The sequence below is a fragment of the Medicago truncatula genome, chromosome 2, assembly GCF_003473485.1.
Source record: "Medicago truncatula cultivar Jemalong A17 chromosome 2, MtrunA17r5.0-ANR, whole genome shotgun sequence".
In the NCBI taxonomy this organism is placed as follows: Eukaryota; Viridiplantae; Streptophyta; class Magnoliopsida; order Fabales; family Fabaceae; genus Medicago; species Medicago truncatula.
Genome location: NC_053043.1, coordinates 34,824,270 through 34,968,448, shown reverse-complemented (window position 1 = coordinate 34,968,448; position 144,179 = coordinate 34,824,270). Strand labels below are relative to the sequence as shown.

Here is a 144,179-nt window from a genome sequence, read left to right as displayed (position 1 = left end):
TCGAAGGCATACTTTTGACAGGCAGATCGTGAAAAACTGGCACAATTACGCAGACATCACTGACAGTCAAAAAATTATCATTCATCAAGCTTTGGATGTCATCTTGAACAGTATAGCAACCCAAAGGATTACGAAGGCATCCTAGGCACTTGGCATGATCATGGCTGAACAGAGAAGCTTTGCACAGCTTGATGTGTAGAGGCACCAGAGGAGTTGCGACGTTACGGACATCAAGTCTAGGAGCTTCCTCACATACTTCGATCATATTTACAGCGGCATGATTTGGAAGAGGATTGTCGAGGACATGTGGGACATTATTCTCAAAAGTCAGCTTTCCTTGATCAATGAGCTTCTTCACGATATACTTCAAAGCATAGCACCCCTCGACATCATGACCCAGGGCGCCTTGATGAAAATCACATTTGAGATCGGACCTGAACCTGGGAGGCAACGGATCAGGTGGGGGCTTGCCCTGTCTGGTTGTACAATGCCCTCTATGGAGTAAAGTTGGAAGCAACTCAGCATATAACATCGGTATCGGAGGGAAAGTAGGTCTAGCTTGCTGATTTTGTTGTTGTTGTTGAACTGGCAACTGTTGTTTCATCTGTTGAGCGATTGCATTAACGGGTACTTGAGGTTGACCCGGTGGCAGAGGGTACTGATGATAAAATGGCGGAAAGAAAGGATGCTGAGAATACGGCACATATGGGTATGACGGAGGCATTTGGGCTGCATTGATAGGAGCAACAGTAGCCATGGATTGACCGGCTCCAGCTGACACCATCCCTATTTCCGTTTCTTTCTTCTTGTGGTGTCCATTACCATACCTCTTTGATGCATTCACAGAGGATTCAGCTTTCTCGAACACAATGATTCCATCCCTGACAGCTTCTTCCAGACGAGTTCCCATGGTGACCATCTCCGAAAAGTTATTCGGGGCAGCAATGATCATTCTCTCAACATAATCCTTCTTCAAGGTCTTTAAGAATGTCTGGGTCATTTCTTCTTCATCAAGAGCGGGAGTAATGCGGGCAGCTGCCCCCCTCCATCTCTGTGCGTATTCACCGAAGCTTTCCTCCTTCTTCTGGGAGAGAGATCTGAGGAATTCCCTGTTCGGCTTCAATCGGGTGTTAAACCCATAGTGGCTCTTGAAAGCAGCGGCTAATTCATCAAAGGTATGGATGTCATTTTTGCTCAAACTAGTATACCACTCTGCAGCATCTTCCATCAAACTATCTTGGAAGCAGTGGATCATAAGGGAATCATTGTCTTTGTAATTGCCCATCTTTCGGACATACTTGATGATGTGGTTCTGGGGACAAGTCAGCCCGTTGTATCGGTCGAAATCTGGGATTTTGAACTTCTTAGGGACATCCACCTTTGACACCAAGCAGAGATCTTGAGTTTTGAAAGAGTCCGCATTTCCTCGATTGGCTTTGATCTCATGACGGAGTTCTTTAGCAAGTTCCTCCATCATCTCTTCCATGGTTTTGGTCACGGGGATGTTTCCGTGTTGTGTGTTGATGTTAACACTTTGAGGCATGGTATGCACAAGAGGCTCGGTGACAGCTGCCGTTGTTTGTGGCACAGTAGCATTGATGGAGACAGCATTTGTTGCAGGGATCAGAACATTGTTAGCAGTGCCCGAAGTGCCCGCTGCAGTACTGGGAGTGAAGAACGGTGGAAGCCCATATGGAAACCCAGCTGGCATAGCAAAGCGAGCGTCTGCAGATGCGGTTGGGAGCATGCTTGTAGTCACCGGTATAGCTGTGGCTATAGGGATAGCTGTGGCTGATTGTTCTTGAGCGGCTAGCAGAGCGGTCATGACATCATTAGCTTTAGCCAATTCTTCCCTTAGAGTGGCTAACTCGGTACGGAGCTGAGCATTCTCTTCTTCCATGGCTGCCGAATTCTTCTTTCTGTAGAGTCTAGTCCGGTGTATTCTGTCTGATTCGTAAACTTTCCGAGCACGAGCCACCTTTCAATCTCTGTGGCAGAAGAACCAGGAGGCAGTGAGCACTTGTAAACCTTTTGTGGCTTGATGAATGATGCACATGATGCATGATATGTACAAATGCAAATGCAAAAGTTGTTTTTGGACATCGAAGGATTTTTTTAGACAAATTAGGAGTTTTGTAAACAACATCTAAACAAACAAAGCAAAACGAAGCGTTTACAAGATGAATCCCTTTGAAATACTAAGCTAAGGGAAGACTTTTGAAATATAAACAAATAAAACTCTCAAGCATAGGAAGTAGTGGGATGATCCTCAGACTCAGACTCCGAATCCGAACCGCAATATCTAGCATAGAAGTTGCGTCGTCCTCTAGCTCTCTTGGAGTCCCGCATAAGTAGCTCATCCTTTTCTTCAAGTTCCCTTCAGACCTTAACCAATTTCTTCTTCAACATTAGGTTCTCATGAGTCTTCTGCTCATCCTTACCATCCAAAGTCATGATTAGATTCTCAGCCTCATTGTATCGGGCTTTCCACATTTGTTTCTCACGACTTTCCATGGCCAGATGCTCCTGATACATCTCCTGAGTTGTGGGAGGTAGAGGTAAAGGTATAGATGGAGCAGATGCAGCCACATGTCTCATAGCAGGGTATGGCATACCAATCTCTTCAGCTCGGTTTATTACCCACTGAGTATAGGCCTCATGAGCAATACCAGATCTCACACCCAAATGCTTCACACTCTTCCTACGGACCTTAGACCAAGCCCTTGTGAAAGCCTCCCTCTGTCCGGTTGGGGCGTTCGAATAGTAGAAGAACTCTGGAGATGTGGCAAGATTGATGGGCTTTGTCTTCATAGGGAACCCAAACTGTCTCATAGCAAGCTCCGGATTGTAGTTGATTCCCCCACGGGTACCAAGAAGAGGTACATTGAGAAAATCTCCACAACCAGTAATAATCTCCTTAACCTGAGCGGCGGGAGTGATCCAGACCACCTCGTTAGGAGAGAGAGCCATCATCCGCTGTGAGTAGGACCAATCCTCCGAGTTATCATGGAAGGAGCTCGGAAGGTGAGAAATAAACCACCTATATAGGAGAGGCACGCAGCAAAGGATATACCCACGACCTTTGAGAGTCCGGTCATGGATAGCATGATACATGTCAGCTAGCAAGGTAGGAACCGGATTCCTAGAATGGAAGATCTCAATAGCATTCATGTCCACAAAGTTGTCGAGATTCGGGAAGAGAATGAGCTCATAGATAAGCAGTGCAAGAATAGCCTTGAGTGCGTCCTGACAAGTAGTTTCGAGACTAGCTTGCTCAAGTAGATACTTGGAAGTGAACCCTCGGATGTGAGACTTGGTAGTCAGATGCTTAGAGACATCGGAAGTCTTGAGATAGAGATCCTTAGCAATAACCAGAGGAGTAAGAGAAGCCCCGGGACCGGCGAAAGGCGTCTTCTCGGCTATAGGTGAATCCAATAAGTGGGAATAAGCCTCAAGAGTAGGGACCAACTGGAAATCCGGGAAAGTGAAGCAGCGGAAACTCGGGTCATAGAATTGCACTAGAGTGTGCACGAGCTTCTCTTCAACATTAGTCCGGAGAATAGTAAGCAAACCACCATACCGGAGTCGGAAACCTGTTTGATTCTTCACCTTGAGTGCCAACTCTCTCAAACTAACCAAATCAACCTCCTTGAACTTGTAGGATTTAGTCTTCTTCATACCTGTAATGTTTACAAAGTTTTTAATTTGTCCAATCCTTCGATGAATGCATGAGAAAAAATTTATGCATGAATGCATGCATGCATGATTGTTTTTTCAATTACAGAGAAAACATGGAGGGTTGAGATTAAAGTCGAGGAGCCACGGGCGGACACGGTGCCTGGTAAACTAAGGCTTAGGATAATAGTAACCAAGGTTCTAATCAAGTTCCCAAACTGCAACCTCTCTTTCGTATATCATGGTAGCACGGGACAACGTCCGTTCCATGTTTATCCGCAAGAAGGTCTAGTTTGAGTGTAGTATCGCGTGACGACTAAAACTCGAGACAACACTCGGTTTAGCCACCGCACTACGTCCTAAAAAGGGCCAGGGATGGGTTTGGTAACTACGGTTCATAGCATCATCGAACAATTGAAAGCAAAGTGCCTAAGCATGACAACACACGCCGACAATATTACTTCCAAAATGCCTCAGCTATGTGAGATTGATCGCATAATCCAATACACGAGGCAACCCTCGGATCGAATTGTCGATTATATCTCTACCTATTCATAAGTTCACTCAGCCCGGGTATAGGACTTTTGATATTCTCACCCCACACGTCAAATGAAAATAAACAAGTATTCACATATGTAAGCAATAAAACAAAGTGTAAATATAAACTAAGGAAAACTAGGCGTGACCCGCTAAAAATGTCCCCAGTGGAGTCGCCATTTCTGTTATCGCGATTTCGGGTGTCAAGTCATTAATTAGGCTTGAACCTTTCAATCTTTGATATTCTCTATTTTTTCTTGGGAAGGGCAAAATTGAGAAAAAACCCTTAGATTCTAAGTTCGGGGGTCGCTTTCGCTACGGGAAGGTGTTAGGCACCCGGAACGATTATGGTATTCCATAAGAACCGTTCTCCTAAGTTTATTTCTACGCTTTATTTTTATTGCCTACTTATTAAAAAAAAGGAAGTTTTATTTGAGTGAAGAATGGGGGGAGAAAGTGTTTGAGGTTTTATTTTAGTGGACTTGGAGAGGTTTTGACGTCATGCCTACATACCCATTTAAGGGATCAAACTCCATGTAGTTCATTCTCAAAAAATGTTTTTTTTTTTTGTGTGTTTGGTTGATTTTAGTTTTTGTTGGAAAATGGTTTTGAAGAAGAGAAAGAGGCCTTAAAGGCATAAGAGGGGAAAATGGTGAATGGTTGGTTCAATTGTTATTTAAAAAAGTCTAAGTAGAAATTAGGATTCATTTGGATTTGTTTAAGAAAATAAAAGAAGAAATTCAATGGAGTTTTGACTCCAAGATTTGTTTGAAAAAAATTTGAGTGATGGAATTAGTTTATTATTTTTTGGAAAATTGGCATTTGTCTAAAGATCGCGTTTCCTATGCATACATCTAAACGGTAATCATGCAACGTGTGTGCGTGTCGGTGCTTGTGTCGGTGTACATCCCTTATAATGTCCATAGTCCCTTACATTGAGTCCTAGATACATGCTATGGTCTTGCAAAGAAATTAAAAAGGAACTAATCTATCTAAAATTATTACAAACCCAATTGATATAGAAATGAATAATAACTAAAAAAAAGATGCTAAAACTAATGGGATGAATGAAATGTGAGATGAAATGGTTAGTATCATAAGGCATAAAAATAGTAGAAAGGTAAACAAAATTGAATAGAACAGCAAGAGAAAAAAAGGTAATGAAATGAAATAAAGTGGCAAAATATACCTAAAATTGGTTATGACACTTAGACAATGCACATGACCTATAATCCCCTCATTATAGCAATGTTAAAGGGATTTGATTTTGAGCTATAATGGGGGAACAAATAGGACACATTCAAGCCAAGAATCACGACACATTTTCAAAGATATTTTGCACTTTATTTCTTGATAAAACACACATTGCTTGCAAAACAAGAAAGACATGAAAATCTACATCCACAATCAGCAAGATATACACATGATCAGCAACATATTCATCATGAAATTACACACCAATCATCCACATTACATGCCAACATTTTATGAGAAAATATACCACGAAAATACACAAACTTAGATCAAACACAAAATTAAACAAGAAAAAATAACACACACCTTTTTATCATTTTTTAAACCACTGGAAAATATCACAAAAGTGTTAAAATGTATTAAGAAACATATAACAATTTTTTTTGGAATTTTTAGAGAAAAGATTGAGCATGCAGAGGTTCAAGTAGCAAAAAAGCAGGGTGCAGATAGCAGCAAAAAAAAAGCAAAAACGCAAAGAACCCTAGGCCCAAACCAAACAAAAGATCCGGATTCACCAGGAGCGTTGGATTGATCCAGGGAAGGAAACCCTAGATCCAACGGCCAGGAACGAAGGGGATTGGACCGGTCTTGGACCGGTCCGGTTCACTGGCTTATATAAAGGATGGAACACCGGTTTTCTCATTTTTTCACTCCTCTTTCTCTCTCTACTCTTACGCGTTCTCTCTCTAACCCTCTCACTTCTCTCTAGAACTCACCACCGGTGAGGATGAAGTGACGGCGGAGACCTTGAAGGTCCGCCGGAAGCTTCATCTTCTCCGGCGAGATCATGCAGTTTCCGGTGACCTAAATTTCCAGATCTCACCCAAACTAAACCTAAATCACTCGTCCCTTCAATCTAAACACGAATTTGATATTAGTTTTCGCATGCAAGGCTTGAATCTTTGTAGATCTACACTTCTTATTTACGGTTTTGAAAAACATTTTAGGTTTTCAATCTTTTTTGAAAGAAACTTTTGAAAACCCTAGGGATCTACATCGATTCGTTCTTGTTGATGCTTTTCGAGAAAGAAAAATAAGGTTCACGCGTTTTACCTCTGGTTTAGTTGGAGATTCAAACGGAGATCTTTAAGGAAGAACTTGAATCGTTTCTGGTGAGGTTTCTTGCTTCGAAACAGATTCGGATCTTTATCTTCTCCTTCACCGATTTAGATTCCTGTTTCTTTCCTTCTTCTTCCTTTTCTCACTGATTCCTTCGTGATCAGTGCTAGAGTTTGCCAATGGCGAACTCGCACTTTGAATTGCGAAGAGAAAAAAAATTTGATGATGAAGATTCAGTGATGAATCTCTGAGAATCGCAAGGGATCTTGTTGATTCTTCGTTGATTTGCGCTGATTTGTGACGTTCTGTGTTGATTTGTGATGATTCTGGTGGAATTTGGAAACGGTTAGGGTTTGAGTATTCTTGGTGTTCTTCGTGGTTTCTGGAATTTGTTGAGTTTTGATCTTTGAGAGCAGAAAGAGAAAGTTGGAAAGTGTTTGTGATGAGGGCGCGTGACTAAAATTTTTTTTTTACTTGTGCATTGAATGCGCCTTTTATAGGCTGCCATGTGTAATTTTGGACCAATGAGGCGCTGCCATCTGGACTTGGACCTTTCTGCAAAAAAGTGAAATTGAGGACTAAACTGCAATATGAAAAAAAAAGGGACTAAAAAGTAATTTTAAGAATTTTGGACTAAAATGCAATTTTAGAAACTGTTCAGGGACTAAAATGCAATTAAAAAATAAAATTGGACTAAAATTGGTAATTTGAAAAAAACGTAAAGTGAAACCAAAAATAAAATCAACAAAAGGACTAAAATGAACCAGCTACAAAAATGAGGTATTTTAAAATACCTCTCTGCCGAAATTTTGACAGGAAAAGACCAAAATGCCCCTAGGGACTAAACTGACTCAGACTGACTCAGATGCAATTTTTGAAATGATTTTTTAAACAAAGACTCAACAATGATTTGTACAGACAAATTGAAAAGGCTCAGAGGCAAACACAGGGACTAAAACGGGTTCCACTGCAGGAAATGACCAAAATACCCTTTTATATGATTTTTTGAAATAAAAATGTGAGAAAAGTAATGCGACGCTTCAGAGAGTTCTTAAATGACTTGTAATGCAAGAAAAGACAGACAGAGGCAGTAAAATATGTTTTAAAAAGAAAGTAAAGATTCAGAGAAAAAATAACAGAGAATTGACAAATATCAGTGTTAAAAAAGAAATTTGAACGAGTATTTTTAGGTCCAAAATCAGAGTATAACAATATAAAATAATTTTTTTGAGAGGATATATAAATACCTCTAAAAAAATGGTAGAATACTTCTAAGGAAAAAATCATTGACAATTTTTTGTATACCTCTAAACAATAATAAATGGTTAAACTCTTCTGATGGATGTTCTTCCATATATAGGCTTTGACCATAAACTGAACTCATGACTAAACTCTTAAAAACTAACTATTTGTCAATTGTCCACACCATGTTGGTGGTATGAAAAGAAAAATAAAGTGTTATGATTTAATCCACGTATGTAATACTGCACCAATCAATTCATTATTCAACTTGACATATCAACCAAAATAAACCCCAAATTCAGCTGTGAAGGCTTTTTTTTTTTTTTTTTTTTTTTTGTAGTTTTTCAAATTGAGAGACTATATCTTAATGTTTAGAAACAAAGAGATTGTCCTCGTGGGCTTAACTCAGTTGGTTGGGATAATGTATAAAATATGCAAGGTTCGGGGTTCAAATCCCGACCACTACCAAAAAAAGAAACGAAGAGATTAAAATCATAAATTAGGAAAAGTAAAGTGATAAAAAGTGCACATATGACATGCGTCCCACACTCACCAAAGTAAGATCATGAAGTATCGCATTGTATCCATGAACCTATCTCACATATTTTATCGCTAAAAAAATCTCATATTTTATAAAATATCGAAAAAAATTAATTTCTATATTTTCAATGACATGTATACGAATAATTCTTCGTTTTGGTTTATGTAATATGTTAACGCATTACATACTTCGTGACATTTATTCTCCATATAAGGATATTGTATAAATGGTACAACTTGTCAACCAACTTTTTTCACATGTTTTTCTCTCCATATAAGGTAATCTTATTTGAATTGTGTTCGATACTAAATAAATATTTCTTCTTATATATAATTCAAACATTGATTCACAACGTGTTTGAAAGTATATCCTTTAGAAAATTTACCTTTTTATGGGTTATATGATATATGTTTGTTGGATTTTGATTTGTGTGTTTTAAGCTACATATGAGCTGTTTTTTTTTTTTTTTTTGGGTTTAGAATGAAAAATTAGAAATTGATTAATAGAACAACACATACCCTTTCTTGGTTTTTTTTATGCTAAGGTTAATTCTCATATTTTTAGATATTTGGATGTATGTTTTATTTACATCTTACCCGTTTTATTGTTTATAACATGTTTAAGCTAAAAGGAGTAAAATTGGAACCTTAGTGCATGTTTAACATCACAGTAGCTTTGCAGAATCACAGAGGAGACTCGTGATTTTGTAAAAGTTATCTACCTTGTAGGTTGGCTCACCGTGATTTTGGTACCTGTGCTGTAATGCTAAACGTGCACTTAGATGACTTTTAGACGTGTTTGTTCCTTTCGACGTTGGTTGGTGCATATCTTGCTGAGAGGCTCAATAGTTTGTTCTAAGAGGAAATTGGGAAAGCTTTTCTACTATTTTGATCCAGTTCTTTGGTCTGGACCTCGGCTTGCATTGGCTATGATAATCTTGATCAATACACTCTTTTCCTTATGTTACTTGATTATTAAGTGGAGAAGAGCTGAACTAAGACATTGTGCAAGGACTGCATGTAGTAAGCAAAAATACAATAATTTTTATTAGTAGTTTAGGAGATTAGTTAGTTAGTCTGGTAGTTGGTTAAGCAGCTTAATGTGCATTTTGTAGGAGGGGTTATATAGGTGAAGTCACAAATTGCTGATCCCGCAAGCTAATCTTCCATGGATGATAATACTTGTTTGACTCCATATATGGACTTTGTTTAGATAAGCTTGTTCAGTTAATCAGATTTCTAATGTTTCATTTGTAGCGTGAATGAAGATTGAAGGTTATCTTGAATACATAGTTTTGAGCAGGGAAAAATCCTATGTTGACCCATAGGAATCTTGGTTTATAGTTAAGATTGGATGGAGTACATCTCTTCTATTTTTAAATAAAAGCCGAAAGTCTTGTGTCATTTTTAAATAAAATTGTAGCCACAAATTCACCATGCATTTAATTTGATTTTGTTTTTGACACTTGTGTTTAATTTAATTTAATTTATATATTTAAATTTGTCTTATGAGACCACATTTTTTTGGTCGTACAAGGTAAGAGTGAGTGCATTGAGAAAAAGTGATAAAATGACATGTAATCAGTACAAAATCCAAATATGTACTACATTTGCATGAATGAAATGTGTCTCAGAAGTCAAATCAAATAGTACTTTGATGAAAGTACATTTGCATTCATAAAGTCTTTTTTAGAAGCTAAATCTAAATAGTTTAGCTAATCAAATATTAGATTGTTGTTTATTAATTTTGCACTAAAGAACTATTTAGTTTAGCTTCTCTAATTTTAAAGAGAATCTATACTAAATAATACTTTAGTACAAAATCAATAAATCGACAAACTAATATTTTTTTAGGGTAAGGTAGGAAATTTCATAGTATATTACTATTCTATACATATATTAGATAAGGTAACAATAAAACTTTAATAATAATCAATATCATTTTCCTTAAAAAAAAGGGTTAAATATGTTTTTGGACCCTATAAATATACCAACTTTTCGTTTTAGTCCCTCTAAAATTTTCCTTCAACTTTTAGTCCGTATAAAAATTTCAATCTTCACTTTTGGTCCCTCGTTTAAAGTAAACTCATATGTAAAATTCATATTTTTAGATAAAATTTTGCAGAAAAATGTATAATATTATAAGGATCACTCCCCAAAAAAATTAGAATTTTTACCTAAACATGAATTAAATATGATTTTTTATATATTTTGACGGTAAAAAATTTATATTTAATTCATGTTTTGTTAAAAAATTCTAATTTTTTTTAGAGTGATTTTTACAATATTCCATACATTTCATTAAAAAATACAAAAATTTACTTAAAAATAGGGACCAAAAGTAGTGATTGAAAATTTTATAGGGACTAAAAGTTGAAGGAAAATTTTAGAGGGACTAAAACGAAAAGTTGACATATTTATAGGACCAAAAACATTTTTAACCCAAAAAAAAATCAATATCATTTAGACATTTTAAATTAGTCTGCCTTAGTTTTTTAGTGAGAGAAACTCCACATTCTCTCTAATTTTTTTCTCATTCATTCATCGAGGATGAGTGGTTTTAGGTCTTTTTTTTTTTTACCTGGAATCACCCCGTGCATCTTTTCTCCTTTCTTTCAATTTAAATAAGTGATTTTCACACATATCAAGTTTTTCATTTTGTGTTTTTATGTGATTTCGTTGTCTGAGTGCGGCGTTTGATTTCGCGTCTTGTCGCGGTGTTCGTTTGGTTCCTATTGAAAGATCAACTTCAGTCAATTACAGATTCAACCAATGATTTAGGCGTCGACGTTGCAGATTCAGAATCATGTATATTTTAGTGACTCAAAATTTATCATACTAATCGTAAGCATTTTGCCGTTGTATACTATTAACTTGGATGCTGTGAGTTTGTTCGTGGATTCACCCTTTATATTTTTAGCAATGTTGAAAATGTTATTGTATCTGATGTACTCTCAATTTGAATGAATGAATATCGTTAATTCAATATCATTTAGATGAGATGATAAAAGATCTATTCTAACTTAAATGGAGGACATGAACCCAATTTCAGCCTTGAAAGTACAACCATATGAAATCTCTTTAGTGACAATTTTTTCACCTTACTCGTCTAAGAGATTAGTCTTTGTAATTATTCGGAAAAAATACTCGATTATTGAACAAGGTATTTATGATGGGTTCTATGCTAGGGTGCTTATTGGACTCCATAATACATGCTTGGCCCATAAACAACCAACCCGAAACCCATAAAACGAAATACCCACAAACCCATCTCTCCTTCTTCATCTGTTTCTGAATTCAAGAAAAAACCTAGCCACCCCCAAAACCACATACACCAAGAATCTTCTACGATTTCTCGACTCATATAACCGATTTCGAAGAGATTCTTGATTTTTCTGCAATCTTTAACACTACAGCTCTCTTTCTTTGCTATTTACAGCAAATTTCATTCACTGTAGCTGCTTTACTCATCCACTCTCAAATCCCACTATTTGGTAATCCTTAATTTTTTTTTCTTCTCAAATTTATCTATTTTTTTTGTGAAATTTATCTAATGGTGTTCAATTTTGATATGTTAATGCTATTGATTTGTGTTTTACAAGCTCCTTATGATTTAATGCAATATTTTGAATAAAAAATTACATTATCCGTTTCACAGACTTACTATAGTTGTAGGGTTTTACTCCTAAATTGAAATTTTAGGAATCAATCTATAAATCTCTGAAATCTCAAGGTGCTTAAGAATAATCTTAATGGTTTTATTATTATTATTTTTAAAATTATATAGAAATTTGCAATCATACAATAAAACTTTAGAGAAATAGGTTTTGGGTCATATTTATATACAGATTTTTACAACAAAAATGTGGGGTCTTAATACGGTTATCTTGTCTTGTAATTTAATATCAAATATTGTGCCATGAATCAGTTTTTTCACTCAATTAATTTCTTATTGGAAGAAGCAGTCAAAATGGCTCGGAGAGGGTTGATGGAACAAGACCTGAGTACGTTGGATGTCAACAAATTGCATCCGCTATCTCCTGAAGTCATATCTCGCCAGGCTACGATCAATATTGGTAATGTATATTTCAATATTTTAACAGGCACATGTTCAAATTTGCTGCAATCACATTAGAATTTGGAAATTCAACAAAAAATGTGTGCCTTTTCGTTGATGACTGTTGATGCTTATCGGTAATGAAATTTATCTTGGCAGGCACCATAGGTCATGTGGCACATGGAAAGTCAACGGTTGTGAAAGCAATATCAGGTGTTCAGGTATGTCCTTGTATCAAGTCATTCTCTACTTTTTTTGGGGTGTTTGGCTAAGGATGGTGGTGTTTAACTGTACATTATAATTTGTAAATGTGTAATTTATGGTATATGGTATGTGGAAATATTCTAAATGATGGATCTGTTTACACCAAGGTGAATTCTTTCAAACAGAAAGAAAGTATATAGCATTTAGTCATTGTCACAACTCATCGCCTACAATTTATAATTTTTCGAAATCCAAGTAGTGTTAGCATCTCCAGCAATTTATATTTTTCTCAATCGAATTTCTAAGTGGGTACATGAAATTTGTGAAATCTTAGCTGTGATAGAATCATGACGTATGCTTGTGCCTTGTTTCAGTACATGGTTTTTAGTGTGTCATAGAAACTTTGTGTAGTTAGCTTCATTTGTGTAACTATATCTGGTTTATGGAAAACCCTCTCTCCAAAAATTGGGTATTTTCTCCTAGTGGTTAGATAGTTGTTTGATAATATTCAGATCAATTGAATTTTCTACTTTTTTTTTGCATTTGCAGTTTTGATTAAGGATTATAGATAACCATGATATATTTATTTTAGTACATTTTCCTTGAGCTTCAATAATGTATAGTTAAACTGTTGACCTCTGTTTTCCCATGAATGTTTTACAGACTGTTCGATTTAAAAATGAGTTGGAACGTAACATTACAATTAAGCTTGGCTATGCGAATGCAAAAATATACAAGTGTGAAGATGAACGGTGTCCAAGGCCTATGTCCTACAAGTGGGTATTATTTTAGATTTGTCATTTTAGTATTAGATCATTCATCTTTTGGTGATGTGATCAATTTTTTTTCTTCCTTCCTGTAGGGCCTATGGAAGTGGAAAGGAAGATAGTCCTATGTGTGATGTACCTGGGTTTGAAAATTCCAAGATGAAATTGCTGAGACATGTTTCTTTTGTTGATTGCCCGGTAAGGTCCTGAACCATCATTTTGTTGATTCTGGATATGATGTAGGGGGATATACTTTCATATTTCTGCACATTTGGTTTTATTTTACTGTTGTTTTCCCTTGTAATTGTTTGCTCTCCTTATCGAATTATCCCTTTCTTTAATCCCTGAAATATATGTGTATTGTATTGCATATTAAATTAAATGTATGCCCCCAAGGCCACCTATGTAAGCCAACACTGTCTCTCACTGAAGTTCATCTCTTAATGCAATTAAAGTGGTTTGCATTCAATGGTACGGAGTTAAGAGAATTATGGTGCTATAGGAGCACCTATAAATTTGTAACATTTTTTGCCTTGCTCTTTTACATATGTTGTGGTTTTTTTTCTTTCCATATGGGTATCCTTTACGTAAATTAGGTGGTTATAGGTCTCTAATCTATGCTATATTATTGAACACATCTTTAGCTATCTTTTTTTTTCCATCTGTGATAATTGTTTTATTGTTCCAATTTCTGTAGGGACACGATATTCTCATGGCTACTATGCTTAATGGTGCCGCAATCATGGATGGAGCTTTGCTACTCATTGCAGCTAATGAAAGTTGCCCTCAACCACAAACGTCTGAGCATTTAGCTGCTGTGGAAATTATGCGTCTACAACACATAATAATCCTTCAGAACAAGGTAGACTTGATTCAAGAAAATGTGGCTATCAACCAGCATGAAGCAATTCAGAAGTTTATACAAGTAAGTTTTCTATGAATAGGTATAATTATACAAGTGAATCTCTTTTGAACAACATAAATGATACTCTCCCCTTTATTTGGTGTTTTCCCAGGGAACTGTTGCTGATAGTGCACCAGTAGTACCTATTTCAGCACAATTGAAGTATAATATTGATGTTGTGTGTGAGTACATCGTGAAAAAGATCCCAATTCCTGAACGGAACTTCATTTCTCCACCTAATATGATAGTAATTCGGTCATTTGATGTCAATAAACCTGGTTATGAGGTTGATGAAATAAAAGGAGGTGTAGCTGGTGGAAGTATTCTGAGGGTAAGTCTTTCTTTGGTCAATATTCCAAAAAACAGGCCTAATTTGCACTGACCTTACTTGCAGATGTTAGGTTGTGTATGGTTTAATTGAACTATTTTCCAAATGCTGTTATCATTTTTAATTGTAAGACTGCCCCTTTGTTTTCACTTTGTATCTTGTTTTCAGTAGTTTTCACTTTGAACCTTGTTTTCTGTGAAAATATTTGAAAAAAGACAACAGAGTGAAAACAAGGGGAAGCTTTTGCAATTAAAATTAAAAGTGGAAATGAAAATATATATTTTATGGAAGTTTTTGCAATTAAAATGAAAAGTGGAAATGAAAATATATATTTTCTCAAACTAAACAGGCTCTTAGCATTTTCAGTTCAATTACTGTTTGGAAAGATTTTTGCCTTTACAATGCCTTGATTTATAACATTTATTCCAGACTTTCCAGTGTTGTGAAAATAAGGTCAAGAACATGCAATATGATACATGGATGCTCAATAAGTGAGAAAAAATGCCTTGTAATTTTTTACATCTTTCTATCTTCCAGAAAACCTCATACATAATTTTTAGAATAATGTGATAGAAGACTCCATTTGTCATTCTATTTCCAAACAAGAAAATGGGACTGGACTTTGATGTTTTTTTGCCGAAATCAATTGAATATGTTATGATCAATTTCCAATTAGCCGAGACCATGTGCCCGTTGATCTTGAGCCATGTTTGTGATTATACATATAACATTCTTTTTAAGCACATCTTACAATTTGTTATTTGCAGGGTGTTTTAAAGGTCAACCAATTCATCGAAGTTCGACCTGGAATAGTTGTTAAAGACGAGAGTGGAAATATCCGATGCACACCAATCTACTCCAGAATTGTTTCACTATTTGCTGAACAAAATGAGCTTCAATTTGCAGTTCCTGGAGGCCTAATTGGTGTTGGAACAACAATGGATCCCACTTTGACACGTGCTGACAGGTTGGTAGGGCAAGTTCTTGGAGAGGTTGGATCACTGCCTGATGTTTTTGTGGAACTTGAGGTAAGTGACTAGTCACACCTACTTGTCTCTCGCTTGGTTTATCAGTTCATAAGACAAATCAGGACAAAGATCAACATGTCCATTTCTCTGAAGTCTTTAGATAATTTACACTTGGTACTAATTCAGTGTCAAGAGTGTTGATATTTTTTCTGTTGTGGCACTTAGTTCCCCCCTATTGTGCTGGAAAGGAAACACTATTTTTTAATTTTTTATAAATGAACTATGCACATGGTTTTGCAGGTAAACTTTTTCTTGCTTCGACGGCTTCTTGGTGTCCGGACTAAAGGTTCTGAGAGACAAGGAAAGGTCTCAAAGCTGACGAAATCAGAAATTCTAATGTTGAACATAGGATCAATGTCAACAGGTGCCAAAGTTACCGCTGTGAAGAATGACTTGGCAAAGTTGCAACTTACTTCCCCTGTGTGCACCAGCAAGGGTGAGAAGATTGCTCTTAGTAGACGCGTTGAGAAGCATTGGCGTCTCATTGGTTGGGGCCAAATCCAAGCTGGTATCACCCTTGATGTCCCTCCTGCCCCCCTTCTGAGTTGAAGGAAAGACAGATCAAGAGAAAGACTACAAGAAATAGCTTTTATAAAAACCTGAGATTAATTTAGTAGGTATGTCGGAAGGGAAAAAACTGTTGGGAACCATTTTTGTGAGATGTAGAAGATTGTCAATTTTTTTGTTTTCACACATTGTTGTTGGTTACCTATTGTTGAAATTGTATTTTATGCTGATTGAGTTTAGAATACTAGCAAACGACTCAGCCATCACTTGTTTTCATTCATTGGTCACCTTAGCAATAATTGGTCCAGCAATCTTGCTATACAGCAAGGCATTTCATAATACATACCGTACACGAAGTTACCAAGCAATTGTTCAAAATTTCAAGACTGGTTCACTTTGTCTGGCCATTCCTTTGCTGTTGTAGTAATAGAATGTGTTCACGTTCACAAGGCTGTGTGAACCACTAGAGGTATAATTTTTGGTACGTTTACTAGACACGGTTTCAGTAGGGAAGACATTGAAAGTGAAAAACACCTTAAGTTACCATGTATACCATGAATATATGGTTATATGAATCTCTCTATTCAGGCCACCCAAACGAATTTAGAATTACAAATCTTTTTTTGTAAAGCAAATTTGATGTTAGATGTGTGAAAACATGTAAAGCCCTTCTCAGCTTTGAGGCGGTGGTGACTGGTGACTGAAGGGGCTCTCCTAATTAGTACTCTGGTTGGTTATATTTGCCAGCATATCATAAGATTGTATTAATTCTTTTTTTTTTTTGCAAGTAATAAGATATCATAAGATTGTTCTTTTTGCGTAAAATCTTCATTTCGTTGAATCTGTGCAGTTCTGATTTGGTAAATATTTTAGTTAGTTTTTAGATACTCACAAGTCAGAAAATCACCACCATTTGACATGTTGTGATAGAAAATAATTATTGATAAAAAAAATTATATTACTATGACCAAATATATGTATGTATCATAACGTATACAAGGGAAACAAATAACATCCATCAAATAGAAAAAATAAATACATAATGTCCAAAGAGATCCTGATTCATCTACAAACTACAAAGAATACAATAGGAAACAACTGGGATAAAAAAACTGTGGTAACAATAATCTATGGTATAAAATAATCCAATCATAACTTAAAAGCATATATCAAGGGCACAGCAGCAACATATAGCAGCACAACATCCCTTCCAGAAACCATCACCCCTGCTAGTAGTTTGGTCTGAAATCTTTTGTTGAGGGTACCCTTGAGAGCCATCCTTGGAAGGATAACCCATAGGTGGTGGGGCAGTTACATATGGAGCTGAAGAATAAGCCTGTGGTGGATATGATACTGGGGTTTGTTGCTGATTGTTAAAGTGACTCATAGTGATGTTATGAAGTTAAAATTATCAAAGAGTTTTTGAAGGAAAAGAAAGAAGATTATGGAATTGTAGTTATGTGATTGAAAAATATGGAAGCAAAAATGTGTATATATACTATATGGTTCCTTAATGCAAATGGAAAAATTCTATTTGACGTGTTGGATAAACGCGTTACAGGTAAGAAAGCAAAGTATAGGACGGCGTTTACATTAATGCTTGATACGGTATGTGCTTTGTTTTATGACACATTTGTTTGTTTGTTTTCTTACAATGGAATTTTTAGTTTTGCACGCGTAGTATGCTTCCAAACATTCATGTCTTTCTAGACTATATTGTTTCTTCAACTCGTAGTCATATTTGTCCACCCAACAAGAATGAGTAAAAATAGTTGGTCTCTGCAAAAAAAAAAAAGAATACCAATTGACTATTGAGAGAAGTTGTATGTAGAAGTAGAAGAACTCTCTCTTCTTATATACAAGAGTAAATAGTCATTTTGATACCTGATTATACGCACCTCGCTGTCACAAAAGTCCTGATTCAATATTAAATACAAAGTAGTCTCTGAATATGCACTTTTGTTATCATTTTAGTCTCTGATGTTAAAAACTTCCGTTAGCTGATGAGGTGTCATATGGACTAAAGTGAAAATAGAAAATGATCATTTTAGTTCCAGAATTGAAAATCAATATTCCCAAGTTGAATTTCAAATCCCTAAATCCCGCATTTAATCCTCAAATCTTTAAATCTCATCTAATTTCCTCTTTTATTATACATACTTCATCTTATGACTTAAATATGACATACATAATTATATAAAAGAGTAAATGGTCACTTTAATCCTTAAACAAAAAATCAATATCTCCAAATTGAATCCCTAAATGATTGTCATACATACTTCATCTTATGAATTAAACATGTGGTTCGTCTCTGTACTTTTTGACATTAGTTTGTGCACTTTTTATTTTGTTTGGTTTAAGTCTATGCACTTTGTAAAAATAGTGTTATTGGTCCTTCTGTTAGCTGCATATTAAAAAAAACTAATCGTGCGCTATGTGAATTGGTTATTCCACGCCATGTGGCAAGCCGTTAGTTTTTTTTTAAAACATAAAACTAACAGAATGACTAATAACAATATTTTTACAAAGTGGATGGATATAAGCTAAATGAAAAAAGTGAAGACTAATGCCAAAAGATGGTGAAAGTACATACACAAATGAAATATTTAATTTGATACTCTTTTGGCTGGGGTTTTTGCACTTCTTCTGCTGAAATTTTTTCAGGCTTCAATAATATATTCCATTTTAGATTTTTCAAAAAAAAAATTAATACATAGACCTAATTTTTTTATGTTTATACCTGTGTCTATATTTTTACTCATATAAAAGAACTTATATTTTTTAATTTATACATGCGTTTATATTTTAACTTTTATATATTAATACGGGGACCGATTTTTTTAATTTATACACATGCTTATATTTTTATTCATATTTAATACGGAAAAAAAAAGTGCAATTTGTACATGTGTCTATATTTTTATTCATATATCAATACATATATCTTTGTCCCCATATTTTCAAAAATTATTGAAGTTTTCGTCCTCCTTTTAAAAAAAAAATTAGTTTTATGTCTCCCCTGTTTAACTTTCTTTTGGAATTTTGCCCCCGTTTCATTTTTAGTTCAATTTTCAATCATATAGTGTATTTATTTGTCATATGACAGCATTTATAAGGCATATTTTTATGAGTAATGATACATAGACACCCTTTATTCCCATACACCCTTGTACACCTCATGCATTAGGAAGAGAGAAGAGGAGATAAAAGAGAAAGTGTGCTTGTGCGGGGTCCACGTGACTACGTGTCAGATTTTTGTGTGGGTGTCAAAGGGTGTATTGCCACCTAAGGGTGTCTATGTATCATTATTCTATTTTTATTGACAAAAATATTTAATATCGTTCAATAAGTGTTGTTATAGCATTCCTTAAAAAAAAAATGTTGTTAATTATAAGCATGAATCTATTCCAATTTTACATTAAGCAAAATTTGACTCTATTATTTATAGAATTTTATAAAATATGAAACCATTATTATAGGATTTCAACTCTTAAATTTGCACATAAAGTTGATCTTATCATTAAATCAATATGACTGCTCGATTTTTTTTTTAGACCGACCATTATTATGATGGAGTTGACGACACAATATAATCTAGAAAATTCTGAATATTTGGATCATACGCGTGGAAAACCTTGAATATATGTTTGGAAACATAAAGAATAAGGAACGACAAATGTGTCACAAATCAAAACACATAGCGTATGTATCTGAATCTCAATTGTAAACTCCGTCTTACACTTTCCTTACTCACCTGTAACGCGTTTATCCAAATTAAACCTATATATATATACACACACATTATTCCCTCTATACTTTACAATATTATCTCATACAATTCCATTATCTTTCTTATCTTTCAACAACTCTTTTGATATTTTCTATCATCATCAACATGAGTAACTTCAACAATCAGCAACAAGCCCCAGTATCATATCCACCACAAGGTGAGGGTTATTCTTCAGCACCATATGTAACTGCCCCACCACCTATGGGTTATCCTTCCAAGGATGGCTCTCAAGGGTACCCTCAACAAAAGATTTCAGACCAAACTACTAGCAGGGGTGATGGTTTCTGGAAGGGATGTTGTGCTGCTATATGTTGCTGCTGTGCCCTTGATATATGCTTTTAAGTTATGATTGGATTATTTTATACCATAGATTATTGTTACCACAGTTTTTTTATCCCAGTTGTTTCCTATTGTATTCTTTGTAGTTTGTAGATGAATCAGGATCTCTTTGGACATTATGTATTTATTTGTCCATTTGATGGGTGTTTTTTGTTTACCTTGTATTTGAGACTTTATGATGTACTTGCTTTTTGGTACTAACTTTATGTTGTATTTACTGATTGTGTTGTAAATTTTTATCAATAAGATATTTTTTTTTTTATCACAACATATGGTATGGTGGATTATGATAGTGACTTTTTGACGCAACAATAGTGATTTCTTACTAATAGAACAAAAATACTCGATTATTGCTTTTGATCTCTTACAAATATCCCCTTTTGATAAACTTTAGTTTGTCTAAATTACCACACGCTTCTACCTTTACTTCTTCAAACCTCAGAAGACCTTCTACCCATTTGAAGATCTTTGCATCCATCTGCACTAGGATTTTTAGATAGCTCCACAAGTTTTTACCAAAATTCTTCATCCCTCAGAGTGATCAATTTCGTCCTTTTAAAAACCCCATTGCATCCAATTGTCCTTGGTCTTTTAGGCAATCCACAAGTTGTACCATACATTCTTCAGCCCCCGAAGTGCGCTTCTCCATCCTCTTAAAGAATTTCTTGATCTCCTTTATAGCATGAACAAAGACGTCATGGTGTGTACCATTATGGTGTCACCATTTGTCTCCACCTACTTTCTCCATCTCAACTTTCAAATGTGTATATCACAATGCCTTTCACCTTGTAACCTCCACCTCTAAGGCCGATCATGAGTTTTCTTACCTCCACCTCTCTAAACTGACCTTTAGTATTTTTAGCACCGCCTCTTCAACCTAATGTTGAGTGTTTAACGTCTCTATAGACGAATCATGAGTGCTTAACGTCTCTCCAGACTCACTAGGACTTTGGAAAAACTCATCACAGACACGACCTTCACCTTTGCAACTTTCTTGCTAAACAATTTAAATTTGAGACACAACATAATGACACCCTTGACCTTGTCCACCATATCGGTCTTGTTTTCTTGCAACATGGTAGCCGACAACACTACCTCACCCTTCGGTACTTTTGCATACTTTTTGTTGGATCAAGACTACTTGGATATTCTCCTTCCACAACCTAAAATCATTTTCTCCGATGAATATCTCGATATCCCATTTGGTGTCCATGGCGCTCACTTAATGCTTTGTTTTGATTGCCACATAGTGGGCACCGGTTGTTGTGAATTTAGATAAAAAAATCACACCAATACTTTGATGTATGGAGCAAAATCAACAGCAACCAAACCAAAGTGATCGCATAAAATAAAATAAAATAAAATAAAATAAAGGAAAAGAAGGAGTACACGACAATATTTGTTCACCCAATTCGGTCTAAATTTTACCTACGTTTGGAGGAAATAGATCTCTCCAAGTCACTATTATAGTATTTCTTACAAAGAGATACAAATGTTACAACAAATCAACTTTCAAAAGTACTCTAAGAACAAACACTAAATTTTACCATTTTCCTAAATCTCTTCTCGTGGCTAAGAGACTCAATGGTTTACCCCCACGGTGTTTTCCAACCCTAGTTTCTATCCAAAAGGAACCAACCCCTAGCCTTTGATTTCCTAAGGATTCTCTCTCTTTTGGTAAACCCTAGTTTGCCTAACTTTCATCTATTGTTAGAACTCAAAACCAACACCTTGTATATATATGCATAACTCAACTTGTTTTGCACTCCAGAAATTAAGAGAGAAAACTAGAGACAGAAGAAATAAAATTTGTTATTTTTCATTGATTTTAATCATGAGGCATTCGGTGCTTTTATAGGTTTGTGGATCCTCATTATAAGATACTACAACGGCCGTACAATAACGTTTCTTAGTAACTAACTAATATAATATGCCTAAAAGATCCTTCTAAAAACTAGATGAGTCATTATTTTTTACTAGAATAAGATGAGTCACCATGTACCTCTCTTCGGGCTTGTACGCTCTTTATAACATGTTCAAAGCATCTATAGACAAATAAATTATGCTGGTCTGGCATTTTTTATTTATTTATAAAACTGGCGTGATTATTATTTTTTTAGGTGAAACTGGCATGATTCTTATTTTATTTTTTTGACAAACTGGCATGATTCTTATTGTTGGTTGCTTTAACGTATCTCATGTATAAATCTATTCAAAAGCATTTTTCATCGTGGTTCATGTTCAAAACCTCAATTATGCGAGTCCTGCATGATTCTTATTTTTAAATATTATTTAGAATGTATTATTTGTCAAAAAAAAAAAATCAACAAAATGTATTAAATTAATATTAAAAGCAATCTTATCCAAAACTTAGAGCTAATAAGTCAAAGGGGTCAAGATCAATTAGCAAAGACATTATTTCGGTTGTTGAACAAAACTATATTATAATATGTGTATCTAATTATTCATTTACTTGAAATCAGAACTATGATATTCTTGACAAAAGAAAAAAAAAAGAAAAAGAACTATGATATTCTTCTTTCAAAACAATAAAGAACTATGATATTCTTATGAATGAACTAACGCACATTAATTCACTTTGCAAAGACACAAGTACAAAAGAAATTAAAGATCCAAGTTACAAATTGGTATGAATTTTTGCTGTCCCATAGGATACAAAGATTCTTATTAGGTGAGGTACAAAAATAAATACATTAATTAAGATAAAGAAAAACCATGAAGACAAGCACAAATGTTCTATAAATCCAGTTGTATGATATTCGATCAGAGACAACAATCCAGGGCACAACAACAACATAATCCAGCACAACTGCAAAAAGAAAAATATATACAAAACAAAAGTCAGATATATTTATACTAAAAAATGTTTGGACTACAAATATATATTCATAGACGAAATTAAAACTATAAAAATAAATCTTTAATTTAATCACTGATTTTATTACTATAATTACTACAGTGTTACATATATCAAAATCTAAGCTCAACTTCGTTTTTTTTTTAATGACAAATGTTTATAATTAGTTGTTAGACTAATTTTTTCCACCTTCGTTAGGGTTTGAACGTAATTCCTCTAATTTCTTTTTCTTTAACTCAAGGTTTTCAATTTCTATTGAGAAATCAATATATTGAAACTTAATAAAATAAGATAAACATATATAGTTATAGTTATTCTTTCAAAAAAATAATATAGTTATAGTTATTAATTAGGTATAATCAAACTCACCATCCTTTCCAGAAACCATCACCCCTGCTAGTTGTTTTAATTGGAACACTTTGTTGTGGATCATCCTTTGAGGGATAACCCATAGGTGGTGGTGGAACAGCTTGAGGGTTGTTCTGACTCACTGCTGGATATGCAGTAACTGATCATTAAAAAAAATACACAACTCAAGTTAGATTAAATAAAAATCTAAATTATTTCTAATAGAAATGAAAAATTCTAGCAACAAAAATTAAATGATTCTAGCTTTGAATATAATAAAGCATGGATATTTTTTTAGTACTCAAATATGATTGTTGATTGATTAATATTTAAGTATATTCAATTGAAATAATTAAAAAAAAAAAGCTTACCAGGAGATTGTTGTTGATTGATATTGTGACTCATTGTGTTAAGTTAAGATGAAGTTGCTCTTGATGATAATATTATTTTCTCTTTTTAAATAAAGCAAAGTCCAAGTGTGTGTGATTAACTGGATGATGAGAAGAATGGATAGAATATATGTATAAATAGGTATTTGCTTAGTGGTGACGGAATAAATTATTAAAATAAGCGCGTTTTAGGTGAGCTAAAATTATTGAACTTCTTGAAAGCAGCCTTAAAATTGAAGGACTTAATTAGCTGATGGTCCAACCTCATCTATTCCGTCTGCTCATGTGGAATGGAACCTACTTTTTCTTTTGCCCATGCAATGGAAGCTACTAAATTATTGCAACTTGCTAGGAAGTAAGTATTTGGTGCAGTTTGCATTCAAAACAAAAGTATTTGATATAGTTTATGAATATTTTGCATAAAATGATAAAGGGAAATATTAATTACTATCCCAAGGTATTGTTAAGAACTTTAAATAGAGTAACTTTTTATAAAAATTATACTCCCTCCGTCCTAAATTATAAGCAAAAAAAAAAAAATCACACATATTAAGAAAACTAAAACATAAGAATTTAAAATATAGTAGTTTTTTGTGTTTTCTTTGAAAAAAGTTTTATAGAAAGATGTAAAAATAATTTTCATTGGCTATTGGTTATTGTAAAAATGAAAGAGAGAGAAAATTGAATGTAATTTGCATTTAATTTTATGAGAATAAACAAAAGTTTTTCTTGGGAAAGAGATTTTCTAAAAAAACAAGATTAAATAGGATAAAAGTTTGTATTTTTTGCTTATATTTTAGGACAAAGAAAATGAGTTATTTTTGCTTATATTATGGGACGGAGGGAATAATAAAGTATATTGAAAATTAAAAATTTGACATTTTTAAAGAATATTTACTTAATTTAGAATGCTTAAAGAATGCTCCGAAACACTAGTTAATAAGACCAAATAAATTTGAGTCAATATTACACCCAAGATTATGAGAAAAGTTTGAACTTTGAACCACACTCACATTAAAATATACTACTATTCACTCTATTGAGATTTGAGAAGTTAATGTAATATCTGCCTTAAGATATATGTTGAGATCCTTTAGCAAAATTTCAAATTAAAAAGTCATGTTTCTTCCATCTTCTTCCTCTCTTTTAATTTAAGCTTAATTGCACTTTTGACCCCCTAACTAATTAAAATACAAAATAGCTCCCTATGTATTGAATCTTTGGCAGTTTTAGCCCCCAAGACAAATTTTGACTCGGTCAACGCACACGTAGACGCCACGTTTTTTTTAAAATTATTTAAAAAAGTATATTTTTTAATTAAAAAATAAAAAAAAGTTTTTTTTTTATTTTAAATTTTTTTAAAAAATATATTTTACTTTTTAAATTTTTTTTATTTATTTTAAATTGCCACATCAGCGAAGACTAAGTCAAAATTGGCCTTGGAGCCAAAATTACCAAAGATCCAATACATAGAGGGCTGTTTTGTATTTTAATTAGCTAGGAGACCAAAATCATAACTTTTGGAAAGATAGGGGTGAAAAGTGAAATTAAAACTTCAATTTAATAAGATGTTTTGGGTTTGAATATTAAGAATGCTACAATGTTGAATCCCTTGAGAAAATTTTAACACCTATGAGATCATATATATCCAACTTGAGGGTTAAAGGAGATGCATATATTTTTGATTCAACGTACTTTCATTATACCTATGCTAAAAATGTCTTTGTTAATCCCAAATATAAGAGCAACCAAAATAGAGATACTCATTTTTTGGTACTTAAATGGGTCTTACTTATACACATAATTTATTTATAATTTTTTAGTAGTAATACTTAATAAGAATTTAATCCTTCCAACCCAGCATCTTACACAAATTTCTTAAATAAGACTTACTAATCAACTAGTATTAATAACTTTATATTACCACATATCAATTTTTTAATATTAAAAAAGTGTGGGTCTCACTTAAGAATGCGATGTTAAGTGAGACCCCAAGTCTTATAAAATCTCGAAAAAGTTCCTCCCCAATAGAGAGGTACTTAATAGGTAAAAAGTCTTAAAAGGTTAAAACTCTTTCATTAAAGATGGTCTAACAAACGTATCAATCTTAAAGTTAGTAAAAAATAAGAACTACATAACTAATATTGTCAAATTTTTATTATAAATGACAATGTTTTATACATTAATAATTAATATTGTCTATCCTTAAAATAAAAAATGTCAAATCACTTCATCAACTTATGAGAGCTGGTCAGTGGAACCAGTAGCACACCATGCTCAAGATTTACAAAATTAAATTTTATTTGATTAATATCATATGTTGAGCTCAATTTGACCCATTTTTGACAATACAAACGTTCAAGTAAATGGAATAATATAGCGTGCAAAGAAGTAGCCTCCCCCAGTGAGGGTATACTATCTTCAACAGGACCACATAGGCTTATCATCCCACCAGACACAATTTCATTTTCATACTTAATTTGCAATTACCACCAATTTACATTGGTGTTTAAAATTAAAATACAAATTATTTAATTTTCTTTATTTATATTTTTTAATTAATATACAAAAATATCCTTAATACAAAAATATTCTTAATAATTAATTCATAACAAGTAAAATGCAAGGTAACTAGACTAAATAAAGGCTAAATATGTTTTGCATGCACTCGAGGATCACATATAATGGGAGATAAATGCAAGGTAATAACCGACATATTTGTATGTTGGAAAATATGTGAAAATTTGAGTAATTGACTAAACATAAATTCACACAATGGGTAGAACTAATGTAGTGTGAATTGAAAAAAGTGGAAGTCCCACATCAGATGGATCACACATTAGTAGTGTTTATATGGTGGGGATGTACCTCTAATATATATATTGATATACATTTTATTATTTGGAAATGATAAATTAGATAGTTAATTTAATCATTATTAGAAAGTGCTTTTTTAGTCCCCAAGTTTTGCTAAAATATTTTGGAACGCAATCTAGAATATTTTGGAATACAATATGAAATATTTTGGTAGGTAATCTAATATATTTTAGTACATGATCTGAAATATATTTTGATACTCAATAATATATTTATGCACTGAATAATATATTTTGTACTCAATATGATATATTTTGATACTCAAGTTGAGATATTTTTGTACTAGATCTAATATGAGAATTACTTGCTTCCAAAGTTTCTCATTTATTAGTTGTGAATTTCCCTATAAATAGAGAGCTCACAAAGTGCATTCGACACACCGAAATTCACAGTTGATGATTCCTATGTTTTTCCTCTCTTCTCCCTCCTTCGACTCGTGTCAACAAGTCCTTCTCCTTTTTCTACTCATCTTGCCCCTTCAAAATTAAGAGTGTTCTTAAGACCATAGTCCCTATTCAGTTTATTGTCCTTTCAAAAATAAGAATGGTCTTTAAGAGCATAGTCCCTTCAATTTATGCCTCTTTAGAATAAATAATATTTATCCGGAAGTCCTAGCTCAACTGGCAAAATGCCAAAATTGTTAGGGCGGATGCCATGACTGGGGTTCGAATCCCGGTTCCTTCACTTGTGTGTGTGAATTTATAATGGCTTTGCCATTTTGTCTATCTACCAAAAAAAAAAATGAATAAATAATATTTTAAGATCATATTCATTTTCGGTGCAATGAGAATGATCTTAAACATAAGATGTTAGAATGGTCGTAACACCATATTTGAGTGGTTGAAGTACCATATTGATATTTTGAGAAGTTCAAAATTAGAATGGTGGTAACACCATATTTGAGTGGTTGCAGCACCATAGTAGAATGGTCACAATACCATATTGGTTTCAGTATTAAGAGTGATCTTAGTACCATATCTGAGGGTGTTATTTCTCGAACGATTATTTACGGTGTAGTACTTAATCGAACAGGTGAACTAGGGGCTTCTAATCCTGGAGCCGCATAGTTGTTAGTCTACCTTGTACAAACTTGGATAGTGCCGTGAAACGTCTTAAAGAAAGCGACCGGGTTGTGACTCAACCCGGTATTCCATTCGGCAGTGATACCAATTTTATTAGGACGTGAAGCAGACTCAACCCGGTAATATCTTTGGTGGTGATATCTTTGGCGGTGATTTCGATTTTATTAAAAGATACGTTTCTGAGCTCGAAAAACAACATTGCCATTATCACACCCCCAAACTATAATCATTGCTCGTCCTCGAGTAATGCAAAATATTTTTTTTTACAAGAGTTAAATAAACACAAACAAGAAGGAGGCCATGCATTCACTCAAAGGCTTCATTAAACTAGGGTATGATAATGCCCACCCCCAAACTTGAACATTTCTCATCCTCGAATGATGGAAATAACAAGCATTAAACCAAAGTTCCAAATGTCTAGCAAAATATAATGAAAGTATGCATTTAATAAGACATGAGTAAGATAACCCTCTAGTATGGATACCACATCAAAAATCTAAGTCACCCCACTCCAACACAACTTGGATCATTCACCCCACATTGGTATAAAGTGTGCGTGTGTGTAGTTCAACTTTTTATTGCTAATGTGCAAACAACAACTTAAAGAAAAATCCGAACTTTGCTATTAAACATATGAATCAAATGTCACGGCTCTTTCACGTAATCTAGGTGGTAATTTTTCTTAGTTATTTGGTGTTTCACATAGATACATCTTTGTATAGTAGCTTCAGAGTCACTTATTCACAATAGGATAGTCAGGTCATTCGTGAGGTATTATTATTATTTTGGGTTTGAGCTTGGTGAGATAATTCTATTTATCTTAGACTTGAAACTATGACGTGCTATTATGTAAAGTCTAATTTTCTTTTAAGAGTTCCTACACATTCCTTTTTGTTAAGCTTGATAGTTGTACTTATCTATTTTATTTCCACCATTGGCGTTATATTATAAGACCAGTTCGAACATTTTATTTAACTCTTGTTCTTTAAAATTTTAAGTTTTCATTAGATATAACTTATTCGGCATACAAAACATGAATTTTAAAGGGGACTATAAATGCCAAACTGACCTAGACATGGACAAAGAATATTATTATTTCACATATCACTATACATTGAATGTGTACTATCGAATTTGTACAAGTAATAAAACTGAAGGAAATAAGGAAACAATCAACCTTGAAATGTCTAAACAAAACTAAAGAATCGAAGAAGTTCAACTCCTCTAAGCTTGTTCCTCATGGGACCACTTTTGTTCCAAGATTGTGGACGAAACATGGTTAATATGAAAAATTGTAATCAATGGAATACTTCAAACTCGCTATGGATCTTCATAAATCTTGTCTCGTCAAGAGGATTTATAATAATATTAATATATATCACCAGTAGAAAAACTTAGTTTTTGATCGAAATATTGAAAAAGGAATTGAGAAATTCTTATTTGATTTGCGACGATTCTCAACGTAATTGAAGTGAGGTGCTGTTTCCACATAAGTGGTTCCCTAATTTACATTATTGCCCTACAAAAATAAGTTGTAACTCATGCATGTATCCGTCAATTACACAACAATATCATGAACTGTATATATAGATGGATTGGACGAGGGCATAAAACATTCTTTAAATCAACATTCATGCAAAATATCTATCACATAAACATCCATACAAAAATATAGAGTATTTATCATAAATCATAACTTACAAATTGCAAGCTTAAAGAAAATAAAATGTAGTCTTACATAATAAAATATTTATCTGACAATTCAAAATATTTTATAAAATAGACAACTTCTTAGATTAACCCTCTAGAACATTTGGTTATGCATATGATTGTCTATCTTTTTATTACGTTTACATATTTAAAATATAGGAAAATGTTAACAAGTATCCATAGGGAGTTAAGATCCTCTCCATTTATCAAAATAAATGGAGGATACAATTTGGAAAGAGATAGACATAAAAAAGAGATAGTAGATATTTTAATTAAATGGGTCCCATAATCAAGATTTTTTGTGTCTATATCTCTCCAAAATTATGAATTTTTTAATATATAATTGTATATATTTTTTGTTCAATTATCAATTGTGCTAGAAAATATTTTAAATAAATGACTTTCAATAATATTCAAATTGTTTGGTTTAACGAAGAAAATCTGGACGTGGTCCTCGCTCCTTATCCTAACCCTTCAAAATATCTCTCATCCTCGTTCTCTATCACGAGGAGATTTTGTATTCTAACCTATCACCGCACATCCTTACGAGTCTCTACGAAAAATCTATCAACATACAAATAATATATTATCTTTATCTCTATGATAAATTTCAATTTAATTATAATTTTTAAGGAATCAGAATAATTTGTTGTCTTATTATATTTTAAATTGTATTGTTTTTTCTTAAAAAAAATAATATTCATAATGGTAGCCAGTAGTCGCCATGAGCATGATAAGGATGCACGACCTCTCAAGGCCCCATTCGTAGAAGGCATAAATTTTTGTTGAATAATACATGCATATAGTATAAATATTTAGATCGATGTGTACTAATTATTTTTAATATTATATGTTGTAACGATTTTTTATGCTCATGTGTTTGCAAAAGTGTTAAAATTGAGAATTTCTTTGTATTTCGAACATATATAAAATTTATTCTCATATGACTTGCATGTCTCAATGAGACTTATTTAATACATGAAGAATGAGGAAAATCTATGTTCATTGAAAGATATAGTGGTTGTTCATGCATATGTCGATGGTGTTTGTCTCTGATTGAAATACATGACTCCAAAAGTTATATTGATACATAAAGAATGAGACTTTTTTTTTTTTTTTTTTTGACAAATGAAGAATGAGACATATATGTATTCTTTGCAAGATATGTTGGTGGTTCATGCATGTAGTTTGTGATTGAAATACATTTCTTCAAAGTTGTGTTTAGTTCATGAGTATGTGAGAAAATCAATTGTGTGTGAATTATTTCATATTTATAATTATTTTATTTTATATATTAATTTTATTTTTTATTTAATTAACAATGTTTGCAATCGTCAAGGTTTGATAATTTTTTTTTTTTTTATAATTCTTTTATTTTTGAAGGACAAAATAATTATAATATAATAGCAATTTATTATAAAAACATACATTGTACAATAAATTTTACATTTAAGTGCATAATATTATCAATTGTATTTTAATAATATTTTATAACTTATTTTTAAAAAAATTATAGCTTAATATAATGTACCTTAACTATCAAGAAAAAATCAGCAAATCTATGAGAATACATGTTTATTTTGCTAGTTATTTTATGTATAGTTTTAGCAAAGTTTTTTGGCTAAACTGCAGTTTTGACCCCCTAACTTTCACAATGTTGCGATTTTGACCCCCTATTTAAAAAATGAAAATTTGAACCCCTATGTTTTAGTTCCTTTGCAAAAGTGACCTTTTAGTCAATTTTAACCGGATCAACGCGGAGGTGGCATGCCACATGTGTATTTTCCCTTTTTTTTTTTAAATTGAAAACACCACATGTGTAATACTTGAATAAAAAAAAGAAAAAAGAAAATATATAAGGATTGGCACGTGAGAGTTTCTTTCAGATTCTAGGGTTAAAATTTTTCCCAAATTTTAACATCAGTGAAAAACCACAACCCCGTAAGTTTCCAAATCAATTCTTCATCCATAATCTCCTTCCCAAATAGTTTCCGAAATCGAATATCCTTCATCATCTCTGTTTGTTTTGAAAATGAAATGGAAAGAAAATGGAAAGGAGACGGCGAGTACGGGTTCGACGAGGAAGAGTAAAGATGTGACGGGGAGTACAAGAACAAAGACTAAGAAGAATGATGCGACGACAACTAAAGATTCAGAGAAGACGAAAGATTCGAATATGGAAGTTCCATCAACTCAAAGAAACGTGTTCTCTGGACAGATTCCTGACATGGATGCTTCAAAGTAAGTGTTTTTTTTGTTTTCATATGTCTGTTTAACTATAAATCAAAGCTCATCATACATTATTTCTGAATAAAAAAGGGTTGTTGGAAGTATTGAATACTGTATTTAATTATGCACGGTTGAAAAACTGGAAAATGTTAATTTTATATGGCTTTTTTGGTTTACATTCGTATGAAAGAAGTATGAGTATAAATACTGTATGAAAATACAGTATTCATACAGATGTAATACACTATGAATTAAATAGTAAATGGTTTTTATTCAATTTTTGTAGGGTTGTTGAGAACCATTCATTGAAGATAAGGTTTCACCACCAAGGGTATTTCATTTCTAACCCTGTTATAGCTTATAAGAAGGGTGAAGTATATGAATTTGGTGGTGAGTTACACATAGATAAGACAAACCTCAAAGATTTGAACAATCTAGTGAGAGAGGTTGGTGTGGAAGGTGAGTATAAGTTGTTTTATGTCAGTCCAGGTTGGAGTTGAGTGATGGTCTTAGGCCTTTGAAAACTGATAGGGATGTCATTAGATTCGTAAATGATCACATAAATCATGAAGCTGCTGATTTTTATGTGGAAGCTGATAAGGATTTGGAAGGACTTGATAGAAGGTATGTGAGTGATGAGGAAGAAGTTGTTGTGTTAGATAAAGAGAAAGAACCAGCTGAACTTGAAGATGAAGAAGAATCTGATCCTGAGTATGTTGGTGATGAGGGTGATGAGCATGAGTCTGAAGCTGAAACTGAAAATGTTGATGGAGTGTCAGTTGATGACAGTGATTTTGATGAAGAATGGGAGTGGACTTCTGTGCTTCCTAACCAAACTTTGAACCTAACTCCTGTTGCTCAGTCATCCAACTCTTGTCAAGCTATTGTTGGTGTTGAAGCATCAAGGAACACTGAGGCCACAACTTAGCTAGATTTTGAAGATGAGAATGGAGACTCAGATTTTCTAGAAAGTTGTGAATCAGGTGAGGAGGATGGTAATGCAAGGAAAAATAAGAAATACAATAGGTTTAAGTTTCCTGGAAATGATGAGATTGTGATATTTGTATGAGAATTTTTGGAAAAGACATGTTAGTGAGCACTCTGCAACTAGGGAAATATTATGCCTGATTTTAACATGGCTATGGACAAACTGAAAAGTCATAGTGAGGCAGCTTGGGATGAGATGAAGCAATATCCACCAGGTATGTGGAATAGGGCAGGATACAGTACTCACACATGTTGTGACTTACAAGTCAATAACATGTGTGAGACATTTAACTCTTCAATAATTGAGTTAAGGGAGCAACCAGTTATTTCACTTATTGAGGGACTAAAGTTCTATATGACCAATAGGGTAGTTAGATTAAGGGATTGCATGTTGAGGTATTCTGGTGGTATTTGTCCAATGATCAAAAAAATATTGGACAAGGCTAAGAAGGATGCAAATAATTGGTCACCAACTTGGCATGGTGATAGAGAATATGCTCACTTTAGTGCTTCTAATGGAAGTGATACTTATGTGATTAATCTCAAAGAGAGGACATGTGCATGTAGAAGGTGGGAATTAAGTGGTATTCCTTGCCCACTTTAGTTCTATATGACTTTATGTATTCTTAATTTAAGTGGTTAATTGAGTATAATCTGGTTGGTTTCACATGACTGGAAGCAAACTTTCTTTGATACATATGGTAATTTGATCATGCCTTCAAATGGACCAAAGCTATGGCCAGAAGTGAACCTTCCACAAATACTTCCACCTTTAGTCAGAAGGGCACCTGGGAGGCCAAAGAAGCTTAGGAGGAAGGATAATGATGAGCCTAAGTCAACTAGCAAGAAGGGAAAGAGAAATCAGGAGACTGTGAGGTGCACAATATGTAAGGAACTTGGACATAACATGAGGACTTGTAAGGGTAAAACAACTGCTGATAGGTCAATTAGACCTGGAGGGAACAAGGTAATAACACACTTTCTAGGTTATAATACTTTATGATATATAACACAACTTCTGATATATAACACACTTTGTGATATTGTAGGATAATACTGATATTCAACACCCTAAGGCTTCAAATCCACAAGCTTCAAATGCACAACACTCAAATGCACAAGCTTCAGTCAACATAAATGCACCTGCACCTGCAACTGCAACATCTTCTGTCATACAACCTGATAAAGTTCCCAACAACAATGCACCTGCAACTGTGGCACCCAAAACAAGCAAAAACAAAATACTAAGACTGTTGCTGCAAAGTCAAACACCAAAGGGCCTACAAATGTTACATCTGGTACTGCTGGTACAAACAACCATGTTGGTTCTGTAACTGCTGCTCCTGTAACTGATGCTCATGCTAATGCTGCTAATGTGACTGCTTCTCATGTAACTGCTACAACCAGTAACACATCTGGCAAGCATGTTATTGTTGGTGATTCATCTTTGTTTGTGCCTAGAAGGTCAAGGCTTGCTGGAGCTAAAAGGAAAAGTGATGAGATGGCAACTATGGGGACTCAACAATCAGTGAACAAAACTTAAGTTTGGAATGGCAATGAATGACAATGAGACTGATGTTATATTTTGGTTAATTTAGGTCGTTTAATGTCAAGTACTCTTTATCTTTTATTTTGGTTATGTAAGGTTAAGTACTCTAAAGTACTGGTTATGATCTTTTGGTTAAATTCTCTATTTTGGTTATGGTTATATAAGGTTAATGCACTTTTTAAACCTATGTCATCTTAAGTACTATAATGTTAAGTACTCTTCATGTATTTTGCATTTGGTGAATGTGAAGTAATACTATGTTATGCTCATTTCAATGTCAAGTATTTACGTACTATAATGCAGTAAACTTTGCCAAAACATAAAACCTGTTTCATTAATTCTTTGCCAATAGCAGAAATTACATCAAAATCATAGCAACATTACATAACTGATACATTGCATCAAAAAATCATACCAATATTACATCAATCCATAAGTTAACCAAGCTTAATGAAAATCACAAACAAACTTAAAAACAACAACATCCCTAAAACTACAATTGTTAACTCCAACTTTTTCGTCTTCTTCTTCATTGCATCATTCTTCTTCAAAAGTCCTCTAGTTAATTTCTTCTGCCTCTCAGGCACTTCTGGATCAAACCACCTGAAAAAGCTGCATTTTCTTCTCTGGAAATACTTTCCACAACCATGGAACCTCCTTCCTTGGTTTTCATCCGTCCAAGAAGTGACCAGAGGTGATTCAACACCACAATAACAAACCAACCTCGATTTCGCCATACTTGATGACCCAGAAACAGTTGAAGATGAATTGTTACCAGCCACTTTCTGTTTTCCGATCTGCAAACACAAGACAGAAATCGATGTGGAAGGAAGAAAGGATGTAGAGGAAGAATCGATGTGGAAGAAAGGAGAAGAATGGCTGAATAAGATGGTTGGAGAAGAATAGATGAAGGTTCAATTATGGACAAGAAATGATGAAGAAGAAAAGATGAAGAAGAAGGGTTGAAGAATTGGGGGGTTTTTAAGGTTGGAGTTTTTTACCGTTGGAAACTCTCACGTGCCAATCCTTTACCCATTTTTTATTCAAGTATTACACAGGTGGCGTTTTGAATTAAAAAAAAAAGAGAAAATACACATGTAGCATGCCACTTCCGTGTTGACCCGATCAAAATTGACCAAAAGGTCACTTTTGCAAAGGGGCTAAAACATAGGGATTCAAATTTTCATTTTTTTAATAGGGGACCAAAATTGCAACATTGTGAAAATTAGGGGGTCAAAACTGCAGTTTAATCAAGTTTTTTTTTGTTTGTTTGAAAATAACGAGCTTCCAAAATTTTAAGTTGACTATTGTCATGACAGGAGATTCTAAAATAATTATAATATAGGCTTAATTACATTTTTGGTCCTCGTGTTTTGGTCTACTCACGAAACTGGTCCTGCTCTTTTAAAACAAAACAAAACGGTCCTTCAATTATCATTTTTGTTGCATTTTTCGTCCTACCTGCTGTCAGTATCTAATGTCAATATAGAAACAATTCATATTCCTTCGACTAAAACTTAAGCTTAAGCAAAATATAGGATAATAAAAACTATAATGTTTACTTTAGTTCTCTGTAACTAGATTAAATGTTGAATAAATTCTGAAAGATGCAGTTGATATACATGCAGGAGGTGGTGCTGAGTGCTGGTTTCAATGGACACTAATGGGAGACTAATTGCAGGGTCACATAACATGAATTCCTGATCCCATTTTCTTCTTTAGCATTCTAAGTATGTCATTTTCATGGACACCTCACTTTTTACTTTTTTTTTTTTTTTTAAGAAGTTAAATTAGTCTACCCAAATTGACATCGGTGATAATCGAACCTGAGACATCGAGGAGGAGCACACTCCCAGGTCCCAAGTCAATACCACTAGATCAACCTAAGTGGGTTACCTCACGCTTTTTACTTGCTTTGAGTATAAAACACGAAAGGGGAACTAAGCTTGTCCAGTGTGCAAAATCAAATACAAATGCATAAAGGGGTTGCTTCAATATTACTATGAATTATATTATTGTCTTTTATGAATTATGAATTATTACAAAGAGACATGAGTTTCTTTTAATTTTATTTTGATGTTTGATTAATGCAATTGTTAAACATTCTTTTGGTTTACACTTCGAATTTGTTCTAATTGCTGAAATGGATAGAAATTGTATCGTCTATAATTTATATTTTTATCGTTTTGTAATGCAATGAGATGCATTATTATTCTTTTAAAAATAAATCAATTTCATGCGGATTTTCCTGCAGTTTATTTTTCTCTGATATTGTTTCAATTTTGTTGCGTAGTTTGCTATGGAACTACTTGTGAGTATGTATGCAACAAAGTGCTAACGGGCATGAGGAAACTCCTCATACATTGACCGAATGTTTGCTAAGGATTCTAAAATCATAAGAAAACAATTATCCATTAAGGTATTATTACCTGGGAGCATAAATCCTTGACAAAATCCGCAGGAACAAGTTTCCTGCGAAGTTTTCACTAATATCCGTAGGTAATTCCGATAGAAAATTTAGAGTTTCTACCAAAATCCGCAGGTAATTTTGCAGAAATATTTCTTGTATGTCATTTGTTTCATCATTTGACTTTTTCTATTGATTTGTTTTTTCACAAAGGAGACACCAACTATTTTGAAGCAATTGTGGTAATTTCACGAACCCTGAGTAACTAACTTCATCTTGTGGGTGTTTTGCAAGGTACATGACTTATTCACATGGAAATCATTGTTTTAAATTACATTATGTTCTCGTTAATACATAATTTTACCAATGATTTCCTCATCATACAATTATTACTTTTCAAAGTTGTATTGAATCTTGCTGCAAATAGATTTCACTTGAGATTTTACTACTTACTATAAGTTTATGGAGTTAAAAAATAAATTCCGAAATCCCTTAACACCAATTAAGGGGTGTATTGGATTAGGATTTTAAAAGACTATTTTAATAAAAAAAGTCTTTAAGATTTTTAAAGACTATGTGAGATTGTATTGATTCTGTGAGATTTTAAAAGACTTTTTATGTAAAAGACTTTATACACTCAAGATTTTAAAGGATTTATCACACTGACTTTTAAGGATTTCAAAGGATTTTATGTGATTTTAAAATTTCAAAGGATTCAATAAATTTTAGGGGAAAAAGAAGAAACTTACAAGCGTGGATGATAAAAATAATGAACAAATAAATTCTAGCGTTTGAATAAAGAAAAATAAAATCAATAAAAAATTCTTTTACTATTGATTTTCAAATTTTAAGAATTTTATAAGATTTTAAGGGACTAAAAAACACTCTTAACACATTATTCTCAGTACACATTTTTTATTTGTTAAAAATGTTATTCCCACAAAATTCAATTGTACATATTTAAAATTATGCTAGCACTTACAAATCTTTAAAAAAAAAATATTATGTCAGCCATTACAAATCGGTCAAGTTACACGAGTTTACCGAGTGTTAACTCAGTCAAACTCGTTAAACCTTCCAATTTTATCAGAAACCGATTTTACCTCAGAGTTAACACGATTTTTGTACCTAAAAACATAAACTCGATAATCTCGGAGAGTTAACACTCGATTTGCGGATCATTGATTACGACATACTCTCTATCATAATATTCCCAATACAATTTTTTATTTTTTTATGACATAGAGAGAGGGGGGATGAGAGAGAGAGAGAGAGAGAGAGAGAGAGAGAGAGAGAGAGAGAGAGAGTGGAGAGAGTGGAGAGATAGAGAAACGAAGAGAGAAAGGATAGAATAGGGAGGGGGAGGGAGGGAGGGAGAAAGGAGAAGAAATAGATACTAACTTTTAAAAGAAAAACAATCTCAAGAAATCTCATCTTTTTATGAAAGACTTTTTCTTATTAAAATTACACTACAAAATTCCACAAAATCCATCAAAATCTAATTTATTAAACAATCCTTCGAAATTTGAATGATTTTGAATACCACAAGACTTTTTTTAAGTGATGAAAAGTCTTGATTGAATACCTCAAGACTTTTTTAAAATGACAAAGAGTCTTGATTGAATACCACAAGACTTTTTTTAAGTTGCAAAAAGTCTTGATTGAATACCACAAGACTTTTTCATAATTAAAAAGTCTTTTAAAATCCCATAGAATCCTAATCCAATACATCCCCTAAATATTGAAGATGAAATCTTGTTGGCCATTAGTGATTTAGGGTCACTTAATTTTTTTTTTTTTTTTGAGGGAGGGTCACAAACCTTGAGCAGCAACTTTATGACATAGTCATTACCACTCCGAGCAAGGTAGTTCACGAATGAGATTTTTTAATCATAATAGAACTTTGTTAATCTTTCAATAAGAACATACACCCTCCGTTCCAATTTAACTGAGCTAATTTACCTTTTCATATAGATTAAGAAAAATGTATAAATGAAAGAGAGATAAAAATAATTTTGAATGTCTTTGGCAAGTATTGGTGTAATATTCTTCTTTATCATAAATGTAAAGTATAATATATTGAATTGAGAGTGGTGAAAGTATTATTTATTAGAGTTATAATTAGAAAAAAAAAAAATTAATGTTGTATTGAAAACTGAAATGGATCAAAATTCTTAGGACAATATTTTTTTACAAATGACTCAATTATTACGGGAGGGAGGAAGTAATAGTTATGTTTGATCCAATAACTAGTGATTAGAGCTTTGGTCCGTGAGTCTATTATGTGGACCAGATACTATATTGAGATGCTTCCTTCTAGAATACATAAAACTTGTTCCATTTTATTTGAATAAATGATCAATTTTGTTCTTAAATTATCACTTCTCATCAATTTAGTCTCTAAATTATTAAAATCAACTAACAAAAAATCATTGGACTTCTCTAAAAAAAAAAAAATCATTGGACGGTAGAAAATGCATCATTTTGGTTATTACTATCATGAAAATCAACCAAAACAATACAACGGTTTGCCATACTTTACATGAAGGGAATCAATGTTCGAACTTCATTTTAGTTATTTGTTCTTTTGCATCATGTATCTCCTCCGAAGGAGCTCTTGCATCTCCTTCTAAATGATGCCACTTGAACTTATTTTTTGAGATCATAGTCTTTTTCTTTTTCTGTTTCTTGCTGTTCTCTTTAGCTTTTGTAAAAAAAATAAAAAAAAATCAACCAATTTTGTTAATTAAAGGACTAAATAGTTGGATGAGAGAATAATTTAGAGACTTTTTAGTTGATTTTTATAGTTTAAGGGTTAAATTGACAAGAGAGTGATTGGTAGGGACAAATTATGACTGTTATTCCATTTTATTTTCTCTTTTTGGATGAGTAGATTACAAAACTAAAACTATTTAGATTTTCCACCACTTCGTCGTTTTAAAGTCTAACTCCATTTATTGGAGAGGATCAGAGGGATTGCCCATTAATAAAAATGATATGGAGATTCATGAATGATTTTCAACTTGCCGGGCTCCAATTTAATTTTGGAGGACGCCTTGTTTTTTTAGTTCCAAAAAGACCAAAATATTTGACCATACATTTCCCATTCTATTTTGTTTCTCTCCAAAAATATCATTTGTTTGGATTAGAAAATTTAAACCCTTTTATAAAAAAAAAATTGGATTATCAAATCCGAGCATACTGAAACCCATAAATGGTGCATAAATTAAAATGAAAGGTCTATGTTAACCATAATACGATCCAAAAAAAAAAAAAAACAAAGCAATTTTAGAGATCATATGAATGGTCAACAGTGAAGAATTTTAGAATGATTGAGAAGTTAATAATGAATGAAAACGATAAAGGATGTAAGGATATTTATAGCCATAAAACATTTCTAGACAATAATTGCAGTCAAAAAGAAATATTTACACAATCTAAATCTACTAAAAATACAAATAACGTACCACAAACTGTCCAAGCCACACTCCGCGTTCTGGGATGGTTCGGATTATATAATCTGAATCATCCCAGACTGTGTTAAAACATGAGGTTTGGAGGGTTTTGCATGGTTTATAACACGCAAAAATAAACGACGTAAACCAACATAATAAGATGAATGAAGATGAAAGGGAAGGTGTTTCATGAGGGTTTTTGTTTTTGAACTAGATCTTACCGCCCTGTCAACTTATATATTTCTATTGGCGGGACAACACGATCTAGTTTATAACAACCCCTTGATGTTCAAATTCGTCGGATAATCAGTGTTCTTGAACATCTTTACACTAGAATTATAGAGAATTTTGCTAGCTAGTTTACTGGAAAAAAAATCTCTTTCAAACTAGTAATTTTAATTCAAAATATTACTTCTTCAAAGTCGTACACATCAAAAGATTTACAAAGACTATTTTTCAACACAAGAGAATAGTAAACAAAGATAATTAAGTTATTCACACACATCAATATAAGCAAATAATAATATGCACATATGATTATCTTATATGTACTTATCATTTCTTTTAATTTCAAAAGTGGAATAACAAATTTCTTATAAAAAAAAAAAAACTTCAAACAAGTTCATATAAATTTCATCTTCTTCTTGTTCACGAATAGTGCATAAAACACTTTTTAAGTGGGGTGAAAATGACTTTTTAAGTCGGTTCATATCCGACTTATAGGTGACCGACTTAATAACTATTTTAATTTTAAGTCTATCTTTTATCCGACTTAAAAAGCTATTAATTAAGTCCGTTCACCCCACATAAAAATGGCTCAAACATTATAAAAAAAAAATAAAAAAAAAAAAGTTCAACCCATTTAAATTCAAATTCTTTTTTTTTTAGTTTCTTGCATATTATACATGATTTTAAAACAAAATTTCATAAATTAATCTAAAATTTCATTCATAACCACTAATATAAAATATCATTGAACCAAATTTCATATCGAACACTACACAAATTCAAAGTTACAAAATCATTCATTAATATCATAAAACTAGACACAAAATAAACACTAAATATCATTGTTTCACATAATCAAATTACATCAAAGTATTTTAAAAATCAAACTTGCACAACGTTCTTGAACATTTGTAACTAAATAACGGAATTTTGTCTCCAAACATTTGAAAAATATGTTAAGATAACATATATTAGAAGTTAACCTTCCGAATTTCACTACTAAAAAAACAAAAATTAGTGAGGGATATTTAGTGTGGGAAAACATGAAATCCCTCTCTAATTCCGTCACTAAATTTTGCGACCAAGGAATTTGTGAGGAATTTCATTTTTTCCGTTACTAATTTCCCTCGCTAATTTTGCTTTTCCTAGTAGTGTTTTGGAAGCATACTTGTTTGCATATAGGCAACAATATTATTGGTATAAAAGAGGGTTATCATTTTGTCAATAAAAGTACAATTTGTATGAACTTGTTGTGGAATTGAATGTAAGTTTTATTAGGTATGAAGTGATTGTAAGTTGTAACTTGATAGTATGTCATTTTGTCTAATAAGCTATTATGACTAGTGAATCAAATCTTATTACCATAAATTAAATGAGTAGTGGAGTATGTATAGATTTTGATTTATGTGAGTATTGAGTATTTATGTGGGTATTGAATATTGGTTTGGGTGAATGGTATAATAGTTCATAGTTAGGGAGAATTATTCTTGTTAAGGCACTTCAAGAATTTATTCTAAAAATTGATTATAGTAGTCAATTTCAAATTCCAATGATATTGATTACTACATCCGTCTCTTATTATAGGACCATTTTAAAAAAATAACGGGAATTAAGATGTAGATATTTGTATTAAATATGTTTGTAATTACTATTGTTTTTACAATTTTATCCTTTAAGAGAGAGAGTTGGTTTATGTTTTCAACATGTTATTTATTGCTGATTAAAGAAAAAGATGTATAATAAATAGAGACATGTATGTAAAGAAATAATTATTGTAGTTGGAAATAACAAAGGGGTCTTATAAAAAGGGACAAAAAAATTCTCAAAAGGGTCTTATAATTAGGGACGGAATTTTATTATATTGATTAAAATAGTTTTAGTGGTAATTTGATGAATTATTCATTTTTAGAATTCATAGTAGAATAGAAAATATTAAAACAATGATAAGTTTTAGTGACAGTCACAATCGTAGATAGAGATCCTTAATGTTCTTAAAATAGTATCTTTAAATTTACCTACGGTTTTGTCCGTAGGTAAAGGTGGAAAACATGCAGCAACATCTATTCTGCAATGACAGACGAATTTAACTACGGAAATTAATCATATAGTGACGAATTTCGGTTGTTACTACAAATCAATTTTCTGTAACGATACCATAAATTTCTTGTAAATTTCTCGCCGGGTGAAAAAACCCTCCCTGCTCACGGTACTGTTTTGAGATATATGAAACAATTTTCATTCATTTAAACATAATAATAACAAGGCATCTCATTGCAAAACAAATACCAAAGCATCTAACAAAGACGGTATAGATAATTTTTTCATAATAGTAATTTAACAAATAATTCCAAATTTATATATGAACGAAACATTTCATAAATAAACTAAACTATATAGTTTGATTAATGTCAATCTTCAACATCAAATTATTTGTATGGGTATACATACAAGCCAAATAGTTTGACTAAACTCAAATTTCTTAATTCTTTATCATCTTTGAGGTATACATAACATCTTTATATTTCACAATCTTTCCATAGGTAAACTAATTAACAATATAAGAAACTCTTGATTTTCCTGCGGATTTTGATGAAGTTTCCGCATAAAACCTGTTTCCTGTGAATTTTGCCTAAGATTTAGGTTTCCATGTAATACCTTTGTGGATAATTGTTTCCTTAAAATTTTAGCATCCACAGAAAAGTTATATCTACAGGAAATATTCGATCAGTGTTTGAGGGACTTTCCTGACCGTAGGCACGTTTCCTGCATTAAATCCGAAGGAAAAGAATTTATTTATTTAAAAAAAAATGCACTACAATGCATCCCAAAATGATAACCATATAAATTATAGAAGATACAATATAATAAGAATGTTTAACATTTGTACTCATTATACAACATAATAAAATTAAAAGAAATTCATGTCTCTTTATAGTTGAACCTACCCAATTGCTAACATCTCATACCTCACAAAGTCTATTCCACATAGTAAATAAAAGCATCATAGTTTGCTCTATTTCTTGACAAGTAGAACTAAAAGTATAAATCCATGAATAGTAGCAAATGTTGTAACTAAAAGTATATCCTATTGACAAAAGAAACATGGTCGTATAAGCAAAACTGTCTTAGAAACTCAAAGCCGAGATGAAACCAATCACACAACTTGGTAGTTTTCTATTAACAATTGTGTTCTCTGAACATATTTGGGAGGACTACCACCCTTAAATTGTAATGATATTCCTAACCTGCAAAGAGAAGCAAGGTATTTGGTTAAGAATTCACGTCAACCAACGACATATGAAAAATAAAATTGACATTCCATATCATGTTGCTAGTCTCCCAACATCAAGTATAACGTTGAATCCATGAAATGGTTGAACAAACAGAAATGAAACTCTAAATATGGTGAGACATAAACTTCAACATACTATATTTTACATCTAAAAGAAAGGGAATACAGACAGGGTTCCAAGTTATCACAGAGTCTTTGAAAACTTTCTTACCAATTCATTCATTAGACATAAAACAAACACATACATGACAAAAATGCAGCAGTATCAGTATATCAATATATACTTGAGGTTTTCTAACTATAATTTTGATTAATTATGTAGAACCGTAACATGATGTACATGATTATAATGTTAATCGTAAGGTTTTCTAACTTTATTGTCCAAGCAATCACATTTTATGTTTTTCAACAATAAACTAATTCTTAACAAAAAAATATCATAGTAATCATGATGTGTTGCATCAAAGTCTACACACCACCCCTCGAATCCATCAACAACATTGTGTCCGTATTAAAAAAAATTAATCTTAGTCAAATGACTAGTCTTATTAAGATTATAAGAGCTAAACTTTCATGATGGGGATTTCTACCAATTCTTATTCTCATTGCCACATTCTTTTTTTTTTTTAAGAACGGTAAAAGTGAGTTTAACATAAAAAATTGTACTCAAACTCTTAAATAAAAATCGCTCTTTTTATTTGCAATCAAGAAATAATTTATCAAATACTATAATCACAAAATAACTCATATAAATAAATACCTTTAGTACCTTCTTTCAAAAAAACAAAAAAAAAAACCTTTAGTACCTACAAGAAACTTGACTTTTAGTAACAGCAAAAAATTGTAGGTACATCTCTCTTTACTGTAGGAATAGCATGAAATACCTATAACTACGGTCGTTTTTTCATGGTCAATAGTATGTGCCTATACCTACGGATAGGATATAGTAACAAAATTGTGACCATTGGACAAAACAATTCGGTTTTACCTGCGGATGTCGGCTGTAGGTATAAAGCATATTCAAAACAAAAAAGAAATAAAAAATTAACTTGCAGCTATTTTTCGGTCACTACACACTTGAGCAACAATCAATATACTCACATCACTTTCCTGATGCTTATTTAATTGAAATTTCATTTTACAAAAATTAATTTAATTAAAAACTAAATACAATAAATTAAATTAAATTAAAGAATTTATGAAACAAAAAAATAAAACTTCATTTATAATTTAGATTGAATATGTCAAGTCTTACAAGCATATCAAATTACAAAATAGCTAAAAATAACAGCCTAAGAGTATAATAATTTGATTTGTTTTCATTTGGATTCAAAATCTACTACAAATGCCAACACTACAAGCGGATTTAAGTGCAAATTCCGCAGGAAACCAGTTTTCTGATGATTTTGCCAAGAAATTAGGTTGTCAGGTAACATCTTCGTTGTGAATTATTTTCTTAGGATTTTAGGATCCGCGGGAAAGGTAAATGTGTAGGAAATACCAATTCAAGACCGCACTTGTAAATACCAATTCAAGACCGCACTTGTAGCCAAAGGAAACCGAAGAAATCGCAATGAAGGAACAAGTGTTGAGTTGATTCAACTTGACCGCATCCACTCACACAAAAATGATGTTCTAGAGAAATAATGCCACGTCTGACTAAGTTGTCCTTTCTCAGTAATCTATTACACAAAACGTCAGGCGCAAATAGACACCTTCAACGGAACTTGTTTGTGCCAGACACTCTCCAAAACCGCATCCAAGGTATGATCCTTCTGATGAGTGAGCAACTAGTAGACACCACGAACAATGTAACCATCTCCTCGATTGAAAAGCCACTTCCATTCATTCGAATTATTAACCTGTAACCGGATTATTGTTGTCAAATTATAAATTATGAATGATGATGTATTGTTGTTAAATTATGAGCGAGTTAATTGTTTTTAAAAAAATTAGTAGTTTTTAAATTGTTTGTGTGTTGAGTGTGTCTAGGAAAAATTGTTAAATTATGAATGTAACCATCTTTCTGTGTTCTCCATTCTACGTTTGCATCCTAATTCATTCAATCGATTCTTAACTCTTGATGCTAGCAACCGATTCGTAACTCTCGATGTAAGCATTTCTAGCAATTCAAGACGCTTGTGAGCAAGTTTCAAGTTTAAAACCCATATTCCCTCAAAAAAACAAAAAAGTTTAAAACCCATATGATTGGTAAGTTTTCTTCGGTTTGACCTTGGGCTGATAGGTACACAATAAGTTGTAGCCCAATATAATATTTTTAGAAGGTAAATGCTTTTCCCACCTTATAAAATCTCTCACGTGCCCTATGCAGTTCGGATTACAGAATCTTAATATCGTATTCACCCTTTAAGGATAAGCAATGTGGACAAAAAAGAAAAGCAAGTCTTAGCGATGCCCATTTTCTCTCATCAACATCTTTTTTCTTTCTTTTTTTAATATAAACAAATGATTTCTACACATATCCAATTTTTCTTTGCTGTTTTTTTATTTTTTACTTCATCGTCTTAGTGTTGCATTGTTTTGTTCGTCATTTTGGTGTAGCGTTGTTTATTTTTATTTTTTTTTGTCTTGGTGCACTGTTCATTTGTTACAATTGATAGATCAACTTTTGATTTAATGATTCAATCAATGACTATATCGTTAATGTTGAGAATACGAAGACATGAATTTTCAGCCACTTTAATTTCATCACATTATTCACAACCATTTTACCATTTTATACTATCAGTTTAAAAATTGTGAGTTTGTTTGTAGATCTATCCTTTATTGTTTTAGCAAATTTCGCAAATTTGAGATTAAGCGAAATTTACTTATACTTTTTAAATTGAAAAAAAAAAAAACAAATCTCAACAATTTCTCTTTTATTAAATTATATATTATATATTTAATCTCCAAAATATTTCTTTCATTTTCATAATTTTTTAGCTTTCTTATTTATTTTAACTTTATATATTTTCAATGACTGAATTGACAGTCTAATCATTTTCGCAAGATCAAATTCACCGGTAAATATGATCAATATTTAATATGAATAATTGATTTCATTTTGGTTTATAATTCCATATAGAGTATATTATTTGATGGGATTAATTATAAATCATTTGATCTTTTATAATTTTTTAATTAATTTATATGAAATAATCTAAAGTACTATAGATACATACTACATGCTCCATAACTTTATTGAAAAAAGAGGACCACAAATAACCCCACACGGACAGTGCATGCAATATCTCTGAAGCTCACCCCTCCAAACCTAACGGTCAAATTTTTGTTGCCTATAGATTGATATAAAGCTACCCTCTTTACAAGTATCCTAATCACAAGTAAGGCATGTTTCCAATATAAGATATAATGATAGCTCAACACACATATCTTTTTCAGCAAAAACCAACCCTTAAGTTTATGATGATGGCATGCACAGTTAAAAATATTTAGTTAAAATCATTTAATTGTTTTCTAAAAAAAATTAGTGAAACAAAAAAAATTGTTATCATTAATCATTTTACAACTGTTTTAGGTTAAATTTAAATTTCGTGTATTTAGATTAGAGTATTATAAGATCATGACTCTACGTAAAGCTGACATGTAATGTAGAAAAGTTTATTTCAGAATATTAAAAAATTAAAATAAGAAAGGTTTGAAAATATTAAACCAAAAGAGAAAGAAAGTGTTCTTTGAGTTCCACACTGTCATGCAGAAGATCCTCCTTCGTTAATTATCAACCTTTGTTTTTTTCTTTTCTTCTCTCTCTCTTACACACTTATCTGACAGAGAGAAAGTGAGAGATTGAGGCTTGACATGTTCAAAGATTGGTTTTATATGCTTGTATTGTGGAGGTGATAAATGAGATTCCTAAAGAAAGAAAACAAAGACTTAGAGGGAGAAAGTAAAAGAGATTCTCATAATGTGATAATTAAAAAGGGTGGATATCACATGTAGAATAACAATAGCTTTATGTTGAATGGAGAAAAAGTGAGAAAAAAGAAAGTATATGTTGTATTAAAGAAATTAGCTATTTCCACAAGTCAAGATGCAAACGATTTTTCCCTTAAAAGAGAGGCAAGCATAAACACACACATGACCCCCTTAATTAGAACAACGAAACCATATAGTAAATTACAATCTGATATGTATTGACGTGGGAGAACATTAATATAAAAGTAAAAAACTATAGATATATATTTGGGGTAATCATTTGATAGGTAACGATTAATCACAATAGTTTTTAATATATCAAAAATTTAAAATAGTGTGAGATTGTATATTATGTTTGTCAAAATATTCTTTGACATTAAAATAGTATTTCGATGTTGACAATAAGCTTTTTCTTATAGTGAATAATATGACAATAAATAAATACTTAATTATATGGATTATATAAGATAATAAGTAAATATATTGAAGAACTCATATGACAATATATATTAACGAAACATTTTAACGCGAGAGATTATTTTGCTTGATAAAGTACATAATCAGAGACTATTTTAAGATTTTGATACATTCAATGATTATTGTACCTATTGATTTAAAAAATATAAAAAAAATTAAAATGTATACACATTAAATTAGGATATGATCCTTCTTTTTCTTCCCTCTCCTAACTTTTCCTACTTTTCTCTTTGTTCTTTTTTGTTTTTTCATATTCATTTCTTGGTGGTTAAAATAAAGTAGGGTCAATATGGTTGGGAGTATATATGAGCAATAATGGGCCTAAAGTGAAAGGGAAAGATATGCATGAAGATAGTTTGAAGAGGAGAATCAATCCTTGCATCTACTTCTCATCTACTCATCTTGAAAGGACTTCTTTTTCTCTTTCTAATTCATTTAACTTATTCAAGAAACATGATATTGTTGGCAATTGTTTAAACATCAAATTCTTTGGCTAATTAATTGGATTAATTAGCTTGAATGTCCTCATGCTTTTGGTCTTTATATTTATTGCCTAGGTCCATGTAGTATTTCAGAAGGAAAAAAAATAGTTGTATATATTAAATCATGGAAAAAGATACCCCTCCATATGCAATAACTAATAATTTTCTTTTTCTCTGCCAAGATGTGATAATTCATGTTACTTCATGATCACGTCCCATTCATTTCTATTGTTCATAATAATACAACCAAAATAATGTCCCCTTGCTCTTTTATAGGGTCAAAATTTAAGTCACATTAAGCTATAGGGAATATCGAGAACAATAAAAAAATATCATACCTATTTGCCGTGCATGAATAATTATGCCTTGGTTTCTATGTCTGTACGGGTTGCCTGCCCTCACTCATATAATATATACTTTGTCATAAACTTAATTATCTAGTGGATTAATCTAAACTTATACCCTTGTGACTTTATGCTAATCATATATTATAAGGTCAAGTCTAAAATTAAATAGTAAATTAGTGTGTTGATATGACCAAACTTTTTTTTTAGCAATATGATCACACTTTATATAATTTGGCTTTAGTATTTCTTTCATCATTTAATACTTATTTGAGAGTTAAATTTTTACTGTCCCTTAGGTAGCAAGTTATCATGTCAAAGATTGTTTGAGGTTAAAACTTGCAAAAACTAAACTTGAAAAACATCGTATAGTCTGATTTTGTTCATAATGCAGTGAATTGAATACTCATATCTATAATTGAAGTCTTGCATTGACCATGTTCTACCCCATAATAATACCATAAATAAAAATCAAAATAAAAGCATGTCCAGATCAACTTTTTTAGGAAAGCTACTCCATACATGCCTCGTTGTGATGATGTTGTCCAAGTAATGGGAAAAATCTTCAATAAAAAAAATGGTGAAAAAAAAATAAGGGAAAAATCTATACAATTAATATGTTTGCATATATATTGAAGTGGCACCAGCATGTGTGCTTAATTAATGAGAATGCACGTCTAGAATTTAAAGCAAGATCTGTTCCATAGTGTGTATTTAAATTAGATATTGATAACTTACCAAACAAAAATCCTATTTTTTATGAGTTTTATTTTATGAAAAATAATAAAATCCTATTTTTATGAGTGTTTTATAACCATCTATCCTTACCTTAGCTATAGTCCAATAATTATATTGATCTTTTATTTTTTACATACATTATTCTTCAAAGAAAGGTTTCAGACAACAATGCTTTATTATGTTTCTTTTGTTTGGGGATTTAAAACCTTAGTGACTAAGCTTGTTCAAATTGTGATCCACAACCACCTAATATATACATGTCAATTCTAGTTCAACTTACTTCAACTTTTTTTTCTTCTAAATTGTGAGAATGAACCAATTATTTACAATTTAATTGATAACTTCATTATAGAGGTTTAATTATTTTCAATATAGTTATAGTAGTAGGTGATAATTAGTGGTACATTATTCTAAATATCAATAACTTGAAAGGAACGTACATGGTACCAAAATTATTAACCTGAAATACACAATAAATATGACAATAAACTTTTTATGGAAAAGTGATAACATAGTACACGCAACCATGGATGGAGGGGGCATGCTAAAAACAATAATGAATTCAAAATATCCATATCTATCCATAACTTTGAATTTTTTTATGAATGTGGATATGGACAAACTCTTAGGTTCAAAGAATGCATATATAAAATCAAAGCTTGGTGATCTCAAATTTAATTAGTTAGGCCTTACTAGAAATTCAGATTTGGAAGACAATTTCAATTAAAGAAAGCCTATGCATTCAGAAAGGAAAATAGATAAAGTCACAAGCACATGACAAATTTGATATCTTCACAAAAGTTCAACATTCATTATTATAGAAGCTAATGCACCCCCCTTCACTAATTTCCTTTTTCTTGTTGTATGAAAGGCTGTATATTTCACTTTTAATATAGATTTCTGTCGCGTATTATTTTGTTTCTATGTCCACAACTTCATATAATGATCTAAATACCACATTTATGTTCAATGTATAATATGAAATTACTATCTCCATCCTTGAAAATGTTATATGTAAATTAAATATTTATTGTATGGTCCTATAAAAAAAAAATGATATCTCGAATTGGACATGACAAACAATGAATGATAAAATTGTTACGTTTTTAAAATTGAATGTAAATCAAAATATTTGATAAATCTGATAGAGATCTACTCAGAGTCGGCCCGACACATATTAAGGCGTCATACATACTTTAATATGAAGCCCTTTTAAAACTCATAATATATTTTAGAAAAATGAATTTTTTTTTTGGATGTTTTAGAATATAAAAACATGGTTTTATTAAGTGAACATAATTGATTTATTTTATTCCTTTTCAATTGATAATAGAGTCGATTAATATAATCTTTATTGATGCATTATTAATTGTATATAATATATATTTTATTGATTTTAATTTTAATTTTGAAAATGATAGAATGTTAGTCAATTTTTAATTTTCTTAGATGCCTAAGATGATTGTTTTAGTAGTCTTACCCTTAAATCGATCCTGATATGAACTTCTCATACAAAGACTCTCGTATTTCAAAGCATTTAGAAGTATTGGTTATATGGTTATTTGAAGAAAAAAATCCCTATGCACCATACTAATTAAACTATTTGACAATTTTACACATATTAAAAATATATAAAATATAGAAAGAAAAATATTTTACTAAATTACTCTTTTAAACTAATGTTTCTAGAGGTGTTTTATATTTTCATAAATGTAAAATAAAATATACTAAATTGAGAATGATACAAATAATATTAAGGGAAATGTTAATCAGCGCACCTGCGAGCACTATTTAACAAAATTAGTATTCAAATTTTGCATTGAAAATGGTAAAAAAAAAAAAAGTGCACATTTAACTTTTAAAAGTCAATAAATTGTTTTTTTTATTGAAAAAATTCTATTTTTTACTTTCTTAACTAGTGTCTCGGGGAGTGTCTCGGAGACACTAGTTAACATGACCCCTAATACTCCCTCCGGTCCTTTATACAAGACACAAAAGATATAAAACATCAGGACCAAAGAAATACATTGAAAATAGTTATCTTCATTTAATACACCTCTACGTTTTAAAAAAATCATGAATACCCCTAAATTAATTACTCTTTATTGCACCAATTTACTTACTTTTAATATTTTCTCTCATAATAAATAAGGACACAAATGAAATTTAACTTCAAACATACTTAAAATTTGGTCAATATTTCTTATAAAAAGGACCAAAAAAATTCTTACTTTTATTTCTAATAAAATGGACCAGAGGAAGTATTATCTAGGAAATGCTACGGTGTCATAGAACACTTATTAATGATATTAAAAAATAAAATTATACGGTAGTTATTACATTAAAAATTATGTAACCATATGAGATAAATACAGTTAATATTACTTTGAAAATTGAATGTTAAAAGTTAAAAAAAATAATAATTGAATGTTAAATTATTTTGGGACAAATTAATTAAAAAAAAAAAAAAAAACCACCTCAAAGCGGTTTGCATTTTCCAATGACTACGGTACGGTTTTCCAAAACAGACGTAATTGAGGGAGTATGGACCAAAACGCAACAAATATCAAAGCAAAACAAAACGCCACGTGGCATATAATGGTCCAAGGTAAACTAAACGTTTCCCACCATTTCATGACTCAACCAACCAAACCAACCAACAACATTTTCATTTTTTCATTAATTTTCTCACTAAAAAACGCAAAAGAAACTGCCAAAAAGTCCCTTCCCTCTCTTCTCTCTCCGGGTACACCGTACCCCTTTCACCGGGTCCCACGCCACCTTCCACGCTGGCACTTCGCACGTGCCCTACTATTTTCACCTTGTACTGTTCCCTTATAACCCTGCCACACACGTGTTTTCTTCCACCTTTGTGGGTCCCACTATTATCACGTTGTTCTTCCTTCAACGACCAGGAATCATAGAAGAAAACAACAACCAGAGAAATTGTTGGATTCTACTCATTCCTACGTGGCGTTACCTTGTTGGCACAATTACGTGGCGCTTTTACTCCTTTTTTTGACTAATTTAATTAACCATTGGTTAAAACTCAAAGTTAATGTCTATGCTTATTTAGCCAATCCTAGTTACGATATAAACGGGATCTTTTTACTAATATGCCCTTAGAAATTTGCAGTAACTTCGGCTTCACTTGTCTTATTCTTTATGCATAGCTGGCTGCTCAGAATTTTCCTTTTTCCTAAAATTATTATTACTATTTTTATTAATAAAATTTTTAAAAAATGGAAGATATACTATAATAATTGAGAAATTTTAGACTACTAATTATGATAAAATTTTTAAAAATAGAAGAATTTTACATTTCAATCTAAATTATGATTTTGTCTAACATGCATAAATAAAATAATTTTTTACTAAGCATTAATGTCTTTTTTACCATTTTATCAATATATCATAATCTTCTTTATAAAATATCAATTTATCATATTCCATTTTATTTAATGATAAAATTTATTAATGAAAAGATAAAAAAAATTATTTATACATGATGTAATATTTATCTCGTTTATACACTATAGCAAAGCAATGATCTAAAATTATCTATGTATAAGAGGCGATGTTCAAACTCAGAACACTCACTTAACCAATAGTCCAATGCTACTTAAAAAAGAAAAATTGATTTGAAATTATTGCAGAGATAAGTGGAAAATCCAACTATTATTTCCATTTCCCTTTGATTAATTAATACTAAAATTAAATAATAATGTGTGGTGGACCATACTTGGGGAAACAAAGTTTGGAAAACCCCACCCTATAAGTTGTCAGCATACCCATTTATTTTCTTCGGTTTTGATTTCATTCATTCAATTCTCACTACTTGTATCGTCCTCTCACACCAAAGCGCATTATCCCATTACAAACCCACCCCCTAAAAACGCATAACATAAATAAACCTCCAACCATCTTCATTTCATTCTCTCTTCATGGCTGTTGAGGCTCACCATCTTCACCTCTTTTCCCCTCAACTCATTACTAACCGGTACATATCCATATAACATATCATCTTTTAATATTCTCTATTTATTATCTATGTGTTAGATTTTAATGTTCTAAAATTTCATTTTTTTGCAGAGAAATGATGAACCCGGTTGAAACAAACACAAACATCATCTACAACAATATATCACAAATGGGTTATTCTTCAATTCCACCATCTACCATCAAAACCACCGCAACAGAGACTATGATTCTTCCACCTTACAACTCAATAACAACCGATTCATTACCTCAGAAAACTGCTATGAACTCTGATAGTGGTCTCACCTATAATGTTCCTCCATTAAGAAAACGTTCTAGAGATTCTAGAGACTATTCTAATTCCATCAATTTTCCTTACCCAAATTCCTATATTTCTCCTTCAACACCACAACAACAAAACAATCATAGAAGTTGTGCTTCTTCTTCTTTCTCTTTTCTTGGTGAAGATATTTCTCTTCAGATCCAAAGACAACAACTTGATATTGATCAACTCATTTCTCAACAAGTAAGTCCAATTTCAAGAATTTAACTTTTTTATTTCAATTTAGAGTATAAATCTCTAATGGGTCATCATTACCCATTAATATGTTCTTATAAAAAAATTCATTTTTATGAAGAAAAAAAAATCTAATTTTTGTTACTTTTTTTTTTGTTTAGATGGAGAAAGTGAAATATGAGATTGAAGAAAAGCGTAAGAGACAAGCGATGAGATTGATTCAAGCAATTGATATGAGTGTGACAAAGAGAATGAAGGCTAAAGAAGAAGAAATAGAGAAAATTGGGAAAATGAACTGGGCATTAGAAGAAAGAGTTAAGTCACTTTGCATGGAGAATCAAATTTGGCGTGATTTGGCACAAAGCAATGAAGCAACAGCCAATGCTTTGAGGACTAATCTTGAACAACTTCTTCAACAACGCGCCCCGGCCGGTGACGGTAATGAAGATACCGTTGTTCCGGCCAGGCCGGTTGCTTTGATGGATGATGCAGAATCATGTTGTGATAGTAATGAGAGTATCAATGATGATGATGCAGTTGATCAGTGGAGAAATGTGGTGGGGCATAATGGTAAAAACATTGGAGCAATGAAGATGGTGGGAAATTGTGGTGGTGGTGATAGCAATTTTGTGAATAGCATGAAACTGTGCAGTAACTGTGGGAAAGATGAATCATGTGTGTTGATTTTACCTTGTAGACATCTTTGTTTATGTGCTGTTTGTGGGTCTTCTCTTCACATTTGTCCTATTTGTAAATCTTTCAAAACTGCTAGTATCCATGTTAACATGTCATGAACATGGATGAATTTACCTTTAGGTAGTTTCTTAGAGAAAGAAAAAAATTTACTTCATGATGGAATGGTAAAAAAAAATCGTTTTGATCCTAAATCTCTTGTTCAATATTTTGTCTATATGTTTTTGTTTCATTAGTCCTTTTTTAGATCATTATTTATTGTTGTGTCTCTGCATTTTTTGCTTTGTTCATTTGGGGTGCGTGCGATTTTGTTGTGTCATCATTGTGAAAGCTATGTTGACTGTAAATAAAGTAAAAATAAAAATAAAAAATGATTCACTTGATGGGAGGTAAAAAATAAAATCATTTTGATCCAAAATCTTTAGTTCAATATCTTGTGTATATTGTGATTTTCACATTTGATAGTTGGTAGAGTTACGTGGTTGATTTCATGACTAATATGCCAACATATTTTATTTGATTCTCATTTTAAGACCATTATTTCATGTCAAAGACATTTTTTTTTTTTAAATCTTCTCATTATGTTCTTATATACTCTCCATCAAATATATAAAATATACGTACAATGCTTTTTTATGTTCATAATTTCTGTTGGAGGTGCTCTTGGAATAAGAAGGAAATGAGAGGAGTAGTTGAATCACTGCATATTTTGCTTTGTTCAATTGGGGGTGTGATTTAGTTGTGTCATCATTGTGCAGTCTAACATTAGAGGGGAGGGTAAAAAGTGAAAAAAGTAGAGTAAAAAAGTTATGTGGACGTGGGGCCCAAGGCACATTGATCTACTACCTGACAGTTCCCCCAATTGAGAAACGAGGTAAACCTCGAAGGGATAGATAAAAGAGATGCGCGTGTGAGTGAATAAAGGCGCGTGGAGTCAACGAGGTAGGGTCAAGAAAGGGACGAGTGTGCGGCAAAAGCTGACACGTAGGACGCGCGCAAATGTCGCTGTTGTTGTTTGTAGCATAGTGTGTCTGTAACGGCCATTTTCTTATTATTATTAATTCACTCTTTTAACCAAAAGCCATTTCATTATCACAACCCCACACCTTCTTTCTTCACCCGTGCTGCTTCCCAACACAATTAAATACTTAAATCTTATGTAAATCCAAAATACTTTTAGAAAAAAATATAGTGATGGATGGAAAAAAAAACTTTCAATTTGAATCATGCTAACAAATGTCTAATGACGTTGTTTTTGTGTGTTGTGGTTTGTTGTAGACGACGACAACCACCAAAATTTAATGACTCTCGTCTGTTGAATTGACGTCTAATGTTTTCAATCGCAACCGTTGAATGATTGATATATGTAATTGTATCACACAATTACAATAAGAATTTTCATTAGAAAATTCACAAGTTTCTAGTTTGAATCTAACTAAGATGTTTAACTTTAACAATGTCATTTTTAGTTGAGTTAAACAATAAACCCTACATATGTTTATACCTGAAAAAGGGGTGTTAATTTGGGTGGCGGTGAAGTGGATATTTTGGAGCATTTTGGGAAGTGTGAAAATGGGTGGTGATGGTAGTTGAGTGAGGCGTGTCGTACGCAACTTACTGTGTGACCATATTTCACTATCTTATCACTGTTAAATAGGGACTAGAGCAAGCAGTATCATCAACTTATGTCTTTCCTTTATGTCTGTCTACCTCAAACTGAGACGACATTTCAAAGAAAATAAAAATAAAATAAATTTATTAATTCTATTTAAAAATGAAATATGAGTTAAAGTAGGGTAGGGTACGGTTGTCCTCTGAAACTAATAATTGTGTATGTACAAAAAAGATAGTGGTGCAGTGGAGAGATTTTACGGCATGCGGTTAAAAATGGGAAACACTGCTTCACTGCAATTATCATTACTTTACTGCTTTTGTTTTTGTTGTTGTTCTGTACTGTACTGTTCTGTTTTGTTTCAGATTTTATTTTCTGATTCCATCAACTCTGAACAATGAAATAATGATGGCTTTTTTTCCTAAACAACGGGTACAATTTTCAGTGTTTTGTGTATTTTCACACACCCCTGGCATGGGAAAGAGGTTGTTGAATAGCATGTGAGTGGCACGTGACTGGTCAATTGTTTTAATATAAAGTCAATGATCAGCAAAAGAGGTGGGGATCTTGGACTTGGGGCATGCGTTGTTACTTTAGAATCTCAATTTCATTTTTAATTATTTTAATGAAACATGTCACTTGCTTGAAGAGCAAAAAACTTATGAAAAAAAATAGCAAAATACTAACTTATTTTTTTTTTTTACAATATTTGCATCTATATTTCAAGAAAGAGGGAGAGCCATAAAATTTTATTTTAATTTTATACAAAGCAAGAGCCTTAATACTTTTATTGGATAAAAATATTGAAACATAGTTGAAACTTCAACTACATGACATAGATATTGGAACAAATTCCAAATATTGTTATGGATTATAGTTTGGATAGATAATGTTTTCCATTGAATTGTGTACATGGAAATGGCCCAGCTCCATAAGAAAATACGACACTGAATTTTCAATTGATTTTTATATTATGAAAAACGATTCAAGCATTTTAGATGATGCAAGATGATAAATAGATAATTATGCAAGATGATAAGAGGTAAGAGGTCACAAAGAGAGGTGAGAGTCGTGAGGGCTTGTTTGGGTGGCAAGAACAAGTCAATAGTAGCAAATGAGTCGCTATTGATAATTTGGCATGATATTCAATTTGACTATAATAAGAAAGATATAAATAACTAACTCTAATTATATAATATATGTGCAAAACGTGGATGTCATTTTTGGATAAAACCAATTGTGATAAACAACTAATTTTAGTCATCGTGAGCTTAACTCAATTGATAGAAACAATGCTTAATATATATAAGGTTTAAGTTCAAAACCCGACACCACAAAAAAAAAAAAAACAACTAACTTTAAATTAAGCAATTCGATTCAAATAGGTAATGAATTCCATAGAAAACAAATTATTTTGAATAAAAGAATCTCAATTCAAACCTTTCGTTCAAACTCCGAATTATCGTATTCTTTTTATAAAAAAATTGAAGGTTGACTCTATATTCATTAACTTTGTATGTTATGTGTACTAATCTAACTTTGCAACTATCAAGATATTTACTTGTCTTAATAATTTAAAGTGAAATTTATATTCAATTGATCATCCCATTACAGGAGGAACATCTCAATTTCATTATTGTATCAATCGGTGTGTTTGGTTGCAAAACAGTAAGTACTGGACTGAACAGTACAAGACAGAACAGCACAACATAAGACAGAACAATACATGACAAATTTTTATGACATGGAATAAATTTTTGTTTTATACAATTTTTGGGGTGCGAAATGCTATTTTAGTATTTTAGACAACTTGCACGTGAGATAAAAAGTTGTGATGTGGTTTGGTGAGGGACAAAAATATGAGTTTTTGTCCTGACCCTTGACTCCAGTATGTGCTGTACCTGAAACAGTTTTACAAATCAAACACTGGACAACTGAAGTTGTTCTGTCATGTCCTTCATTTTTTAGCAAATCAAACGCACCCAATGAGTTTGAAATTATTCAAGAATTCATGCAAAAAGATTGAATCATATATTTCCATCACATTGTTCGTAAATAAAATGTTCGTGCAGACGTTTTAGAGAAACATCTCGATTTGATGCTAATGGGTTAAAGATTCTTCAAGAATTCATATTACAGAAAGATTGAACCATATCTCTACATCATATTATTCGTGAAAGAAATGTTCGTACGGATGTTTTAGCACAAATGAGAACTAATAACTTAGATAATTGAATTGTGTTTCATCAGGCTATCACTTAGTCCGACTTCTGTATTAGAAGTTGACGCTATCCTTTGTAGGGACGCAATTCTCATTTTTCTTGCATTCTACTTCTTTTTTACCCTCTTCTTTCATGTAAAAAAATGAAGGGTACCCCTGATATGGTCCTTTTTTTTTAAGGTCCAACTGTGGTCCTTCTAATATGACCTGTTATAGCCCGTGGTAGATGCAGTTCCATGTTCTTCTCTCTGCTTCGTCTCTTCAATTCCACTTTGTTGGGGTTGCAAGTTAAGAGGAGATGACGAGGGGGAGAGTGGTGGGGTTCACATATCTTAAGCATAAGATGAGTATGGGTTTCTATGGGTTGGATTATGTGATGAGAGAAGTTGTAACTTAATGTGTGAGTTGTTATTCAAACTTGACTCAAAAGCTCATAAACTTCAAATCCAACAACAACAAAAAAACTCATAAACTTTGTTCTTAACTTCCACAGAAAATGAAATTGTAAACTTAAATTAGATGCATAGTGAAATTTGGGAGTTCCATGTCTTTCAAATTCACCCACGCATAGATATTGATGCACCTTTATGGGTAATGTTTTTAACTGGAAGAAGCTATGGGAACCTGCTATAACCGGTCATTTTATGAGGTCCATGGTTGGACCTTTAAAAAAAGGGACCATACTAGGGGCCACCAAAAATGAAATTTAAATTTAAAAACATTAATTTTTTTTAAGAAATTTATAATTTGAGTAATAAAAAATAGCTTATATTTGAGAATTGGTGTAATATTTATGATATTGGTAATCTCCAAGTCCAAAATCATGAAACAAATAAATGAGACAAATTGCAATAGTAACCAACCATGTAGATCACATTGGAATCAGCTATCTTTGGTCACATTCATCAAACAGCAAAATAGTACTTTCATTTTCCTTACAAAACAGCAAATAATAGTAAATAGTAAATTAGAATATAACAGTAAATACTACTACTACTATATAATTTACCCTCCCCCATCTACTCCACTTCATTGGAAAAGCAAGTAGCTTAGCTAGCACTAGCAGTAGTCACCATGTTATGTTTCACATTCATTGTTCAAAGAAAATTTTCCATATCAATCGACCAGTCACCACCACCTTCCATACATACAGTGTCACAGTCCCACTAAATTAAAACACTACTTAGATAGTCCAAAATTTGTTTATGTATTCATACAGAAAAATAAAAGCTATAATATAATGTTTGTTGATTTGATGCAGTTTAGGGACACAAGAAACCACAACCTCTTGAAGTGGACCCAACTTAGGTCAGGTACAAATGCCAAAGGTAGAGTCCCTAACAAGGACAATACAAAAATAATGGGTGAGAGATTTTTTATTTTATTTATTTTTATTTGATTTTGTAGGATGGGATCTTTTTGGGTCTATGTGGGTCCTACTAGATTAGGACCATCTGTCCCTTTGTGACCGGCAGCTCTCCAAACACGTGAATGTGATTCCCACTTATCATAATTTAATATTGTAATTAAGTTTGATTGCATAAAGTTAATTAAAATGAGTTAGAATAAAGTTAATTGATTTTTTATTTTTTAGGAAAAGTTGATTAATCAATTTGGTATACGACTTTCACACACTATATCGTCTTGTTTATTCATCGTATCCGTAGAATATTAGAATATGGAAAATACGAACACTCTTAAAAAATTGCGGAGAATCGAACATAAAATTTTGAGGAGTTACATCAATTTTTAGTGATATTGATATATAAAATTAAACATATTTTTTATTAATCATAATGATATCTAACTAAAAATCCAATAGTTGATTTGACAAAATTTGATTATTCACATTTCCATTTATTTTAACTATGAATTTTTTACCTTTTTTATTAAATAAAATAATTATCCACACGTAATGTTATTTGTTTTTTGTGTTACGATTCAACTATAATTTGTACTTGCACAAAGAAACTAAACATTTCATACTTTAAAAATACGAGTACGTGTATATTTAAATTTAAAAGTACTATCATTAATGGCCAAATTAATTGATCACCTAGCATTTAGACTTCGACTTACCACCACCACCTCAATAATTATAAAAAAATTCATAAGAGATAGAATAATTTACAAAGGATGTTTCTACCTAGGAATGCTGGCAAGATTTAATGAATAATTTACCTAATCACAAGAAATGATTCGCTTTGGGCATGCTTTTTTTTACCATAAACAATGTAAATTTTTATCCTAAAAAATACTTTATTTGATTAATTGTAGGCTTAGATTTCAGACACTAGTGGACATGATCTGTGATGCTGAAAGATTGTCCATATTTCTTCTGTATTTAATTATGGGCCTGCATTTGATCACAAATTAAATCATTGAATTAATTTTATATACTTCAAAATAAGTGTTTTATTTTATAATTCATTGACAACTCATATCATGTTTTATTTTCTCTCTCTTTGAAATTGTCTATACCACCCACCTCTATATGGATCATACTTGATGAAATTGACTAATCTTTTCCTTTTTCAATAATAAATTGTGGAATCATTCAATTGGGTCACCTCATCACCCCATGCTTAGACAACAATTTTTTCATTTATTTGGCAATGGATATAGTGACCTGACCCCTCAAATGAATGATCGATATATTTTCTATTTCCCATCAATTTGCCGTGTTGAATTTGATTGCCCATAAAGAATCTTGTTATGTTATAGTTAGATATCATATTCTTGGCGGTCGTTTTATTTTTTTCTTTCACATTTTCAACTATTGTACTTTGAAATTTAGAGGTCCTTGTCTTACTATGTCATATGCTTGTCTTCTAATTGCTTTGAAAGAGAGTCCTATTTTTATTTTTTATTTTTAAAGATAGCCCTAATTCACAATACAGATTGGTCTAATTGGTAAGTAGTTGTCTTGTCTCGTAGTATTTTATAAGGGTGTAAGAGTGTGAGTTTAACTTTGAATGTTGGCATGCATAAAGATTTCATCGATGAATAATATGTAATTATGTATATAAATGTCTTTTGAATCTCGAGTCATTTTTTGATACTCGTAAGTTTCTAAGGCCAATTTATCTAAAAAAAATTCAATCAAGATTAAAATACGGGAATGTGAATTCAATTAAGAAAAATAGAAAAAAAAAAAAAAAAAGGGAGTGCTAAAAGTTTATTATTCATTTTGGAGTTATGTTTAACTATGACAAGTAGTTTACAAGCTACCATGTATATATTTACTTAAACATTTATACAAAAGATCCAAGTGGTTGAGTCACTTACATAATGAATGATATATGCATCATCACTTTCTCTTTTTTATTTTTAGAGGAGTTATTTTCACACTACGACACCATATAAATGATGATTTTTTTTGACTAAATAATTGATAAATTTTGAAAGGTTGTTCTTGATTTGTCTTCAACGATTGGCACCATTATTTAGCCGTCTATTTATAGCAGCATGAGCCATCATGAACCGCCAAATTGGTACAATGAACATTGTTTTACTCATTATTTAACCTATTTTTTTGGTCATTTTCAAATTGTTTATATGGGTTACTCATTTAAGAAAACTAAGTATGATTTGACCTTAAGCGTGATTGAACATTTGGCTCTAGTTCAATATTTAAATTAAATTAAACATAGTCTAAACATAATTAAACAAGGCAAATAACATACCTAGGAATATAATAATAAAAAAGTTATATGGATTGTTGATTGTACTAACTTGCAATGGAAAATGACGGTTGTTTTAAATCAATTAAACATAATATATAGTGCATCCACATTGACATTTTTGCTAATTAAGAAATGGTAATTGTGTTTAAATTGATGTCTTTGTGAAGATAATTGAGATTTGTCAAACGGTACATCTCATGAAGGTGTTTTGGTTGAGTGGTGCATTGCACATTGGAATCCTCCAACTTTTTCAAGCTTTGAAGTGCCTTTACGCAAATCATCATAAAAAATTCAACCAATAAAAAATACCTCGTACCATGACTCTTATGTTTTTTTTTTTTTAACAAGCATGACTCTTATGATTTTGGATTAAGTGTATGTTTGATTTCATTTTTAAAGAGATTCAAATTGTTTTTTTAATTACTCATGAATTGAATTGATTTTGTCTCAAAAATTAATTTGAATTTAAAGCTAAAAATGAAAGTTTTTGAGTTTAAAATTGATTTCAACGCTCAAAAATATTATGTAATTTATATATACATAAATGTATTTAAATATGAATAATTTTACCTTTAACTTACATTCAACCAAAATCAATTTCACATAGAAGTAATATAAGATAATAATTACTTCCACAAATAAATTTATATTCATGTCGTATTTCATTAAATGTGAAACAATTAAAAATTATTAGAATTAAACTAATAAATATTGATATTGAAACTTTTTACACACCATAACAATCTAACTTTAGTCAAATCTAACTTTTAGTCAAATAGCTTAACAACTAGAGAAATTCATCGTAAAAGTGAATAAGTGAGGTGTTTGAGGTTTGAACTTCGGCCTCTGCATATATTATGCATTATCTTTGATCAAATGAGCTAAGTTTTGAGGACACTCAACTCTAACTTTTTTTTGTCTAGTAGCCTAGTGGTTGTAGCTTACACAATTAAATGTGGAGAAGTGGGGGTGTCCATGGTTCGAACCTCAACCCCTGCATAAATTATGCAATATCCCTATTATTTGAGATAAGCTCACGGGGTCAAATCTAACTTAAAAATCAAACAAATGACTTATAATTGAACATCAATTTCATAATAATAAGTAATATTATTTATTTATTTGTCTAAGGAAAAAGGCAATCCAACAAACACTATACTATAGTGCACCATGTCTCCCTTTTAAGACAAAGACGTGTGAATAAACTAACCCACTTTCATTGCTTTTGTTCCCTTTTCGACATAGAATCACACATCAATTTCATGTGGGGTCAAACCTAAAAACCTCCCTACATCCCACCTTCTCCATCTTCTTCACCTTCCAATGACAATTCATTTTTATGAGTAAATTGCTCATTAATTAAACATCTTAATCTATCCACTCATAAAATTAGTATTTGAAATTAATTAATTATCCAAGGCAGGTTCAATTCAAATATCCTTCTTCGTCACGTACACACTACGCACCTATCCTCCAATTAGGACAATGATACTTAAACCAATGTTACATCACAATTATATATAAATTTTATCGAGAAGCTAAGGTGATAGGAGACCTTTCTAATTATCTTGGCCCATGCCATGTTGCTTTCTTTTATTTTATCTTGTTCAAGAATGTGTAGACGTGTTAGACTTTGTGCAAAAGGGTTAGAAATGTGTGTCACACATAAGTTGTCTATATCATATCGGTGGTATATATAATTATATATAATGATGTGTGTATATATATATTCCAAAATTTCAGTTGGGGGTTGGGTGGACCTGCTCCAAATATTGGGATAGTACAAAACAAAGCATAGAATATGGATGTCATTAAAGAAGGCATATATAGGAGGGGTCCATGATGTGGAACCTAACTTAATTTCTTCCCTTGTGAAAGAGGGCATGCTCATGTACTAGTCCTAGGTCCATCATCATAGAATTGATTTTGTTGTTTCCTTTTGTTCTATCCTAACACATGTTTTCATCTTTAAAGAGGAGAGGACCCCACTAATTCTCTCCCATATCACAAGTCACTTAAAAATTTAAAAATTATGATGATAAAACCTATGGTGAGCAATTTAATTGAAATGAAGCTGGCTCCCAAAGTAGCATGTCCAATTATGTCTCCACCATAACAATTGTGAATCTCAAAGTCTAAAGGTGCTATAGTGAAAAGTATAGATTGAAAAATCCAAAGAATGGAATTCTTGGTTTTCAATCATATTCAATGACATATTGATATTTGAGGTCGGCCTAATTTTTTAAATAAAAATCAAATTTCTTTTTTAAATCAAATTAATTTAGATGGTCATACCAATAAGCATTATTTAAAGTCTCATTCTCTTTATTTTTAAGCCAATGTGAGTGAGGCTTCTGTTTTTAGATATATTCCTTTCTTAACCAAAAATGCCCACAAAGAGAACCTAAGGTTATCATGTGTAACATTGATAGTTAGTTGGTCTCCTATATTTTATATTTTTATAATTCATCCTAATTTTGTTAATAAGAAATTTATTTTGGGATGATGCAATTCTATAATGGGAAGTGCTTTGTTGGCATCTTAAATTTGATCTTTTATTACTTTTTCACATTCTATGATATGATTCTCACTTTACTTTGAAAGGATAATGGGGTGATAATATCAATATGTATATATTGTCAAGAAAAGACATGGTGGGTCATTGTAAGCAATTACAAAAAAGAGGCACAATAAACCATTCACCTAAAAATCATATTTCACATAATGAGCATTTCTTTATAGGGGAATTTGAATGACCTTCCATGAGTTTACTTTACATGAATGGATTTGGTGCGATAGGTGGAGTAATGCTAAAGAATAGGACATTATTATTTATTGCATTTTTGAAAGCATAAGCCTCCTCCCTCTCTCTCCCACCATGAATGAAAGTGAAACATGGAAAAGAAAACTAAAATAAACATGAGAATAAAAAGGAGTGACAAACTTTGTTAACTATTGTTTTTCTCTTGCTTTTAGACATATTGGTTTGTGCAAGTGTAACAATCAGCTTTCCCCACTAACATAATTTCCATGTGCTAAGGTCCACCTAGGCTTACTCATCCCATTAATGTACTATTGGAGTTTGTGGTCACAAACCCAACTTCCCCTCATCTTGGGTAAAATGATTATGCCTTTGCCATTCTTCATCCTTTCTATCTCCCTTTCTTGTCAGTAGGGACTTTGTCTAAAAGTGTTTTAATAGTTCCTTCTTGTCTACAATAGCCTCTCCTCCAAAATCTAAATTGTAAGCACCTTGGTTATACTATTTAGTTGGAATTTGGATTGTTAGTAGTCGGTAAGAATATTTAAACTACCTAGTTTAAAATTTAAACCATTCATCTCTCGATTAAACAATCATCGATGTATCAACCGCATAAATGTGTAGAATTGCCTAATACTAGATTTAAACGAATTCAAGATTTGCTAATGTCATATGTATAGGGTTGTCTAGGCGCTGCAATAGTCTGATCAAATTCTAACGATTCATATTTCAACTCAATTAAACATATTTGAAAATCACGTTAAATTATGAGTTGTTCCAAGTGCATGAATTAAATAAATTTAGAAGATATTTTGTGAAGTGGGGGAGGGGGGCATGAATTTTATAGTCTGAACAAAAATTGCACATTTCTTGCGGATAATTTTATAGACTTCCCATATAATGTTACTTCCTACCTGCGGATCCTAAAATCCTAAGGAAACAATTATCCACGAAGCTATTACATTTACCTGAAACCTAAATCCTTGGCAAAATCCCCATTTCCTGCGAAAATTACACCAAAATCCGCAGAAAAAGCAAGAGGTTCTAATAATGGCTGGACTTGCTACAAAGTAAGTAGAAGCTAAGTCTGAACTAGTGCCCTAGCTGGGGGTGAGATTAGACTAACCATGACATAGAAAATTTGAAGTTATTTTGTGAACAATAGCAAAGTTGACATTAACATATACCATCTGACCCTATTTTTTTTCAACTTCAAATATTTTTACTTATATAGAAAATGAAAAGATGAAAATATATTATTTTTGTTCCATATCCCCATTCTTACTTCTCCAAAGTCTCACATTTGTCATGAGAGAATTGAGATTCGACCAGCTATCATCACTCTTTGACGAATATATTATGAGGGGAAAATATTTGGTATTATCATCAATTTGAGAGAGTTTATCACATTGTGCTGTCTACAATACTTTTGGTGAGTGAGCAAAATCAGGCCCACAGTGATAATGGACCATAGAATTTTGGTAATTACTTTTTCCACCTTATAAGTTTCTCGTGCGCCCTATTCAAATTATAAAATTTTAAATATTTCAACGTGTTTTGGAGGTTTTATAGGATTCTTGTGCAATTCAAATTTTAAAATTCAAACTGTATAAGGCACGTGAGAAACTTATAAGGTGAGAAAAGAAACAGTCTAATATTTTATTGTTGGAATTGACAAACCAATTTGATATGGCTTTGGTAATTTCCAATTGAAGATTTTTGGTCTGTTTTTATTTAAACGAGATTTTTTGGTTTTTTAGTGATCGGGATTCGAATCCTTACTTTACATATTTTATGCATTGTCATTACCATCTGAACTAACAAACAAGTTTTTTTTGGTCTGTCTAAAATTAAAGAATTAATAAGAAGTATAATCATAATTAAGGCGTGAAAGTAATTACATTATTTTAGGTAAACCATCAATTTCATCTTTTTCCCTCATGCTTTTAAAATGGGGTTACAGTGTTTTCACACTAAAGTAATGTCTCCTCCTTAATGTTGTTTCCACTATTAGAATGTCTAATCAATTCACAATACAGTAATCATTCAGTGGAGGATCAATGAAAAGATACAAAAATTACATCAAAATGCAACATCATACTCATTCAATTCAATTTAGACTTGGTTGTTAGGCATACTATTTTCAGTGCATGTGGACAAAAATGGTAACATGTTTCATGTTCCAATTCTACCTTAACAACATTATGGAAGTAGACCCTTAATTTTGATCTTGGTAAAATATGTTTTTTCCTCTTGAATTGGACCTAGTATAATCAAGGATACCCTACCATACAATAAATAGATTATAATATTTCACCATTTTGTTATAGCAACTTAAATGCTGATATACCCCATCTTGGAATTGAATTGGCTTCTAGCTGAATATATTGATTTTTTTTAAAAAAAATACTTTTTTTTTCTTTTTCTAAATACACTACTTTTTGTAAATATCCCTTTTAAAAAGTATGATATTTTAAAAATCAATTATAAAGGAATTTTTTCTTAAAACTTATTATATAATCATGATAAAGTATACTTTAAGTCACTTTAGCTTATTCATTTTCTGATTTTAGTTTCTGTACAAAGTTTATTAATGTTTTAGTCCCTACCTTTTATAAAAACAAGTGATTTTAACCCCTCCATAAAGACTAAAAAAGCCTATTTTATAAAAGATGTAGACTACAAATAGTCAATTTTTTTAGAGACCAAATTTGAAAACATGTTTAACCCTACGATTATTTACAATTGCCATTAATTTTACTTGCCCATAATTGAGGTCTATTTAGTCTATCAACTATACTTACCACATGAAGATTATTATGATCTTACACTATCTAAAATATTAAGTTTATTGCACTTGTGTAAGAACAAATTAATAGGGCCATATTGAACAAAATTAGGAGAAAATTGCTTTTCAAACTTCACTCAATGCTAATAAACACCATGAAATGACAAAATTAATCCCAAATTTCATCGTTGGTTTATTACCAATAGTTAAAATCGATCAAGAGTTAACTGTCAATAAGATTATATTAATAATTTCGTGGTATTTCATAACAACCTTTAACTTGGGAACATCAATTTTCAAAGCAGGATAGGTGTATTGGGCCTCATTGACAATAATATCCACTTGAATAAGAAACTAACAATCTGACCTATTTGATGAAGCAATGTCCCATTTTAATAATATCTGACTCTTTTAACCTTATAATAGAATAAGAGATAGTGACTACACATGCTAGAATTGCCCCCACTCTACATTGTCATCACAGAATGTGTAGTATGAGGTTAACACTCTCCATGTGCTTATCATTCATTGATGTCATAATATAAGGGTGATATGCCAGCAATTAATAATGACACATAACACATTATTATTATAAAATTAAATGAAGGTGCAGATAATTTGTTGGCCTCTTCCTTGGAGTAGAGTTAGTTTGTTGTCATCATAAATTGACAAGAAGTGTGACAAAAAGATGGCTAGAAGGCAATTAAATTTCTACCTTCCTTTATATATATATAATTGCAAAAAAAATAAAATAAAAATAGGTGTACTATAACATATAATTGAGATGAATATTGTAAATGTGATGATGTTAATAATAGAAATTTTCTCCCCCACTAATTTCTCTAATTCAAGATGATCACACAATCTTGAAAACGAGTCTTAATGGTGATGTTACAATATCTTGTACATATCTCAACTAAAATCTAAAGATAAGCACAATATAATTGCATGTCTTAAAATGATGAGTGATATATGAGAAAAAATGCAGTAAAATACAAAGTCGGTGATCAAAAAATAGTGATGCCACAATCAAAATAAAAAAACAAGGTGGTGAAATAGACTTACTTTGTTTTCTTGCTAACTAAAAATAAATAAATAAATAAAATGCAATCATGGATATGCATGCATGTGAAGCAAAAAAGTGTGTGCGACAGACATAAATGCACACGTCAATTAATAATAAAAACAGACACGAAATAACATCGAAATGAGTGTCTTTTAGTTACAGATCCTAGTGGTTTAAACCTGAAAATGACATGTATCGAATAAGACCAATACATAATTAATGCATTTTTTTTTGTGTAGGCTTAAAAAAGGTGAATTTTAAAATATTAAATATTCATAGCCCTAAATGCAAAAACTGGTAGGAAAGATTGCAAAAAAATGTTTTATGAAGAATGTAAAACTCCAAATAGTGTGTTTTACCATTTGAATAAGATCATTTAACTTGAATAAGTATTAATTGAAAAAAATTAATATTAAATTCTTTAAGCAATAAATTAACATAATTTCCGATACATATTTTTTATTAATGAAATCTTTAACATGCGCCTTAACATGTGTCTTAAGGCACAAATTAACATTTTTCTTTGAATAATATGTGATATTATTATTACTTAGGTTATTTGATTATTTTCTGCCTTCATCTTTTTGTTTAAAGGAAATCAAGTTATAGTTACTACTTAGACTTTTTAAAAGAAATCAAGTTAACAACAACTTAGACTTTTAATGAAAATCAGCTTAATTGTTGCTTAGACAAACCAACATTGGTACTTCAATATAATAGACAAATGTATAGACCTCCTTTCTAATATTCTAAAAAGTTACCATTTAAAGTGCTTAATAAGTGTCTCGAATACTGGTTAATATTTTTCCACATTAAAAAGGCATTGGTACCTCAAGTGGACAAATCATGCATATCTATAAATATATGACTATACCAAGTTAAAAGATTTGATGGTAGGAAGGAATAAAGAAGCTCCTTTATTCTATTAAGTATCATATCACATTCATATGAATACACAAAGGAGAAGAATTTGGATGACCACAAATCCACCATTGTAGAGAACATGCAAGAGCCCCTAGCTTGTACACATTGAAAATTCACAAAATTTGATTCGGTTCCTATAGTGGCTTCTTAATCAATGTACACTATAAATAACTCTCCAAATGGAATCTAATATAGACTATAGTCATATTCTGATATCTATTAAGTTGATTTTTCACCTTTAAGCACTAGTCTCTTTTCCAATTCATACAAAGCAAAAAGAAAAGTCACCTAAAAAGAAAAAGGAAAAAAAACATAGTTCTTCAATTGATTTGAACTAGTCACGTAACCAATGACCTTGTTTCTCATTGATGATGTAACAAAAGTTCAAAGAGTTTCCCATAGTTAGTGACTGCTTTTTCATGTTATGATGTATGATTCCTTTAAGAAAACTTCTAGTTTCACCCCAAAATTTCAAGTTACATCCCCTGTCAGGTTTTAAAAAGCTCAAAATTTCATAATATGTTAACTTATTTAAATAAGTTTGCATAAACGTACTTGTATTGAGTTTCTATAACATATTCGAGTTGAGTATACGTAAAGGTAAATGAATTTAGTTTGCGTAAACGTATTTGAATTACGTTTGTGTAAACATGGTTGGATTGATTTTGCGTTAGATCAAGAAACTCAGATGTTGCATGTAATACGTGAACTGAATTTACATAAATGGACTCGAATTGGGTTCCCATAAGATCTAGAAACTCAGCACATATGTTTAAATTGAGTTCTAGTATGTGTGCACATCATAAACTATTTCCAAAAGTATTTTAAAACATTCATACAAGTATTACTGCCTATGTTATTAAACCAAAGAAGCTCTTCAAAATTAATAATAATTCTCTAACAGCATGTTCTCAAGTAACACAATTTGAACCAACTGAAAGAGACTACATCAACCATAGTGCTTTTACAGTGTCCATCCATAAAATACATTATCAAAATCCTCTCTCTCCTACCTTCAAATCACAGCAAAAAGTAAGCAACTTTTCATTAGGGGAGAGTTCAATGGAGGCCCTCCAGTGCTGGTAAAAAGTTCTTTTAATATTCCAGATATTGAGAACATGCTTTCTAACCACTAGCCCCCAATAATGACCATTGCATGTGTAAACAAAAGTGCACTGAGATGATTATGAGGTGTTCCTGTGTGATTAAAAGTAAGTTTCAGAAACAATAGATATCTGCAATAGTAGTATCCACACACTTTAAACTTTAAAGCATAATATAAATGAGTAAATTGAAAATCTTGTTTTGTTTACATGGACTGTTTAAAAGGTGACATATTCTTGTCAAGTGACCCTAATGGTTGGCCCATGTACCATATTCTTTATCGAGAGTTCTACTTAATTGTACCAATAACTAAATCACATGAGGGGTTGGCCCTAATGATTAAAGAGATTTGCTCTATTTATCTTTGATGATGGTGCATATCATGTTTTGACTAATATAGGTTACAACCTGAACCACTTATCCAGAGAATAGAAAATTGACTCTCCTAAATGTACCTAATTTTCATGAGGAATGCTTCTGTCAAACTGTTCCAGGAAATATCATTGTTGTCGTTCTGGATTGCAGAAAATCACAGTTTCTTCCAATTTCGCTATGCTACAGTGCTATAGCACCACTATAGCCGCTATTTGACAACACTATACTAAAATCGTATTGCAGAATTGTTCAAATTCCGCAACGCTATGCTATATTGATGCTATAGCAACTATTTGACAACACTGGGAAAGAACTAATATCCGTTAACATAAGCCATCTATCTACTATCTAGACAATACCGTTACTTCATATCCAAAAATACATAGAGCAATTGTTACAATCTTGTAGTACATATTATATGTGTATTATTCACAATTCATATTATTGTTATTTAATTACCTTCATAATCTTTTACTTCCATTTAAAAATTGTGCTTGTAGTTTTTAAGCTACCAACCTTCACAAAGCAACTATTGATTGATTAGTGGAAGAAACCTTCAATTTTTATTTTTAGTGTATGTTGATTATCTAATGAATAAAAAGCATCATAAAGCGAAAAACACCATCAATTTAAATTTTAAGTAAAAAAATTGTCCCTATATTCTCACCAGACTTGAAGTTCCCTTCTCAAAGCAAAGATTCTGATAAAAATGGATGCTCCAGGTACAATTGCAAACACAAAGGTTCACTACTCATTGACTTGATAGGGGTTATAAGTGGAGGTTGCTGCCACTGCTTTGTGTCGGTTGGGATCCACAAGTCTGCTTCCTTGCTTGTACCGGCCTCCGGAATGGATCGAAAATAAGCAGTTATCTCCCACCTGCAATCTGTTTAGAGTCGACACAATTAAGTTTAGACCTAGGTTTTAGCTAATGTTAGGATAAATAGTTTAATTTAGCGTTTATAGCACAAATGTTTATTATATATGTGCTTAAGTATAAGCTATTCCTATAATAAAATATAAAATAAATTCGAACTGTTTCCATATAAGCTATAATCTGTTTTTCCAAACAGCCTCACAAGTGTTTATGCCAATAGAGAAGCTCAAATAAGTCAATCCAAACAGGCCCTTAGCCTCTATACACACACACACACTACAAAAACTGACAAACTACTTCCAATTGATTCTAAACTAGCAATCTATACCAACTGTAATAGATGATGAGATATGGGATTATTGCAAATTTACAGCAAGAAAAGTATGAGAAAATGTTGAAAAAGAAAAGCTTAATTACACTTTAGGTCCCTCATTTGTTCAAAGCAATCAAATCCTCAGTTTTAATTGAAAATTATGTTTGTATTTTTGTTGTTCAGTTACTAACAAGTGTGATGACCTGATGACTTGGCGAACAATTTATATACACGGCATGACAATTTAACGAGTTGTGATCTCAATGGACCCATAAGTGACTTTAGTATATTTAAACTCCTAAAAAAAGATTAAATATAAAATAACACATTTAAATAAATTAACTTTCTTTACTTAATAGTAAATTCATGCATGTAAATTGTTGGCCACATAACTAGTTCTATAGGTAATTTTTTTTTGAAGGATGGTTCTATAGGTAATTGGATGGTCAAACAACAGAAGAACCTAAATTTTCAACCAATAATTGAGGATTTCATTACTTAAGGAGTGTTTGTAGATTGGGCTCTAGTGATCAAAGCTTGGTGACTATGATCCAAAAGGTCTAAACTAATTGAGCTCTAGCATTATCTATTACATGATATCTGATGTGAGAATTATACTTTTATTTCTCGCTTCTCACGTCCGGATGGATAAATCTGGATAAAATGATGTTTTTTCCCATCCGGATGGATAAAACTGCTCCAAATCTTAAAGGCCATCGGTTTATTGATATTTTTAGCTTGCCTAATCTTGTACTTCTTGAGTCTTAGGGTCCGTTTGGTTCGCGGGTTTTGAAGGGGAGGGGAGGGGAGGGGAAGGGAGGGAATATTTTAAAAATTGTGTTTGGTTCAATTTTTAGAAGGGGAGGGGAGGGAGAGGAAGGGGAGCAAAATCCCTCATAAGCTCATTTATTGCTCCCCCTCAAATTGGAGTTTTTTGGAGGGGAGGGGAGGGAAAGAGAGATGAGTTAATGCAATTTTAATTACATTGACATAATTATCCACATGTTTATTTTTAAATGACAAAACCGTCCTTATTAAAAATTTAAGTGTTTTCAACATATTGCTTATTACCATCTTTTTTGTAACATGCCAATGTCAATTTTTTTTTTATCGAGAACTGCATATTCTTGTCTTCTAATTTTTTTTACGTGAATTCACTTTTTTGACTAACGTTGCTTTTATTTTTTTTATTTTGATATATTTATTTTATAGTTTTTAATTGTATTATATATTAAAACATAATTAATAAAATTTGTAGAAGATTTTTTTATAAATATATTTTAAAAATCTTAACAATAAATTTTTTATAAATATTTTTATATTGTACTAGATTATTTTAGAAGTGCTCTAATATTTATGAATATCTAATATTTTGTTAGAACTTTTGTGTTTGATTATTTATGGAGTTTTTGGTTACGAGTTTTTATGTTTAAATTTTTATGAAGTGAATAATATAAAAATCATGATATTGTTTTAAGGTTAGAGGGATAAAAAAGTAATTTGGTTTTAAAATCCCTCCCCTCCCCTCCCCTTATGAACCAAACACATATTTAATTAAAATATCTTCCCTCCCATCATTTGAACCAAACATATATTTAATTGATATATCTCCCCTTCCCTCCCTTTCCCTCTCCTCCATTAAAACCCCTCCCCTCCCCTCCGTTGAACCAAACGGACTCTTAGAGGCCCATTTTCTATCTATTAGTTGGATTGATACAAGTTATTAGGCCATCAGGCTCAGATATCATGTTTGGTTTTTAGCATAGGCCCAACTGGAGGAGTGTTTGTATATTGGGCTCTAATGATCAAGCCATGCAGTTCCGAGGTCCAAAAGGTCTATATCAGTGGACTTCACCTCACCTTGCTTATAAACACTTTAGCTTTCTCTATTTAATTTGATATGGAACTTATTTTTTCTACAGGAAGCATAACCATGCCTTGACCATATAGCAGAGATTAAAATTACAATTAACCCAGAGAAAGACAAGAAAAAGAGAAACAGAACTCTTTGCAGAATGATTATGAGCCTGTTTGTTGAAGATTTAAATCAAATCAAAAGTGATTACAGAGCATTAGATAAAATAATCTAGAGATTTTATGTGAAGCAAAATCTATTGTGTTTGTTTAACAGTGAAAATCAGTTTTTTAATCTTCTCTCTCTTCAACGACACTCATTAAAATCAGATTTTTTCCAAAACCTACTAAACAACTTCTCATTTCTATAGAAAAAATCTTTTTTTTTTTTTTAAATTCATAGTTTAAAAAGCTTAAACAAGCACAATCAGAACAACTAAAACATTTTTCTCTCAAATAATTTGTAACAAACGGGCTATGCTGTCCTTACCAGGAGGCAGCTTCTTAGTTAGAGATTCCGAGATTGACAGCTTGCTCATAAATGATCTGAGAGAGAGCTGAAGATCAACCTCTTCCACAGCTGAACCATAGGAGAGGTTCATTGCAAGCTTGAAAACAAATTTCTCGAGTGGAACATTATCAGCATTGAAGAAAATAACAGCTACTCTTTCAACCATGCCCTAGTAAATGGAAGGTAATGAAAAAATCAGCAAAACAAAAGATAGCAGCTGGGTAAAAGATCAGAAGAGAGTGCTTTTTATTTTCATTACGAAGTGTACAAGAGAAATTGGGCGCATGAGCTATACGTTACACAATAGGATGTAATTGGACAATAACTAATAGCCTAAACCCTAGCATATCAACAATATAACACCGATAAGTGCTAATAAACTAAACATAAATGCTTATATTCTAACATAGCCTTTTTCACCGATAAGATCGTACTATGATTGCAGCGGTCTTATAGAAGACATCTGAAACATAGCTCTAAACACTGATGATAAAAGAAACATGATAAATCTAAGTATCTGTTTGGCTATAAAGCATTTTCTGTCTTTCATTTTAATTACAAAACCGTCTCATTGTTTTCAATTTACTTTTATGTCTCAAATAATTGTGGGGAACAGTAAAAACAAAAGAAGTTATTTTTTTTTATCACTATTTCATGTACAAATATTTTAAAACATAAAACAAAGTGAAAACAAGGTGTCGGATTTTTAGTTTCAGACAATATACCATTCGGTATGAGATAAAGAAAAAACTTCTCCACAAAATTGGAGCCAGAGACATATTCACCGGGTTCTCAATTCTCTTTGGTACATGGATATGCTTCCTAGTAAGTATCCGGTACGTCGAGGTATATTGTCGATAATTTTGGGTTCATAATAGTTCTAATACATTAAAGAATGTTACCAATAATTTTATCTAATTAAAAACTATACTTGAATGATATAAAATATCATAAATAAAAATGAAATACATGGAATCATTAGTGTTTATCCATTTGGAATAAAAAAGATAATGCATTGCATATAGTTCAGTGACTCTAAGCCTTGAAATTCTAGTGTATTTAATCCTCCATGTTTGCAGCACTGCTTATCTTCCTAAGGTTATATAGTTTTACACTTAGACTTCTCTCTCACCCTACTTTGGTTTTTTTCCTTTGATAAGTGTTTTCTCTCTCCACTTGGTCTTTCAAGTTACTCTTTCATCTTCCTTAGGTTTCCTATGCATAAACTGCCATATTTTGAAAACTGCTAACCTTTGTGCAAACGGGCACGCATTACTTATTAGTGGTTCCTGGAGCGAATTATGTGACTATGTCCCTGAGTAAAAGACACTAATTGAAGTACTGATCTTATGGTAAATGGTTGTTGTAGCTAGGAAAGCACCTTCCTTTTCCCCCTCTAAGTTGAGATTATTGTAGGTAGGCATGTGGGGGTGCCAAAAGCTCTAAGACCAAACCTCCAGATTTATCAGAAACTATAATAATTTAGAGTTTAATAGACATGCATTGATGTAAAATATAGCTTTACACCTACATCCAATTAGAACTCATGATATTGCCACATAAGACCACTTTCTAACCGCGATATAAAAATAACTGCAAAATAGTTGATGTGGACGTCAGTGTAAAACTAGTTTACACAAACAGTGCATCTCCTCTTTTCTCAATAATTAATAAGTCTGAACCCTCTAACTCCAACAATGGTTTGCCATCACCAACAATGAAACAAAAACAAATCTTCATCACCAAATAACATGCACAATATACTCATTTAAGATATATCTGAATTCTACATCACAATTGAAACAACACCACACATATTAGGATGAGTGAAAAAAAATTAAACAATTAAAAAAGACCAACCTTTTGTATAAAGGGAAGAAGTCCTGAAACAGTGGCATGTATGTAATATCTAAGCTGAGGATGACAAGCCCTTTGGACCACCACATTCATATACCTTGCCCTCTCAAAAGCACCTTCACCATAACCAAAATAAAAAAAAAATCAATTCCAATCATTTATTCTGTTCAGTTATCAAATAAACCAAAAGGATATATATACAATAATTTTAAATTGCACTGTGCAGCCAAAAATCATTGCTTCTTATTTTTGCAAGCAGCCAAACAAACATAAAAGAGTACACCTTCAATTTAGTGCCAAACTAAACTTCAACTAAAAAATATAATAAAAAGTCCATAAACTATTTTCATTCTACTCCACCCCTAACAAAATCATGTTAAAGTATTATCTCTTCCAATGCGAGACTCTTAACGCACCCACTCGCACCTAGTATTGGACATCTGGGGCGTGACTAAACATATTGGCAAAGAAAGAACACAAACCTTGAGGATAAATCCCTTTAAGAAAAACAACAGAGGTAATAGCAACTTCCAAAAATTCAACCAAAACCCGACCTATTTGCCCTGCAACATTAATAAACATTCTTAATTAGTACTAAAACACAATAATCAAATTCAAAATCAAAACTTTAGTTGCTAAATTTCAAACCTTGTGGAGTTTGATTCTCTCTTCGCTCCATTACAAAAAATTCCCATGTTCAATTTTCAATTCTAATTTCTCTCCCACTCTTGATAAACTAAAAAACCCCTTTTCTAAAAAGGTCATAAAGTTCGATAAAAATAACAACTTTACCACAATTTCGACCCGTTTTCAAATCGGGTCATTTGACCCGAATTTATTTTCCTTCTATATGCTACTTTTGATGACTCTCTCTCTGTCACTACCAACAGCGAAAATGGCAGGTGAGATTCTTATTTTGTTTTTCGTTTGAATTTTGATTATTTAATGTTGAATTTTGATTGAAAAAGCTTGGATTTTGATGAATGATTGAATAGAATTTAATTTTGAGTTTTAACATTGAAATTTGAAAATTTTAGGAAAAAGTAAAGAAAAGATGGAAGGAGGAAGAAGAGGGAGGGCTTGTGTTGTTGTTTTGGGTGACATTGGACGCAGCCCAAGAATGCAGTACCATGCTCTTTCACTCTCCAATCAGGTTTTGAATTTTTTTGTTAATTTCCAATTTTTTGATAATTACATGTTATATTAAAACTTAATTAAGAATTTAATTTGCATGCATTGCCTGTGTATTCAATCACATCTCATCATGTAAAATTTGTGGAAAACAGTTTTACATATTCAGTGTATAGAAATTAAGCTAAGTATCCACTTTGATTTGATTTCCTATGACATGAGTGTTATTATATTTGTATTGATTTATGAGTTCTTGTAATGATTTTATTTGTACTGTTGATTGATTGATCTAATAGCTTTTCTATGTGTCATTTCAGGCTTTTCTGGAGGTAGATATCGTTGCATATGGAGGTAAATTTTTTTTCGGGTTGAGATCTTCTGTAGCACCGGTCCCTTTCATTTGGAGAGAGATACATAAACGAGAGATTGATGTATTAAATTTTTTATCATTCAAAATTTTGTGATTGTCTCTTAGTGTTGTCAATCACGGATCATGGAAAATAGCAGTTTGTTCAAATTTGGATATGTTATATTGTTATAGTGTCACTATAGCCGTTATTTGACAATACTTTGTACTAAATAGCTTATTCTGAAACAATAGCGATTTGTTCAAATTCTGCTATTCTGTAGTGTTTTGACAACATAGTGGAGATGAACTCAATCCTGCTTTTTCTGTATTGGAATTGTTTAAAATGAACCATTTGAGTTGGATTTTATTAGTGCAACATGGAGCTAATTGCTAATTTTCAAGTACAATCTGAAAAAGTTTTTGTATTCAATGTTTTAACAGGTTCAGAGCCTCATACTTCACTTCTAGCCAACCCATCTATTCATATTCACCTAATGGTATGTAAATGAAGCAATCTTGTGAGGACAAATTTTTTCAAAAAGTTGATTTAGTTTTGGAACATTCTCAAAATTTTCAGAAGCAGTGGCCAACAGCACGTCAAAACTTACCGAAGATACTTCAACCTTTCATGCTTTTGTTGAAGCCCTTGATTCAGTTTGTTATGCTTCTTTGGTACCTTTGTGTAAAGATACCTTCTCCTGATATTTTTATTGTCCAGGTTTGTCAATGCTACTTGTTCTTGCTTAAGTTAGATTTACTGTAACAAGGCATGTCTACTTGAAAATTGGATGAGGCTATTATTTGAGAAATATTACAGAAGCTAAATAAATACCATAATTGCCTAGTAGTTTGTGTTAGATTAGATTAGTTTGGTGTTTATTCTGATTTTTGGATAGACTTAGGCCATGTTTATCATAAACAGTTTAATTAAGTGTTTATGGCATAAATGCTTATCATATAAGTGCTTATATATAAGTTATTTCGATAACAAAAGATAAAATAAAGTCAAACTGATTTCATATAAGCTACAAGTTGTTTTCTTAAACTATCCTGGAGAGCTTATGGACATGTCATAAGTTGTTTCCATATGTTCTCTCAAACAGTCTCACATGTGCTTATGCCGGTAGATAAGCTCAAATAAGTCAATCCAAATAGGCCTTAAATGTGTAATGATTCATTGAAAAATGAAGCCAAACAACCGGAGCTAGCAACAATATGATTCTGTAGTTTTGTACTTCATTTCTCCCGTTCCTTTGTTTTTGCAGAATCCTCCTTCCGTTCCAACTCTGGTGGCAGTAAAATGGGCTAGCTGGTTGAGGAATTCGTCATTTGTTATAGATTGGCATAATTTTGGATATACTTTACTTGGAATGTCCCTTGGAAGGAATAGCCGTTTTGTCTCTTTATACAAATGGTATTAGTTTATCATTTTTAAATTTTTACATTTGCTGAAGTGAATTTTTCTATTTGCTCTTTCATGACTTTTGCTTTCTTAAACTTGTTGCTAATGTGATTAATTTTCTTGACTCCATTTAGGTTTGAGAAGCATTATGGTAAAATGGCTGACACTTCTCTATGCGTAACAAAAGCAATGCAACATGAATTGGCTCAAAATTGGGGAATTAAGTAAGAGAATCAGCTAAAAGTTAAAAAATATTGTTCCTTTAACATATAACTGTTTCTGTGAACTGTGAATCAATCTGATCTAGTGTTCATTCCTTAACTTCATAGTGCTACGGTATTGTATGACCAGCCCCCCGACTTCTTTCATCCGGCTTCACTCGAGGAGAGGCATAAGGTGATACAGTTGTCCAATTGTTTAGTGACTCTGAATGTTGTTACATATTTTACCAAGCATTCTTCAAGATTTCCTAATACAATATAGATAGTTTATAGTTGTTTTGCAGATTGAATGAACACTTTTATCATCCTCTTGGTGTTGGAGATTGTGTTAGCAACGGTGAGATTGCTTTTACAATCCCAATATATATATTGATCTTAGTTGTCAGCATATTATTTGTTAATGTCCTTGCTTCTTGCAGGAACATCACTGATGAGTAGCCAAATTCAAAATGAGACTTTATTCACAACTGAGGCTGGTTCAAACGTAAGTTTGAAGCCAAACCGACCTGCACTTGTTGTAAGCAGCACAAGCTGGTAAGTTTATCCTTTAATTAATTGCATGCGTTGGTAGCATTAAAATTGTCGGTATATATGTTTTATTTATGTCGTATAACCCCAATACAGGACTCCTGATGAAGATTTTGGCATTCTCTTAGAAGCTGCTTTAATGTATGACAGACGTGTTGCTGCTATATTAAATGAAGATGATTCACTAGATGAGGAGGTCATTTGGAAAGAAATATCTGACGGAAAACAATGTTTATATCCGAGATTGTTGTTCGTCATCACTGGTATAATTTTTGTTTATTTCACCTTCTGAAGCATTGAGAATCATAAGGAACTATTTAACGAAGAATCTTCTTTGATAAAGGTAAAGGTCCTGAAAAAGCAAAGTATGAGGCTAAAATAAAGTCATTGAAGCTCAAACGTGTGGCATTTCGTACCATGTGGCTGTCTGCTGATGATTATCCATTACTGCTAGGTACGTTGGTTTGTTCTTTGATTTTGAAAATTTCGTTGCACAGTCGTGAATTATTTGATGTTAACATCTTTGAGTAATTTCAGGATCAGCTGATCTAGGTGTTTGTCTACATACTTCATCCTCAGGATTAGACCTTCCCATGAAGGTACCCTTGTTATATATCATTGGATAAACAAAGATGTGATGTGATATGTATAGGCTATTCTTCATTTCATGCCATAAACTTTGCTTTGGTTTTGAAAGTAGTTTTTATCCGTGATGAAGTCATTCAGCATATTTCTAATTTTTCTTCGTTGGCTGTACCAGGTTGTTGATATGTTTGGCTGTGGACTGCCTGTTTGTGCTGTTTCATATTCTTGGTAAGCTATGTACTTCCTTTTAAAATTGATGTTTGTATTTTTTGAAGTTCAGACATTATGTTCATTTCATTTACTCCTCAAATCTTTTACTTTCTTGAAGCATTAAAGAGCTGGTTAGCGTTGACAAAAATGGTCTTCTCTTCTCTTCATCTTCAGAGCTAGCAGATGAACTTTTGGTAAGTTTGTTTATGATTACATGTACGGTATTCACTAGATAATACACGATCTATTTATAAACTATATCTTAGCTATCTGTGTGCATTCAGATTTTGCATCCTTGTGGTACATTTAGATATTAGATGCAGATAGACATTGCATTTCATTTTTTTAGATTGTTTTATCTCTTTAAGTTCTTGATTCACAACTTGGACAATATTTATGTCTAATCATGAGAATACTAATTTGTATTCTTTTTGAATCTACGTAGACACTCTTCAAGGGATTTCCCAACGAGTGTGATTCTTTGAAGGTTCTCAAATCAGGTGCATTAGATACCGGTGCTTCATCAAGGTGGGTTACTGAATGGGAAGAACATGCAAAGCCACTGATAACCGAGGCAAGTTCATACTGTTTTGCTTTACATGTTTTCATAATCAATTTCAATTCTATCATTCATATGTATGATTCATAGCCAATTCTACGGTCACCTTTTTATATGCTGCCTTAAAGGGTTATTCCTGTTAACCTGAAATTAGGAACATTTGAATTTGCAGGTTATATCAAGATTTTGATTTTCTGTGTTCTTAGAAGACGTTTTTGACCAATGACAGCAAAATTTGGTAAATCTGTTGGTTTGATTGATCCTATAGATGGTTGATTAGCATCATATGCTAATAATATGATTCGACAATGTTCAAGTCAGAGTTACTTTCAACAGAATATGTATGCAGCAATCTCCAACATCTGTCTAATGTTGACTTGCTGCATTTGTTGTAAATAGAAGTCTGAAAATTTTGTTTTATTTGAATTAGGGTTTATTTTCTTTTAATATGTACCGATTCGGAGATTCATAATATATTTCAGTAAAAGTGAGGTTATTTTATACTAAAGCTTGCAGATTAGATTGTTGTTTTCTGGTGAACTTGTGTGTACTTTTGACAAACTACTTGTTATTTCAGTGTGGCAGAACTCGCTCCAAAGATTTAATTAACAACGGGAAAGATAAGATGCAAAATTAAAAAATGAAATTGTATACTATTAGAAAACAAATGAGTAAATGAGAAACTACAATTGAAATATCTAGGACAGTACTATTAAGAAATTATAATTAAAATATTTAAAATCACAGCAACATGACCCTTACACACACAAAATGGAAAAACAGGAAACAATGAAACTATACAAACATCGTTTCTAGAATAATTTATTGACACATTAAAGCCTGTCCTCGAACTCGGAGAGAGGAATCAGTTGTTCCTTTAAACCTTTCTTTTTTCTTATCTCGACAACACGTGCAGCGGCTGGTGTCCCGGGTTCTAACGGATCAGATGGCACCATATCCCAGTGGTCAAATACCAACTGAGGGAAAGCTTGTCCTCCAGTTTGAGCCCTTAATGATTCATTGAATTGAAATGATTCAATAACAGGCAAGTATGCCTTAACATTGTAAAGTGGGGTGTTAGGCCTCTGGATTTCGTCAAACACGTGACCTCTTTTCTGATTAAGAACACTGTATATACCTCCAAGAGCATGTTCAGGTGCTTGTATTTCAACCAGATACACCGGCTCTAGAAGTCTTGGCTTTGCTGTAAGCATAGCAGCATAGAACACTCTTCTAGCAGTTGGAATGATCTGGCCGCCACCTCTGTGAATGGCATCAGTATGAAGAACAACATCACAAACCTCAAAACAGACTCCTCGCAGGTTCTCATCAGCCATTGGACCTTCTTTTGACGCTATCTGAAAACCTGCAACGACGGAGTCCTTGATTTCGTTCAGATATTGTACGCCTTTACATGTGTCTACCAACATGTTGGGACCTGTAGTCTCAGGTCCGAAACACCATACTTTTTTGGCAAGATCTTTGTCCCAACCAAACTCGTCAGACAATATTTTTAAATGATTTTTTGGCTCATCCCTTGGTCCAATCCTTCCATCATCAATGGCCTCAGCAAGCCCTTCCTCCATTGGCCTTGCTTCCATGTATAAACGGTTGTGTTTGTTTGGTGACTTGCTCATCACAGTATGGCTAGACTTCTCAAGCACAGTCTCGCGGAAAGAAACGATAGGATCTGATTTTGTAATCTCAGCTCCATTCATGAAATCATCCTGCAAATCCTTCAAGCAGATTTCAAGATGCAGCTCACCAGCAGCAGCTATGATATGTTCTCCAGTCTCTGAAATTGTGCATACCACCATGGGATCTGACTTTGCTAACCGTTTAAGGCCTTCGACTAACTTGGGAAGATCCGATGCAACCTTGCATGTAACTGCTACACTTACCACAGGTGACACTGAAAACTTCATAGCTCGAATAGGGTGTGCGTCGACTTCTTTCTCATTTGTTAAAGTAGCATTCTTGGTAATGAATTGATCCAAACCCACCATGGCAACTGTATTTCCACAAGGGACATCCTCCACGGTTTCTTGCTTCTTTCCCATCCAAATAACTGTTCTCTGAACACTTTTCACATACAAATCTTTCTTCTCCCCAGGGATATAATTTGGTCCCATAATTCTGACCTTCATACCAGTTGAAACCTTACCTGAAAAAACACGACCGAAAGCATAAAACCTACCCTTATCAGATGCAGGAATCATCTTTGAGACATAAAGCATTAAAGGTCCTTCAGGATCACAATTTCGGATTGCAGAAGCATAAGGATCATCAAGGGGGCCCTCATACAAATTCTCGACACGATACTTTTGAGCCTTGGTAGGAGAAGGAAGGTGAAAAATCATCATCTCCAAAAGGGCACTACTAGCTGGGAGCCAACTCTGCATAACACGCTTCATCAAAGCCTTTCCTGACAATTCTTTCTCCTCCGACTTCAAATTAACCCCAAGCTTCTGCAACATCGGCCACAACTTATCCTTCTGATCATTCATACAAAGTTCAATAATCTGCTTGATTGGTTCATAACAAAACTGTACAAAACCGCGCTTGCAAGTAGGCGTCGATGTGTGCTTGTTAGTCCACTTTTTGGTTGAAGAGTCAAAGAAATTTTCACCCCAAAGCCTATTCATCATCTTCTCCTCATCAACTCCAAACTTTGAAGCATACATCTTAGCAAAGTTGGTGAGAGTAAAAGACCATCCATGTAAACCAGCAGAAAAAGAAACTGTTCCCTTTTCAGGGTAAACCTGAACATCACCAAGTAAAGCATCTTCATATGTTGCCATGACAACATTCACACTCTCAATGACTCTTTGAATCGTCGAGTATGCCTCTTCTGCATCAAGATGAAGCTCAAGAAAACATCTATCCATTTTGTTAACAGTTAAAACAGGTTTAATCCTTTCTCCAAGTGCTTGTCTCAGCACAGTTTCAGTTTGTACACAAACCCCTTCAACACAATCCACCACGACAAGTGCTCCATCGGTGATGCGAAGTGCGGCTGTGACCTCAGACGAGAAATCTACGTGTCCAGGCGAGTCAATGAGGTTTATAAGGTACTTGTTCCCTTCACGTTCTCCCTTGAAATTCTTCAAATCACCATCACTCATCTCATAGTAGAGAGAAATACCAGTTGACTTGATCGTTATGCCACGCTCAGCTTCGTCTTGACGGGTATCTGTCATCCTAACATCTCCTGCAACCTCTTGTGCTATAATGCCAGCAGCAGCCACAAGAGAATCAGTTAGAGTTGATTTTCCTGCATTCAAGAAACTAAATCAAAATACTGTAGTATCTACAAAATAATCCAATTGAATGAAACAGAATTTGAGAAGATTTTTCGTTTTTAGTTTCTAAGAGAGAATAATTGAAACAAAATTTATCAAACATTTATTGCTCAATAACACTCTCGAGTGTTAATTATCAAACAGCTTATTTTTTTAACTGCAATACTGTCTGAAATTTTTCGAATTTGAAGCAAAATTTCAGATAAAATTTCACTTTTCGAACTACAATACTGTCTGAAATTTTATTTACAAAAGATCTAGGTGTACCATACCGTGGTCGACATGAGCAATAACAGACATATTCCGAATGTTGTGTTTGAGATCCATGATCCGTCGAAGTTCATCAACTGTGAACTTCACCTGCACAATTGTACATTATATAGACCAGTTTACCTTTAAGGAAAATGAATAGTATACAAAAATAAATTTGAAAAAGAAAGTGAGTGAGAGATAGAAAGCCATGTTAACTCACCATCTTGACAGGTTTTATTCCTTACAAACAAGAGCTTGACTGTGAAAACATAAAAAAATGAGCACAGGTTTAGTACTTGAAAGATCAAAAGTTTGAAATCCAAAACAGTACTAATATTCATAATCACTGTTATATTTCAAACAACAAAAGGAAAATGAGCTTTACCACACAGCAGAATTTATCTGGTGGAGGATATAGAAAACAATGAAAAGATCACATTAAACCCTTTGCAGCAGACACTTGTGATAGGTACGAGGAAATTGATTGCATGTTAGAGTAGAAGACCAATATGTGTCATTTATAGCTCATATGTATGTTGAGTAATTGGAGTCAAACTTTGAAAAAGAGAAATATATTAAAAAAAAATGAGATAAAAATTGAGAATTATTTACTAGAAAGCTTGCTGCGTGGAAATTGCTATATTAATAAATAAGTGAGAACTATTGACTTAGGAAGCTTTATTTTTTATTTTTGGTAGAGTGATCCATCCAAGGAAGTTTCTTGGAGTGATGTGCAAGAAAATTGACTAGTTCCTTTTTTCATAAATATAGTAAATTATTTTTATTTATTTTGTTTATTCGAAATTTTAAATTCGTGTTCCAACATATCAAATGTTCATACAAAATTTTACTATATCACATAAAGCTACACACAATTGTGAAGTTCCGTCCACGAACTATTCAATAAAAAAAACTTGAAAGTTGTTCTGATTGTGTGACGTCTCAAACTATAAGGGGCACCGGTAAAAAAAAATGAAGTCAAAACTCACAAGCTATATGAGAATTTCTCAAGGTTTTAAAGAAGAGAAAGAAGACAACCAGAATTACATGTGGGAGATTTTCAATTAAAAATTCTAGCTCATTTCAATTTGGTCCCTGACTTTTACCTGCATGTAATATGGCTTGAGTGGCTAGCAAGTCACGTTAACAGCTAAAACTAGTAGGGGAACTAACTTGATCAATGTTATGATTAATTGTTAAATAGAAGAAATTTTGCTTTTGACACCAAAGTAGCAGTTCAGTTCATAACTCGCAAATGATTTCCGTCTGTTTATAAACCCTTCTTGTCTTTGTGAGATATCCCGAACATTGTTTTATAGACTTAAGGACAAAGTTAAGGGCAAATGTGGGTTGGCTTTGGCTACCCCATAATTTATATTAGCTACCTCAATAATATAAATTTAAAATCAAAAGTTTCTACACTGAGAGACTATGTCTCCAAACTCATTAATATGAGCACAGGTAGAGTTCACAGCAGCAGTTATTTTGCTGTCAGTTTCAAATTGGACGAATTGATAGCCGTTGTTTGCTACTAAATTTATCGCCTCAAGCAATGCCACTGCTTCAACCTCTAAAACTGATATATTAGAAGTTGAAAAATCAGACTTCCCCATTATGAAATGACCCTCAGATGGAAACCAAGCTCAGCAGATGGAAACAATTGTGAGAATTTTCAAAATACAAAATTAAAACAGATTAGAAGAAATACCAGATTATTAACTCCAATAAAATTTATCAAAAGGGAAGCACAAAAAAAAAAAGAGGCAGAGATTATGAAATAAATAATGCCTAAGCAGGGCAAAATCCTGATCTGTGGTACAATGCCACTGCAAATTCAAATCCATATCTAAAAAATATCATGATAACAATATCATGATAATACATTGAAAACACACCAAGTTCCAGCCTAAGCAATTCAATTGATCTGTGACTTTACTGCTCAGGTCATAACATAACAAGTATATTCATCCATACCACTACCATTGGTTTGGTACTTTGTCAACCCTTTTCATTAAGGATGCTGTTTGGCAGTAGTAGTTGTATAATTTATTCATCAAACCCAATTAGATCTGATCATTTCATCAAGGATACTATTTGGCAGCTGCAGTGGTATAACTATTAATCAAACCCAATTAGATTAGATCAATTTCAAACCACCTTATAAAAGCAGCAGAAAACTATTGAATAGGAGTTTAAAGCAAAATTTGCATAAGTTTAAACAGCACGAATGCAAATCTTACAACCAAGACCAAAAATACACCGACTCAGACACATCACTCGAAGTGCACCACAATTTACTGCTAAAGCCGAAACAGAACTCAACACTAAGGTAACAGTTTAAACAGAATATTAGCTAAGTCATAACAAAAATAGGTTTCCATTTATAGCTTATCTTCAAACTCAGATAGAGGTGTCATCTGCTCCTTCAAGCCCTTCCTCTTGCGAATATCGGTCACAAGGGTTGCAGCCTGTGATCCAGCCTCCAATGGATCTGATGACATCATATCCCAGTGATCGAACACACATTGAGGGAACGCCTGCCCTGATGTTGCAGCTCTCAACTGGCTGGAGAATCCAAAGGACTCAATGACAGGAAGGTATGCTTTGATGTTGTAAAGTGGAGTCCCAGGCCTCTGCATTTCTTCAAAGACATGTCCACGCTTCTGATTAAGAACACTGTAGATACCACCAAGAGCTTGCTCAGGAGCTTGGATTTCCACCATGTAAACAGGCTCAAGAAGTCTGGGTTTGGCTGTCAGCTGTGAGGCATAGAAGACTCTCCTAGCAGTAGGAATGATCTGACCACCTCCTCTGTGGATAGCATCGGTGTGGAGGACAACATCGCATACTTCAAAGCAAATGGCTCTCATGTTTTCTTCAGACAAAGCACCTTCTTTTGATGCCCACTGGAATCCAGCAACAACAGAATCCTTGATTTCATTCAAGTATTGGACTCCCTTACACATATCAACCACCATGTTGGGTCCAGTGGTCTCAGGTCCAAAACACCAGATTTTCTTGGCAAGATCCTTATCCCAACCATACTCTTCTGACAAGATTTTGGAACGATTCTTAGGGTCATCCCTTGGTCCAATCTTGCCATCATCAATGGCCTCAGCAAGCCCATCCTCCAACGGTCTAGCTTCCATGTACAATCTGTTGTGCTTGTTGGGTGATTTGCTCATCACAGTGCGGCATGATCTCTCTAGAACAGTCTCTCTGAAGGAGACAACAGGGTCGGATTTGATAATCTCAGCTCCACCCATGAAATCATCCTGCAAATCCTTCAAACAGATCTCAAGATGAAGTTCTCCTGCACCAGCAACAATGTGTTCACCAGACTCCTCAATAGTACAAACAACCATAGGATCCGACTTAGCAAGACGTTTGAGACCTTCAACAAGCTTAGGAAGATCTGAAGCAACCTTGCACTGTACAGCAACACGCACAACAGGTGAGACGGAAAACTTCATCGCACGAATAGGGTGTGCATCAACTTCCTTCTCATTCGTCAATGTAGCATTCTTGGTGATAAATTGATCCAAACCAACCATAGCGACTGTGTTACCACAAGGCACGTCCTCAACAGTTTCTTGTCTCTTTCCCATCCAAATAACAGTTCGCTGAACACTTTTCACATACAAATCTTTCTTCTCCCCAGGGACAAAATTTGGTCCCATAATTCTGACCTTCAAACCAGTTGAAACTTTACCAGAAAATACACGACCAAAAGCAAAAAACCTTCCTTTATCAGAAGCGGGAATCATCTTTGACACATAAAGCATGAGAGGTCCTTCAGGGTCACAGTTTCTGATAGCAGTAGCATATTGATCATCAAGGGGACCCTCATACAAATTCTCAACACGATACCTCTGAGCTGTTGATGGAGAGGGGAGATGAAAGATCATCATTTCAAGAAGTGCAGTGCTTGCTGGGAGCCATGTCTGCATGACACGTTTCATCAAAGGCTTACCCATCAAGTCCTTCTCCTCTGATTTCATGGTGATCCCTAGCTTTGTCAACATCGGCCACAACTTATCCTTCTGATCATTCATACAAGTGTTAATGACCTGCTTGATAGGCTCATAACAGAACTGAACAAACCCACGCTTGCAAGTAGCTGAACCAGTGTTCTTGGTGGTCCATTTCTTAGTGGCAGGATCAAAGAAATTTTCACCCCAAAGCCTCTCCATCATCTTTGTCTCGTCAACACCAAATTTAGAGGCATACATCTTTGCAAAGTTGGTCAGAGTAAAAGCCCAACCGTGCAAACCAGCAGAGAAAGCAACTGTTCCTTTCTCGGGATACACTTGAACATCACCGAGCAATGGATCTTCATATGTAGCCATGATCACATTAGCATTCTCAATAACTCTTGAGAAGGTCTGATAAGCCTCCTCTCCATCAACCTGGAGCTCAAGGAAGCATCTGTCCATCTTGTTAACTGTCAGAACCGGCCTGATCCTTTCTCCAAGAGCCTGTCGCAGCACAGTTTCAGTCTGCACACAAACCCCCTCGACACAATCCACCACCACTAGTGCTCCATCAGTAATTCGAAGTGCAGCAGTAACCTCGGATGAGAAGTCGACGTGCCCAGGGGAATCAATAAGATTAATGAGATACTCATTCCCATTGCGCTCCCCCTTAAAACTCTTGAGAGACTCGTCACTCATTTCATAGTATAGAGAGATACCAGTGGACTTGATAGTGATACCACGTTCAGCTTCATCAGCACGGGTATCTGTCATTCTGACATCTCCAGCAACCTCTTGTGCTATAATTCCAGCGGCAGCAACAAGGGAATCTGTCAAAGTTGATTTTCCTGCAATTTCAAAACAATAATTGTTATTCTCACAAGGAAAATAGTTCATAACATGACAAAAATATTACAATTCACTCAGATAAAAAAGCTAAACAACTGTATGTAAACAATACAACATCTTTAACATTTGGAAAACAAAAATCTTAATTGAAAAAATGGTATGAATAAATATGTTTTAGACTAATAGTCCCTAAATAAATTGCATCCACTTTCAGTCCTTATTTTCCTCTTCGTAGGGGTTATTTGGAGGAACTAAAAGCACCTATTTTCATAAAAAGTTTACAGAAATGGACTAACAGTGGATACAATTTATTAAGGAACCTGTTTGGATAAAAAGCTTACTTGCAGCTTATAGCACAAGCACCTATCATTACAATCACTTATGTATAAGCTATTCCTATAGCAACAACAACAACCTAGCCTTATTCATATAGCAAAAAACTAAAATAAAGGTAAATTGGTTTCATAAACTAGGGCCTATTTGGATCAGCTTATTTGAGCTTATGAACAATTTCATAAGTTGTTTCCATAAATTATCCCAAAAACTCTCAAAAATATTATGTCAGTGGATAGACTCAAATAAGTCCTATCCAAACAGACACTAAACTTGAAATTGAACAGGTCTGATTCTATAGAGACTAACAACATATTTCAACCAAATATTATAAACATCTTTTCATTACCAAACATTAAAATAAAATACAACAACTTCATAAATTATGACACTATTATTTTCTTTACAAACAAACACCAAAATCAATCTGTTTATGTAACAATACCATAATCAACAGTCATATTACATATTTACGCTAAATTATAAAAAGAAAAAAAAAAAAAAAAAAAACTCACATTATATATTTTTCTACCAAATATTTGAAAAAAGAAAAAAAAATTGACAGATCATGACAGTAATATGAATTTAAGCGAAACATGAATGCAACAAGAAATTCTGAATGAAACAAAGCATACCATGATCAACATGAGCAATAACAGACATATTACGAATGTTGTGTTTGTAGTCCATAATCCGACGTAACTCATCAGCTGTAAACTTCACCTGCAGATATAATCACACAAAAACAAATCAATATTCATATTCATACAAAACAAAAAACAACAGCATTGAGTTTAACTTACCATTGTGACTAGTCTTTGAAATAATCCACACGCAAAAAGAGTGTTGTTGAGAACTGGAAAGATAAAAATAAAAGATTGTTACAGAATGAAGAAACAAAAATAAATTGAATATAGAATAGAAGAAAAGATGAATGAGAAGATGATAACTTACATGAATCCAAAGGCGGATCTCCACCGACAGACAGAGCAGTTGGAGGAGATGAGACGGCTGTTTGTGATGAAAATGAGAGTCTGATAGGTTTTTATTGTTAGGGTTGCCGCAACGCTGAACACTATTACTCCTGCATGGGCCAAAGGACAAAATGGGTATGGATTTGTTGCTTCAACATATATGGCCCAATAAACCTTTTTATTCTTCTTTTCATTTATTGTAAGTATGTTAATCAATTTAAATAATTAATTAATTAATGAGAAATATCCAATTTCTTTTGTTTTTATTTTTTGCAAGTTGACTTCTTGAGTTAAGTGCTCACCTTTTCAAGGTTTTTAGCAAGTCATCTCAGCATGGGTCTTCAAAACTAAATCAATCCAATAAAAAATTCGTAAATTGAACTAAATCAAATTAAACCCGTATTTAATTTGAATGTATTTATATCATATTTTTACACAACCGTATGATTTGGTTCGGTTTGCGGTTTTTATTTTACCAACCAAATCAATATTCATAGAAAACTTTTTAAAATTGATATATTTTCTCTCTTGTTAAGTTTCTTCTTTGTTTTTTATTTCAAAAATATATTTATGTTCTACTTGAAATTTTATACAAATACAAAATCATAGTGTTTTACATTTCTTATATAATAGAATTACTATTTGTTAATGTTTTTAATTTCGTTTATATTGTTTGTTGAAAATAAAATTGCAATGTTGGATGAAATTTAAAATATTGTCAAGAACATTGTTGGAAATATGTTGTGTTATAGCTTTTTAACTCGATTTTAATGTTGGAAACAAAAAATTGTATTATCTCGGAAAAAACCGCACCAACCGATCCGACCCAAACCACATTGGTTTGGTTTGGTTTGGATTTTATTTTAAAAGTCAACCGAATCTAATCAAACCGCATGCTTTTTTATCTTGCGGTTCAGATGACTTTTAACATCAAAACTGAACCAAACCGCACCACGAACACCCCCTACATATTAGTGTATCTCCTATAAAACTCGACATAAAGTTGTTATAGAACGATGATAAAAGAAATCTACTTAAAATAGAAACTTCCTCGGTTGTATCAGTGCTTACAAGTTAAAAGGGTTCATAACTTGATTGAACTCTAATTGTTGTATCAACACGATAATTGCTAATAAGTCTGAAGCCTCACCATCTTTAACATTCAAAATATGTTGCAACTAGAGATGGAAATGAGTCAAGTCAAGTTTAAGAATTTGTTCCGCTAGAAACTTGGCTCTGAAGGTGAGAAAAATATAAGAAGGGGGTTGAATTGTGTTGACTTTTTCAAAACATTTTCTAAGTGTTTGTAAAAAGGTTTAGAGTCCGAAGCAAAACAGAGTCGTGTTCAGAGTCTGGAACAAAGTTATGCAGCAAATTAAAATCAAACACACACACACACACACAAAGGGAGAAATGGATGACACAAAACAATTATATTGGTTCCTCCCACGAATTGAGAGTAGTCAAGTCCCCTTGCACTTCAAATGAATTTTCACTATAAGCTCAAATTGATCGAGCACACAAACAAGAGACTTCTTTTGCTTAATCACACAAGAAGACTTTTATTGCTCAATTACACAAGAAAGAGACTTTTACAGTCTAACTTAAATGTTTTGTGCACTATTTGATTTTGACAGAGTAAGCACACTTGTAAAATTCAAAGCCTCCTTTTTATTTTCTTCAACTACTCAGGTCCTTATATACAAGAGTTTATGATAACCGTTATTGAAGAGCATCAGCGCATCAAATGAGCTCTTGAAAAAATTAATCAAAGACGTTGAAACTTTTTATGAAATGGATAATGTCGTTGAATAGACATTTAAAATTCTTTTGCTTCTAATAGAATGATCTATTACATTCTCTTTGTCTTTGAATTCTATTATTTGTTTCTGCACGTGGTCATAAGAAGACAAATTGTACTGCTGGAGTCTGATGGAGACATTCCTCCATAAGACGACAAACTGGTTTAGAGCTTTCAGCTTCTAACGTCACATTCAGAAGCTTTATCCTTCATAGTCTTCATTCCTTCATATGTTTCTGATCTTCAAATGCTTCTGAACTAAATTCCTCCTTTAATAAGAATGTTGACTTTCTTTAACATTCAAGATAGGTTGTAACTAGAGTTGGAAATGCGTCAAGTCGAGTTTAAGAATTTTTTCCGCTTGAAACGCGGCTTGAGATCGACACAAACTTTTTTTTGAAAGAAAATTGAATTACCTTTCATATTATTTAAGCAAAATTACACTTTTAGTCCCTTAACTTAATTTCAGGTAACAGTTTGGTCCTTTATCTTTTTTTCATTTCAATTTGGTCCTTTTTGTCCATTTTCAAATGAAATTTTAAGCTTAAAATTCATGATTTTATTTTCTTATGGTCTTTCAGTGTTCAAATCTATGATCCTCGTCTATATTTGTATAAGAATATTAGATTTGAAGCTTGAAAATGTGTATGAAAATGGACAAAAAGGACCAAATTGAAATGAAAAAAAGATAAAGGACCAAACTGTTACCTGAAATTAAGTTAAGAGACTAAAAGTGTAATTTTTTCTATTATTTATTTGATTTTTTAATATACTTTATGGTATTTTTTGAGAATTATATAGGTCGACATAATTTTTATTCTACATATGTTTATAATTTTTATATCATATTTACTTACAATGATGATTTTTTTTTTTTTTTTTATAAATAAATGCATAAAATAATAACTTAAATTATCTTGTGGTTGACCTTCATTGATGTACTTTTTTTCTTTCTTGGAAAGATTCACTAATGAACTTAAATTGTAATTTTAAGTGGTGTTTTAATATCACGTCAATTTTAAGCAATATATCAATCTTTCAATGGTGCAATTTTTCAGAGTCCAACACCTTTACATTATTACATAAATTATTTCATTTGAATATTCTTTGTTTGACTTTTAATTTAATTATTTGTAGAAATCTAATTTTGAAATATTAGACGGAGAAAACTTTGTGATTTCTCAATTATTTTTTAGATAATTTCTTTTATAAGCAAGAAATGCACTTGCGAAAAAGAATAAACTGAAGGGACATAAATCTAATCGATGAAAGAAAGAAGACAAGAAAAATATAAATAAAAAAGCGTTTCATATTAAATAAGGATTTCATTCCTACATTCTCGAATATAGTCTTTGATATTAAATATAGTCTTTGTAAGACGGATAATTTAATCTCGTAGTAACCAAATTTTGTGATTGAGACTAACCGATCTTCTTCAATTTGACATACAAAAGACATTGATATAATCCAAGATAATATGAAGCCTAACAGCACATTGAAGAATAGTCATTGAATCTTCATCACAAAGAAACAAAAGTTAGCAAGTGCTCTAACACTAACACATAGGCTTTATATATATCAACCACCAAAATGTAGACATCAATATGTATAAGTATGAAGGAAGCACTAATATGCAACTCTTCCTTAACCATATCTTGGTACTTAAAGTAACAAAACAATACACAACCCTTAAAACAAATCTATCTCAAAATTGTATGCAAAGGTGAATAAAACCAAGAGGAACTCCAACGCAACATCAAAGTTGAACTAAAAAATTACCAAGAATACAAATCTGCATGACTCCACAAATCCAATAGAATCAACCATATTACTGAATAAAGCTTCCACATTTGGCTTAGTATTGTACTCAAGAATAGGTCTAAACATAATATACTCCATATAACCAACACCAGAAAGCAACAGAATCATCAAATATGACTTTTATCAAGCATCTTGTGAGATTTATCAACTCAAAGCAAATGACAAATTCTTGTAAATCAAAACAACTTCAAATCACATATTTATCAACTCAAAGCAAATGACCAATAAAAGTTATAGAATATGAAAATTTACAAACTTAGAATTATTTTGTTATTTATGGAATATTTATTATCATATTATGGATTAAAAATAAGTTATATTATTTGGTAAAAAAAAGTTATATTACATGTATTGATAAACTAAAGGTTTTTTTTAGGGGAAACTATAAAGATGTTAATGTGATATAGCAAAAATATTATAATTGAATATTGGACCTGGGGTTATATTTGTCGTGTCGTACAACCAACAAAGATGGAAAAGGCATGGTAAAACAAGCTACAAATAAAAATATATAGTGCAATGAATTGGTTTTATTATTAAAAATTTTGAGTTACAATTCTTATCTAAATATTAACAACAATATTATCTATGCGTATTATACTATTAATATACTTATCTTATTAATATCCAATTAGTGCGTATTTGAAAGTCACTGACGTGTTTCGTTAATCTTGACATATATACATGCCTTTTTTATCAGTGCTACATAATATTTGATGGAGGCAAGTTATAAGGCATGTATCATATTGGTAGAGTTGGTGGATCAAAAGTCCACCATAATATATTACTCCCTCCGTCCCAAATTGTATGTCACTTTAGAAAAAATATTTGTCCTAAATTATATGTCGCTTTACAATATCAATAAAAAATTAATGTTACTTTTCCTATTATATCCTTAACTATTTATTACTCTCTCTTCTTTCAATTCCTTCATTTATCTTTCCCATATCATTTATTGAGGATAATTTTGTAAAACAACTCATAATATCTCTTTCCCACACAATATTAATTACATTTCTTAATATGTGTGAAATGCCCAAAACGTCATACAATTTGGGACGGAAGGAGTATTATTTATACTTTCATTTTTTTTTGCTAACATTATATAGTTTCAATTAATGTTGTCTATTTGCTAAACTTGTCTTGTAATAATCAATTTTTGTTTAGTTCCAAACATGGACTCTAATAGGCTGCATGAGCTCAAAGCATTTGATGACACAAAAACCGGTGTTAAAGGCCTTGTTGATAAAGGTGTTGTCAAAATCCCAACATTATTTCACCACCCACTTGATAAATTTGGAAAGGCCACAAATTCAAACAATACACAACACATTATTCCTATTATAGACTTTGCAAATTTTGGTAATGATCCAAAAACAAGACATGAAATTACAAGCAAAATAAGGGAAGCATGTGAGACATGGGGTTTCTTTCAAGTGGTCAATCATGGCATTCCTTTGAATGTTCTTGAGGATATGAGAAATGGAGTGATTAGATTCTTTGAACAAGATGTTGAAGTGAAAAAAGAGTTATATTCTCGTGATCCAATGAGGCCATTTTCATACAATAGCAATTTTAATCTTTATAGTTCATCAGCACTCAATTGGAGGGATACTTTTGTGTGTTCCTTGGCTCCTAATGCTCCTAAACCACAAGACTTGCCACTAGTATGCAGGTTAGTTTTTTTTTTTTTTAAATGGCAAATAAAAGAAGGTTAGATCATGTCTTAGTATTACCCACTGCTAAAAAAATATAAGGATTAAATGCATTTTAGTTCTCACATTTCCCCCCCTTTTTTTTTGAGGTAGTTCTCACATTTCCCTTAAAATGAATTTTTAGTCCCCTATTTTTAAAATAAATTTTTTGGTCCTTCGTTAATCAAATTTTGGGATTTTTTTTATCCCCTACTATTTTTGATGAAATGGTGCTCTTATTAATGACATGGCAGTGATATAACATTAGCGAGTTGGAAAAAACGCAGCCACGTTAACATAGAAATATGGGGACCTTTTTTAAGGAATTAGTAAGAGTAAAAGTGCATTTAAACCAAAATATAAATTAACGAGAAAAATTTAGAGAGAAAAAATAAGTTTTTTTTCTTCTTCTAATTTTGTCGGTAAATATTATGACGAGAAAACTAGAGAATAATGACCATATTTTTCGTCACTATAATGTCCGTTGCTAATTTTATATTTTTTTCTAGTTGGGACCAAAATTTTAGGCTAATTTGATCATTGAAATTCGGTGATGAGTAGTGTTGTAATTAAGTGAGTCGAACTTGCCTCAACTCGAGTCAATAAGAATTGATTTAGCTTTAAATTCCACTCGAATCAAGTTATATAGCACAAATACATCTCATTTAGTTAATGAATTTATTTTTTAGTTCAAGTTAAATTTATTTGATTACTGAATCAAGTTCAACAAATTAATTGTCTAGAGGATTAGATAGTTCAACTGATTTGAGCTAAAAAAATTAAGGAGTTAAGGAGTTAAATGTCTAGGGTTCAAGTTCTCGCAAAGAAAAACTATTAAAAGAATGACAAAACTCACAATTCTACTTTATCAAAACACTTTTTTTGAAGAAGCAAAACATATTTGAAGTTCAACTAAGTGATTAAATTTAAATGGTTAGTGAACCATATACCGAAAGATAAATTATTTAAGAAAATTCAAATTTGATTCACGCGTAAAACATTTTTTTACATCCGGACTGAACTCTATATTACTCACTCCCTTAAAAACTAGTGGGTTAACACAAATAAACATATTTTAAATTTACACTTTGCATGTGAGCTACAAGGAACTCTTGTAGTCATTATCATCACCTTATTTTCTACTTAAAACAATAAACTCATATGGTCTCTATTGTTGGTAAAGCACAATAGGAGCACGTGCATTCTATTGTAAAAATAAGGCTTAAATATTATAATCGTCTCTGTAATTTGGTCAAGTTTTGATTTTCGTCCCTGTAAAAAAAAACTTTGAAATACATCCCTGTAAAATTTTTTTTGTTTGAAAATGGTCCTTGGCCCCACTATTCAGCTGAAGTGGCATGGCTTTGGCCACGTGGCAGTTGCTGACTGTGTAACTTTTGCCACGTGGCATGCTACATAATATTAAATTTTAAAAAACATTTTTAAAATTTTGATAATTGTTTTTTAAAATTCAAAAATCTGAAAATAATTTTAAAAAATAAAAAAATCATCAAAAAAAAAACCGATTATATATTTTTAAAAAATATAATTTTTTGAAATATGAAAAAAACGGAAAATTATTTAATTAAATAAAATCTGAATATAAAATTGTCAATATTTAAAAAAAAAATTGAACGTATAATTTTCATATTTTTTTTTAAAAGAAAAAACTTCGAAAATTAAAATTTTTGAAAACTTATTTTTTTGACAAAAAACACAGTTAAAATTTAATTTTTTGAAAAAAAAGTGAAAATTAGATTCTTGAAAAATACGATTTTTTAGTTTAAAAATGATATATTAATTTTTTTTTTTATAAAATACTGACAATTATATTGTCAAAAGTTATGAATGTTGAGATTATGTAATTTTTAAAAAATTTCTTATCATATTTTAATTTTCAAAATTTTATTTCCAGATTTTAAAAAAAAAACTACTTTCTAATTTTTTTTCTTCATAGTTTAAACAAAATATATATTTAAAAGTTATATGATCGAAAAAATATTTGGAATTTTTTAAATTTATTTTCAGTTTTTAAAAACTATTTTCAAAATTTTAAAAATATTTTTTATGTTTTTTTAATTATGTGGCATGCCACGTCATCGCCATGTGGCAAAAGTTGCACAGTCAGCAACTGCCACGTGGGCAAAACCATACCAACTCAATGATGAAGTGGGGTCAGGGACCTTTTTCAAACAAATTTTTTTTTGCAAGGATATTTCAAAGTTTTTTTTTTACATGGACGAAAATTAAAATTGGACTAAATTACATGGACGATTATCATATTTAAGCCTAAAAATAATACGGGAGTATTCTAGACTGATTATGCTCACAAAACAATAACAATTGAGAGTCCTTGTATCGAACCAACATGAATGAATTAAATAAATAATTTGACCCATTTGCTTGTTGCTGAATTATTTTGTAGGGATGAACTTTTGGAATATGGTGAATATGTAACGAAACTTGGAATGACACTCTTTGAATTACTATCAGAAGCTCTTGGATTGCATCCAAACCATTTAAAAGACATGGGTTGTGCTAAGGGGATTCTATCACTTAGTCATTACTATCCTGCTTGTCCTGAACCAGAATTAACTATGGGAACCACAAAACATTCTGATAGTTGTTTTCTCACATTGCTTCTTCAAGATGATCATATTGGTGGCCTCCAAGTTTTTCACCAGAACAAGTGGATTGATATACCTCCAATACCTGATGCTCTTGTTGTTAATGTTGGTGATCTTCTACAGGCAAGTTCTTCTTCTTTTCTATTCTACTTCTGTAGTATATTTTATTGGAGATTAAATCTGCGACTATAAAGCATCTATAGTTCCGTTTGTGCCATTCAAAAAATAAAAAAAAACTATAGTTCCGTTTGTATTACTGTAATAAATTAGGGTTCAGTGTTGCAAGTAATATATATAGTTCCACTCCTTGCCTTCTTTAATGTCATGATTCTAATTATTCCCCCTACACGTTCTTATTGTGTGTGTAAGGAACTTATATATACGAATGTAGCTAATTAATATTGTTGTAATTTGAGTTACAGCTGGTAACAAATGACAAATTCAAGAGTGTGGAGCACAAAGTGTTGGCAAACATCATAGGTCCTAGAGTATCTGTTGCATGTTTTTTCAATGCAGATCTTAACTCTTTCTCAAACCAATACGGACCTATAAAAGAATTTTTATCAGAAGACAATCCTCCCAAATACAAAGAAATAACTATTTCAGAATATGTAGCCTACTACAATACAAAAGGGATTGATGGGATCTCTGCTCTTCAACATTTCAGAGTTTGACTTGGCTACTTAAGTTGAAAATTATGATGTATAAGTTTAAACAAGTTTTTGTTCATGCAAATATGTCAATATTTGCTTTTACTCTTTGCAAAACTTTTGTAGCTCAGTTGGTTGGAACAATGCATAAATAAAATATGCAAGGTCTGGAGTTCAAACCCCGGCGGCCACTAAAAAAAAAAAAGATTCTTGAAATAAATGATATTTGCTTTTACATGTAGTTTTCTTTTACAAAATTTAATTATTGTTTTTGGTACTTCAATATTTATTCATGTTGGTTTTAAATCTTATAATAATTTGCTAGGCATATCAATTTTAGTCCATGAAATATGATGAATTATATATCTCATATTAACAACCAAATGGCAAATTTCCGATATCTCAAAGAAAAGCAAACCAAACTGAAAAAGGAAAACTATTATACATATTTAGAGAGACGAAGTTTTGTTTTAACCTTAACATCTATCAAATTTAGTATGATTATTATATCAACTATATATGTTGTTGGCACTTGCTGCTCAAAGGAAAAAACATAAGAAATGAGTTATTATTGACACTTGCTGCTATAAGGATAAATATTGATATGAAATGTTTCCTCAGTATGACTTTTTTTTTCCCAACAATAACTTGGTTCTTTCAAAAGGTAAACCTTTTTTTTTTTTATAAAACTAAAATGAAATATAAAAGTCAGGAGAGATGAGCTAGGTCTGCCTTTTATTAGAAAAGGTGAACCTTATTATGTGAAAAACGTAAGGACGGATTATTGAAAGAGTAATGATACATGGACACTTCATTTTTTAAGGGTTAATAGTGATTTACCCCCTGTAATATAGATTATTTTCGGTTTTTCTCTCTGTAAAATTTTCTTTTTGGATCCCGTCCTTGTAATTTGAAGTATTTTGGTTTTAGACCTTCATGAATTTTGACCGTACAAAATCGATAATATGGCAGGGGGTAAACCGAAATTTGCTCAAATTGCAGGGGGGGTAAACCGAAACTTCCACAAATTACAGGGGGCAAAATTTTTTATGAAGGTCTAAAACCAAAAAATCTTTAAATTACAAGGACGGAATCCAAAAAACATATTTTACAGGAGGTAAAACACTATCAACCCTTTTTTTAATATCTCTTTACTTTCATCACATTTATCACACCATCCTTTCAATTTCCTTCTCTCTAAAGATATTAATCGACTTTTGGGTGTTTATCAAATATTTTTCTCATTGAAATTTGTTATGGAGATTAGGCGTCAATCCCAACTCTCTAATTTCAATTTTTATTTTTTTTTATTTTTATCATTGACAATTTTAGTGTAGAAAGGTTTAATTATATAAAAAAATGTTAAAAGTATCCTTATGACATTGTTTAAAGAATTTTGTATCTGACTCAATTATTTTACACTGAAGCTACATGTTTATCAAGAAATTGTAAATATAAGGCAGCTTTCTTGCTCTCGGAGACCACAAGGCTCTTTCTTGAAAAGCAAAAGAAGCAATGCGGCTGCTTCACTTGTTTGATTTTTCCTCATCAAGTCTTACAGTCCACAAGGATATTTCTTGAAGTGCAAGACAATCAAGGTGGTTCCTTCACTTGTTTACTTTCTCGTTGATCTCCAAATCTTGTAGGCCATAAGGCTATTTCTTGAAGTGTAACACAAGCAAAACGATGCCTATATATAAAGGCACATGTTTTCATTTGGATATTTTGCAAGAATGATGGGTCTTAGGACAAGATTTTGAGTGGCATAGTTTAGGCTATAGCCAAATTTGATCTCTCAAATAGTGATAGGGTGTAGGTTGAGGGTTATCCCTTTTTGCTTCTGATTTGTACTTTGCTGACTTGAGCCTTGTTGGGTCATAAGTATTTTTCTAATATATATATGATTTTTCTTCAGAAAAAAAATGCTCAATATTCCCTTCCGATAAATTCTTTTTAAAGTTCACTTTTAGGTAGTTACAAGCAAAATATCGTATTTTATTTTCATCATTGGTGTATTAATTTCATTCAGTGTTTTACTTTATTCCCCAATTAGTTTTGCTCGATTATTTCTAGCTAGTGTTTGTATTGGTTCTTTGTATTTTGACTGTAACTTCTTATGAGTTTTAGCCTAGCACTTCTTGTATGGGTGTGGAGATCCATTGATTTAATATATGAAAAATGCTACTTAGTACGATAATTAATTCGCGGGATACACACGAAGTTAAATAATGATGTTCTAGTTCTTTTTTCTTTATTCACACAACTAGACAAGCCTTTGACTATTATTTAAAAAAAAAAAAACAAGCCTTTGACTACAGTAATTATACTGAAATATATTTTGACGAGTAAATAGGCAATTACACTCTGGAATTGTGTTTCGTTAATTATTCCTCTGAAATTAACAAAACTTCAATTACCCCTTTGAAATTGCACAACGTTAATCAATTTACCCCCTTCGTCAAGTTTTTCTGTTAGTTAACATAACGTTTTGCAAATACCCCTGAAGTTTTGCACTTACCCGAACTTTAAAATTTATATTAAAGATTATGTTTCCTCAAATGATATTAAAGACAAACAATTAACAATTAGCTTTATGTCTCCTCTTAAGTTTTTGGAATAGAATTATTGAATTTTATCAACGTCATGCAATTTCAGGGGGGTATTTGAAGTTTTCTTAATTTCAGGGGGGTAATTGACGAAACTTACAATTTCAGGGGGGTAGTTGCCTATTTACTCATATTTTGGCATTGAGATACATGGATAAATTCATCTAAACGATTGTAATTTGCTCAAATTTGTTTGTATATTGGCAAAAGTTATGACGGTGTGCTTCATTTATGTGATTTTTTTTACATTTATCTCTGTTTTAGAGGCAATTACAGTAAATTTCAAATGTCATTTTGATATCTGAATGTATAATGATTAGTTACAATAATTCCTCAATATATCAAAATTTTAAAATAGTTATTGATTGTACACTATATTAGTCAAAATAGATTCAGACGCTAAAATAATATCTCGGTACTCACAATATTTGGACTAGCGAAGTGCACAATCAAGGACTATTTTAAAATTTTGATACATCAAAAGAACTCTTATGACTACTCATTACACATTTATGAACCAAATTGACTATTACTTTTTTTTTTGTTACAATTACCCCTTGTTTCTATTGTTTAAGAATTGTAATTGGAGTTTAGTTTTACTTATGCTGTCAAACTAGAGATTAGCGGTTTGGAGTTGAAAATATTTTTTTTCGGTTTTGAATATGATAATTTAATAATAAAAAAAAATATAGCACACAAGTGTTGGATTGCATATTCAATAACACGGTCGTGTGTTTTACACGAAAACCCAATCGCATCATTTAGCAGTGCTCTTAATATATATTTTATTTTGTCTTCTTCAAAAATAAAATGTTTTCTTTTCTGCTTCAATTTTTCAAAATTAGATTTGTACTTTTTATTTGACATTTTCTATTATTGCAAATTATATTATAGGAGTATAAAAAATATATGTAAAATTACTATGTAGTCCCTTAACTATTTTTGAGGTCTCACTTTGTTCCCTTAACTAAATTTTGTTCATCTAGGTCCCTCAACTATATCTACGTTACTAAAGTATATATGTCCCTTTCGTTAATATTTAACCTCAAACGTCTAATGTTGACCAATAATGTAGGTGATCCACCAAAGAAAACCATTTGATCTTTTTGACAAAAAGAAAATTGTTGATCCTAAAGGTCTATTGTATCTAACAATGAACTAGAGAGGCTTGTGAAGATGATGACGAAAATGAAGAAATAGAAAAAAGATCCTTGTGAGTGGTTTATTGTGAGATACAATAGACCTTCAAGATCCAATGATTTTTTTTTTTTTTGAAAAAAGAATCAAATTGTTAAAATTAAAAATTAAAATTAAAATTAAAAAGATTAATGAGGTTTTTGACGGAACACTTACAATGTTGGTCTACATTAAATTGGGGTCAAATATTAATGGAATGGACCTATTTGAATGACAAAAATATAGTTAAGGGGCTCAAATGGAACAAAAACTAGTTCATGGATCAACGTGAAACCTCAAAAATAGGTAAGGGACCATAAGAGCAATTAAGTGAAAAATATATTACAAAAGAATGAAGAATATAAACAAAATAATTTAACAAAGTAAATTAGAAATGAAGATAGAGAACATGGAACATGGACGAGAAGAAACAATGTAGACTTTCCAACCCTCAGTATCTCCTTTAATAACTCCCTTTATGTCAATATGGAGATGAGGATGAAAAATAAGAAAGAAGAGAGCTTTCTTTTTTAACTTTAGAAATGAGAAGGGAATTAGAAATGTGTAAAAAAAAAAACGTATAAGAGGTTTCATTATTATATAGTAACCAACAGTTCATTTGGAGGAAATCAACTAGAAAACTCATCTAGCATTGTCGTGGTTACGTCCATTATCTCACTGATCATGATCATGATCATGTAAAAGAAGCTTTAAGGAGAGAGGATGAGTCAACTTATTATCTTCTCAATGTTATTTTACTAATCAGTTCTTTTGTATTCTAATACTTTTTTGTAGAAAAAAGTTAAACTGCTGTTTGTGCTTTCTGTTTTGTTTGTGTGTTGTGTTGCACTGTATGTTTGTTGTTTTCGTTTTGTTTTCAGGAAGATGAAGCTGGTGGTGGTTTGATCCGGATCTTGGTTTAATGTTAATCTTAAATCTGGATTTTCTTGATTTAGGATCTGGTTACAAAAAAGTTCTGTTTCATCTGTGTGGATTTGATTCCGCAGATGTTTCTCGAAAGAGTTTGGTGCATAATGTAACGCTCCTATTTCTATTAAAGCAATTAAACATGCGAATAATACATTTATTCAAGAAATAGAGATTACGTCTTATTCAAAATTCAAAAACCGATAGACATGTATGTAAACCTCAACAGTTACAGCGGAATATAAATCAGAGTGATCAAATATATACATGCCATGAGCAAATAAATCATATCCAAAAGATAAATCTCAAAACCCAAACATCGGGTAGTCATCAACAAAATAATAATCCCAACGAAAATATAAACAACCTAATCTAGACCGACACGACAAGCCTAGATCAGAGCCGACACGACACCGATATCGGAGGAAGCTCCCGATATCCCAAGCAAAGACTCACCGAGACTACTCCTGCACAACGTCTACTCACCCATACAGGCAAGTAGGCGGTTAAAACCACTGGGGGTAAGCATTACATTATCATAATCCAGATAATAATCAAATCAAATAAATATCATGTACTTGAATAATAATAGTCATGCATAAATACTTATATCACAACTTGATAGCTCATATCCACATATATCAATCACATGAATAATTATCCAATCATAAATATTCATTCACAACATCAATCATAAACAATCATTGTCAACTTTCATTCTTCTCAATTCATCACCAATCACATATTTCACATAGGACTCATGCTATGATATGCACTTATTGACACATAAATGCATGTGGTACCAAATCTCAACAAGGTCGTCACCTCCGATGGACAAGTCAACATCGCATGTAAGGCTCACCTCTGCCTTACAATAATCTCGAAGTAAAAGATTCATCCCTTTTACAGCAACAACGACTATGATGCATGGACATGTGTAAGGACTCGATAATGCGACAACAAATCACAATCTCAACTCAATATATAGGACAACACCCAATTATATTGATTATCTCCACAACATTGCATTATCAAGAAAACATGCCCACACAAATAAATCATAGAATTCATCATCACACATCAACATATTATCAATAATCAACAATGTCACTCAACATCAACTATATCATATAGTTTCACCAATTCAAGCATTCTCATATTCCAAGTAAGATAGCAAAATATATCTCATGATCATTATCACATCCCAATTACATATTTACATACTCAATTATTCCCTCTAATACTTCATTAAGCCCAATATCAAGTTTGGAAAAGTTTCACGACTCATAGAAAAAGTTATGCTAAGTTTTCACAAAAATTCACATGACCCATGTGTAGTAATTTGATCATAACTCGAGTTCTAAAAATCATTTGGACCTGAAACCAACGCCATTAGAAAGCTAACAAAATTATCTAAAACTTTCATGTTTACACCAAAGGCCAATTCGAAACAGAAATAGGTGAAAAAGACGCAAGAACGCGAAACAGGAGATGCTGGAACTGGCCTGCTTCTGAAGTGTGCTTCTGAAGTATGCTTCTGAAGTATGCTTCTGAAGTGTGCTTCTGAAGTTTGCTTCTGAAGTTTGCTTCTAAAGTATGCTTCTGAAGTTTGCTTCTGAAGTGTTCGCTTACAGCTTTTCCAAAAAGTGCGTTTTTCACTATTTCGCGCGTAAAATGCAAACCGTTAATCGGATTTTGATGCCGTTTTCACCTACACGATCCTGACACTTGACTCTAACATAATCTATAAAAATTTCATGTTTCAACCATCCCAAAAGTCATTTTCCAAAACCTCACATAATCACTTATTGGCGAAAACGCTTAAACATCGACATTTCACACGAAAAACCCGTTTTCTCCCAAACGACTCAACTAACATAACCACAACGTGAAAACAGAAATTCTCATAGGTTCAATTCATCCAACAATAACAAAATTTCAGTCAACAACCATATATATATCAAAAAGTTCATTTTGGTCCTTCACATGAACACTTAACTCAACTTCACTAATTTCACAAAACCATCAACAACAATTTATTTCTCATCATCAATCCACAATTAAGTATACCCAAATCATAATTCACTTACAATAGCATCAGTTAACAATAACCACATTAATGGAATATGAATCACATCTCTTTTCAATCAAAGCATATCAAATTTCATCAATTAAGCATAATTTCATAACTTAACATTTATACATACTTTGAAACATGTAATTTCACCCATAAACATACCATAATCATCAATTCAAGCACAAGAAAATAGCATCACAGCAAGAGCACGAATTTAACAACAATTGTTCACCAACCCATTTTCATACAACATGAGAAAATGCAAAGATTGTACATGATTATGATAATAACTAACCCCCTTACCTTTGAAGTTGATTATCTCTAACCCTTGCTTCAATTCAGCTCCTAGGTCACCCAAATTGATTCCCCAAGCTTTCCCTTCAACACTCTTGTTCTTCTCTTCACCTCTTTCTCGCTCTATCTCCCTCTCTCTCTAGGAAAGTGTTTTGTGAAGTGAATGAAAGATATTTTCCTATGACAACCCTAATGTTATCTCCCTTAATGGGCTCAATTCCAAATTCTAATGGGCCTAACTCATTCTAACATAATTCAAAAGTTTCTATACACTCAACGGTAATTACTAACAACGGTAAAATATAACCAACGGTCACTAACGGTAAAAACTAATCACTACACTAGTAACTTAGTAAAATAAGGGTCCTCACCAATTAATAAAATAATTCTCACCAAAATTACCATTTTACCCTTACCCGTCAAATGACCAAAATACCCTTCTAATACGGTAATCCATTTAAATGCACCCAATGACAATTAAATACACACAAGCACATTTAATCACACACAAACACAATTAAAAGTAATTAAAATAAATCTAGCTAAAAATTGGGCTGTTACAACTCTCCCCCCCTAAAAAGAATTTTCGCCCTCGAAAATTTACCTGAAGGAAACAACTCCGGATACGAAACTCTCATCCTACTCTCCGGTTCCCAAGTGGCACTCTCTCCAGTTGGTCCAACCCAAATCACCTTGACCAAAGCAATCTCCTTGCCACGCAAACGCTTCAACTCGCGATCCTCAATCCTAATCGGCAAAGTCTCAACCGTCAAATTATCTCTTACTTCCAACTCATCCACTTGAATCACATGAGACGCATCATGCACATACTTCCTCAACTGAGACACATGAAACACATTATGAAGATTCGACAAAGACGGTGGCAACGCAATCCGGTACGCTACAACCCCAACCTTCTCAATGACATCAAACGGCCCAACAAAACGAGGAGTCAACTTCCTACACTTTAAAGCACGACCAACTCCGGTCACAGGATTCACCCTCAAAAACACATGATCACCAACTTGAAACTCAATATCCTTTCTCCTCTTATCATGATAACTCTTCTGTCTACTCTGAGACGCCTTCATCTTCTCCTGAATCATCTTAACCTTTTCCGTAGTTTCTTGCACAACTTCCGGCCCAAACAAAGCACTTTCTCCGGATTCAAACCAACACAACGGTGTCCTACACCTCCGACCATACAAAGCCTCAAACGGTGCCATACCGATACTAGCATGAAAACTGTTGTTGTAAGTAAACTCAATCAACGGTAAACATTCGTCCCAACTGACACCTTGCTCCAAAACACAAGCTCTCAACAAATCCTCCAAACTCTGAATAGTCCATTCTGTCTGCCCATCGGTCTGAGGATGGTAAGCAGAACTCAATCTCAACTTAGTTCCTAAAGCAGCTTGCAAACTCTCCCAAAATTTAGAAGTAAACCTCGGATCCCGATCCGACACAATACTAGAAGGAATACCATGCAATCTAACAATCTGCTCAATGTAGATCTCAGCCAACTTCGCTACCGACATACCAGTCTTGATAGGAACAAAATGCGCTGACTTCGTCAACCGATCAACAATCACCCAAATCGAATCGAAACCCTTACTAGTCTTAGGCAACGCTCCAACAAAATCCATAGAAATGCTATCCCACTTCCACTCTGGCACAAACAACGGTTGCATCAAACCCGACGGTCTCTGATGTTCAATCTTCGATTTCTGACAAACCAAACAAGCATAAACAAACTCAGCAATCTCCTTCTTCATTCCAGGCCACCAAAACAACCTTTTCAAATCCTGATACATCTTAGTTGCTCCTGGATGAATACTCAAACTACTTCTATGACCTTCGTCCAAAATTTGCCTCTTAAGCTCAAACACATCCGGCACACAAACTCGATCACGAAACATCAAAACACCAGTCTCACCCAATCTAAAGTCTCCACCTTTTCCTTGATTAACCAACGTCACTCGATTCACGAGTTCCAAATCTTCCTTCTGACCATTCTTGATCTCTTCCAAAATATTGCTTGTCAACTTCAACATACCCAACCTCAGACCATCAGGTGTCAACTCACTAACCAAACTCAAGTCTCGAAACTGCTCAATCAATTCCAACTCTTTAACCATCAAAGCAGACATATGCAAAGTCTTTCTACTCAAAGCATCCGCAACAACATTAGCCTTTCCGGGATGATAACTCAACTGAAAATCAAAATCCTTAAGATATTCCAACCATCTTCTCTGCCTCATATTCAACTCTTTCTGATCAAACAAATACTTCAAACTCTTGTGGTCACTGAACACCTCAAACTTAGAACCATACAGATAATGTCTCCAAATCTTCAATGTATACACAACGGCTGCCAATTCCAAATCATGAGTCGGATAATTCTTCTCATGCACTTTCAATTGCCTCGAAGCATAAGCTACAACCTGACGATTCTGCATAAGCACACCACCAAGACCCATCTTAGAAGCATCACAATACACAACAAACGATTCCTTCGGATTCGGCAAAATCAACACCGGAGCTGAAGTCAACCTCTTCTTCAACTCTTGGAAACTCTTCTCACACTTGGCATCCCAAACATAAGCCTGTCCTTTCCGAGTCAACTGCGTCAATGGCAACGCCAACTTAGAGAATCCCTCAATGAACCTCCGATAATAACCGGCCAAACCAAGAAAGCTTCTAATCTCAAAAACAGACTTAGGAGACTCCCACTGCAACACTGCATCAACCTTGGAAGGATCCACAGAAATACCACCCTTAGAAATCACATGACCAAGGAAACTCACTTCCTTCAACCAAAACTCACACTTAGACAACTTGGCACACAACTGGTTCTCTTTCAAGACTTGCAACACAATCCTCAAATGCTCAGCATGCTCTTCCTCAGACTTTGAATACACCAAAATATCATCTATGAACACCACCACAAAACGGTCCAGATAAGGATGAAATATTCTATTCATGTATTCCATAAAGACACCTGGTGCATTAGATACTCCAAATGGCATCACAGAATACTCATAGTGTCCATACCTCGTTCGGAACGCAGTTTTGGATATATCTTCCGCCTTTACTCTAATCTGATGATATCCTGATCTCAAATCAATCTTACTAAACACCTCTGCACCCACTAGCTGATCCATCAAATCATCAATCCTTGGAAGTGGATACCGATTCTTAATCGTCACCTTGTTCAACTGTCGATAATCCACACACAACCTCATGCTTCCATCTTTCTTCTTAACCAACAACACTGGAGCACCCCACGGTGAAACACTCGGTCTAATAAACTGCTTCTCAAGCAACTCTTCCAACTGATTCTTCAATTCACCCAACTCCGATGCAGACATCCGATACGGCGCAATCGAAATAGGACTCGTGCCTGGTACCAAATCAATTGCAAACTCAACTTCCCTCTCCGGCGGTAACTCGGTAATATCCTCTGGAAAAACCTCAGGAAACTCTTGCACTACCGGCAAATCACTAACCCCTTTCTCACCACCAACCTTCAAAGATGCAAACATCATAAACACACAAGCCTCACCATCTAAAGACTTCTTCACTTGCTCCGCGGTCAAAAACTTCCTATCTAACTCTTCTACCGACTTAGAAAAAGTCACACTCCTAGTCAAACAATTAATGCTAACCCCAAAAGCTAACAACCAATCCATACCAAAAATCACATCCATATGCTTCAACGGAAGACAAACAAGATCCAACTCAAAATCAACATTACCAAAATTAACAGGACACTTAGCACACATAAAAGAAGTAGTCACCGAACCGCTAGCCGGGGTGTCAATAACCATTCCCCGCAACAAAGGAGTTACAACCAAACCCAAACGTTCAACACAACTAGCCGAGATAAAAGAATGAGTACCACCAGTATCAATAATTGCAATCAAAGGAGTACTATTGATAAAACACATACCTCGGATAAGATTATCCGGCTGCTCCACCTCCTCGGCGTTCAAAGCAAACACCTTTCCCGCCGCCTTCTTTGGCTTGGTACACTTGGTACTAATATGACCCTTCTCTCCACAATTGTAACAAGTAGTCTCTCTTGCAACACCTCTGCAATCGACCGCCTTGTGACCCGCTTTCCCACACTTGTGACAAGTAAAATCATTCTTGCAATCACTAGCATAATGACCCATAGCTCCACACTTAAAGCACTTGACTTCCGCCAAACTTGGCCTAGAGCCTCCACCAGCTTCTCTCTTCTTTCCTTTGTCCTTGCTGTAAGGTTTTCCAGCCCCATGTCCTCTTCCTCTCTTTTCACCCTGAGCCTTGTAGTAATTAGACTTAGCTTTCCCAGCATCATCAAACATACGACACTTATGCACCAAAGTATCAAAGTCTCGGATCTCCTGAACACACATGTACTGATAGATGTCCGGCCTAAGCCCACTTTCAAACTTCACACACTTGGAAACCATAGCATCCTCCGCATTGATGTAGGGACAAAACCTTGCAAGCTCCTCAAACTTCGCCGCATACTCGGCCACAGACATACTCCCTTGCTTCAAATTCAGGAACTCCACTTCCTTCCTAGTCCTCAAATCCTCTGGAAAGTACTTCCTCAAAAACTCAGCCTTGAACCTTGTCCAAGTCACAACCTCTCCACCAATCTCAAGTCTTCCCTTAGCATTGGTCCACCAATACTCAGCCTCCTCAGCAAGCATGTGAGTAGCCAACCTCACCTTCTGATCATCACTAGTCACCATAGCACGAAAGATCCTCTCCATGCCTTGCAACCATGTTTGAGCTCCATCCGGGTCGAACCTTCCCTTGAACGTAGGTGGATTGTTTCGCAAGAAACGATCAAGCCTCCGCTCCTCAGCTTCTCCCTCATTCCGACGACCAATCGCCGCTTGCTCATTCGATTGAGCCAAAACCTGAGCCATCGCTGCCAAGGCTTGTGCAATCGCCGCATCATCACGACCTCCTGCCATGTTCGCACTACACAACCATCTAAACGATAAGAAACAACACAACAAAGATTAATCTAAACGCGACTGACCATGGCTCTGATACCAACTTGTAACGCTCCTATTTCTATTAAAGCAATTAAACATGCGAATAATACATTTATTCAAGAAATAGAGATTACGTCTTATTCAAAATTCAAAAACCGATAGACATGTATGTAAACCTCAACAGTTACAGCGGAATATAAATCAGAGTGATCAAATATATACATGCCATGAGCAAATAAATCATATCCAAAAGATAAATCTCAAAACCCAAACATCGGGTAGTCATCAACAAAATAATAATCCCAACGAAAATATAAACAACCTAATCTAGACCGACACGACAAGCCTAGATCAGAGCCGACACGACACCGATATCGGAGGAAGCTCCCGATATACCAAGCAAAGACTCACCGAGACTACTCCTGCACAACGTCTACTCACCCATACAGGCAAGTAGGCGGTTAAAACCACTGGGGGTAAGCATTACATTATCATAATCCAGATAATAATCAAATCAAATAAATATCATGTACTTGAATAATAATAGTCATGCATAAATACTTATATCACAACTTGATAGCTCATATCCACATATATCAATCACATGAATAATTATCCAATCATAAATATTCATTCACAACATCAATCATAAACAATCATTGTCAACTTTCATTCTTCTCAATTCATCACCAATCACATATTTCACATAGGACTCATGCTATGATATGCACTTATTGACACATAAATGCATGTGGTACCAAATCTCAACAAGGTCGTCACCTCCGATGGACAAGTCAACATCGCATGTAAGGCTCACCTCTGCCTTACAATAATCTCGAAGTAAAAGATTCATCCCTTTTACAGCAACAACGACTATGATGCATGGACATGTGTAAGGACTCGATAATGCGACAACAAATCACAATCTCAACTCAATATATAGGACAACACCCAATTATATTGATTATCTCCACAACATTGCATTATCAAGAAAACATGCCCACACAAATAAATCATAGAATTCATCATCACACATCAACATATTATCAATAATCAACAATGTCACTCAACATCAACTATATCATATAGTTTCACCAATTCAAGCATTCTCATATTCCAAGTAAGATAGCAAAATATATCTCATGATCATTATCACATCCCAATTACATATTTACATACTCAATTATTCCCTCTAATACTTCATTAAGCCCAATATCAAGTTTGGAAAAGTTTCACGACTCATAGAAAAAGTTATGCTAAGTTTTCACAAAAATTCACATGACCCATGTGTAGTAATTTGATCATAACTCGAGTTCTAAAAATCATTTGGACCTGAAACCAACGCCATTAGAAAGCTAACAAAATTATCTAAAACTTTCATGTTTACACCAAAGGCCAATTCGAAACAGAAATAGGTGAAAAAGACGCAAGAACGCGAAACAGGAGATGCTGGAACTGGCCTGCTTCTGAAGTGTGCTTCTGAAGTATGCTTCTGAAGTTTGCTTCTGAAGTATGCTTCTGAAGTTTGCTTCTGAAGTGTTCGCCCGTTTTCACCTACACGATCCTGACACTTGACTCTAACATAATCTATAAAAATTTCATGTTTCAACCATCCCAAAAGTCATTTTCCAAAACCTCACATAATCACTTATTGGCGAAAACGCTTAAACATCGACATTTCACACGAAAAACCCGTTTTCTCCCAAACGACTCAACTAACATAACCACAACGTGAAAACAGAAATTCTCATAGGTTCAATTCATCCAACAATAACAAAATTTCAGTCAACAACCATATATATATCAAAAAGTTCATTTTGGTCCTTCACATGAACACTTAACTCAACTTCACTAATTTCACAAAACCATCAACAACAATTTATTTCTCATCATCAATCCACAATTAAGTATACCCAAATCATAATTCACTTACAATAGCATCAGTTAACAATAACCACATTAATGGAATATGAATCACATCTCTTTTCAATCAAAGCATATCAAATTTCATCAATTAAGCATAATTTCATAACTTAACATTTATACATACTTTGAAACATGTAATTTCACCCATAAACATACCATAATCATCAATTCAAGCACAAGAAAATAGCATCACAGCAAGAGCACGAATTTAACAACAATTGTTCACCAACCCATTTTCATACAACATGAGAAAATGCAAAGATTGTACATGATTATGATAATAACTAACCCCCTTACCTTTGAAGTTGATTATCTCTAACCCTTGCTTCAATTCAGCTCCTAGGTCACCCAAATTGATTCCCCAAGCTTTCCCTTCAACACTCTTGTTCTTCTCTTCACCTCTTTCTCGCTCTATCTCCCTCTCTCTCTAGGAAAGTGTTTTGTGAAGTGAATGAAAGATATTTTCCTATGACAACCCTAATGTTATCTCCCTTAATGGGCTCAATTCCAAATTCTAATGGGCCTAACTCATTCTAACATAATTCAAAAGTTTCTATACACTCAACGGTAATTACTAACAACGGTAAAATATAACCAACGGTCACTAACGGTAAAAACTAATCACTACACTAGTAACTTAGTAAAATAAGGGTCCTCACCAATTAATAAAATAATTCTCACCAAAATTACCATTTTACCCTTACCCGTCAAATGACCAAAATACCCTTCTAATACGGTAATCCATTTAAATGCACCCAATGACAATTAAATACACACAAGCACATTTAATCACACACAAACACAATTAAAAGTAATTAAAATAAATCTAGCTAAAAATTGGGCTGTTACACATAATCTCTCCGTGTTGGCGGTAGTAGTCATTAATCGTACCTTCAGAACTGTTTCATCAGTTATCGGTTGTGCCGTTGGTGGACTGTGTCCGTTGTAACAACCCGTTTTTCGCTAGAATATTTTAATTATTTATTACGTGTGATTATATGTGTTTGTATATGATTATTTGTCTGTGTGTGTATTTTATTCAGGATTAGTGGATTTTGGCTTAAGAAGGGTATTTTAGTCATTTTAGGCTCATGGGTATTTTGGTCATTTGGTGAGCAAGGGCAAATTAGTCTTTTGCTAAGAGGGTTATTTGTAGTTTTTTAAGTGGGAATCGTTATTTTTACTAAGTTACCAGTGAGTTGAGGTAATTATCTTAGAGACGGTAATTATTCGTTATTTTGACGGTTTAAGTGTGTAGTAACTTTGGTGAATTAGTTGGTAAGAATATTGAGCCTATTAAGACAACTAGAGACTAAGCCCATTTGTGTAGTGACTATATAAACACTAGTCCTGTGAGAAAGTTAGGTCATTACATTCATTCACTCATTTTTTTACAAAACATTTTGAGAGAGAGGTAGAGAGAGAAAGTGAATCAAGAGAAAGGATAGAAGAGGAGCTAGAGAAAGAAAGTTTGGGATTGGAGGTTAGGAGCTAAATTGAAGTTAGGGTTTGGAATCTTGAAGAACCAGAGGTAAGGGGGATAGTCTATTTTCACTAATTAAGCTATAATCTCTTAATTTCACTTATGAGTTTCAGTGCTTTTATAGTAATTGTGACTTTTTGTGGTTTTGAATGATAGAATTTGTGCTTCTATTTTATGTGAAATTGTGGGTATGATAAACTTCATGAAATTGTTGTGTTAAGAGCTTAAACTTCATAGTTGTTGTTATTGTTGAGTTGTTTTGATGATTTTTGACTAGTTGAGTGTAAATCATGAATTGATGTGTGATTGTTGTTGAAACATGTTTGAATTCACTTCATGGATGTTTGTATGTTGATGGGGTTTGAATTGGTGTGGTTGTGTTGAAGTTTGAATGAAAAATGAGAAAATAGTGGTTTTTGGTGAAAATGAGCTAGATGTTGATTTAAGATGAATTGGTGTTATAATCCGATGTTCGTTGTTGATTTAAATGTCTATTTATGTTTGTAATCAAGTGTATAAGTTTTTGGGTCGAATTTGGGGTCAAAGGGATCAAAATTGGGGATTTTGGGTGAAAAATGGTGTGTTCCCGTAAGAGAAACACTAGAACAGGGACTGTTCTGGAGAAAACTCGCTTAAGCAAGTTGAACTAGCTTAAGCGAGTTGCCCAATGACAGCACCCCATGTTTTGGGTGTTCCGGGCCTTAGTGAATTGATCCGGACCATCCAAACTGATTATTTTGATGTAATTAAATGTATTTGAGTTTTCTAAACCTCTGGAAATATCAATTGAGTTAGATTGAACTTGATTTTGTGAATTGTATCATAAACTTTTGAAAATGTGAATTTGAAACCTTGTTATTTCTTTGAGGTGATAGTTGTTGTTGATAATTCTTTCGTGATTTTAATTTAATGATTTGGTGATGACTCTTGTTGAATATGACTAGTGAATTATGAGGTGAATGTGTTTCTTTTTGGTGATGACTATTTGATGAATGTTTGGTGATAAATATGTTGGTTGTTGATGATGATTATGATGATGATTTTAATGTTGATGATTTATTTTTGGTCGGGAATTATTACATACAAAGAGTAGATGTTATTGGTGATGAATGCATCTGTGTAAAATGTTGGTGATTTGTTGTATGAACATATGCATTGTTGTGTCATATGTTCATGCACTCATAAGTGTCCAAAGGCGATGTTTACGATACTATTTTGTATCCAGATGCGATATTTATGATACAATTGTATCTTGAGGTGATGACCTTGACGATGACCGATACCAAATGCATATAGAGTCGTGTCTAGGCGCATTGCATACATTTGGCGCAGTTGTTAAATATGTTATATTTAATTATATGCTTGGTGAATCTTGATGATTTATGTGCATTGGTGAATTTGGTGAATGGTGTACTTGGTGAAATTTGGTGAACATGTGTACTTGTTGATGTTTGTTATCCTTGGTTATACTTGTACATTTGGTGATTTTAATTAACGGTGTTTATTTTGGTGAAAATAATGAAGTGTGATTTATATGAATGTGATTTGATGATCTTTTTTGTGACGATGATTTCCTTGCTTATACTTTTGAAATGATGTATTGTATTTGTTGATTTGATTAGGCTAAATGAGAAATAAGGTGAGTAATTCTTATATTGATGGATGTTATAAGTGATGAATATTAAAGATGATTAAAGAATGAATATGCTTGATGTGTTTTGATAGAAGTATGATAACGTGATTGATGTTGAACTGGAGATAATATATATGTGATGGTAGTATACTAGGAATGTTGAGTATGTATATGTGTCATGTATGAACCCTTGAATGCTTATGTTTGATTATACTTTAATTGTGAAATGTGAACTAACCCCCAGTGATCGTTTGGTTTACCGCCTTCCTTATCCGTATGGATGGGTAGACGGTGCGCAAGAATAGTTTGCTTTGCTTTGGTGAGTTGCTTGAGGATAGCTTGGAGCTACCTCGTTTATTGTTTTCGGTATCTTAGACTTTAGGCTCTAATTAGGGGTCGGTCTTTGATGTTTATGTTTTTTTTTTTTTTATTATTTTGTCTGTTGGAGATTTTTGAGACTGTATTAATGTTGACATGAGTTGTATGATGACATGGCTACTTGATGACTTATTTTATTATGGATGAATGTTGAGATGTTTTATTTAAATGTCGATATAATGATGTTATTATTCCACTGCGATGTTTTGAGAAAATTATTTATGCATGTTTGGTGAATTACTGGCGAAGTAGCATCTAAATTCTTTATATGATTGTATCATTAGCGTAATTTATTGCTTTTAGACTTTAGGATGTTACATCCGTCGTTTTTTCATTGATCTGAACTTCAATTGGATTGATTTGGCCCGAAAGGGCGCTTTGACTTGCTGAAATGTTTTAGGGAGCTGTTGGACCTTGGATGATTTCTGTGCTGGCAAACGATTCATACACCTACCTTGATACTCTAAACATTCACGCTGCATTTTTTTTAGTTTGATTTCGTATCCACACATGGGTTCACTGGACTGGTCGTAGTAGTGTTGTTTGGAGTTGTTTTGTTTACCACTCTTGTGCAGATTTGTTGAATCACCTGTTAGGGTTTGAGTCTGTGGTTATTTGGGTCAGGATCATGCCCCTAGCTTGTACTTCCTTTTTTATTTTAATTCAACTTATACTTTGCTTAAAAACAAATAAAAAAGACTTTTTTGTATTAGTATCTTAGCGTACATTTTCTTGATATCAATTTCAATTGGTATCGTTGTTTCTTTTGCTAATGTTTTTTTTTTTTGCTTAATCTTCAACCGATGAAGAAGATTTCTGTGTAGTTTTATTATTTTGTGCCTTTTGTGTGCTATCTTAGTATCTTTCCTTTTTTTTGGTGGTGTCCGGGGTTCGAACCGCGGATCTTGCATATATTATGCATTGTCCTTACCAACTGAGCTAAACTCACGGGACCTTAGTATTTTTCCTTTACTTTGGTATCATTAGCTGTTCGAATTTACTATAACTTTGTACTTGGTAATTAACTAGTTGTTCGAATTTACTATAACTTTGTATTTGGTAATTAACTTTTTTTTTTTTTTTTCCGCTTTGCGCTTGGGTGATTATATAGTTGACCAGTAGTTTAGTTACCTTGCCTGTAGTCTGTAGAATTAGATAGTTTTTTGTTAACCTTCTAGTTTTAAGGAGAACTAATAATCTGAAGTTCGATCAAGATGTAAAAATGTCATATCGAGAATTGTTTCATATCACCTCATTGATTTACATAAAGCTTAGTTTGCAGTTTTATCACCTGTATGTTAATTCTTTTGAGTTGGTCTTTTTAGATTTTCTTACTTGATTTTTTATTATTATTTTTTATTTCAGTTGGTTGTCTTCTTTGTGGTATCAATATTTTATATAACTATCTTTGATATTTATTCATTAGGTTAAATAAATTTTTGGTCGTTATAATTTTTTGTTATTGTGAATTTGAACAAATAATCATATCAATAAAATTTAGACGTGTGGTGCAAATGAAGTAGTAATCAATGAGCGAAGTAGTCGCAAACAGTAGCAACAACAACTACAACAAATAGACCTAGATCTAAGTGTGAAGCAACACCACAAGCATAATCAAAGCAAAAAATATAATAAAGAAGAGAAAGGAAACAAGACACCAATATTTTTTACCTATACGGTCTAAAAATGACCTACTCTGGAGGATAGAGCAGCTCTCCGATCCTCTACGATAAGAATGATACAAAGATATTACAAGAAATTAGCTTAAAAGCTCACAAAGAACAAACTCTAATTTCTACCCATTTTTCAAGTCATACACACTCGCAATGAATCCTAAGAGAAAACACTAAAGGAAACTTTTTTATCCTTCAGCTAATGAGATCTCACTACCCAAGGTGTTTACAAATGTTTTCCAACCAAAGAAAAAACACTCACCAAAGACACTCAACCCTAAAGTTCCACCCTTTGGTTTCTGATGGCCAGATTAAGCACGTGTACCAAATCCTTTACCAAATAATAAAGTGATAAGTAGAGTATCGTATCCATAGGTAATGTCTTTTCATCCAAACAATTCACGCTACTTATTTGGGAATAAAATAAAAATAAAAGAGAAAAGAGTTTAGAGTTTTGCAATTTAATTTGCTTGCAACATAACAAAGTTTACCTGTTTTGATTGAATAACATTAGTAGCGGTTAGGATTCATACTCATAATAGAAAGAAGTATAGTAGTAGAATAGGTGGAAATATTTGGCTCAAAATCCACTAGGTTAATTTTAAATTTGACTTAGGAATCTTCTTCTCATCTCTTACCCTCTGGATTTATTGTGTTAGTCTTCTGAGTGATGCGTTATTATACTTTAATGTACTTAAAATGAATTTAATTAACCTGGATAGAACTTAGGGGGAGCTTGCAAACCTCACCTTATGGACAATCAAACTTATGGGAAACTTACAAACCTCAGATCCTAAAGTCAGCTCGTTAATTAAATTAACAACAATTGTCTATTAATGCTTGTGTTTGTCATCATAAAAAAGGGGGAGATTGTCGGAACAAAACGAAGTTAAAAAATATGCCTCGATTTTTTATGAACCTTCAACCATCGATTTTGAGACAAATCTCAACACTAATCACTTTCATCATTATGAATTTATTCTATATTACTTTCAATTGGAAATACCTTTGAATATTTTAATTGAAATTGATATATATATATACACACACACACACACACACACAAACACACACCCAAAAAAAATATACATTTGAGTGGAAGGCAAACGAGTAATAAGTTATGCAACTAAGCCTTTTTGAATGACAAAACTAACCCTCATAAACACAAAATTTATGTGGAGATGATATTTTAATTAAATATTGCTTTAGTTGCCGAGTAGAAGACAATAATCCATGTGTAGACAATTTAACTTATCACTTTATTACTTGTTTAATTTGGTATATACTTGCCAAATTGTCCATCAATGAGACGTTTTGTAATTTTAAGATTTGAATGTTTCCTTTTTCCATAATTGATTTTCAAGGGTTAGGTCGTCCGTATTGAACATATGAGGTTAGCGGTAGCCGTGGCCCTTGATAATGATTCCTAAAATAGTTAATGTTGTTTCAAGTAATTATGACAATAGCAAATACCATCATCCCATGATTTTCAATAAAAACCAGTAGGAATAATATAAATTTATTAAAATATTAGCAGTCAATTGCTACTTAATTTGAGATAAGTGATGGAATAAATGGATGCATGTACTTATTATGTTCCTAATTTTTTTCATGGTTTAGATCGTTTGGTATGAAGAATAATACGCTCTTTCTTTATGATTACTATTATGGTTTTTCTTTCAGATGCATGTACTTATTATGTTCCTAATCAGTAGAACTATTTCTAATGTTAAAGAAATTATCTAAAGTCTTAATCACTTGTTAGTTTTTATTGTGTGACAAATCTTCTTACCTCGTTTGATAAACATGTTCCCATATAACCTTTCAATTTCTCAACAGGTGTTTATTACTTATTATTCTCAAATTAACCAATTGATACATATTATCATTTTTTATTGTACAATATATTTTATCTAATCAAGATATTTTTATTCTTATTTTATATATTTTTTCAAATGATCTCTATAAGTAGCATCTGATTGTATTCAAGTTTGACAACAATAAACTATTGGTTGATCAAGGATGAAAATCAAGCATTTTTTCTTCATGTTCTTGCTTTGTTTACTACTTATTATATCTATTAGGGCAATTCAGACATCCAAAGATGGGAATCAATGTATATATATAAATTGTATGTTTATTTATTTATTTATTATATTTAATAAAAATGTTTTTTAATTTGCAGTTGGTGTAATGAAAGAATCCAAAACAAAAATAGGAATTGATGGTTGGCGAGACTGGGGAGGCTCATTTCCGGACGTTGAGAAAGAGAATAATGGTGGAGGTGACAAAGAAAGTGGACAAGGTAAAAGTGCAAAAGAAAAAGGTGAAGCCCATGAAAGTGTAACAGTAGGTTGGAGAGACTGGGGAGGTGCATTTCTGCACGTTGAGAAAGAGAATGTTGGTAGAATAAACAATGAAGGTGAACATGGAAAATTTGCAAAAGAAAATGGTGAAGACACCAAAAATGAAAGTCTCAACCACTTAATTAAATAGAGAGAATGGTAGATGTTTATGTTTGGGGAAAAGGACATGTAAGGAAGGTGGCTTTAACAATGAAAATGGAGAGGATGAGAGACATCGATGGAAATAAGACTCTACATGTGTGTATTGTATCCCATATAATATGTAAAATAAAATGACCACTCTATCTTATTTCATGCCAATTACATAATAATAAGAACATCTATCTATAAATAAGTAGTTTCTTTATTGATATCTTTATATTATACCACTTATATTATCAAAGCTATACATAAAAGAAGCACCATGATTCCATCTTATATTATTTTGTTCAATTTGCTGATTTAAATTCAATCATTAGTTGTGTCATGTTATATAAAGAAATAGTGATTAAATTAGTTGAAAGTGATAATAAGTACTTTCATGCTATTTTTTTAATGGGGAAAAAGATATTCTTAAAAATAGAGTACGAGGATTATTGCAACTCATTCTTAACAATAAGTCAATATCCAAAAGAAAATCGAACATCGTTGATAGGCAGAATAAATACATAAAATAAAAATCTATGAATATAATCAAAGTACCTTTTTAACTTTAAAACAATGACGACTACTTTTTCCTTTAAAAAATTCTTACTATATGCTAATTAGTTATTACCCTATAAAAATAAATGGAGTTAACTCCCTTTTAAATAAGGTTTTTGTAAATAGAAACAACATGGTAGTTATCGAGAAGTTTGTTAAGCTTAAAGAGGTGGAGTGTGTCGACCCTCTATTAGTAACAAAGTGATTCATGATATGTAGTAGCCTGACTCACACATCATTTTGAGGTGTTATTTCTCTTCAGGCGGTGCTTGGGGTTAGATCTCATGTGGCTAGACGACATGGTCACCTTGGTGAACCATGACTTGGCTTGTTTATTAGGCGTTTATGTCATATTCCTAATGGAAATTATTTTTCTCCTTTTCAAAGTTGCTCATTCCCACCCTGAAATTCTCCCAGATGAGCCTAGTGCAAGTTAACTGCTGCTCGGTCCCAACTGCAGTAAACTTGCACTGGTTTCAGGTCTTCTAACAAAATAACAATGCAGTCAAGAATTGTTGTGTTTTTAAGCACCTAAACTTGTTTTTTTTTATATTTTTATTTCCAATCATTCACTACCACAATGTTCATTCACTTCATTCATTCAATCAAAATTGAAATAAAAAATAATTCCAAATAATGCAAATGTCATAAATAAAAATGTGAATACGCAAATGTCAAGAGCTTGGGCTATCTTGGGTGGGTCAAGATCTGCCACAGACGTAGGAGGCCTCATAATATTTTGGACACGCATGTACTACCTCATCACCTCCCCGAAAAGTGACGACACTTCATTCCACTACTGCACATGATCTAATCGGAGTACCAAAATATATCCTAAAAAAGGACAATGTTCCAGTGATCTAATGACAGGTCATCTTACGTTATTCTTAACATGTTTTTCAATATATTTTAGTAGGTTTTACCCATAAACCAGAGGAGTGTTAGATCAATTGCCAAAGATTTCGGGACATTTATAATGTTTCCTATATTTGAATCTATAATTCTACTCTTCTCGAAACATAGCAATTTTAGGGGTTCTTGAAGGAGTTCACGAAGAAATTTGGCAAATCAAGACCTCATAAGATTATTTGGCTTTGGGAAGATGAACAATGAAGATTCAAGATGTCTCAGAAGACTTTACAATGGGAGAAATTATGTTCCCAATATCCAAGACAACTTAACAATGAAGAAAACACCTCAATAAGAGAAGATTACAGGAAAACATGAAAGTAATGCACCAAAGCGCCTGACGCACAAAACGAAGCGCGAGGCGCATGAAAGTAAAGCACCAAAGCGCCTGGCGCATGCCTTTAGGAACTTCGAGCCTAGAAGTCTGAGGCACATGCGCCAGGCGCACAACCCTAGGCGTTAGCCACATGAAAACTTACGAAAAAGTAATTTTTCGTGACTTTTTCGCCCTTAGAAGCCCTTGATTTTGCCCAAGTACGGTGGAAACATTCCCTACAAATACCAGCCTTCTTCATTCACAATTTCTCGTTCAGAACTGGAGCGTTTCAAGAGAAAGGCTATTCTAGGAGCCAAGGAGGAGTTATATTCTCTATTCGCTATTAAGTTTTATTTATGATTAATTTATTTTGGTGAGGTACAACCCTAGATTAGATACTTAGGTCGTGATAGGGCTTAACATTGCTATTACTATCTTGAAGCATATATCTTGATATTTATTTCCTTATATTAGTAACTATCTGTCTAGGAAGTAAGTGATTAGTAAACTAGTGAAAGATACCGAAAGAGAGTTGACTCTATAGTAGTAAGTACTTAGGAGGTGACATTACTAATATTGAGTAAAATCTGATGAACTTAGGATGTAACTACTTAAATAATTAGGGAAACAAACACTAAGGAGAATAAACCTAAGTAAGACCATTACCCTCGACCTCTAGGTAAGGTAGACGCTGGTAGGGCTGCGCATGACTAAATATATATATACATGTAATTGTTATAGCCATGACTAAATATATAACAATACACCAAAATTTATGAAAATTGAACTAAATGATTTCATCTGAGAATGATCCAAAATATTAAAATCCCATGGCGTAATGGCAACAGTCCACCAGATTTACTTCGGACCCACCAAAAATTCAGAAAAATAAGGAAGATGATCAATAGCGGAGGCAAACAAAACATTGAACTATGAAAGGACATGTTTGATTTAACAAGAAAAACAATAATTAACTATTAGGAATACCTGGATGATGTTTTGATGGCAGCTCTATCAACAACAATGATAAACAAATAGTGAAGATGATCTGAAACAAACACCAAGGTTAGAGGAGATTGATTTGGTTCTTCCTCAATAGGTACCTTGATGCCTCAAATTCTCTTCGGAATGAGAGAATATAATGTTTGTCGTGTATGGTGTAATGGGACCATTGCCTCTTTTATATTGAATCGCCATTAGAGTTTTCCATTATTCCGTTGATGAGTCATCCATACATTCACTCATATCGAGTTCATATCAATTATTTATATTAGTTAATTATCCAAATAAAAATATAATTAGCCTTATCATTTAATTTGATCACTAATCAATTAAGGCGCTCCCTATTATTATTACTATATTTACCCATATAATGATATCAGAATATAATTAAATAATCAAATATTCCAACATCTACTTAATATATCTTGTTCTTGGTCTAGGTATGTTATATGTTAAAGTAATTGGCCTATACATAGGAAATTCAATTAGAATGACATGGTTTAAAGTTCTTTAATGCTTTTATTAATAAAGTTTCACCTATGAAATTAGGGTTCTATATTATATAAACAATACTTTTAGCCATAATTGGGATATGTCTACTTGGTGAAACGTCGTGAACATAGACCTCAAATTGTTTATGGATTAAGGAAATAGAAGGAATTCAAGAAACTCTAACCACTTTCATCATTCTAAATTTATCTATTTTACTTTCAATTGAAAATAAATTTTGACCCCCCCCCCCATTTACTATTTTAAGAAAGTATTCCTTTAATTTTTTAGTAGAAAACAACAATCTATGTGGTGGATTTAACTTATCACTTTATTATTTGTGTGATTCTGTATACTTGCTAACTTGTCCATCAATGAAGCCCTTAGTAATTTTAAGATTTGAATGTTTCCTTTTGTCACAATTTATTTTCAAGGGTTAGGTCGTCTTTAATGCACATGTGAGGTTAGCGACAACTAAGGCCATCAATAATGATTCCTAAAATATTTGATGATGTTTCGAGTAGTTCTGACGATAGAAAATACCAATATTCAATGGTTTTTTTTTTATAATAGTCAGTAGGAATGTTGTAAATTTATTAAAATATTAGAAGTCAATTACTATTTCGATTTAGATAAGTGATGGAATAAATAGATACTTGTACTTATCATGTTCGTAACATTTTTTAATGGTTTAGATAATTTGCACCGAATAACAATTTGTTCTTTCATTACGATAACTATTACATCTTTACAAATAGTTAGAACTATGTTTAAGATTAAGGAATTATCAAACGTCTTAATCACTTTCTAGTTGATATTGTGTGGCAAATTTTCTTACCTCGTTTGATAAAAATGTCCTAGTATAACCTTTCAATTTCTCAATAGGTGTTTATAACCTATTGCTCTCACAACCAGCCAAATTATATATATTCTATTTTTTTCTATTGTACATTGTATTTTATCAAATCAAGATGTTTTAATTTTTTATATTTTTCAAATTATCTCTATAAATAGAATATGGTTGTATTCATATTTTACTACAATATACTATTGGTTGATCAAGGATGAAAATCAAGCATTTTTTCTTCATGTTCTTTCTTTGTTTACTACTTTTTATCTCTACCAGGGCAATTCAGACATCCAAAGATGGGAATCAAAGTATAAATATAAATTGTATGTGAATTTTATTTATTCTTTTATTATATTTAATAAAAAGTATTTTTTTGATTTGCAGTTGGTGTAGCAAAAGTATCCAAAACAAAAGTAGGAATTGATGGTTGGCGAGATTGGGGAGGCTCATTTTGGGAAGATGGACAAGAGAATAATGGTGGAAGTGACAAAGAAGGTGGAGAAGGTAAAGGTGAAGTCCATGAAAATATAACATAAGGTTGTATGTGCATTTTACCTATTGTTATATTTAACCAAAAGTTTTTTTTTTATTTGCAGTTGGTGTAACAAAAGAATCCAAAACAAAAATAGGAATTGATAGTTGGCGAGATTGGGGAGGATCATTTTGGGGATATGGAGAAGAGAATAATGGTGGAGGTGAGGAAGAAGGAGGACAAGGTAGACTATATCATATACTAATATTCAATGGTTTTTGATAATAGTATGTAGGAATGATATAAATTTATTAACATATTAGAAGTCAATTCCTATTTCATTAAAAATAAGTGATTGAATAAATGGATACATTTACTTATGATGATCCTAATATTTTTTTCATTATTTAGATGAATTGGTATGAAGAATAATTTGTTCTTTCTTTATGATGACTATTATGGTTTTACAAATAGTTAAAACCATGTTTAATATTATAGAAAATATCAAACGTTATAATCACTTGTTAGCTGTTGTTGTGTGACAAATATTCTTACCTCGTTTGATAAACATGACCCAATATAACCTTTCAATCTCTCAATAGGTGTTTATATAACCCATTATTCTCACAATCAACCAAATGATATATATAATAATCATTATTTATTGTACATTATATTTTATCTAATCAAAATAATTGTATTCTTATTTTATCAAATAATATCTATAAATAGCATCTTATTGTATTCATATTGACTAAAATATAATATTGGTTAATCAAGGATGAAAATCAACCAATTTTTCTTCATGTTCTTTCTTTGTTTACTACTTCTTATCTCTACTAGGGCAATTTAGGCTTCCAAAGATCAAAGTTGTTGTTGTTGTGTGTGTCTATACATACATATATATATATATATATATATATATATATATATATATATATATATATATATATATATATATATATAGGTGTATGTGCATTTTATTTATTATATACTAAAAAGTATTTTTTTTTATTTGCAGATGGTGTAACAAGAGAATCCAAAACAAAAATAGGAACCGATGGTTGGCGGGATTGGGGAGGATCATTTTGGGAAGATGGACAAGAGAATAATGGTGGAGGTAAAAAAAATAGTGGACAAGGTAAAGGTGCAAAAGAAATAGGTGAAGTCCATGAAAGTGTAACAGAAGGTTGGAGAGACTGGGGAGGCTCATTTTGGGACGATGAGAAAGAGAATATTGGTGGAATAAACAAAGAAGGTGCACATGAAAAAGGTGCAAAAGGAAAAGATGAAGACAACATAAGTGGAAGAGACAACATAGATGGATACAATGGTGGAGGTATGAATTAGAAATGTATGAGAGGTTTGGGGAAAAAGAGAGGTTAGGAAGGTTGCTTTAATAACGAAATGGAGGGGATTGGGGACATCCATGGATATAAGACTCACACACATGTGTATTGTATCCCATACAATATGTATAATAAAATCACAACTATATCATACTTCATGCCTAGTTTATAATAAAAAGAACATCCATCCATAAATCAATTGTTCTTAGATTATACTACTTATATTATCAGAGTTATATGGAAAAGAAATACCACAATTTCATGTTGTATATTTTGTTCAACGAGCTGACTTAAATTCATTCATTTTCTATTTCATGTTATATAACTCAATAGTAGTTAAATTACTAAAAAGAGATACCTCAAAAGGGAGTACTAGGATTACTAGAAATTATTCTCAACAATAAGTCAATATCCATAAGGAATTCGAACTTCATTGATGGGCAAAATAAATACATAAAATAAAAATGTATGAATATAATCAAAATAAGGGGGAGAAATATCAAGGTCAAACAATAACCAAAAGAATATATGTAAGGGTTAATAGAGTTTTACCCCCTGTAATACATGCCATTTTCGGGTTTACCCCCTATAATTTTTTTTTTATTTACCACCCTGTAAAATAGATTTTTTTTTTTCAAAATACCCCCCTAATAGGCCAAACAAAAAAGAATTATTATTTTTTTTTTACAAATAATTTGGTTTTTGTATGGCCTATTAAGGGCTATCCTGGAAAAAAAAACTTTTACAGGGGGGTAAATAAAAAAAAATATTTTACAGGGGATAAACCTGAAAATGACCTATATTACAGGGGGGTAAAACACCATTAGCCCCATTTGTAATATCCCGAGTTTTGATCTAATGAATTACTAATTTTTTTTAAAAGTATTACTACATGGTAATTAGTTTTTACTCTATAAAAATAAATTGATTTAACTCCCTTTTAAAGGAGGTCTCTGTAAATAGGAACGATCTGATAGCTATCCACAAGATTGATATTCTTAAAGGGGTGGACCGTGTCAACTCTCTAGTTGGAACAAAGTGATTCCTAATATGTATAGTAGATGGTAGTTACCCTGACTAGCACATCATTTTGAGGTGTTATATCTCCTGAGGTGGTGCATGAGGTCGAATATCATGAGGCCAGACGACATGGTCACCTTGGTGAACCATGACCTGGCCCATTTATTAGACCTTTATGCCATCTTCCCATGGGTTGTGGTGTTGGAAAATCCAAAGAATAATTTGATCAGGCCTTTTAGGCCCGTACTAACACTAGCCCTCTTGTCCCTTGGTCATGTAGTGAGTAATGAGTTTAAAAGTATTGAAGTGAAAAGTTTTTGAATTTCATCTGATATAAAATTAAAAAAATTTACGATGTCAACTCCAACGTAAGAACTTATCTTTACATAATATCCCCCTTCCCCTAGACTTGAGGTGGAAGTCTGTTTACCTGTGTTTTTTATTATTACGCGCAGGATCAAACTAGAAATCTTGGGTCTTGTTGTGTAATCTTTTATCCAGAAAATGCGTGAGTATTCATCATATTCATAGGTTGCCTAATGAATACAACAATTTTTGTATAAAAAACAAAACGTCTTTCGACGGGAATAGAAGCAAAGATAAATGCATGTAAAAAAGGATTAAAAGTTTAAAACACAAAAACTTAAAGAAAATGTAAAATGTGTTGCATTTAAATGTAAAGGTGGTTCGACAAATCAGTTTACATACATTCTATATGACTCTTTTCTCTAGACGCCGGTACTTCGAGTGCTAGAATTTTATAAATGATTTGCGTCTTGTTTTTCATATGAAAAACTCTTATTTATACATAGAAGAAACAACCACAAAAACTAAAATGCCACGAGTTGCACTCCCACGATCGAAAACCGTTTGTCCCCCACATCTTACTGAGAAACCGTTGCTTTTTGAATTTGAACTATAATTTGTTTCAACAGCAATTGCTTGGCTTCGACCAAACTTCTCGACTAAATCACCTCTTGTCAAACCTCAAAGCTCTTGAACTCTTTTAAATGCCCAGTCCCAGACCATGTCGAAATCTTCAGGCTAGACATAACGTGTTTAGTTGTTGAAAGAGCAAAAGTCAACTCTCATTGATTGCATTAAATGAGCCTGTCGAAATTACAGACTAACAAATTGTCCCCCAAAAATGCCTTTTCGAATGGAAAAAACATTGAAGGTGGAATTTTTGAAAATACATTATGTACTCCTTGGAGGATGACATCATGTTTCTAATTACTTCCAAGAATAGTCTTTTCAATTCTTCTTTTATTGCACAACTTCAAGATTTAGTGGGCCGCCACTTTGCAGTTGAAAAGTTAGTGGGGTCTTTCCATTGCCCTAGGGCACCAAGTGTCACGAGTTAGTCCTTATAAAAATGTTTTTTCAAATGAAGAAAGAAAATTGACATTTGAAAAAAATACCATTTCGTGGTGCCACTCACATTAAGATAGTGGATCACACCTTAACCTTAAAACTTTCCACTAAGCTCCTTCTTATAACTGCCCTTGCGGGATAACGCCACTTGTCAACATCTGAACTCCATAACTCAAAAAGGCCTAGAACCTTTTTTATTTCAGAAGGTATAAAAGGGATTTCCAACCCTTAGATTACTTTTTAAACCCACCTTGAAATGTACATCTTCTCATTCGTTCATTGTTCGCGAGTTCTTTATTCCAATCTCTGCGAGGCTTTATGTGCAGTAATCCCATTGTTTCAAATTCCCAAAACTAAAAAAACTCCAATTCCGGATCTTGCAAGAGAAATGGTCGTGTCGACTTTGCATGCAACAACCCTGGATCATGCAACCTCTACCATTGCTGCTACTATTAACTTCTAACAACCCATTCAACCTGGAAACTGCAAGTTCGTAGATGAACCTGGCCTGAAGGATGAACGTGCATTAATTTGGAAATATCAGGTACTTATTCCTAGCACAAACACCCATGCATTCTTAGGCCCCCTTCCTAAGTCTAGAAAAGATAGTGAAAAACTTAGAGAGATTTTCCCTAGCTACCACAAATTTAGCCCTAGGATATTCGTTGAAGGTACTTATGTGATTGACTTCATGAACTCTAGAATTTTTAGGTCAGCTCCCCATGTCGGACATGAAGCTTATATCCGTTGGCTTGACAAAGTTGAATAAAAGAGGGGATATAAGCTACCAAAATTCATCATTTTTCTCAAAATCACATAATCACATATAAACGATCCAAATTACACAAATTCGTCGTTAATGACGCGTAATCACTTAATCGCATATAATGACACATAAAAGATCGAAATTACATCAATTTGTCCTTAAATTCTCAAAATCACAAAGTCTCACATAAACGATCCAAATTACACATAACACAAATTCATTTAAATTCATCACTATAGACACAAATTCGAACACATTATACTATTACACGTTCATTAATATTACACTTCAACGGATCAGACATAAAGATGTAAAGTGTTATCCTCAACCATTTACCTAAACATGTAATCAACGTCGCTATCATCTTTGAGAAGTTGTGGATAATACACGGTCTTTCAGAAGTATTCATCATTATCCTCCCCCAAGTACACGCCTCCCGGCACATTTACTATCACATCACATGTTCTATGATTTGAACCAATATGGATAAAGAAGTCGTCAAGTTTTGCCTTCAACTCATCCAACTTGTCGGTGGGGTTTACAAAGAACCTAGCCCTCTTTTTCACATCTACATAACGAACATGAAGTTTAATTGGATCTTGTAAATCTTTAGACATGTTTCATTTCACAAAATATAATGAAAAACAAATATTAGCTTATTGAGTAAATATTAGCTTATTGAGATAAAATAAATAGTTGAATAATTAGAGACAAAAAAATGCGAGCAATAATTGGCGTGACATAACCGGCCACCAAAAAAAATTTCACTTCATATATTTATATAATACTAGTTACATATTGGCCACAATGACCATTCCCTTTAACATTCACAATTTCTTCAACAAAAGGTCTCATGATAGAAGGGATTTGTGAAATGTATGGGGTATTCCGAAACGGTTTTGAAGTAGAGGATGAAGCTTGTGAGCGGGAGTAAGTGCCAAGGTGTGCATCTTTCCTCTTTCGAAGTGACATCTTGGGTTGTGAAGGTTGACTATCCGGATTTTGAGAATCAATAGTCTCCCACCTAGAGGGGATTCGATCCGTTGATGACGCTTTTAGTGTAGTCCTCTTCCTTTTAGGTGTTCCCTTGGTTACCGCCTTTTTTGAAGGTGGAGACAAATTTGTGGTTTCCGGAAATGTTATTTGACACATCATCTCTTTGATGTAGAGTTTCATATTGTAAGGGCTTGTCTTGAGACGTTCTTGAATGTCATTCCACTATTCCATCACAGAAAAATCATCATCAATCTCTTGTCCTTGTACACTTAACCTTTTCCAATGAGGGTATATATCATCCAAGACAAGATGCAATTTTTGCTTACTTTTCATGACAATAATATACGCACAAGGTAAACCGTACGATGTCTTTTGCACACAATCATAATCTTCCTTACCGCTGAATTCTTTGTTTTCTAGCATATATTCATTAGAAAATTGTTTTGACATCAAAAGTTTCCTAATAACACATGGAAATGACGAAATTACCTCAACGGTAGTTAACTACCGCTCATTTCATCAAAAGTTTATAAAGTTTGAGGCATACACACGCATTACATCTATCTTGCGTGTCTTTGTTCAATTGGTATTTTTAATTATTTATCTCTTGTTTTTCTCTCCGCTTCTCACCTTCCATTATATCTATCATTGGAGACAAAAATGGACTCGCCTTAACTCCAACAACATTCAACGTTTTACCTATGCTTTTTGACACCTCTGCATTTTTGTTGCACACACCATGCTTTGGGTACGAGAAAATTTTTGGACCCAATTTAAGAAGTGGATATGCCAAAGTAGAACATGTATGGATCTGTCTCATCATCTAGATCTACAACAATAAAGTGCCTATGTTTTACTAACGGTGATGGTAATGAAAAATAATTGATTAAACTTTATAATATAAATTTATAATAGAAATGGTGACTGGTGAGAAAGTTAGCCATAGAATCAGGAGACATAGCATAAGAGATGCTCAATTTCATTTTGACCACCAAGAGTTGAATAACACTTATGAAAGAGGGGTGGTAGGTAGCAGCAGTGGATGATTATAAACAAGGAAATGAGCAGCAGTTAACTACCATTGGAGGTAATTTCATCATTTCCAAAAAAGCAATTTTCTATTCATTATTGATGTTACTTCTATTTCTTTCTCTCTTCTATTTGCAAACCCTAGCCGCCGCCGGCCTTGAATCACCGCCGTTTTGTCTTGGTTGGCCGCACCTTCACCACCAATATAATCCTCTCATCAAACTTTACGTTTTCTGCCAAATAGATCAACAAACCATTGTTTTTTTATTTTGCACTTTTAATTCATCATATTCTTTTTTAGATCTTGAACACCACATAGGCTATATTTCGAAAAACCACCACCATAGAAGGACTAACCATCATCTCCTATGCCAAAGACACAGTTTTTCTTTTTTTTTTATGATCGCAATATTTTCCCAGTAACCACCGCACTGGAATTTGTGCCGCCTTGCCGGAATTAGTGGTGTTGGAATATATGCCTCTGTTATGGAATCATGCGGTTTCTACTTTTTTTATTTCTTCTTCACTTCTCAATTCTCATATATTCTTTCTCTGTAGTTTATTCTTCATTCCCCCTCACGTATCCATTATCTGCAATTTTGGTAGAAAGATAACATAGTAATTTTGGGTTAATAGACATTTATCTCCCTCTAATATAATACATTTTTGATTTTGCCTCCTATAATTTTTTTTTTTTATATTTCGTCCTCGTAAAATAAAGATTCTTCAGGATTGCCCCACGAACCCTTGAGTCAGCAGAATCTCTGACCTGGCTTTTTCTTTTTCTTTTTTTATTTATTTTTTGATTGCCATGTGTAAAAAATAATTTACACGTCATTAATAATTAAAAATATATGAAAATTAATTTTCAAAAATTATAAAAAACAAATTAATTAGGAAATTATTTTCTTTTTTAAATTTAGAAAATATTATAAAAAATTTCAAATTTAATATATTTCAAAATTTTCGAAAAATTATAAAATAATTACAAAAAAAAGATTCTAAAATATCCAAATATAAATTAAAATTAAAAATACTTCGAAAAATATAATATTATCTAATTTTTTTGTTAAAATATTCCTAATTTCGAAAAAGATTTCATATAAATTCAGGAATAAAACTGTCGAAAAAAAATCTGGATTCTTTTCTAAATTTAATTTTTTTGAAAATAAAAACTGAAATTAAGATTTTGATTTGAATTAAAAAATGTTATATTCAGAATTTAAAAAAATAAAAAGTCTTCAAAATTATGTAAAATCTGAATTCTAGAACAATATTTCAAGATTTTATAAAAAAAATCTTTAAAAAACTATAATAAAATAATTTTAAGATTAAGATTTCAAAAAAAAAAATCTGTAGTTAAGATTAATTTTTTTCCTTGAGATTAATTTTTTTTTTTTAAGATTAAGATTTGATAAATTGCTATTTTTAATTTTAATTTTTATAATGGAAATTACTAGTTATTTAGGTGATTACAGTTTGATGGTTTAAATTTTGCTTAGGTTTCACCTATGAAGTACGTACACTTCTCGAATTAGGTGTGTTCCGGTGTAGACACTCCTTAAATTAGATGTATTTCAGTGTCGCACACGCGTCGGTATCGACGCCGACACAACATGACATAAACTAGCTGTAAATTTAAAACATGTTTATTGAATATGAAACCTTGTTTTAGTCGTTGTTGATTTAAACATAGATAAAAAACAATAAACCATGCTCTTTTAATTTGAAATTTTAGTTGATTTAATTCTCCACTTATGGAAGAATTTGTATTACAGTTTTATTTGTATAATAGGTTGTATTTTTTTTTTGAAAGAATAATAGGTTGTATATACTACCTATATATATGTTGCTTCCGACATACCGGAAGAATTTGCATTACAGTTTTAGTTGTATAATAGGTTGTATATACTACCTATATATATATATATATATATATATATATATATATATATGTTGCTTCCGACATACAATGGAACCATTATGCCGAATGTTGGCCAGAGTTACAAATTGAATTTGGCAACTTTTAGTGTCGGGCAGAGGTGCCGCAACAGATGACGATCCTATCAATGTCTATATGAATTTGTCTTTAATATAATATAGTTGCTTTTGTTTAATGGTGTTTTCTGCTATATATGTAGCTGGTGGAGAATGAACGAAATTTGGAAATGAATAATGATTTGCATGTTTGTTTTGAATAAAAATGTTGAGACGACCAAAAGATAGACTAAAATTGCATGCTACCATAGAAGATTTTGATCTTTATGTTAACTAATTAGTTGTAACTTAGAGATATCCATGTATTAGTGGCTATACATTTTTGACTTTTATGCTATATATACATACATTTTTTATGATACATGTTTAAGTTTTATTTGATAAATAATAGTCTCAATTTTATTGTGCGAAAAGTATATATATTTCCCTTAGAAAAATTATATATATATAAATTAATAAAAAATGCTATCTGTAAAAATGAAAATAAAAATACTAGACCAAAAAAAAATCTGACCTAAAAAAAAAATATTAATGTTTTTCCTAGCGCTTTTTTCCTGTATAAAGCGCTATCTAAACCTAGTGTTACATAGCGTTTTAAAACATAAATGCTACATTTTACTTGTGCTTGCATAATTTTAAACCCCTTTAAGATAGCATTTATTATTGAAAGCGCTATCTAAGAAGAACTTTTGCTAGCGCTTTTTGACAAAAAGTGCTATATAATCCCTACTTTAGATAGCGCTTTATACAGGAAAAAAAAAAGCGCTATATTACCTTTACCAGCGCCATTTACAATGCGCTCTAAAAGCGCTAGCTAAAGCAAAAAAAAAAGCATTATATAAGTCCATTTTTGTAGTAGTGAAGACACAAGTTAGGACGGTGACTATGAGTTGCATCTGGTTTAAATTCACACAAGCTAAGTTGCATTTGGTCCCTGTGATTTTATTAGTAGCTCTTCTTATTTCTCTTTGGTTAAATTAAACTCACGCCCGCAGTGTTACTTCCCCACAACGTGAAAAGCTACCATGCAGTACTCACTAGCTAGATCATTGGTTCACCTTTGCTATTTACTGAAGGGGCCGGCAAGTAGTGGGTTACAAATAGATCCACTAACACCGTAGCAAAAATTTCTCCATTAGTATTTATGAATTAATACTTAAGAGCCACCAAGAGTCCATTTTCTCTTCACCATGATGTATAGTTTACTCAAAAAAACATGTGTCATGTTCAGCCACTAAACCGTATATATATTTTACTACTACACCAAAATAATATGCAAGTTAACTACCCTTTTGAGTCCCACAACAAGTGGTCAGTCTATTTATAAAAATATTTAGTCCCAAAATAAATGACTCTTTAGATTATAATTAGGTCGTTCTAAATCCTTAATTTAGATTGTGGCACAATCCTCTCACCCTAAACTTTGTCTACCAAAAAAAAGCAATATAATCTTACCTCGTTTAATAAACATGTCCTAATATAACCCTTCAATTTATCAATAGGTGTTAGTGACCTATTATTCTCACAATTAGCTAGCCAGCCAAATGATATATATTATCTTTATTTTAATTTTACAATATATTTTATCTATTCAATAAGGTATTGTTATTCTTCTTTTATATATATATCGTCTGGTGGTCACAATAAATAGCTACTAATTGTATTCATATTTGATTACGGTATACTCTTAGTTGATAAGGATGAAAATTAAACCTTTTATCTACATGTTCTTTATTTGTGCCCTAATTCTTAACTCTATTGTGGTAATCGAGTCATCCAAATGTGAGAATCAATATCTATGTATATAATTGTACGTTCAATTACTTTTTTATTTATTATATTTAATAAAAAAATGTTTGTTGATTTGTAGTTGGTGCAAGAGAAGAATCCAAAACAAATACTGGAATAGATGGTTTGACAGATTCAGAAGGAAGACGACAAAATGGTGGTGGAAATGGCAGGGGTGCAAAAGGAGAAGGTGAACGCAATGGAAGTGTAAAAGACAACGGAGGTCGAACGGATAACAAAAGAAGTGGTCGCATTGGTGAAGGTTGGCATTTAAGAGGTCCAATAGATTCAGGAGGTGGCTTTAACAGTAAAAATAAAAATGGAGGGCGTACCCGTAGAGGACGACTTCCATGAAAATCAGACATATGCATGTTTGTTTGGTATCCTATATAATGGAAGCATGGACTCTACCTTGCTCTATACCTATAGTCTGTAATAGGATGAGCATATATATTTTCCTAAATTAATATGTATTTCACCCATAAAAAAGTATCATGGTTACATGTTATATTATTTTGTACTTACATATTATTACAGTTAAGTGGATAAAAATATCATGGTTTGATGTTATATTATTTTGTTCAGTTCACAACTTTAACTTCAATAATTTAATTATGTCATGTTATAAAACTCAATAGTGACAAAATTACTCGAAAGTGCTAACGTGCATGTTCTGGTTTTTTTTTTTTTTTTTTTTAAATGTATATTATAATACAACAAGTCGATAGAACCAAAAGAAAAGTCAATATCATTTATAGCAAAAAGAAACACACAGAGACAGAAACTACTAATACAACCAAATTAAGGGAGAACTAACAAGACAAACAATGATTAAAAGAAGATTGGTGTAAAAATGGGCCAACCCGCCCCACGATGATCTACCTCGTTATTAACTCGTCTAAAATGGGGCGGGATGGAAAGATCAATTAGATGTAGTGGATTGAAAATCTCATTCTGCCTCATTTTATGGTGAGCAGACGAATTGATAGGCTACCACGCATAAATTTTAAATAAAATTTTATTAATTAAAAAATTCATAAAAACAATGTAAACATGATTACATCAAGGATCATTCTAAGTAATCAAAATATTAACTAATAATATATATAAAAAAAAAAAAAAATCATTCAAAAGTTCATGATTCATCATAAAAAATCTATAATAACCAACAAGACAACAAAAATAAAAAGTTAATGAATTTACCGAGTAAAAACTAATAGAAACATGAGACTAAAATTATCAAGTCGAAGTGATCTAATCAAATGAGTTTTCTCTCTCCATTATATGAGTCAAATATTGGATAAAAAAAAAATTAGAAAATTGATTGTGATATTAATAAAAAGTAATGGAAAAAGAATGAATTTTTATCATTATTAAACCTGACCGGCCAACCCGTCCGCCCTATCACCACCTCATTTTATATAGGTTGCGAAGGGCAAGTGCGTGCAACCTAAGAATGGCGAGTTCAAAATTCTAACTTGCACCACCAAAAATAACTGGCTAAATGAAATGATCCGATTTTGTCATCCATATAGACATATAGTGGAGCTATATATATATATATATATATTGTTGTTTTTGTAATTTAAAAATTACGACAGAGCTTTGAAACTATTACCGGGGTGAGTCACGACCAGGTCGCTTTCTTTTAGACGTTTCGCGGCACTACCTAAGTTGTGCAAGGTAGACAAGCAACCGCACCGTCTCCAGGATAAAACAGCCCAGATTCTAACTGTACGATTAAAGGCTGCACTGCCAGAAATCGCTCGAGAATAACACCTCAATATGGTTTTGAAAAACCACTCTAATATGGTACGCAGACCACTCGAGAAACCAAAGAAGGAGGAAGAAAAGAACGGTTCGTCAACACAAACCGAGGGAGATGAGAAGGGGAGAAAACCAAAGAAGAGGATTCGATTCTCGGTTTTGGAGTGAAGAATCTCATTCCCGAGCTCTCTATTTATAGAGGGGATTTGACCTCGTTTTCTCCGCCGACCTGGTTCGCGACCCAGTAACGGTAACCCACGACGCGGAAACGTGGAGCTGAAGCTTGCGCGTGTGGAAAACGTGTGAGACTTGGTCTCCGCGTGCGGGAATCTCGGAGCAAAAAATAAAAAATTATTTTTCTAAGCACCAAAAATAATATTTCTTTGAAGCCAAGGCAAGGCCAGGCCAAGTCCAGTTGGCGTCGTCGTCACGCGTTATATATAATTTTTGGTAAGCGCTCACTCCGTTCACAAGGGCACACCCTTGGAAGTGATATCCCACATATATAAACACTACTAGAGTGTGTGATCTACCCAATGTGGGACATAAAATTTTCAATTCACACTTTACACTAGTTTCTCCATCCTTGTGTTTACATTCCAAAGGCTCCACATAACAACTAGTATACTCCAAGTTTTTGCCAATATACACTAGTGTTCCAATATATATATATATATATATATATAGACACACATTGGAGCTACATACTAGGGGATTCAAGTGAACCCCCTCAGATTTTGAATTTACACCCACTATTTCATCTATTTTGTATCTTGAATATCCCCTCAAAGTTTTGCTTTGCACCCATGTTGCACCAATCATGTAAAGTTTTACTCTCTCCCACACCATATTATATCAGTCACGTGGATCAGTTTTTGAAATGCTAACACTGACTAGCCTTTTGTTATTTTTGGTTGTTACTTCATTTATTTTTATTTTGTTGCTTTTAATTTTCTCCTAAAAGCAAAAGCATGAAAGTCCAGCGTCTGGAACCTATGTTCTGAATTGTTTTGAAAATGTTATGCCAGTAACTAAGACAAACTTTTATTCATCTATATATTAATCATGAATATTTTTACAACTATCATTCCTTTTCATTTATCTTTTATGAACAAACAACATTTTTGATTGATCTTTAGGAATGTGAGACGCTGTTACTCTACTTTTTAAATGTATTCAAATTGCAAGTACACTTTAATGCTTCCTTTCTTAATAATTTTATGAACTAAATTAACCAATGAAAAACACTTTTTGAGTACAACATTGATTATCTAAAAATGGATTTGAGAACCAGAATAATTAATATTAGTAATAAGACACATGTAGATTTTTTATTAAAATTAGTTAAATTTTAATTAAAATTATATGTATAGATATTTTTGACGTTTAAACTCTTATCTTTTCCAATGACATTTACAATATATCATTATTATAGAAAATTTGTTAAAATATATAAATAGAATAATGAAAATTTTTGTCCAAAATCTCCCATTTCTCTTGTATATTGTTATCGATAATATTGTTCTATTATAATGTGGTGGTTTATATTTTAATGGTATTTAACTAATTTTTTTAATTAATAATTTAAGTAATATTATAAAAGGATAAAATAGTAAATAAAATAATTTAAATGTAAGGTAAAATTAGGAAGGAAAAAGCCAGCCTAAAATGTATTTTCTTTATATATAGTATAGATTAATTAAAGTTCAAACTTTGAACCCCTGACTCGGGGTTCTGGCAACGCCACTATATATATATATATATATATATATATATATATATATATATATATATATATAGGGCATATCATATGAGAATGCCTATCTTATATGAGAATGATGAGAACAAATCTCAACTGTTAGATTTAAATAGATGGTTGAGATTAAAAGTCCCAATTAATTAATTACTATGTCTCACTTAGTCTATCCATTGATTCCAAACACCTCGGTTTTAACATATCCCTGCAACCGCCGTATACCACCTTCACCACCATCCATTAACGTTGACAGATCTTTGAAACCTAAAACAAAGCTTAAGAATTCCCAGCAACAGACATAAGTGGTAATTGGCACCCAATTTGCTTTATATTATTTTTATATTGACCTAAATTGGCTATATTAGACATAAGATGATATAAGTCTTGTGAGATTTACGATCAATCAACCCAAATCTCAATTAGGTCTTGTCAACGTTGAAAAGACCCAAATCTTCATCGTTTTGATACCGAAAGAACCCAAATATCGAATTTTCGACTGTTCTATCACAAAAAGATGAAATAGACATGTTGAAACTCAATGGAAACATAAGCAAGAAGCTCAATAGACATGTTGAAACCCAAATCTCTAATACTTTTGGTTTCTCAGATTCTAAAAACTACTCCTCTTATAATAACCCAGAAGCTCCATAAAACAATCATCAATGGTTGCACAAACCATTAGAAACTATATTTTACAGTGCACAAACCTTTGAAAGTTGAAATAAAATCAAAAATATAAATCAATCTGAATATCTGAATTTGGAACGAAGCCTTTTTGTTTTGTGATATGGAACAACCATGTTCTTATTGAAGATGAAGATGGGTGTGGTACAGTGATTTGGGTGTGGGTAACGAAGAAGAAGATGAGAGTGGGAAGATGGAGAGCAAATTTTCTATGAGATGCAGTACACATTAAAAATTTAATCATGACCGTACGTTTATATCCTATGGCTTATATTTGCTCCTCTCACCTTTCACCATAATTACTCCTCTCACTTGATATACCCTATATATATATATATATATATATATAGAACCATGCCAATACTGAAAAACCATATATAAGGACTCGTCACAGCATATAACACACAAGCGCGCACACACACATCTAAAGAAAGTTTCACAACCCGTTCATACTCGTCCTATAGGAGAATTTAGTTTTCTCATCAATTGGTCAATGTCTGCTTTTATTAATTTCAAACGTCATTGACAACCAAAATACACGGAAAAAAACTGAATACAACCAAATTAAGAGGAGAACTGTCATCTCTGCGAGCTTACCTCAGTTGGTAGGAATATTACATTTTATATACAGAAGTCGGGGTTCGAACCCCGAATACTCCACTTTTTCATTGGATTGTGTGAGCTCTAGCTACTAAACTATTTCTGTCAAGGGCAAACATTATTCAAAAGAATTATTTGAAATAACTCCTAATCCTAACTATACATATGCCGTAATCTTAAGGACCCTATGAAAGTACTATAAACATAACAATTGAAAATAACAACTACTAATGTACAAAAATACTTTTTAACTAGAAGTTTATCAGCCTCCTATCAAATTATGTTTTTGCTGCTTAAATGTTGTAATCAAAGGCCAAAAGGTTTTAGGTATTAGGAGAGGGTAGATATATATTTGCGTTTGAGGGGGCAAAGTGAGAGAAATAAAAAAAATGCTTAACCGCCATCATCATTGTGAGGGGTGGTTTATCAATTTGGCCAGCAATATAGGCTTGTGCTTAAGTAGTGTGGTTGTCATTGAGTGGAAATAAAACATTCATATGAGGCATTAATTCTCAACTTTAGAGTGGATGGACGGTTAAAAATACACTAAAATTGTTCCAAGTTATTAGTTGGAACGGCTTACACCTGAACTAGGTTTAGCCGATATCAAAATAATTGAATGAGAAATGACTCAAAATAAGGATAGCCGTGTACGAATGAGTTGAATCCTTATCAGACTTAAAAAAGTCTTACAAATAGAGGTGTCAATATCATATGGCCTTGAAGTTTTGGCCCCATTCCAAGTAAGGGGGCTTAAAAATCCAAAAATTGTTGTTCACACTTGTCTTAAGGCTGAAAAACACCACAAAAAGACTAAAATACCTTTCGGCAGTTAACTGCTGAAGGAATTAATCGGCGGTAGTTAACTGCCGCGGCATCCATCAGCAGTTAACTGCCGCTGTGATCCTCATACAAATTACAGGCAGAACTCACTCTTCCATTATCTCATTCATTATCAACTATCAATCTCTCTCAAAATCTCTACCAAAATACCTCGATCTCTCAATTTTTCAAAATTCATCCAAATTTATTCAACAAAATCACAAGTAAGTTATCATAGTGCTATTGTTTTTCATTTTTTATGATTTTAGTTTTAGGCTAATTTAAATTTTGTTTTTCTATTTTTATAATTTTAGTTTTTGAGTAGATTTACAAGTAAGATATTACGATTCATTTTTAGAGTATATGTAAGTTGATTAATTTTGTTAAAATGTTTGCATGTTTATGTTATAGTTATGAGTTTTAGGGTTTATGTATAATTTGCACTTCAAGTTTTTGATGAAATGTTTAAATGAGTTTTTCATTGATTGTTTAATTTCTTATGGTGTAGATATGAAACAATGGACAATTTGTTCAAAGCTCAAGTACGTTTCAACGGTGAAAACCGTCATTTGTTCAAGGTCCGGGTCGATATACTAAAGGATACGAAGGATCAACTGAATAAAATCAATCAAGAACTCAACCTCGGAGACACAAGGAGGGTGGATGACCTTCAGTATGCACGTCCCAATTATTTGCAGACTGAAAAGATAATGCTGAAAGATGATGACTGCTTGAGGAGCATGTTCTCCAGATATTATCAGGAATGCATGTTCCTAGTAATTGAGATGGAAGCTACGTTGCTGAGATCGCCTGAAAATATTCTCAACAGTTTGATTCTGCCAGAAAATTATGTTTCGGTAGCATCATTATTATGTGGTGTCTTTATTTTGTTGGATTTTAAGTTTTAATTCTTGTTAGTTTGCTGAAGATGTTGGTATTGAAGTGTCATATACTTAGGGTAAAGATTTGCAGATTCTTTGAAAAGTCAAAGAATGAAGAGAACACAACATGTATTCTAGCAAATCAACTATATATGTGAGAACCTGTGAAGCCCCGATACTTCAAAATGGTTGACGTATCGTATCCCCTGCGTATCCTGCACCGATACCTGCCCGATACTTTTCGATACGTATCAGAAGAGTATCCGAAGATTAATTTTTTTTTTTTAAATAATTATCCGATACTTCCCGATACGTATCAAGAAAGTATCCGATAATTACACCTATACCTGCCCCAATAATTCCCAATTAACGTTAAATAAAATAACTTAACTCTTGAATATAGTTCTTCTTTTTTGGATCGATATAGTATAACAATAACAATGTTTCTTTTGGATATAGTATAGCACTTATGGTGCTTTTTTTTTGGATATATTGTGTATGTAATTGACTAATCGTCACTCTCTTAATCATCAATATTATTTATATTTATGCTGATGTGATACGAGCCTATGACTGATTTCTTTTGTTTGTTAATATGTTTGCATATTAAAAAAATGGTTATAATTATATTGTACATTTAATTATATATAATTTTTTTATTAACGTATCACAGCCGTATCGTATCTTGATTTTTGAAATTTTCCCGTATCGGCGTATCAGTGCAGTATCGTATCCGTATCGTATCTCGTATCCGGGCTTCACAGGTGAGAACTTATATAGTTGATTTGATAGAATACATGTGTTGTGTTCTCTTCATTCTTTTGAATTTTCAAAGAAAGTTGTAAATCTCTACCCGAAGTATAAGACACGTAAATCCAAAAACTAAACTAAACTCCAACATAATGATGATACCACATATATTTAGGGAGAATGTAATGTAAATGAAATTAAAACTAAATAAAATTGTGTATTTTTTAATTTATTTTGTGTACTTGTGCCACTTTATTCGAATTTATTCAATACACAACTTTAATCGAATTTATTCAATAC

The 144,179-nt window shown here is 32.6% G+C and overlaps 11 protein-coding genes across 17 annotated transcripts; 7 read left to right on the top strand and 4 right to left on the bottom strand.

Annotated features, from left to right (window-relative positions):
* Nucleotides 1-11,562: 11,562 nt before the first annotated feature.
* Nucleotides 11,563-16,443, top strand: LOC11405676 (eukaryotic translation initiation factor 2 subunit 3). 3 transcript variants are annotated; one of them, XM_024776263.2, is made up of 9 exons: nucleotides 11,563-11,801; nucleotides 12,270-12,383; nucleotides 12,524-12,585; nucleotides 13,232-13,344; nucleotides 13,431-13,533; nucleotides 14,033-14,260; nucleotides 14,352-14,570; nucleotides 15,335-15,595; nucleotides 15,836-16,443. In XM_024776263.2, the coding sequence occupies exons 2-9, from the start codon at nucleotides 12,278-12,280 to the stop codon at nucleotides 16,142-16,144; spliced, it is 1,401 nt and encodes a 466-aa protein (XP_024632031.1). In that variant the 5' UTR covers nucleotides 11,563-11,801; nucleotides 12,270-12,277; the 3' UTR covers nucleotides 16,145-16,443. The 3 variants fall into 3 exon arrangements, with proteins under 3 accessions (XP_024632031.1, XP_024632032.1, XP_024632030.1); XM_024776264.2 differs by having other exon boundaries at nucleotides 12,267-12,383; XM_024776262.2 differs by having other exon boundaries at nucleotides 11,564-11,801; nucleotides 12,273-12,383.
* Nucleotides 16,444-17,064: 621 nt separating this feature from the next.
* Nucleotides 17,065-17,584, bottom strand: LOC11406193 (cysteine-rich and transmembrane domain-containing protein WIH2). Its single transcript, XM_003596150.4, has one exon. The coding sequence runs from the start codon at nucleotides 17,487-17,489 to the stop codon at nucleotides 17,259-17,261; it is 231 nt and encodes a 76-aa protein (XP_003596198.1). The 5' UTR covers nucleotides 17,490-17,584; the 3' UTR covers nucleotides 17,065-17,258.
* Nucleotides 17,585-53,438: 35,854 nt separating this feature from the next.
* Nucleotides 53,439-55,024, top strand: LOC11416407 (probable BOI-related E3 ubiquitin-protein ligase 3). Its single transcript, XM_003596143.4, has 3 exons — nucleotides 53,439-53,642; nucleotides 53,735-54,146; nucleotides 54,299-55,024. Exons 1-3 carry the CDS (start codon nucleotides 53,587-53,589, stop codon nucleotides 54,929-54,931), a joined length of 1,101 nt encoding a protein of 366 aa, XP_003596191.1. The 5' UTR covers nucleotides 53,439-53,586; the 3' UTR covers nucleotides 54,932-55,024.
* A 15,578-nt stretch (nucleotides 55,025-70,602) lies between these two features.
* On the bottom strand, nucleotides 70,603-77,565 carry LOC11410390 (DNA polymerase zeta processivity subunit). 2 transcript variants are annotated; one of them, XR_003009298.2, is made up of 7 exons: nucleotides 77,428-77,565; nucleotides 77,262-77,342; nucleotides 76,783-76,895; nucleotides 74,902-75,091; nucleotides 72,035-72,253; nucleotides 71,827-71,883; nucleotides 70,603-71,085 (listed from the first exon to the last, which is right to left on the bottom strand). XR_003009298.2 is itself a non-coding variant. In XM_003596141.4 (6 exons), the coding sequence occupies exons 1-5, from the start codon at nucleotides 77,456-77,458 to the stop codon at nucleotides 72,054-72,056; spliced, it is 615 nt and encodes a 204-aa protein (XP_003596189.1). In that variant the 5' UTR covers nucleotides 77,459-77,565; the 3' UTR covers nucleotides 70,603-71,085; nucleotides 72,035-72,053. The 2 variants fall into 2 exon arrangements, 1 of the variants encoding a protein (XP_003596189.1); XM_003596141.4 differs by lacking the exon at nucleotides 71,827-71,883.
* LOC11416406 (UDP-glycosyltransferase TURAN) lies at nucleotides 77,562-82,272 on the top strand. 2 transcript variants are annotated; one of them, XM_003596140.4, is made up of 17 exons: nucleotides 77,562-77,681; nucleotides 77,817-77,932; nucleotides 78,228-78,261; nucleotides 78,701-78,756; nucleotides 78,837-78,977; nucleotides 79,525-79,673; nucleotides 79,796-79,885; nucleotides 79,991-80,057; nucleotides 80,156-80,219; nucleotides 80,302-80,416; nucleotides 80,507-80,673; nucleotides 80,754-80,864; nucleotides 80,948-81,009; nucleotides 81,171-81,223; nucleotides 81,324-81,399; nucleotides 81,651-81,779; nucleotides 81,937-82,272. In XM_003596140.4, exons 1-17 carry the CDS (start codon nucleotides 77,630-77,632, stop codon nucleotides 81,952-81,954), a joined length of 1,500 nt encoding a protein of 499 aa, XP_003596188.3. In that variant the 5' UTR covers nucleotides 77,562-77,629; the 3' UTR covers nucleotides 81,955-82,272. The 2 variants fall into 2 exon arrangements, with proteins under 2 accessions (XP_003596188.3, XP_039686577.1); XM_039830643.1 differs by lacking the exons at nucleotides 77,562-77,681; nucleotides 77,817-77,932 and having other exon boundaries at nucleotides 78,802-78,977.
* A 125-nt stretch (nucleotides 82,273-82,397) lies between these two features.
* On the bottom strand, nucleotides 82,398-85,859 carry LOC11415386 (elongation factor 2). Its single transcript, XM_003596139.4, has 4 exons — nucleotides 85,704-85,859; nucleotides 85,539-85,577; nucleotides 85,339-85,426; nucleotides 82,398-85,038 (listed from the first exon to the last, which is right to left on the bottom strand). The coding sequence occupies exons 2-4, from the start codon at nucleotides 85,539-85,541 to the stop codon at nucleotides 82,598-82,600; spliced, it is 2,532 nt and encodes an 843-aa protein (XP_003596187.1). The 5' UTR covers nucleotides 85,542-85,577; nucleotides 85,704-85,859; the 3' UTR covers nucleotides 82,398-82,597.
* Nucleotides 85,860-87,279: 1,420 nt separating this feature from the next.
* Nucleotides 87,280-91,585, bottom strand: LOC11408360 (elongation factor 2). The gene is made up of 4 exons (XM_003596138.4): nucleotides 91,429-91,585; nucleotides 91,278-91,330; nucleotides 91,110-91,197; nucleotides 87,280-90,140 (listed from the first exon to the last, which is right to left on the bottom strand). Exons 2-4 carry the CDS (start codon nucleotides 91,278-91,280, stop codon nucleotides 87,700-87,702), a joined length of 2,532 nt encoding a protein of 843 aa, XP_003596186.1. The 5' UTR covers nucleotides 91,281-91,330; nucleotides 91,429-91,585; the 3' UTR covers nucleotides 87,280-87,699.
* Nucleotides 91,586-96,216: 4,631 nt separating this feature from the next.
* On the top strand, nucleotides 96,217-100,243 carry LOC11409765 (1-aminocyclopropane-1-carboxylate oxidase homolog 1). The gene is made up of 3 exons (XM_003596137.4): nucleotides 96,217-96,745; nucleotides 99,190-99,514; nucleotides 99,814-100,243. The coding sequence occupies exons 1-3, from the start codon at nucleotides 96,246-96,248 to the stop codon at nucleotides 100,063-100,065; spliced, it is 1,077 nt and encodes a 358-aa protein (XP_003596185.1). The 5' UTR covers nucleotides 96,217-96,245; the 3' UTR covers nucleotides 100,066-100,243.
* Nucleotides 100,244-121,169: 20,926 nt separating this feature from the next.
* On the top strand, nucleotides 121,170-121,938 carry LOC25487011 (uncharacterized). The gene is made up of 2 exons (XM_013608847.3): nucleotides 121,170-121,330; nucleotides 121,400-121,938. The coding sequence occupies exons 1-2, from the start codon at nucleotides 121,237-121,239 to the stop codon at nucleotides 121,708-121,710; spliced, it is 405 nt and encodes a 134-aa protein (XP_013464301.1). The 5' UTR covers nucleotides 121,170-121,236; the 3' UTR covers nucleotides 121,711-121,938.
* Nucleotides 121,939-125,930: 3,992 nt separating this feature from the next.
* On the top strand, nucleotides 125,931-127,929 carry LOC25487010 (uncharacterized protein DDB_G0290685). 3 transcript variants are annotated; one of them, XM_024776103.2, is made up of 4 exons: nucleotides 125,931-126,135; nucleotides 126,212-126,331; nucleotides 126,424-126,543; nucleotides 127,321-127,929. In XM_024776103.2, the coding sequence occupies exons 1-4, from the start codon at nucleotides 126,042-126,044 to the stop codon at nucleotides 127,647-127,649; spliced, it is 663 nt and encodes a 220-aa protein (XP_024631871.1). In that variant the 5' UTR covers nucleotides 125,931-126,041; the 3' UTR covers nucleotides 127,650-127,929. The 3 variants fall into 3 exon arrangements, with proteins under 3 accessions (XP_024631871.1, XP_013464300.1, XP_039686576.1); XM_013608846.2 differs by having other exon boundaries at nucleotides 125,975-126,135; nucleotides 126,212-126,337; XM_039830642.1 differs by lacking the exon at nucleotides 126,212-126,331 and having other exon boundaries at nucleotides 125,993-126,135.
* An 8,524-nt stretch (nucleotides 127,930-136,453) lies between these two features.
* LOC25487009 (putative carbonic anhydrase 2) lies at nucleotides 136,454-137,194 on the top strand. Its single transcript, XM_024776088.2, has 2 exons — nucleotides 136,454-136,613; nucleotides 136,702-137,194. Exons 1-2 carry the CDS (start codon nucleotides 136,532-136,534, stop codon nucleotides 136,971-136,973), a joined length of 354 nt encoding a protein of 117 aa, XP_024631856.1. The 5' UTR covers nucleotides 136,454-136,531; the 3' UTR covers nucleotides 136,974-137,194.
* The last annotated feature ends 6,985 nt before the right edge of the window (nucleotides 137,195-144,179 follow it).

What these genes read in the sequence shown, in the direction of transcription:
- LOC11415386 (XM_003596139.4), bottom strand. An exon ending in TATTGCTCATGTCGACCACG is followed by an intron (nt 85,039 to 85,338) that starts GTATGGTACACC and finishes TCTTGAATGCAG; the next exon opens with GAAAATCAACTCTAACTGAT.
- LOC11405676 (XM_024776263.2), top strand. Translation starts at nt 12,278, where the DNA reads ATGGCTCGGAGAGGGTTGATGGAACAAGACCTGAGTACGTTGGATGTC. An exon ending in AAGCAATATCAGGTGTTCAG is followed by an intron (nt 12,586 to 13,231) that starts GTATGTCCTTGT and finishes AATGTTTTACAG; the next exon opens with ACTGTTCGATTTAAAAATGA. An exon ending in CCAAGGCCTATGTCCTACAA is followed by an intron (nt 13,345 to 13,430) that starts GTGGGTATTATT and finishes TCCTTCCTGTAG; the next exon opens with GGCCTATGGAAGTGGAAAGG.
- LOC25487010 (XM_013608846.2), top strand. Translation starts at nt 126,042, where the DNA reads ATGAAAATCAAGCATTTTTTCTTCATGTTCTTTCTTTGTTTACTACTT. An exon ending in ATCCAAAGATGGGAATCAAA is followed by an intron (nt 126,136 to 126,211) that starts GTATAAATATAA and finishes TTTGATTTGCAG; the next exon opens with TTGGTGTAGCAAAAGTATCC. An exon ending in TGAGGAAGAAGGAGGACAAG is followed by an intron (nt 126,544 to 127,320) that starts GTAGACTATATC and finishes TTTTATTTGCAG; the next exon opens with ATGGTGTAACAAGAGAATCC.
- LOC11416406 (XM_003596140.4), top strand. Translation starts at nt 77,630, where the DNA reads ATGCTACTTTTGATGACTCTCTCTCTGTCACTACCAACAGCGAAAATG. An exon ending in GCTCAAAATTGGGGAATTAA is followed by an intron (nt 79,886 to 79,990) that starts GTAAGAGAATCA and finishes TTAACTTCATAG; the next exon opens with TGCTACGGTATTGTATGACC. An exon ending in GATTAGACCTTCCCATGAAG is followed by an intron (nt 81,010 to 81,170) that starts GTACCCTTGTTA and finishes TGGCTGTACCAG; the next exon opens with GTTGTTGATATGTTTGGCTG.
- LOC11406193 (XM_003596150.4), bottom strand. Translation starts at nt 17,489, where the DNA reads ATGAGTCACTTTAACAATCAGCAACAAACCCCAGTATCATATCCACCA.
- LOC11409765 (XM_003596137.4), top strand. Translation starts at nt 96,246, where the DNA reads ATGGACTCTAATAGGCTGCATGAGCTCAAAGCATTTGATGACACAAAA. An exon ending in GACTTGCCACTAGTATGCAG is followed by an intron (nt 96,746 to 99,189) that starts GTTAGTTTTTTT and finishes ATTATTTTGTAG; the next exon opens with GGATGAACTTTTGGAATATG. An exon ending in ATGTTGGTGATCTTCTACAG is followed by an intron (nt 99,515 to 99,813) that starts GCAAGTTCTTCT and finishes TTTGAGTTACAG; the next exon opens with CTGGTAACAAATGACAAATT.
- LOC11408360 (XM_003596138.4), bottom strand. An exon ending in TATTGCTCATGTTGATCATG is followed by an intron (nt 90,141 to 91,109) that starts GTATGCTTTGTT and finishes TTGAAATTGCAG; the next exon opens with GAAAATCAACTTTGACAGAT.
- LOC25487009 (XM_024776088.2), top strand. Translation starts at nt 136,532, where the DNA reads ATGAAAATTAAACCTTTTATCTACATGTTCTTTATTTGTGCCCTAATT. An exon ending in GGTAATCGAGTCATCCAAAT is followed by an intron (nt 136,614 to 136,701) that starts GTGAGAATCAAT and finishes GTTGATTTGTAG; the next exon opens with TTGGTGCAAGAGAAGAATCC.
- LOC25487011 (XM_013608847.3), top strand. Translation starts at nt 121,237, where the DNA reads ATGAAAATCAAGCATTTTTTCTTCATGTTCTTGCTTTGTTTACTACTT. An exon ending in ATCCAAAGATGGGAATCAAT is followed by an intron (nt 121,331 to 121,399) that starts GTATATATATAA and finishes TTTAATTTGCAG; the next exon opens with TTGGTGTAATGAAAGAATCC.
- LOC11410390 (XM_003596141.4), bottom strand. Translation starts at nt 77,458, where the DNA reads ATGGAGCGAAGAGAGAATCAAACTCCACAAG. An exon ending in TTCTTCCCTTTATACAAAAG is followed by an intron (nt 75,092 to 76,782) that starts GTTGGTCTTTTT and finishes TCCATTTACTAG; the next exon opens with GGCATGGTTGAAAGAGTAGC. An exon ending in AACTAAGAAGCTGCCTCCTG is followed by an intron (nt 72,254 to 74,901) that starts GTAAGGACAGCA and finishes GACTCTAAACAG; the next exon opens with ATTGCAGGTGGGAGATAACT.
- LOC11416407 (XM_003596143.4), top strand. Translation starts at nt 53,587, where the DNA reads ATGGCTGTTGAGGCTCACCATCTTCACCTCTTTTCCCCTCAACTCATT. An exon ending in CCTCAACTCATTACTAACCG is followed by an intron (nt 53,643 to 53,734) that starts GTACATATCCAT and finishes ATTTTTTTGCAG; the next exon opens with AGAAATGATGAACCCGGTTG. An exon ending in ATCAACTCATTTCTCAACAA is followed by an intron (nt 54,147 to 54,298) that starts GTAAGTCCAATT and finishes TTTTTTGTTTAG; the next exon opens with ATGGAGAAAGTGAAATATGA.